The sequence below is a fragment of the Ziziphus jujuba genome, chromosome 1 (genome assembly GCF_031755915.1).
Source record: "Ziziphus jujuba cultivar Dongzao chromosome 1, ASM3175591v1".
Taxonomy (NCBI): Eukaryota; Viridiplantae; Streptophyta; class Magnoliopsida; order Rosales; family Rhamnaceae; genus Ziziphus; species Ziziphus jujuba.
This window is the reverse complement of record NC_083379.1, coordinates 5,773,437-5,915,090: the sequence shown is the minus strand read 5'-3', so window position 1 is coordinate 5,915,090 and position 141,654 is coordinate 5,773,437. Positions and strand designations below refer to the sequence as shown.

At 33.1% G+C, this 141,654-nt stretch overlaps 17 protein-coding genes and 3 pseudogenes across 20 annotated transcripts in view; 12 read left to right on the top strand and 8 right to left on the bottom strand.

Annotated features, from left to right (window-relative positions):
* Window positions 1-7,666, bottom strand: part of LOC107413065 (floral homeotic protein AGAMOUS) — a 10,044-nt gene extending 2,378 nt beyond the window's left edge. Inside the window, exons 1-4 of one of the 3 annotated variants that reach the window (XM_016020925.4) lie at window positions 7,317-7,666; window positions 6,709-6,948; window positions 847-931; window positions 96-157 (exon numbers count right to left, since the gene is read on the bottom strand). In XM_016020925.4, the coding sequence (XP_015876411.3) occupies window positions 96-157; window positions 847-931; window positions 6,709-6,935 (374 nt within the window). In that variant the 5' untranslated portion in view covers window positions 6,936-6,948; window positions 7,317-7,666. The remainder of the gene's footprint in view (window positions 1-95; window positions 158-846; window positions 932-6,708; window positions 6,949-7,316) is intronic. The other 2 variants (XM_016020949.4, XM_016020941.4) reach the window with 2 other exon arrangements.
* An 11,672-nt stretch (window positions 7,667-19,338) lies between these two features.
* Window positions 19,339-25,764, bottom strand: LOC107413171 (integrin-linked protein kinase 1). The gene is made up of 12 exons (XM_016021053.4): window positions 25,059-25,764; window positions 24,839-24,913; window positions 24,623-24,718; window positions 24,113-24,198; window positions 23,874-23,994; window positions 22,995-23,074; window positions 21,954-22,016; window positions 21,696-21,802; window positions 21,433-21,518; window positions 20,760-20,881; window positions 20,333-20,444; window positions 19,339-19,724 (listed from the first exon to the last, which is right to left on the bottom strand). The coding sequence occupies exons 1-12, from the start codon at window positions 25,380-25,382 to the stop codon at window positions 19,617-19,619; spliced, it is 1,380 nt and encodes a 459-aa protein (XP_015876539.3). The 5' UTR covers window positions 25,383-25,764; the 3' UTR covers window positions 19,339-19,616.
* A 1,787-nt stretch (window positions 25,765-27,551) lies between these two features.
* On the bottom strand, window positions 27,552-29,981 carry LOC107412840 (cyclic phosphodiesterase). Its single transcript, XM_016020660.4, has 3 exons — window positions 29,431-29,981; window positions 28,529-28,583; window positions 27,552-28,005 (listed from the first exon to the last, which is right to left on the bottom strand). Exons 1-3 carry the CDS (start codon window positions 29,743-29,745, stop codon window positions 27,800-27,802), a joined length of 576 nt encoding a protein of 191 aa, XP_015876146.1. The 5' UTR covers window positions 29,746-29,981; the 3' UTR covers window positions 27,552-27,799.
* Window positions 29,982-32,053: 2,072 nt separating this feature from the next.
* LOC107412846 (oil body-associated protein 2C) lies at window positions 32,054-33,446 on the bottom strand. Its single transcript, XM_016020673.4, has 4 exons — window positions 33,095-33,446; window positions 32,886-32,968; window positions 32,662-32,776; window positions 32,054-32,558 (listed from the first exon to the last, which is right to left on the bottom strand). The coding sequence occupies exons 1-4, from the start codon at window positions 33,375-33,377 to the stop codon at window positions 32,302-32,304; spliced, it is 738 nt and encodes a 245-aa protein (XP_015876159.3). The 5' UTR covers window positions 33,378-33,446; the 3' UTR covers window positions 32,054-32,301.
* Window positions 33,447-35,194: 1,748 nt separating this feature from the next.
* On the bottom strand, window positions 35,195-37,396 carry LOC107412779 (protein NRT1/ PTR FAMILY 4.6). Its single transcript, XM_060813869.1, has 4 exons — window positions 37,185-37,396; window positions 36,616-37,059; window positions 36,238-36,365; window positions 35,195-36,160 (listed from the first exon to the last, which is right to left on the bottom strand). The coding sequence occupies exons 1-4, from the start codon at window positions 37,380-37,382 to the stop codon at window positions 35,257-35,259; spliced, it is 1,674 nt and encodes a 557-aa protein (XP_060669852.1). The 5' UTR covers window positions 37,383-37,396; the 3' UTR covers window positions 35,195-35,256.
* A 2,075-nt stretch (window positions 37,397-39,471) lies between these two features.
* On the bottom strand, window positions 39,472-44,392 carry LOC107413227 (MACPF domain-containing protein CAD1). Its single transcript, XM_016021124.4, has 6 exons — window positions 43,824-44,392; window positions 42,491-42,729; window positions 41,940-42,135; window positions 41,520-41,703; window positions 40,910-41,064; window positions 39,472-40,360 (listed from the first exon to the last, which is right to left on the bottom strand). The coding sequence occupies exons 1-6, from the start codon at window positions 44,106-44,108 to the stop codon at window positions 39,713-39,715; spliced, it is 1,707 nt and encodes a 568-aa protein (XP_015876610.2). The 5' UTR covers window positions 44,109-44,392; the 3' UTR covers window positions 39,472-39,712.
* A 4,664-nt stretch (window positions 44,393-49,056) lies between these two features.
* On the top strand, window positions 49,057-51,108 carry LOC107408507 (dynamin-related protein 4C). Its single transcript, XM_016015908.3, has one exon. The coding sequence runs from the start codon at window positions 49,057-49,059 to the stop codon at window positions 51,106-51,108; it is 2,052 nt and encodes a 683-aa protein (XP_015871394.3).
* Window positions 51,109-52,887: 1,779 nt separating this feature from the next.
* Window positions 52,888-55,373, top strand: LOC125420648 (dynamin-related protein 4C-like). Its single transcript, XM_060815212.1, has one exon. It carries the CDS (start codon window positions 52,980-52,982, stop codon window positions 55,053-55,055), a length of 2,076 nt encoding a protein of 691 aa, XP_060671195.1. The 5' UTR covers window positions 52,888-52,979; the 3' UTR covers window positions 55,056-55,373.
* A 1,882-nt stretch (window positions 55,374-57,255) lies between these two features.
* LOC107413141 (dynamin-related protein 4C) lies at window positions 57,256-59,607 on the top strand. The gene has a single exon (XM_048466278.2). It carries the CDS (start codon window positions 57,367-57,369, stop codon window positions 59,389-59,391), a length of 2,025 nt encoding a protein of 674 aa, XP_048322235.1. The 5' UTR covers window positions 57,256-57,366; the 3' UTR covers window positions 59,392-59,607.
* A 6,209-nt stretch (window positions 59,608-65,816) lies between these two features.
* Window positions 65,817-67,808, top strand: LOC132800280 (dynamin-related protein 4C-like; annotated as a pseudogene).
* Window positions 67,809-69,388: 1,580 nt separating this feature from the next.
* LOC125421288 (dynamin-related protein 4C-like) lies at window positions 69,389-72,076 on the top strand. Its single transcript, XM_060813967.1, has one exon. The coding sequence runs from the start codon at window positions 69,724-69,726 to the stop codon at window positions 71,749-71,751; it is 2,028 nt and encodes a 675-aa protein (XP_060669950.1). The 5' UTR covers window positions 69,389-69,723; the 3' UTR covers window positions 71,752-72,076.
* Window positions 72,077-76,715: 4,639 nt separating this feature from the next.
* Window positions 76,716-79,155, top strand: LOC125420659 (dynamin-related protein 4C). Its single transcript, XM_048467360.2, has one exon. It carries the CDS (start codon window positions 76,854-76,856, stop codon window positions 78,936-78,938), a length of 2,085 nt encoding a protein of 694 aa, XP_048323317.2. The 5' UTR covers window positions 76,716-76,853; the 3' UTR covers window positions 78,939-79,155.
* Window positions 79,156-79,377: 222 nt separating this feature from the next.
* On the bottom strand, window positions 79,378-86,743 carry LOC107413097 (probable LRR receptor-like serine/threonine-protein kinase At1g07650). The gene is made up of 17 exons (XM_060813610.1): window positions 86,653-86,743; window positions 86,363-86,374; window positions 85,936-86,008; window positions 85,770-85,841; window positions 85,002-85,070; window positions 84,051-84,119; window positions 83,580-83,648; window positions 83,384-83,419; window positions 83,256-83,290; window positions 82,753-83,132; window positions 82,324-82,519; window positions 81,950-82,090; window positions 81,303-81,421; window positions 80,977-81,187; window positions 80,651-80,891; window positions 80,125-80,275; window positions 79,378-79,849 (listed from the first exon to the last, which is right to left on the bottom strand). The coding sequence occupies exons 1-17, from the start codon at window positions 86,741-86,743 to the stop codon at window positions 79,562-79,564; spliced, it is 2,253 nt and encodes a 750-aa protein (XP_060669593.1). The 3' UTR covers window positions 79,378-79,561.
* Window positions 86,744-96,832: 10,089 nt separating this feature from the next.
* LOC125419808 (dynamin-related protein 4C-like) lies at window positions 96,833-98,148 on the top strand (annotated as a pseudogene).
* Window positions 98,149-99,917: 1,769 nt separating this feature from the next.
* On the top strand, window positions 99,918-105,267 carry LOC125419806 (dynamin-related protein 4C). The gene is given in 4 exon segments (XM_060816202.1): window positions 99,918-101,433; window positions 101,572-101,574; window positions 104,325-104,366; window positions 104,369-105,267. Coding segments are annotated over 4 exon segments (2,028 nt in total). The 5' UTR covers window positions 99,918-100,059; the 3' UTR covers window positions 104,978-105,267.
* Window positions 105,268-106,876: 1,609 nt separating this feature from the next.
* On the top strand, window positions 106,877-109,316 carry LOC132803380 (dynamin-related protein 4C-like). Its single transcript, XM_060816197.1, has one exon. It carries the CDS (start codon window positions 107,080-107,082, stop codon window positions 109,102-109,104), a length of 2,025 nt encoding a protein of 674 aa, XP_060672180.1. The 5' UTR covers window positions 106,877-107,079; the 3' UTR covers window positions 109,105-109,316.
* A 6,194-nt stretch (window positions 109,317-115,510) lies between these two features.
* On the top strand, window positions 115,511-118,645 carry LOC107412821 (dynamin-related protein 4C-like; annotated as a pseudogene).
* A 1,648-nt stretch (window positions 118,646-120,293) lies between these two features.
* On the top strand, window positions 120,294-122,866 carry LOC107413151 (dynamin-related protein 4C-like). The gene has a single exon (XM_060816191.1). The coding sequence runs from the start codon at window positions 120,499-120,501 to the stop codon at window positions 122,524-122,526; it is 2,028 nt and encodes a 675-aa protein (XP_060672174.1). The 5' UTR covers window positions 120,294-120,498; the 3' UTR covers window positions 122,527-122,866.
* Window positions 122,867-126,671: 3,805 nt separating this feature from the next.
* On the top strand, window positions 126,672-129,111 carry LOC107413090 (dynamin-related protein 4C-like). The gene has a single exon (XM_016020959.4). The coding sequence runs from the start codon at window positions 126,815-126,817 to the stop codon at window positions 128,897-128,899; it is 2,085 nt and encodes a 694-aa protein (XP_015876445.2). The 5' UTR covers window positions 126,672-126,814; the 3' UTR covers window positions 128,900-129,111.
* Window positions 129,112-129,341: 230 nt separating this feature from the next.
* On the bottom strand, window positions 129,342-139,933 carry LOC125419805 (probable leucine-rich repeat receptor-like serine/threonine-protein kinase At3g14840). 2 transcript variants are annotated; one of them, XM_048466276.2, is made up of 24 exons: window positions 139,633-139,933; window positions 137,566-137,725; window positions 137,202-137,273; window positions 137,069-137,110; window positions 136,884-136,955; window positions 136,721-136,792; window positions 136,455-136,526; window positions 136,282-136,353; window positions 136,110-136,181; window positions 135,897-135,968; window positions 135,731-135,802; window positions 134,965-135,033; window positions 134,014-134,082; window positions 133,544-133,612; window positions 133,350-133,385; window positions 133,222-133,256; window positions 132,719-133,098; window positions 132,290-132,485; window positions 131,916-132,056; window positions 131,269-131,387; window positions 130,939-131,149; window positions 130,613-130,853; window positions 130,086-130,236; window positions 129,342-129,813 (listed from the first exon to the last, which is right to left on the bottom strand). In XM_048466276.2, the coding sequence occupies exons 1-24, from the start codon at window positions 139,790-139,792 to the stop codon at window positions 129,526-129,528; spliced, it is 2,943 nt and encodes a 980-aa protein (XP_048322233.2). In that variant the 5' UTR covers window positions 139,793-139,933; the 3' UTR covers window positions 129,342-129,525. The 2 variants fall into 2 exon arrangements, with proteins under 2 accessions (XP_048322233.2, XP_048322232.2); XM_048466275.2 differs by having other exon boundaries at window positions 137,042-137,110; window positions 139,633-139,930.
* Window positions 139,934-141,654: the final 1,721 nt, after the last annotated feature.

Sequence of the window (141,654 nt, the reverse complement as noted above, 5' to 3'; positions counted from 1 at the left end):
CAAAGAGAAGACTACTAATTAATAACAAACCAGGATAAACGCATACAAAGATGAAGAATTTCTAGGTTGGGGGATCACAAAATCCCAAAAGTTACCTATTTTGTTTTTGCACACTTCCAATTTGTGAACGAAGCTTGGCAGCTTCTTGCTGGTAGAACTGAGATTAATATCCAACAAAATAACATGTATAAGACTTCTTATTCAGAAGTATTGTTTATATATATAGATATAGATATATATATATATATATATATATATATATATATATGTGTGTGTGTGTGTAATTGTGAGTTCCAGAACACAAAAATTTGCCCTCCATATTTATTGTTCTGGTTGCTATATTGTTTGCAATAGCGATGCAAGGACATTAAAATTTCAAGTGCATAATTTCCTAATGATTCTTTTGACTATTCACATTATTGCAGTAGAATTAGAAAACAACTTTGCGAATTTGGAGCCAAGGATATGCCTATTTGTGCTTTTTTTGCTATCTTGCTACTTGTGAAAAAAATTTTAAAAAAACAGAAAATTGTTTCCTTAATATAAGCATTTAATTTGAGAGGAATTGAAATAAAAAAAAATAAAAAATAAAAATCATATTTGCACTCAAAGTTAATTGATAGTGCATTACCTCAATAATAAGCCTCCAAATTTATGTGACAATAATTTCTTTTTTTAAATTCAAGTTTATTTATATTTTGATTATGTTTTCAATTTACAAAAACATCATATGATTTAAGTGATGCAAGGACTTGCTAGCAGACAATTATCTAATGTAGCTTAACTCCAAATTCAAATTTGGCCATATTTATTTCTAAAACAGTATGAGATATTTTGAAGGTATACCTGAGCATTAGCTTCAGAAACGGATCCTGTATTTGAAGAATCTGAACATGCCTTTTTGTATCTTTCAATTGTTGACTTGACACTGCTATAAAACCATTGTTACTAAAAATGAAAGCACTCTAAGTAAGTGTAAACAACATTAACATCATTTTTTCAATGTCCTTAGCCTTTGGATATAAGATTAAATGCAATCACATATCACGTGTTCTCAATGAGAGATCCAGAAAATTTTTCCAAAGGGCACCATTATAAATTGAAGCTTTGGTTTTTTAGAAAGCATATATATATATATGGTTAGGTTTATGTTCCAAGATATTTGACAAATCGTGTTGTCCATTGAACGAATTAGATAGAATGTCTATTGAATGAATTAGATGGAACAATATAAAAATCATGGATATAACATCTCACAATTTAAATACTTATTCACCCTTGATGTACCCAATCAAGGATCAAAATAATTTGTCAAAAAATATATGTATATGGCAAATTTTTCTATGTATATTGCATTTAGTCGCACTAATTGTATTACTTACTAAACTAAATAGATTTTGCTTTTTTTTTTTTTTAAGAAGAAGAAGATTATGGTTTCAATATTTTGGAATGATTGCAGATATTAAATAAATATATTACAAATTTATATATATAAAAAAAAATTAACAGTCCATAAAGCGAAAGAAGAAAAATAATTTACAAGAAGAAATTATAAATAAATATAGTACTTTGTTTTAATATATAAAATTAACAGTTCATAAAGCAAAAGAAGGAAAATAATTTACAAGAAGAAATTATAAATAAATATAGTACTTTGTTTTAATATATAATTCTTGAGTTACTACTTACTAACTAATTTTATTAAATTACTCTAATTGCAAATAATTATTACTTGTTAAAATTGATATTAATGAATATTATATTGCTAAAAGTGTGTAGATAAATTGTTACAATTATAATAAGTAATTATGACTTTCAATAAAAAAAATAAAAATAAAAGTAAGAGATGAGTAAAAATAAGAAAAGTGAGGCAAAAAAAGTACTAAAACCAAAAAAATTATAAAAAATAAAAAGTGACTAAACTGCATTATTGGTGTGTGGGAGTGAAATGAAGAGGGGGGAGGGGGGCACATTCTTACTTTCGCAGTTTAATAAAAAAAATTAAAAAGGAAAAAGAAAATTTTGAGGTGGGGAACATGGTCTTATGTAGGTCCGTCGGTGTGTGTTCTCACACAACAAACACAGTTTTGAAATGTGAGACATAAATGAAGTTTAGGAAACATATGCATACTAATTAATACTTTTGGACACCACTAGAATTTGTTTTTGTAGTTTGAAATATAGTTAGAACTTTCCAACAGTACTACTAGTTTCCTATTTGCAAGTATTGCACAATGGAGTTTAGAAAATAAAACAAAAAAACTGATTGAGCACATATATAGTTTTCAGATCATTCTTGGATTCTATGAAAAGTTTAGAGGTAAGGAAAAATGAGAAGTCAACTTAGATGGATTAAAGGGGGGAATCAAATTTCTTTAGTTAATAAACAAATCAACAGATAACAAAAATGAGAATCTACTAAGTTGTTTCAAAGCAAGGCTATCTAAGTTGCCATATGTTTTCAAATTCTAGCTTGAAAAACATCAATTTAGTACAAACATCAATTTAGTACAAAAAAGATCCATCTGCCTTTCTATTGAAAACTCCATTAACTAAGGTGGTTTTGCAAGTTTTCATGAGCACCCCAACTATAAAATGTAATAACCTATACATACATACATATATACACATGCACATAAATAAAGGGCAGAGATTTTCCATGTCATCTAAATGATCACAGATGAAATATTTTGTTTGACCGCCCCTAGCACTAGTAGTCACCAAACATTAAGCATACACATAAACGTTCGCATGGCTAATGAAGAATTAGAGAAAAACTGCTTTTTTCAAATGGAATACACTCTTCCACTCTGATTGTTTCCTCCCAATACGTAGGTTAAATGCTAAGGATCCCCTCTAAATGAGAGATATATTTCATTTTGTTAGAAGGACTAGGATTATAATCCTCATAATAAAACTAATCAGTTAACTATATTGCGTATTATCTGCGAGTGTGCGTGACATAAATGACAGTCACTATACCTTTTGTTTCACTTGGCAGGCTCATAGTATCTCTTGTACAGGAGAGGGAAAGGGGAATTAGTGCTATAGAAACATTATATTTGTGAACCATTTCTTTACAGGAATAATAATAAAATTTAAAGAATGAATTCTCCCAGTTTTATTTTGTCAATTCATTGAGGTTATATCAATCTATTATCTTGAATAGTAGTAAGCCACTACTTCCTATTCAATAAATTTTTTTGATTATTTAATTTTGTAATTTCATCAAAAATTATCTAAGTTATTTTCCAAGTAAAATTTCGAAATTTGTGAAACAAGAAAGAAGCAATTAGAATTCTGAAGAATATAAATTATCATCTTAAAACACAAAAAATTAATGTCTAAACTAAAGATGCAATAATATACCTTCGATGTTATTGTAATTAAAAAAAATAAAAATTGAAAAATCAATCCTTAGAGAAAAACATAAAACTCCTTTCATTCCTAACTTTTATACAGAGCTCGTAGTTATACATGCTGAACATGAGCTAGCTACCTCGTTCTCAAATTAAATCCAATGCAAGTAATAAGCTTTACTACTCATCAAGAAAAGAACTGAACTTTTAATTTTTTTCTCTTTATGCCCCAAAAGACTCAATTATAAATTTTCCTTGTTAGTGAAAGTATGAATGTAATATGACTAGTACATTAGAAGACAGCTGGAGTGACAAAAACTATTCATTTTCTGGAGCCAACCTGATTAAAACCAGGTTATTAATTATAATCCTTAAAAATCTTATCTAAAAGAAAATGAAGTAGACAACAAAACTAAAAACAATGACAAGACATATTAAGCCATCACCGTCAACTATTTGAAATGAAAGGATTGAAAACCCGGACATACAGAGGACCCAAGGAAATATACAACTTAATATTATTCTATTTTGACAGAATTAACTATTTAATGTTGTTTTATGTTTTTGGAGCTGCTTTGTCAAAATATAATTACAAAAATAACGTTGTAAAATTATATTTTATACTTTTATTTTATGAAGAAAAAAAAAATGATGGTTCATACTTCAGGTTTTTACCCTTTAATTTCTATCTTGACTCCCTCCCTCTGAGAGAAATAGAACCTTTTTAGTCCTTTATGGTACCTTAAATCAACTGTCATAATTTGATACCCAAAATTGAACATGAATTTAAGTTGAGGTGTTTTCCGAAACACATCGAAGTAAGTTAATCCAATTTTCATATATAATTTATTTACTTTTGAGAACAGATGATTTGATTGATATGTTTTTCACAGTGAATAAATAGTGGAGCTTTTTCTTCAATACTCAAAAAAGGAAAATGCTTTATGAAAGCTAATATTTAAGGTGGCTAGTTTTGGGCTTCCTATTTAGTATTAGCCTTGATTATTAGACTATGCATTTTTAACGGTCAAATCAACCAACTCTATCAGTTAACTCAACCTAATACGAAAACCCCTAGAGCAAAATGATAACAAAAGGGGCAGAATCTAATAAAAATAATATAAAGATATAAAATATATAATGAAAATTTCCCTGAAATATGTATAAACACATAGAATATTAATCATAGAGAGAAAGTTGAAAGACACTAATTTCAATGACACTGATACCTTAATTTCGTCGAGCCAGTGATTGGCTGCCTGAGCCATGCTGGACATCCTTCAGCAATCGATTGGCTCAACCACATATCTAAGCACACACACATTACACAGAGGATAAACCCCTCAATGCATCCTATTACCCACCTCGAAAATTACATGTATGATTTAAAAAATAGTGTTTAATATCAATTTAAAAGAACTGAAAGTGAATTTATAATAAAAAAATTTGATTTTTTTGGGTCAGAAACTCTAAGTACATCAGAGCCGTCCATTTCAAAGATGCAGAAGTAGCAGTAAGCAGCAGCAGTAAGCAGCCATAGTAAGCCAAATGGTCAGAACCAGAAACTCTCCCATTGGGCTCTCAGCTGTCGTACGCTGTCTTTTGAGACACCTGTCTTCCTCTAAAAAAATTTTTGCTTTCTCTCTCTTAAAGAAACTTTCATGAATATATTTATGCAAGAGATGTTGGGCATTCAAAACGATGCCCCAAACAGTGTGACATTATGATGAGCAATTTCTTATTGGCCCATCCATCACACTCTCTCACTCTGTGTCTGAAACTCTCTTTGCTGGTTAAATGCATTTTTACTCTTATGAGAGAGAGAGAGAAAGAGAGAGAGATCCAAGCTAAGAAAACTTTGCCGAGGAAAGATGATAAATTTAGGGTTCGTGAGCTGATGAAAAAGAGAACCCATTATAGGAATCATGACCTAGAACCCCTTTGTCAGAGACCCAAAGAGCTGAAAAATCGTGTGTGACGTGACCAAAGATTCTGTTACCCAAAGACCCAAAAAAAAAAAAAAACCAAAACCCTAACTAGACCATCCCAACTCCTAAAGATGAGTAACGAAAAAAAAAAAGAAAAAAAAATTAATAATAAAAACCCATTTAATTTTCTTGATTGGGTCAACGAAAGGAAAAATGTCTTTTGTTTGTTTGATCTGTTCAAATAGATTTTAAAGGGTTACCCTCTAAAGCCCATTGACAAATTGATTACCTCATCGAGTTTCTGCTAATGAACCCTAAATTTGGCAAAAATTTTACTGTATGAGCAAAAAATGTTCCACGTGTTGCAATGAGATTTGGGGAACATTTTTAATTCGTGTGGGTTAAGGAGAAGAAAGAAACCCTAATTTGGGTTGTGAATGCTTGTCACCTGATGCTGGTTTGATTGGTTAGAAAAGGGAGTTCCAACGTGTTTTAATGAAAACCCTTTTGTGTGGTTTGTGAACCCTAATTTTCTTTTCTTTTTTTTCTTTTTTTTTTAATTATTTTTCTCAGCTGGATCTTTGACAAGTTTTTTAATCTCTTTGAGATTGTACTTTTGCTTTCTTTGATGTGTAAACTGACGTGCTATTAAGGAAGTGTCAAGGGGATGGAGGACCTGGGCTAATGAGAGAGTGACAGCTTTTCTGGTGTAGGCATCCTTCTTAGCCTCATAGATGACATAGTCACACGAGAGACAGAGAGAGAGAGAGAGAGAGAGAGAGAAATGGAAGAAGAAAAAAAATAAAAAATAAAAAAAGAGAAATTGTTTTAACAACAATGGAGGAAAGGTAAAAAGAGCTGATATCAGAGGACTGCATACATTCCCAAACCTCTACTTGTTTGCTATTTACAACCATATTATGCTTCTATTTCTATCTATTACACCAGATCTATATATCTACCAAGCCAACAAGTGAAAAATGATCATAAACAGAAAGAAAAAACTACTTCAATAAAGCTCATAGAGGGGGGGAAAAAAACAAAACAGAAGGATGAAAGACAAGTGAAATCTTAGATAAAGAGAGAAAGAGAAGGAACTCAATCTCAACTGAAACCATAACAATGATTATGTTCTTCGTGTTTAAATCCACTCAAAGATCTATTTTGCAGAAGCATAACAAAAAAATAGAAAACAAAAAGGAAAAAGGAAAAGAAATCTTCAACCCCCAGTTACCAATATTCTATCAAACAATAAATATTTCAGCCAACTTTTTTTTTTTTTTTTTTCAAAAAACCTTTCAAAATAACAAACAGGCTTTGTGATTGGAGAAAATAAACGAAAACTTGGGCTGAGACCAAGTATAAGGGGCTTAAGAAATTGATAAAACAAAAGAAAACAAAGAAAGAAAAGAAAGCAATACCTGTTGTTGGCATACTCATAAAGGCGTCCTCTGCTAGAGAAGACTATGAGAGCAACTTCAGCATCACAGAGAACAGAGAGCTCATAGGCTTTCTTTAGCAAACCATTACGTCTCTTGCAGAAAGTGACTTGCCGATTTGTGGTGTTTTCGATCCGCTTAATCTCGATCTTTCCCCTACCCAATTTTCTTTGAGGAGAGACTGACATGGATTTGTTTTGGTATGCCATAGAGAGTTCAAAGCTGAATCAAACAGCAGAGACAGATCAATAGCTAATAAACAATTTATGCCATGGAAAGCCTAAACAAGCTTCAACTCTTATCTAACCGCTTGATCATCAAGAAATTGAAGCATGCTTTTTCAAAAAAAAAAAAAAAAAAAAATAGAACTTGAATTATGAGTAGAGAATGGCAAGCTAGTTATCCCCAAGCTCAAGAATTTATGATCAGCTTCTATAAATTTTCATATCTCATGGAGGATGAGGCAGTACTGATAGTGGGGTCAAAGTTTGGTTTTTGAAAGTGACCAAGAAGAAAGATTAAAAACCCAAAAGAAGTGAAGCAATGAAAATTAGTAAAAGATAATGTTTGAGTATTTTTTTCCCACTAACCTGGTGGGTGCAGAAAACAAAGGAGGGGGATTGGGAAGAAGGTGAAGCAGAGAAGAAGATGAAAATTGACAGAAACAGAGGGGTTCCTGCCTTTTGGGGTTTTTTCTGGAGCTCTTTCTAGTTTCCAACAAATCTGAACAGGGAAGGATGCAGAAAATGGAAGGAAGCTGGCCAAAGAGATGGGTATTTATAAAGTTAAAAACGACATTTCATCCATTTTAACTAATTTCCAAAACACTTCCAGCAACTTATAATTAATCTACTTTTTATTTTTATGTTTTCTTTTTGCTTTTTTTTTTTTTTTTTTATGTTTGTTTTTCTTTTTGGGCTATGTGGTATGTATTGAAGATGAAGCAAAAGAGAGAAGGCTAAAGATGGGAACCACTCATTGCTTTCAGACTCCCATTAACCGTTCCTTTTATTTATTTTTCTTTACTTGTTTTTATTTATTTATTTTCATGTTAACTTCTGAAAGCGATTTTTATTGGATTGATAAGATGTTGGACGGAGAAGTTGAAGACGAGTCCTTAAAGTTAATTAAAATCTCTTATGAGATTAATTTAGTAATTTTTTACTTAATGAATTTATATTCATGCTTTGACTTAATTAGGTTCCTAATCTAACATGTACGTTTTAAATGTTCTTTTTTCTCTCTCTTGCTTTGCTTTGTGTTCTTTCCTTCTTTTTCTGTTTTTTGTTTTTTAGAGAGAGGCTCAAGATAGCTTTCAAATTTCCTCGCTAGCTAGGCCTCATATGAATTCTTGACGTTGCTTAAATAGTTTCTTTGTAGTGCTCCAAATGACTTGATTTCACTAAATGCTTTATTTAGTTCAGTTAAAGCATAGAGGCAAAGTGGGTTTTACCAAACAAATGTGATTGATATCTTTGAGTTGCGTATAATCACATCTCTTTAGAAAATCTGATCTGTAATTTTATGTCACAATTAGGTTAGCCTAATCTTTTAGTTAACTTTTTATGATGTTGTTTTGATGTCATTTGTAGCTATTAAACAATTTCTAGGGGAGACTAATTAATAAACTCATGAGGTCGTGTTTAATATATGTCATTTTTGAAAGGTTTTACAATTCTTTATATACATCGACATAGCTTGATATATATATATATATATAAAATAAACTACGTCTTAAAAATTTAAGTTTTTGAAATTAATAATAATTTAACGTAGTATAGAATCTAAAATCTTTAGTTACCCAAATTACCACCTGGATAATTCTATTTGCACTATAAAAATTGTTAAGCACACTACATTGCAATACGTACCACACTTACTTTTAATATTTTTGCTTCCTATACAAATAGAATATGTAAAATTTTACTTTTGAAAGTGTAGTGCGATATATGTAAACTGAATAATATAGGTTTATCCAACAAATGTAAACCAAAGTGCATACATTCCTCTGTGTACACAATTAGAGTTTATGTTTTCATCTATTATTAAAAAATAGTACATGTAACTTGGATGATATTAATTTACCTAATATATATATATCAGGTGTATACATTCTTTCAGTTAATACAACTTAAACTTATACTTTCATATGTTTTAAAAGCATAATATATATAAATCGGACGATATTGTTTCATTCGATAAATATAACTTAGATAATATTTATTTAAGTGTTTAAGGATATTTTTTACATTTTATCAATAGATATTTTTTAAAATAATATATATACACATATATTAAAAAAACATAGTGTGTCTAATAAGTTTTATAATATGAATCGAACTATCTCATTTAAAAAAATTAATATTTGTAAGGATTAAAATAGCCGAGTGAAAACAAATGTTAACATAAGTTAATATATATAAAACCAGAATCCTAACAGCTTGCCAAATTTTAAATTATATTTTTTGGACCATGATCACACATTTGAATTCCAATACGTTGGGACCAAAATATATATATATATATATATATATATTATTTCAATATATAAAAAATATATTAACATTTTGTTACATCTATATTCCATGATATATCATTCATATATCCCATGTATACAACATTGCCGATAATGAAAAAATTGAACATCTAGAAACAAATCATTGAACCAATTTCCTTTAAGATTTTGCCAGAACCAAACAACATTCAGGAGACCATTAACACCTTTCACTTTATTACAAAAACCCCACCCACCCTGATGGACCCCATCTCTCCCCTCTCTCACTTCCCTTCAATATTTTCCTTTCTCTTTTTTTTTTTTTTTTTAAAGTAATTTTTTAATTAATTCCTAGTATATATAAAGAAATATTATATATGTAAGTTTGTCAGTAGGGCTGTGACAAAAGTGAAGGCGACTGGCATGTGATATATCCCAGTCCTCCATCTCCTCAACCTTGAGATTATTTATGGAAATAATAGAAGGAGCTCTTGACATTCTGCATCTCAGATTGTTTCCCTCTTTCCTATGTGATATATCATATATGTACATATATATATATATATATATATATATATTGTCGTAGCAGCTGCTATACTAGCATATCTTTCACCCCTAGCTAGCTAATTTTAACCTTTTTTAATTATTTTTTCAAATAATAAAAAGGGAAAAAGAAATGAAAATTTTGAACCCTTCCTCTAGAATTGGACCTCTCTAGCTATTAGCTAAATTAACAATATTTTTTTTTTGTTAATTTGTTAGATCATGTGCTGAGAATTATTGAGCTTACCAAACTCACAATATTTCTCAACCGTGCCGAAGTTTTGTCTTCCTTTACCATTAATCAATTTGATTCGACTTAGCATTGAGACTGCTTGTCCTCCAGTACGCTTTGTTCTATTCGTCCATTCAACTTGTAAGAGATGACATGTCACTTTTCCTTTGCCTACCTTGGCAATACATGATAACCATACCCATCCAACTGCAAATTAATTTACAAAGAAATGTGTAATGTTTTATATTGTATACATACCATGAATATCCATGGACGATGGAAAATCACATGTTCCATGTTCCCAATTTCTAATCACAAAGTAATCTAGCCATTTATATTATACATTTATTTTGATTAATCTGTTTTGGTCCTTTAATAAGCATCCAATGTTTGGGATACATATCTAAGTTTGTTATGATGGGCATAAGCGTGCAGTTTATGTTGGATGCCTTGCACCTGATTAGAGGTAATTCGGGTAACATATCCTATGAATGGGTTATATGTGCCCTTTAATTTATTTAATTCACTACCATATACCAAACTTTCACACAGGGGTATTGACTCCATTTGAAACAAATTAAGCTTATGAGCAATTACTTAACTTCATTTATAGAAAGATCGATAGATAAGAATTGAAATAAACCATATGGGGAATAATTCCATATATTCTCATGTGTTGATCAACCTTTGTAGAAATAAAAGTCTAGTCTGTTTTTTGACTAATGTTATGTCTCATACTTTATTTCTTTCTTTGAAGAAAAATACTTGGAACTTTTCTGAAAACTTTTATGAAACTTCCCAGCCATTTACGAGTCTATAAATCTAAAATTGCTTACTTGTAAAACACAAGTTGAAGGGCAATTGGTAATGATCCATGTCTTGATCAGGGGTCAAAAAACTCTTTATGGTTCACAACAAGAAAATCTTCCCCGTATCTGAGTTTGAGGACCACATTGATAGCAACTAGTGCCCTATCTCTTTTCTCAAAACCTTATACGCTCAATTTATGCATGTTGCTTTGCTGTTTAGTATATGATTCTGTTATATGAGCTGTGACAGGAAAAAGAAGCATATTTTTAAAGCTTATTAATGTAACATTAAGGATTTTTTTTTTATTTTTTTATTTTTTTGGGAAAAAGAAATGATATTGTGCCGTTCTTGACATTACCCTGCTGCCACAACATTTTTTTCCGTTGTGAAACACATTCTTCCAACCAAAAGGACAAAGTTATTAAGTAGAAAAATAGAAAACTCTTTCATTTGTTTGGGGCCCAAGTTTAGTTGATAAGACTAATAATTTGTACACTAAGAGGGTTTAAACTTTGTTTTAATAATTAATTCTATAGTATTTCATGAAATAGTCCCAGCAAATTGAAAATTCCAAGAAGAAGCAGGTCTAACTTGTTTAGCTAAGAAGGGAAATGAAGATATATGGTTTGATTTTTAATGTATATAAACGTAAAACACATTTCAGTGGTAAATAATACTTTTTTATGTTATTCTGTATGTCTTTCCAAGAGAATATTAGGTTATGTATTTGTACAGATTTGTATGGTTAACAATAATCAAAAGGGTTGTGCAAGACAAAAGTCTAATAAAACTAATAGTCTCTGCAAATGGGGACCACAAAGAAAGGCAAATATTTCTTTTAGGACTTCCAAATGATAGTGAAAGTTTGCAGAGTTGATCTTCAATGCAAGACCTAATGCCATAAATGCATTATAGGCCATTGCAATTTTCCCCTCATCGATATTCCTTTTTTTTTTTTTTTATCTCTCTCTCTCTCTTATGTGAACCAACTTAATTATCCTACTTAGTCAATCTTATATATATATTAGTGTTTGTGTAATAATTAATTACTTTCCAAGTTAAATTTTCTGCTCAGATTTAAATGTGCACTCTGCCAAGAACGATAGAAATTTGGTTGATGTGACCTGCCAATTTTAGGTTAAATGTTGAGGTTCTCTCCTGGGCCATAAAATAAAAGCAATGAACCATTCAATATAATGATTTGGAGAGATGGAAATGAAACATATTTTTAGTTGTGTGTGTAAATTTTTTAGTTGGTCACTTATGGTGGTATTCATCCCCTAGATAGTGTTTACATGGTAGTACAAAAGAATTATACCACGATGACTTGTGTTGCTAATTAATGAATGATTGTACAAAATATAATATCTTTTACAACTAAAAGGATAAAATTTAAAGATACTAACAAATCTATTGGTATTCAAAATTTATGTTTGAAGATGGATGCGCAAAACATTTTTTTATTAATCTATTGAGGCTGAGAGTATTCAAGCTTAGACTCTTTATTTGAAAAAATGTAGTAGACTTTACTATTATGGATTTAAACTCAATTATTCTTACTCAAAATAGAATTTACTGTTAATTTTGTCTGCAAAGGAATTCAAACTTAAATTCTCCATTATAAGAAAACAATAAACCTTGCAAAGGAATTCAAAACTAGATTCTCTATTATAAGAAAACAATAAACCTTACCATTAGATTGTCCGAAGAACATGATAGATTGTACTTCAAATACACAATGTTGGACATTAACATTTTTCTTTTTCTGTTTTTCTTTCTTTTCTTTCTTTCTTTCTTTTTTTTTTTTCTTTTTTTTTTTTTGAATGAAACATACTTCAGAATTAATCACAATGATATATATATATATATATATATATATATATATATATATATATCTAAACACCAAAGTATCCAACTTGCTGTAAAATTGATTGATTACTTATATCCCAAAAAAAAAAAAATACTAATAATAATAAGAATTGTTTACTTTTCTAGTCTATGTGCTACATATATACTGCTATAGTGGAAAACATAGATTATGCTATATTTTCTAATAGCATTATATAGTATATAGAGAATAGGTCTGCCGTGCCAAATCTTGTTTGAATTCATCAGAGTTAACTACCATTGCTTTCAAAATGTCCCACATCAATTCAGCATATTAGTCTTCTCATTTGAGTTCAACTTTTCAATAAAAGTTTTTTACTAGAAATTTTCCAAAAATTCAAGTGGACCTTTTAGGTCAAAGTCCGGTGATAATTAAAAGAATAGCCTAACATCTTATTGAATGAAAGTATTCTTGGGATGTTAGAATGAACTGTGTTAAATTTTTATTTGGTTCAACATAAAATAGTTTATTGATAAAAAAGTAAAACTTAAAATATTGATAAGTCATTCACACTTATATCTAAAAGATCGAAAAAAAAAAAAGAATTATTATAAATATAAAGAGTATTATTGTAAATGGGAAAAAAAAAATCTAGTACAGAATCACAAAGGTTAAATTACTAGAATTTTAATAGCTTTGATATCTATATTCATTGTAAAGATGGAACTGCCGAGTATAACTTCCAATGAAGTGATTGAACTGTCAAAGGGTGAAGGAAAAGAAAAGAAAAGGATACCCTTATATATATATATATATATATATATATATATATTATAAATATGAGACTGGCAACTTGTATCACTTGTCACATTATCATATTTTAATTAAAAAATTAATGTGTAAATATATAAGACATGTACTTGATACAGAGGGTCAATTACATAATTTATAGACTTCTTATATAGGAAGAATTATAAATTTTCATATGGGATCACAAAACAGTCGATCTTTACTTGATATGTGACTACCTAAACAGTATTAAGAAAAAATTGTACATTGAATATATCAAATTAATATATTGGATAGACCCAAGAACTAATGGGTTTAAGTCTTTGGGACGTCAAATCATTTAATGTGTATGTAATGTATTAATTAATTCTAAATTCATTTAAAGGGACCGATAATCCAGTTGCTCATGTGGTAGATGTTGCTTCTTATTAGTTATTTTGTCTTTTTCTATGGCTAGACATATGTTTAGCACATAAATGAGTAGACTCTCTTAGTAAGCCGGATTCATGAAGCAAATTAATAATTTTATAAAGGCTTTCCATATAAATTCAAGCTTGTTTTAAAAAGCATGTCCAATGCCCCTAATTAAGAAAAAGTATGCTCAATGCTCCCTACTCAAAGTAAGACCAACACTTAATATATATTAGATCAGAATTTTGTCCTTTTGATTTCGGCCAACAAATTATATTAAAATCCACTTGTGTTTCTTGTCTATGAAGTTAACTAACAGTTGCTCAGCTAAAAACGAATTCTTCAGTGCAGTTCTTTGAAAAAGGCACAGGAACTTTAACTCCTTTATCACCTAAAACAAGAACTAATATAAGAGAAAAAAGAGAGGGTGGAAAGCTGTGTAGGATGTTGTTTTTCAGCTTTAGCAAGGCATATAGCTCTACTTGTTACTAAAGGTTTCACTCATTTTGTGTAAGCACTACTCAATCATCTCTCGCTCTCTCTCTCTCTCTCTCTCTCAATCTTTTTCTTCTTCAGGACAAAAATTGAACCTAAGACTACAATAAACTTTTTACCTATAAGCCAAAGTGCCAAGGTCTATCATTCTGCCCCCTTTGAGTGACTAACTTTCCAAAATCTTGTGGCCAGTTTGGTATCTAGATGCATGTGAAAGCACTGAATTCTAATTTTACCATGCGTTTTATTTTGTAGTGGCTTTCATAATTTTTCTTTTATGGATATTGATCCCCAACTTGTTTTCACACTCCAGAAAGTTCATAATGAATACATATAGAAAGCATATTGCACGTAATGATTTGGTTAGGCAGCAGTAACAATACAAACCCATGATAAATTGATCAACTCCATCCAGGACAGAGTAGTATATTACTAGTCTGCTTACTCTGTTCTCATTGTATAATGACAACTCTCAATAAAATTAAGTGGCACAATCATCAACGTATATAGAATGCAGAAAAATATATTTTTGTAAATTTATCTTGGAAGCCTAGTTTAATTATTATTAAAAAGCAACAGCTTTCACCATATTTTATTGAATGAAAAATTATTATCATATGATTTTGTTACAGCTTATATAATGAAACCAGTAAATAATGAAATCCACCTTTTCACCATTCCGGTTTCCACTTCCTTATGTGACCAAGCACACACACATATATGTGATATATGAAAGCCTTCCAAGAGTGGAATTTTCCCCTTTTCTTGTGTCTTACTAATTGCTCTAAACCATAAGTCTAATTGAGAAAATTAATGCGCGTACTCGTAGTTAAACAGGATTTCCTCAATTAATAATATCCATTTATTAATTCTTGATTAATTTCTCACAAGGACTAATTATCTCAAGCTAGAGAACAATTTCTAGATTGTTTGTCAAAAGCATGGACGATAGGATACCATCAATTAGCATAGCTTAGACAACCAGCAAGTCCAGATGCTGAAATTACTTTCATTGGCATGCATGTGTGCTTTTATATTTTGAGAAATCCCAAATGAAATATTGAGTGAAATCTAGAGTCTTACGAAAATTGAAGTGGTTTCTATGAAATGCTTGTGGATTAATTGAAACAATCGTTTTAATATATGCTGCAGATTACAAACACAAACCCAAATCCACACCCTATCGGCTATTCATAGGATCCTTTACTTGTTTTGTAGCTATTACGACCACCAAAATATCTAGATATAACAAAAATTCGTACATGCTTTAATCAAATTGGGAAACCATATGCAATAATGAATATGCATGAAAAACAGACATAGTCAAAATTGGAATGTTGTTAACCCAAAATATCCAAAGCTTAACTTACATTGCGGACCAATCATTTATATATATATCTATGAAAAGCATATTTGATTTTTCTTTTTTTTTTTTTTTTGGTCCCGATAAAAGAAGGGGGGAATAAAAAAAACTGGTTTTTGGAGTACGATGGTTTATATATATTATCAGCTGTATTTATTAAATTTATAATTAAAAATTGAAGTTCATTAATTAATTTCAAGCTTACAGCATGATGGCTTCTTTTCATCTTCAATATTTATTAATTATGAAATGAAAGATAAAATATTTGACGGTACTGTACTCATACTTTATCATATATTACAAATTAAATAGAGAGGAAATAATCAACTATTGAAAGACTAGTGACTAATTTAATAATCTACTTTGTTAAAGGTCCCTGCGTGACAAATTTGTGAAATGGATCTAGTACTATATAAACATAAATTGATTATGACTAGGTCACAATATATTTTAAGTTTGTAGTTTTCTACATACAACTTTAAATACGAATATTCTTTTATGTATGGAAATTAAAACTCACCTTAAATCGTCCGTTTTAGGAGTATATAGCTGTCACCATTAATAAATATGCCAATTTGGAAGTAGAATTAGCTTGTGACTCCTCTAACACGTAAAACTTGGTGCACAAATTTTTGTTTCAACTGGGAAGGTCTTGTAGATTAATTCCAACTTATTGGCAGAATGTTTGTTTGTTTTGTTTTATAATATAGTTTTATATGTCATTATGTGTGGGTGGAAATCTATATATGTTTTCTTGTTTCTTTTTAGAGCTACCTACACTGCGCGTTAATCTGTCTACCCCCTATATTTTCAAAGGAAATCAAAGTAAAAGCAAAGCAGAATATTATCTTCCACAATTGAAATTCTCCAAATTCGGAAATAATTAACTTTTAGTAAGTCTACTTTTTTTTCTAATATTTAGTAAGTCTACTTAGACAAAGAGGAATTCAAATATTTCGTCGCCAACTTTTTTACGGTATAGTCGTTAATTTCTTGTGTACGTATGTTTGGATTTGAATTTGTCCCATTGCACTGCACAAACACTAATGATATATATAACTTCATCATTTTGAAGATTTATTATTCCAAAATCTTTTTTTTTTTTTTTTCTTTTGGCAGGACCGGTCATTAATCTAAACTCAACTTGTACCGCAATATATTGTGACATTCTAACTAACCACACAATTATAGAAGATTATATCAAAATTGTGGTGGACCTGTTGGTTAATTTTATTACAACAGTCCTTGCTAAACAAAATTATTGTTTTTTTAGATAATGATCATTAGTTTGAATTCATTCAATATATATATATATATATAAAATATATCAGGATAAATAAATATGTTACTAAGCAATCTATCATATATAACCAAAATCTATCAATATATCAAATACAAATTATAGGTTAAGTCAAAAAAATAGAAAAAAAAAATACAAACTATAGGATGTTCAGGTCCAAATTATATTAAGCCAGGTATCAAAATCGGGTTTGGGGCAACAATAAAGCATTTGTGCTCTGAAAAACTCTTACCAAATCACAATGTTGATCATCAGCAAAAGCAACCTGTCGCAATCAAGCAGACACACATCATGAATCTCTTTCTCATTTATTAATCTTTTATTTACAAGAGCAATCATTAATTTTTATTTTTTTATTTTTTATTTGGAATGGTGTCTGAAAGTACAATTATTATTTTAATTTTCAATTTCCAATTTCATGATCGTTTGTTTTTAAATTTATTGTAAGTTTTGCAATTACATAAAGCTAGTTTCTAAAGTGGACCCGATAAAGACATTATGTACACATTTTATTGTTTGTCAGAAAATGTAAATTCTTTTCGGGTAATATATATATATATATTACGTATTTTTTCTTTATTCTCTTCTCTGGGTATGGTAACACGGAGTGGGCTCCGCATGTGGTGATTATATAAATTATTGCAAATTTTGGACAAAATATGTGATATATAATGCACGATGAATTACTTTTTTTATCTAAAGCAGTTGGAGGGATAACATCCACTATCTGAAATACATGTAAAACAAAAAATCCCAACGCATAAAAGTTTGAAAGAACAATGATATATTGGATTACATTTTATTTTTTAAGGTGCCTTTGGATTGAAAAATATGGAAGAGGAAGAGAAAGGTTTGAGGAGTACTTTCCTTTTCTTCTAATTCCTCTCTCTTATTTCATAAATACCCTCTCTTCTACTACTTTGCTGAATTGTAATGGAGCACAAAAGGTTCATTTGAGGTCAGAGTTGGCTTGGCCTTGCTTCAAAACAAATTCACCTCAAATGCTTTCTATTTTTATTTTTTATTAAGTGCGTTTGAGATACAGGTGAGAAAACAAAGATATCAATTTCAATAATCAACCAAAAAGTATGAGAGCAAGGGGGAAAGAAGAGATGATTTCGATAAATTTCTAAAACTAGTTATTTGGGATATATGTGTGTGTGTATGTATGCATGTTCTTAGCTTATCTCAGGAGAGGTTTTTTTTCCTTTTTTTTTTTTTTTTTGGATAAACGGAGATTTTGGCTTTAAATAAAATAATTGCGGATAACAAACCATTTTCCACGCATTATTCTAAACACGTGGTCCACAACACCAGTAGCCAAACACAAACTCAGCTACCTAATATAAATATTATCACCAACTTCCACATAAATGTTCAAACACAACCAAAAAAAAAAAAAAATTGTAGATATATTAATTAATGAATATAAAGAAAAAGATATTAAGCTATATATATATATATATATCTTGAAACCTGGCGAAACTAAGATGTAGACATGCAAGAAAAAATTAAAAAAACACAAAATTCTCCTATAGTTTACAACGACTATGTCATTTTTCCATTTGTTTAACTACAAAAAATGTAATGTTGTAGAAATTAAATTTTGATAGTGAAAATCCTTATAGGTACTATGTTTGTGGCCCAGTTATAAGATCTTAATTTGTAGGCATAGAAATCCACAAGACAGTGATGTAAAACATATATAGATGGGATTGGGATTGTCGTATGATACAATACCCTTTCATTGAACAAACTCAAAGCATGTTTTTCTCACTATTTTACAATCACACATACAAGGGTGAAAAAAGGAACCCAAAATGCCCCCAACTTTACCGCACATTATTTACAGTTACAGTAAATTATTACCTTCTTACAGTAAAGCAAACACTCAATCTGCAAACCCTCTGTTAGTTAATATTGAAAGTCACCAAATAATTTATTAAATTGTCCAAACATTAGTCACGCAAAAACCAATACAAATGAACCTACCATAAGAGTCATATTTTACTTTATTGTTTGTCATTTGCTTCAAGTAAATTTTATTTGACTTTGTGATTGGTGGTCGAAACAAGGTACTTGGGACAATCTTCAAATTTTCAATTTTTTTAGTGCGAGAAATAGAGCAGCAAAAGAGAATACCCGGCTAGCGACCAAAAAACATTAGAGAAACAAGCATTTGGCAAACAAGCGACCAGGTTCAGCCCAACAATGATTGAAGAGTCCAAGCCCGTAGGCCCAATCACAGTCGTCATCTTCAAGACGTCTACTTGCTTTCTTTTAACAACTCTCCATACAGAGAAATTTTCCCCCAAAAAAAAAAAAAAAAAAAAAAAAAAAAAGTCTACATACAGAGAAAATAGGAGCATAAATTTATAAAAACAAAGATTAGTATTACACATTTTGCACTTAATGTACATTAAATGTGGTTCTCTGCCCCGAAAATTAAAGGGCAAGTACTGAAAGCAAAAAAAAAAAAAAAAAAAAAAAAATGGAGAATTGGGAATTATTGACAAAGTGTGGCTTTACACATAAGAATAAGATATTAGTGAGACTACACAAACAAGATAACTGTGCTACTATCATGGAAAAAAAAAAAAAAAAAAAAAAAAAAAAAACCTCTTTCTATATGCTGCTGCGAGAAGATCGAGATGAGCCACTGCGGCTGCTTGGATTGGAACGATCTTTCCTCAACATAGCTTCTATATTTTGAAAGCATTTCAATGGTCTAACCTGTATATGTTTATATGGATCCAAAAAGAACAGTTTAATTCAGCTATCTAATGCAACTATAATATCACAAAGGTGTCTAAAATTAAACACAGCAATCAAGAAAAGAGGACCAAAATGCAACAAACTGACAACAACATCTTCTGGAAAAGCATTTATTCTACGAAGCTAGCCATATGACGTCCCAACTTAGTAAAAGCAGCTAAATTAGGCTTTAAAATCCATCTGCGACACAGTAAATTTACAAATTTTCTATAGGTAAAATCTTCAGACTGTCCAATTCCAGGAATCCTAGTGTTTTCTAAAACATTTTCCAAAACAAAAGTGCTAAAACCCCCAACTTAGGTTCTCAAAATTTGGATTACATAGTAATTTGTTACTTTTCAATTTGTCAGCATCTTGTCTCCCCCCTTTTCTACAAGGACCACATTTATTCTTCAACTAAAGTTCTACCACGTCACTTGATAAACAAAATTTTCAAAGGACAATATTTAATACGAAAAACTTTTGTTACTTTGCAGTAGGATGTCATCATCAAAATATATAAAAATTCTCAGTTTAAAAAATGTAAAGGGAGAGACTGTCATGAATTGTAGAGAGAGAGTAGGCACCTTCCAACGCCTCTTATGACTGAGACTGTTGTGGATGATCTCCAGCTTTGTTATTATCTGCCTAAATGTTGGTCTCTTGGCTGGGTTCTCATTCCAGCACTCCTCAATCAAACTGTATACAGAAATAAGCAAGCAGATCAGATATATAACTTTTAGTAACCAGCTGTGATTATCAGCTTTAAAACTCATTTGCTTCAAAAGCTCAGTCTTACAGGAACAAAAACATTTGATAATTTAATTGCAAGTCATAATCACAAATGAGTAGCAGTAATTTGCAGTCTCAAGAGAGCACCAAATGTTGTAACAAATTTAATCATCGTCCATTCTTGATTTTCCAATTTAAAACTAAGAAATTGAGAATATTCGAATTACTGAATTTATTAACAATCAATGAACAGATAGAATTCCAAAAACACATAGCACTTACTCTCTTAGCCCATGCGTATAGCGCTTAGCTGGAGCTCTAAAAGGTGGGCGATCTCTTGCAGCGTATGCTTTAGGAACTTCAGTTTCTTGCTTAGTACAAAAGGGTGGATAGCCTTCAATCATCTATAATCCAGCATTTACAAGTACACACTAGTCAAGCCTTAATTAGGACCAAGGACATTCAACCATAATTGTGAGCGGGAAAATTTACATTAATAATTTATGATTAAATGAACATATAATGAAAACAAGTTTCCAATGGAATGAGTTCCAGTATAATCCAAAACACTTCAAAATATCATTATAGAGAATGGAGATAAAAACCAATATCAAGGAAGCAAGAACTCATAACCACATGCTTCTTGGGCTAAGGAATTGTCTTCCATAGCCATGTTATATCAATGAATCACTTTTTAAAAGAAAGAAAGCATTAATGTTTCTTTAGACATAAATGGCCTCGGCATTATTGAAAAAAGTTCTCCATAAAACCAACTGTCAACAACAAGGTTAAATTGCACGTAACCCACCCATGAAAAATACTGATATCATGTTCTTCTATAAGCAACAGAAATCAGGAAAAGAAAATGAGTTGTATAGCAGGTGTATGCACAAGTGTGGAAGGATCAATCCATACGAATAATTTTAACCTAAGATCAAAGGATAAACATTTTTACCTCTTGCAGAATCAAAGCAAATGAGAATACATCCACTTTTGTGTCATATTCTTCATGTTTAAAAACCTCCGGGGCAACATATCGGCCTGCCAGTGACATTTGAGTCATTAGAGTTACAATTATTGATAAGGTGGTACACCATTTTCAGATGGCACAGAAATGTTTGCAAACAATGGGAAAAAATTTCTCATAATATGTGATATATAAATGGCATTCTAAAATATCAGTGTAGATTAGCATATATGAAAAGAAGTAGCACTCACAAGAAGTTTCTAGACAATTCAGAGGCTTATCTTCTTTAACCGTCAACAACTTGCTAACTCCAAAGTCTGCAACTTTTAGGTGCCCAGAATCGTCCCGCAATATATTTCTGTTATCGTACTCGTAAGTAACATTGGAAAAGAAGCGGACCATTTCAGAGTTCAGACAATTATGGTTGTGAACGTACTTTCTGAATGCTAATAATGACTCATGCCAACAAACAAAATTTTATAAAGAATCAACGACAAAAGAAAACTTACGGAGGCTCGAGATCACGGTGAATTATTGGAACCGGCTTATTCTCATGCAAATAACTCATTCCCCTGCCAAAATATCCACAAGGATGCAGTGAGATGAAAACATCCAAGCAACATCAAGTACGCTTTTTCTCACAACAATAATCAGGAAACAACATAAATGTAAAACATCTATTAGCAACAAATATTTGATTATTGAACAGTTTCTCCTTTTTAGTTCTGTTTTATGAAGCTGGATTGATAATTTGAACAATTTCTCCATTTTTGTTCTTTTTAAGACGCTGGATTATCTTCTTTCAGGCTTTCAGTTTTAATAATCAAAATTTGGCAGTAATATTTAGGCAGTAAATCTGCTTTCATCTAATAGCTTATAGTTTAAGATTCATGTCATAACTTGTGGAAAATAAAATGTCTTACAAACCTCGCCCTATATCTATTACTACTCAGTTTAATGCACAAGCTGCATTTCAAAGGTTGATACAGCTACACTACTGTACTTCTTAGGAAGAGTACTTAATTTTTATTTTTATTTTTGCCCATTTCCTCTTAGCCATTAGGATTTCTAAATTTCCATTGTAGCTCCTAAAAAGTCAATTTGCATGCCATATGCAAAACAAAATGAAATAGAAGATAAATAAATAAAGTAATATGAACAAGACTACTCCAGGATTAATGATGTAAAACAGTAAATTTCTTAGGACCTTATAGTAAGACAAGAATTTTCTAGCAGAATACTGACAAGAAGATATATTCAAGTCAGCTATTGATAAGAGTCAGAGTTAGTCTGGCGAAGTGGGAGGCGCATTTCTTTCTGTTTGTCTCGATGACATTTTTCTGTTTCCTAAACTTCCAGTAAATCAGGATGATAAGTAGCCGCTCACTTTAACATCCTAAAATCTATAAACCCTGTCTTTTATAGAGAACTATATCGACAGAAATTATATCAATCCAATCTTCAAACAGCAAATGCATAAAAGATTGTTATTGCTATGGAATTTGATAAAGTAATCAACTGATCATGTCCAATTCAAAAGAGCAACAGACCTTGCAATATCAAGTGCAAATCTGACAGCAGTTGTTGGTTTTAAAGCCCCTTTTCTTTTCAAGAATACACGAAGATCACCCTGCACCATTTATAGACAAAATAGGTCTGTGAATATGAATATAATTCATCAATCTTTATTACATGTTTTCCAAGCCTTAAACCATCTCCAAGTTTATCTCCAGTCAACATTCAAGGAGGAATACCAATATGGCAGAGTTATTATCAGTGTACAATAAGTATTATTTTCATTAAGAAACATAAATTCCAATTTGCCTCTATCCTTTACATGATGAAATAAAAGAATTAATATGTGTGTGTTCTGAATCAAGCACGTGACATAATAAGCAAAGATATAGAATTCCTTTTAAATTCCAAAATTTAAAAAATACAAGAAAGCAGCCATACAATGAGCATAACTATCTGGAGTCTACTAGCATCAACAAAAACCAATGACCAATACCAAGTACCAATATAAAATAACGAGGATAACCCATGCCTATAGGTAATTAAAAAACTAAAATATTCTCCTCATCACAGTTACCAAGTCCAATAACTCCTATAACCAGATAATTGTATAGAAGAATTATTAATGTGTTTGTTACAATGAAGAATAAATTACAGAAAAGTAATTTTTTTTTTCCTAGAAATATAGACACATAAGCACGCAACAAACAGTATTGCAAACTCAAATAAAAAAACACTTACAAATAATACAAAGCACCAGATACAATTAAAAGGGTGTAAAAAGTCCAAAAGCCCGTTGAAAACATGTTACATATTGTTGGGTTAATTTTCTATGCTTCTACTTTGATTTTCCTTCTTTTTTTTTTTTTTTGACAATATATGCTACACTAGCAAATCAAGGATGGTAAAAAAACCTTGGGCAAATATTCAGTCACAATCATCATTGGACTACTTTGAGTCACAGCACCAAGAAATTGGACTACATTTGGATGCCGTATCTTCTGAAGCAATGCAAGTTCATCTCTAAATGCCTTCCTGCACCAGAAATAACAGTGTTTAAGATCATAAGAATAAAAGGGGGAAATATATAGCAGTCAGAAAGGTATGATAAGAAATAGAATGTATAAGCATTCAAAGTTTATGAACAACGCACACTTTATCCTCATCAACAAGCACTTCATCCCCTAGCTTTTTGACAGCAACTTCTGTTCCACGCCATGATGCTATGCGGAAGGTCCCCTGAAGTAATTAACAAGAAAATTAATAAAGTACGAAATTATTCTTCACAAGCTAAAGTAGTTGCAACCTAACTTTAAAAATAAATAAATAAATAAAAAATTTAAAAAAAAAAAATGAAAAACACTTTTAGTTAAGTCAACTGGAAAGTCTCCGCAATCCGCCCACAGGTATGGAGTGGAGGGTGGGTAACCTAAAGGGTTCAACACCAATTGGGTGCTTTGAATAGATTTACCAGGAAGCTTAACTTAGACACTCTAATTCATTGTTCTAAAACTAAACCAGCATAGTACTATTTGCATAATCAAGACTACATCAATTATTCATCTCAACAATATAGATACATGGCTATCACGTAAAAAGAGCATCTTCATTTTTCCAATATCTCTGATCCTACCATCAATTCTTGACAAACGGTAAGTCTTACCTTATCAATTTCAACGCTGTTGGTGAAATCAAGTTCTTTTGGATCAATTTCATATTCGGGGACTTCACGGGCATGTCTGACGTGCATAGGCGCCGGCTGGGTAACAGTAAAATTCCATAGTATATCAGAAAAAATTATATCTCTATATAGGAATGATATTGATAATAAATCCCGAAAATGGTCTTAAATTCAATGACAGTTGAACTGGAATCGCACCACATGCTTAGCGCCATGTTTCTCCAAAAGCTTGATCACGTCTTGGTTTTTATAGTATATAGCATCTGCAAGAGGCTGTCCAATTAAGAAACGACATCGCATTACATTATTACTTATTATCACTCAAAATCAAACACAACAACAAGCTCTGTGACCTAGCAGTAGAATTCAATCATTCATAGAAAGAGAGCAAAGAAGAGAAGGATTAAGACATTCTTACAGTGCTTCCCCAGCGGTCCTTAGGATCAACCTCAGCACCACGCTGCAGCAGCAACGCAACGACGTCGGTCAAGCCCTGGCACGCAGCGATATGCAGAGCCGTCCGATTATCGATGTCGCGGAAATTGACGTCGATGCCGGAATCCAAGAGCTCGCGTATGCCGTCAAGGTCAGCTTCGTTGGCCAAGTACATCAGCCGCACCCCGGGATTCACCTCCCCGCCGGAGTCCACCTCCGGCTTGTTGCGGCGGTCCGAGCCCCGGGCCGGTGCCAGAGACGACTGCTTCCCCAGTGCGAAACGCAACGGCGTCGTTCTCATCTCCATTCACACAAAATTCTAAAGCTTACCGGCCGAACTTGTTTACTTCTATGCTCTCGCTGATTTTTCTCAATTGGATCTGGAAGATTTTTTTTTTCTTTCTTTTTTTGTTAGTTTCTTTTGGGAGGAAAATAAAATATCTACTTGAAGAAAAAGGTTTTAGTAGATGTTCGGTGCCAGTTGAAGATTTTGGCTTGAATAGTAACCAAAAAATGTGGGGATGTTGTGGGTTCCACCGCCCAACTGTAAGCGCGTCGACGAAAATTTCATCGTTAACGCCAATTTGGGCGTATGGTAAGAGGGATTTGACTAATGTGAACCGATGTGTTAACGGCGTGCCAAATTCAGATGTAGTAATCATGTAAGGTCGGTAATGGTGTGGGCTGTGGTGGTAATCTTAAACTTTTGACGCCATCACAACCGTGTGTTTTGGATGTGGTCTGGATTTAGCAGAACTCTTGCTGTCGATGATGATGCGGAGTATATTACTTTCTCTTTTGTAGATACTTTTTCCCTTTAAACGTGACTTATTTGTGGGACCTAGCTGCTTCAAAAATTGAACATGATTGTATCAGCGTTCAATGAAAGGGCATGTAGACTTGAAACATGGAACAAACGGCGCCGTGGCCAAAAATATGTATTTATTTTATTATTACATTTTATTAATTTGCGATAATATCTTTCTTTCTTTCTTTTTCTTTTTCTTGTTTGTTTTCTTGGCCACGTCAAATAAATAAATTATGATGGCTACTTTACATGTTATCACCACGTGAAAATTGGTTGATACAATGACTCTTGCTAACTAAGAAAAGGAAAAATATAATAATAATTATAGTACAGTTGCCAATCAACTTTACCAATTACCGACAACTTAAATAAATATAATCCTATATGTAAAAAGAATCTTTATTTTATATATATATATATATATAAAAATCGTAGACCTTTAATTTTTTTTCACTAGACCTTTAATTTCGAAGCTCATAGGAAGATTGAAGTATAACCGCATACTTTTTAATATATATCAATAAAACAGAACAATAACAAAGTTTTTCATGAAGTCAAAAACAAAACAAATGGTCAAGAAAATAAGTTGATAACAACAAAATAAGATAATGCAATTTCGTATTCCATTGCAATTTGTCAAAGGATATACATAAAAATTGAGGGGTTGTGTTTCATCAATCGGAATTAACAAATTTTAAATGACTTGGAGCAAGTGGAGAGAAAACTCTGTATACATTAGTGCAGAAAAGTATTTTCTTGTTCTTTTCTGTTTTCCCATTTAAAAGACGAATCTATAGTAATGATGTTTAAATAATAAAATATGGTGGCTTTGTTATGTATAACAAGAAGGATGGTGTCATTGATGAGTAATAAAATAAATATTGAAATAGCAAGTGGATTAGATGGCGCAATTTTTTTTTTTGACTTGGCTCACACGGTTCACACTTTCCAGAGTTTCACAAGAATAAATCCAACTCACCTTAACATTGACATTAATCCAGCCGCTCTGAGAGATGTTATGAGGCTGCTGTTGTTGACAATTAATTAACATATGGTGAGTGTGTTTATGGATAAAATCACATGACTTGAATTGATTGAGTTGACATTTTGATTGTTTGCTTCTTTTATTTTATTTTATTTATTATTTTTTATTCTCTCCCTTTTTTCTTTTAATTGTTTGCTTGGGAATTAAGACTTAATTAACAGGGCTTTTGATATTATTTTGTTGCCTATAATATTCGTCCGCTTAGTAGTTTATAATATTATATTGTGGTGTTATAGCATATAAAAGCTTATGAAACATAGAAATAGAAATAGAAATGGAAATACTGGCATATAAATTTAATCTTCTGATAAGGGAATTTTATGTGACATGAAGATTAATGGAAATCAGATTGTAGATCTCCAAATTGGTATTTTCCTTTTAGATAGTAAAAGGACAATTACAAAACAATAATATCATCCATATCCATCTCAACAATTGAATGCGCTGAATAAAACAAAAAAATCAACATTTTGAACGTATGGCTCGCCATCATGGCGGCTAAAATTCATAAATCTTACATTTTACGGATTCACTAAAGAAGCAAAGATTAACAAAACTACAAAAGTAGGTAGTATACTTTAAAACCAAACACATGAATCAAACCAATTAAAAGAAAGCAAAAATTCAAATTTTCAATCTAGAACATTCATAATAAAAATTCCTCAATTAGAACAGTACATTGTAACTTGTTCCGTGTGGATGTGAGCTATGGTAGTTGGATTATATCTACATGTACTATTGATCTCAAGGTATTATAAAACATCACATTGAAGAACTGAATGTCATATCTCATATGAGGAATTCGTTCATGTATGGAAAAATCATCACAAGCTATTAGGCTATAAAATAAGCATTAGGAAAAAGAACAGAGCTAATTGGAGTCAAGAGTGCATTCGGTAATCTTCTCCCAAGATTTGAGGGTTTTATCTTCAGTGTCCGTTTTGTACAACGCAAGCCGAGTTACTTGAAAGCTCAAACCACTAATGCTTTCGTCAAGAATGTTAGCTTTTTCTTGAGCCTTTTTCTTCTCATCCTCACTTAAATCCCCATAAAGAAGGCTCAAATGGGGCATATATGCTGCACAAAGCAATAAATTTGTTGTCAAATGAGACGACCATGCTTTCTTTCTATCTATCTAAGATACACCCTTTTTTCAACCACCAAAAAAAAAAATGACACACACACAGAAAGAGAGAGAACAAAAGATGCAACCAAGTTGTTACAAGATTTTAAGTTCAAAACAATAATTCCTGAATATATGAAAATCCAATATATGGTATATAATTTCAAAACAATCCTCCTATACACAGTTCTACTTTCCTTGAAAAATTAACTTTTGCAAACTGGTTTTTGGAAAAGGAATACATCCTTCCCAAGCGTAAGAAACTATTTGATCACCAAAAATTTGATCTTATCACAGTAATCAAGTTGTAGGCATGCATATATATATATATATATATATATAATATTCATCCCAAGAGGCAAAATTATATTTTTATTATAAGATATATGTACTTTCAATCAGTGAAAAGGAAGAGATTAATGTATATAGAAAAATAAAATTAAATTAAAAAAAAAAAAAAGCCCAAATATAACTTACGAGTGGAGCTCTTGTAACCAAAATGTCCTGTGCAATGTGTACTAGTTTCCACTACCTGAGAAAAGAAATTATAGATTGTATTAACTTATATGTATTCCAGTTTCCAGTTCAACTATCAAAGACATTTTGTTTAGAAGGTCCATATTTCCCTAAATGTTTGTTCAAGACCATTCTTACCATATCATTTTGAGATTTAAAGCTTTATACAGTTGAAAAACAAAGCATTTTAAAGGTTTTCTTGAACAAGTAAAGGTAATTAGATTATTGAAATTAATATTTAGGAATATGATTAATATGACCAAAATTTGTTTATAAGGTTCATATTTACCAAAATGTTTAGAATTTTCCAAAACGTGAAAAAATTTTCAAAATGTTTGTCCTAAATTTAGGCAGATTTCCAACTTCGGAAAGAGTATAATCAGCGCAACAAATTCCCAAATGCCATGATGTTGGGAGCACAATTATGCATCAAAAGTCGCATGTTTAATGTGTGCTAAGCTAAAGTCTAAACTAAAAGGCAGCGTTGAAATTAAAAAAAAAATTAAAAAAAAATTAAAAAAAAAAAAAGAAGCAATCAAACATTTCCTCATTTTTTACCTTACCTTTCTCCAATCATTCTTAAAACTGATTATTGGAAGACAAAAACTACTCACTTGAACACAACCCCACCAAAGTCAAATTGCATATAGAGTACTGGGGATTTTCGTAACTGGTGGATCATAACTCAATGGTTTCTATACCTTCCCTATTCCTTTTATGACTGCTTTCTTTTTCCTATGAAACATCTAGAGCTTTGCAATCCTCAATCCATAGAAATCCTTGAATCATTTGGCATATGCCCATAAATCTATGAAATTGGAAATAAACTAGAAATGTGAATTAATTACTAAAAATAATATAACCTGAGGCGTGGGATGGATGAGAAGGTAAACACACTGATAAAAGAAAGTCCCGGTAGCCACACGTTCAACGGTAGCAGTATAGGCCTTGAGACCTTCACAAGCGGATCTGAACTTGGCGACTGCATCATCAGCCGTCAAACTGATGGCCCCAACGACCGTGATGTGGGGCTCGAATTGGGGCCCACCGAACTCGGCTCTTAGTCCCTCCATCAGCTTCTTCAGCCTGGCTGCAACATCATCGGGTGGGATCGCCCACACTGAATACACATTCTTCTCGCTCTGTGGGTCCGCGATAGTGGTTTCGGGGGTTGCCATGGCGATGGAGGAGAGGAAGAGAGAGGAAGAAACCCAGGAGCACAATGAAGATGGAATGTTGATATTAGGACGGTTTCAGAATGGTTTATAGAAGTGTGTTTGGGAAGAAGGAAAAGATTGAAGATTGGTGATGCGGTGGTTGATTGCAGATGGGGAATTTTTAGTTTTTATACGGAGAGTTTGTCTGTGGGAGTAGAATCCTGGGAATGGCGGACATGAGGGACACCTGGATAGGCTAGCAAAAGGAACGTGGCCCATTATTTTTATTTTTATTTATTTATTTACTTTTTTGGTATATCAATGGTAGGTTCTTGGAATCTTTACAAGAATAGCCCAAAAGTTTTATCTAAATGAGAAAATTATAAATGTGTGTGTGTGTGTGTGTGTGTGTGTGTGTGTGTGTGTGTGTCTCTCTCTCTCTCTCTCTCTCTATATATATATAAAGATGAAATACAAACAATATAATATTTTAACAAAATTTAAACTTCCTTTTGATACAATAAAAGTTATATAATATATATATATATATCTTTTTCGTTCACTAATTTGGAATCAAAATAGAAATAAATAAGGAGCACTAGTATGAATTAAGTGGGAGGAATCAAACTTGGGACAAAAGGAAGAAAGAGCAAAGAAAAGGAAGAAAAAAAAAATTATATATATATATATATCGAAATAAATGTGAATATAAAGGCATATAAACTAATAGAATCTTTATATATATATATATATATATATATATATATCAAAATAAATGTGAATATAAAGGCATATAAACTAATAGAATCTTTAACCATGAAGCTTTCCAAAACATTGTATAACTTATGAAAAATCTCCCTTTAAAAGAAAATTTCCTAGGTCTAATTACTTCATTACTAGGTTCTTAACTAGAATAAATCGGAGGAAGATTTTGCATCTTAATTAGTATATAATTAAATACAAATTAATTTTCATGAAATTTAAATTGTGTTTCACCTATAACTCTTACCTAGTGCAAATGCTACGATGATTGATATCGTACCGTAGTTTTGCATTCATAAACACATAGGATCCATATTTTATGGGTTCGCATGATTTTGAGTCAGCGAGTACTAGAAATTCTTTAGTGGTGATCAAAGAAACAGCATTAGAACTAATAGAATCAGTTCAGTACCTCCAAAAAAAAAAAAAAAAGAAAAAAAAAGTACAAATTTAATTCAAAACGAAATGAGGGAACACTATTATCTTAATTAATAATGGAAAGGGACAAACTATATATTATTCAATAATTAATTGATTAACTAAAACTATGAACTTTCAAATCATTAAGTAAAAAGTATAAATGTGTGTATATATATAAATATATATATATTTTTTTCAATGGATGCAAATTTATATCATGTTAAAGGATAGTGTAAAAAATTAACTTAAAAATAAACTTTACATTAAAAAAAAAAAAAGAAAAAGAAAAAAAAATTGACAAGTGGCAAGCGCATGCCTACTAAACTTACAGTGGCGTGCTCAATAATGTACAAAAATATAAATAAAGAGAAAACATTAAAAAAAAAAAAAAATTTCATTTGCAATAATATCTTTTTTACGCTTAGAAAAATTTCCCCATAATTCATCCTTTCTAGTCTAATATCTCAAACCAACAATTTTAAATGTAAATAACTAAATAACCAATTGAGCAATCAGGCTTTTGATTTGAGTGGAGTTGAAGTGGAATTTAAAATATGAATTGGGTGCATGCTATGATCAATTTCTAATTCCTGACTCTTGCAAGTTGCAAGTGGGATTAAACAACAAATTAATACAATTAGTTATAAACTCCATGAATTATCACTTATATTCACTTACAATCAAGTCTACGTGAAGGACTGCAGTGTTACACTTTCTAAACTCGTCTGTTTCTTTATCATCTCCATGATGGTCATGATTCAATTTACAAATTGCTGCAACTAATTGCTTTCGACATTGTTATTCCAACGGCATAGATTATGGATATCATGATACTCATTATCCGGATTTATAACTAATTGTGTTAATCATTTACTAGGAATTATATATATATATACATACATATATATATATATATATATTTTTTTTTTAACTTGAGAGAAGCAAACATTGGAAGCGGTTCTGCTTTTGTAATTCATGTTGTAAAAAGAAATGCAAGATATTAGAGAAAGCTGAATCAGGAGGACTTTCCACCTTAATATGCTTCTGCCGTTTCAAGTAAAACGTTGAACGGGGCAATGCGGTGGGAAATTAAAAATTATATAATTATATCCACAACCTACCTCCTCACCAGCAGTACATGCATATATACTTGATAACTTATTCTTTATATATATATATATATATATATATATATATATTTAAGCATAATTACAAAGCACCAGAAACCTTATACTAGAACAGAACACACAAAAAAAGCATAATAAATAATAACTAAAAATGCTAAGCATGCTTATATTCTTACATATACGAACAGTGGACAATTATAAAAAAGCAGAAGCAGAGATGTCGTATTAAGCCATTGAGTACGGTATTTCCATTGTTGATATATTGTGTTCAAGGAAAAGGTGCCCTGAGCTTCAATTCAGTTGGGTGAATGTCAATGGCAAAGCCCTTGCCATGCTGTTTCCAGTAGTCAGCCTGGGGGTTAATCCACTCTGGCTCATCAATCTCCACCCTCGACATCCTCAAAGCTTCGGTGGATATGTTGTACTTGTTGTCTCTTTTCTGCACCAGTTCTGGCTTCACCGTCCCCATGCTCACCCCCTGAGGTGACATCATCAGGGCTGGTGCACCCACTGGAAGCACATCACCTGATTCATTCATTCACACGCACCCACAATTATTACATATACATCATATTATTAACTTCTTCAATTCCATATGTATATATATGTATAATGTATGTATATATACCTCTGTCAATCTGCCATGTGCACCAGAATTTGCCATAGGATTTGGCCAGATTTTCGAGTTCTGGTCTGGCTACCATTTCTGGAATTCGAGGATTCACCCAGAGACCCGATTTGACCTGTGCACATATTCATTTGGTCCATAACAATTAAATTAATAGGAAGACCATCATATATACATTAATCTAGAATTAATTAATGAATAATCAAATTGTTAATTAAAAGGACCTCGTAAGCATGGGAATGCCAAAGCTTTTGCTCATCCGGAGGCAGAGCATCAAATATCCTATCAGATACAATGTACTCCACTCCTGCATATATACACACAAATTACTTTAAGCTCATCACCAATTCATCATCCATATAACATACATAAATATAAAGAAAACGATGGATCTCAAGAGAGAAGAGTGAAAAATAAAAATGTGAAATCTTGCCTAGAAGGCGGCCGGTGGAGTCGTCGGAGTCGTAAACGGCGCACTGAAGGAAGTCCTTGTTGAGACGGGTGACGTAGTGGTGGGTCTCGATCTGGCGGGACATGTCGTGGGCATAGATGGCGAAGGTACACACATGCTGGTTCATCTGCTTTATGGGCTTCAGGGACTGAACCATCGCTGCTCCTTCATCCAATATGTGCTGCCCCACCGTCATCGGCTCGCCGGGTGGTACTGGTGTGCCGCTAGCCGGCATCGGAGACGGATACTTGTCGCCGGAAGCCATATGATCTGAAACACAGAGACTATGCTTTGCTTGGCAGCGACTGCCTGTGTTGGGGCAAAGTATATATGAGCCTTTGAGAGTGGGCTGGGGGGAGTGCTTATAGAGAGAGGGAGAGAGAGAGAGAGAGAGAAAGAGAGAGAGAGCGCGGAGAGGCTTACGTGGATGGCTTTATGGGGCTGCACGTAGGCATGCAAGGAGAACTGACGTGGCTGACGATTATCCATTGTGGTAGCCAAATGGAGAAACTAGCTCATACACCCGGACTGCTCTAATTAGCCCAAAACCCGACCCAACATTGATAATAATGATTAATGAATAACTTTTGCTTAATTTTAAAGAATGAGCATATAAAGAGTTTTTACCAACAATAAGTTTTGTAGTTTTAACATTTTTGTGATTTTCTTCCTATATATATATATTTACAAATGAGTACTAATATCTTTTTTTAAGTTCGTAAATGATAATCAATTTAAAAGTGTATATGAAAAGATTCTCATTTCATGAATAAATACGAGATCTCACATTAATTGGAAAGAAAAACGAAGCATGCCTTATAAGAAAGTGTGGATATATTTCTCTTAAGATACGTTTTGATAAAACTATACGGACTGAATCCAAAAGAAACAATATCTCATACAGATTGTTTGGACTGTTACAATATAGGTATAGGTATAGTTAGAATAAAAATTTTATCCTATTTAATATATTAAGATTTTGAGAAAAATATGCAGCACTATATTGTATTGTTAATATTATAAATAGGTAGACATCTACTATCAGTTTTTTAATTTTTCTTTGGTAACCAAATATATTTGTGGACTCACAGAAAGTTATATAAGCCCATGGCTTATTGGGCTGAGGCTAATCCGTAATATGCCTCGGACTAACAATATAATAACCCACTTGATTGGCATCTAAAAACTAATATCTTTTATCCAAAAAAAAAAAAAAAAAGATAGTATTTGTATACATTCATTTTGCTAATCAAAATTATCGAATAGAAAAATATATATCTTTTCATTGAAAATCAACGTTTTGCAATGAGATTCGACACCAAGATAGAGATGGGCATTAATGTTATCTAAATGTCTATTATCCAATTTTATATATATATATATATATATATATATATTATATTTCTATAAAAACCAGTAGATATCAAATCTTTAACATAAACAAACTAATAACAGTTAATATAGTTTTCTGTATCTCTATTTTTATTTATTTATTTTTGTCAATGCCGTAATCCCTCTAGTTGTCTGGTAGTTTAATGTCCCTTTGCAAAAGTAACTCTAGTTGTCTAGTAGTTAAATGTCCCTTTGCAAAAGTGACATATACGTTTTAAGCGAAAATGAAACATATAATATATTAGGTACACATGAGGGTAACAACGTATGAACATGAGCATGACGATGTTACTTAAGAAGCAATTTATTTATTGGGTTCTAATAATTCTACACTTAAAGCAATCATGAGTTGTTATCTCAATGTATAACTAAAAATTAAAAATTAATAATATTAAATAACAGCCATATAGTATTTGTCATGTCAATTGAAAAAAAAAAAAATTGAAAATCCAAATCCTAAACTTTTCCTTTTTCTTTTTTCAATATCATTGACCGAGTTCAAGATAATACTTCATTAATTCTAACATAATTGATGCTCAAATATCATTTCTTTGATACAAACAGCAATCTAATTATATAACCAAGCTCTATATATACCATCAAATATCTGGCATAAAGAAAACAACTAATATATATATATATATATATATAGCTAAATCAAATCAAATTTGTAATATTCTTTCACTTCCCCACATAATTTATACTTCCCAATAACCTTTTTAACATTTTTCTTTTTCATTTTTTTCTGATTATCAGTATTCTCTCATCTCATGCGTCTTGTTGTTCTTCTCATCTGAGATATTGTGACTCTGAGGCCTATACTTGTACCTCGTAGCAACAAACAAATAGATGAAGAAATTGACCAAGCTCAATATTGAAAGCAACCAGTAGAAGAGATTCAAATGGTTCCTATTTATGTTGTTCCCTGCCAACCAACCTCCACTCCTTGTAGTTCCTTTAGTAGCAACATTCACAATCTTAACCAAAACTGTGCTGAAGAAATATCCAAGTGCCATGGAGCACCACAGGAAGCAAGTGGAAATGGCTTTAAGCCCTTTTGGTGCCTCGGAATAGAAAAACTCAAGCAATCCCACATAAGTAAACATGTCTGCAATCCCAAATATGAAGTACTGGAAAGACAGCCAGAATGTTGTTATTGGCAATGGTTGAACAACTGGTATTGCGTCGAGCATGTCTCTGTCTCTGGCCACTCCTTTTCTTTTCACTTCCAAGATTGCAGCAACTGCCATGGAGATGGAAGACAGAATCAGGCCGACTCCTATACGCTGCAAGTGGGTGATGCCGGTGGGAATGCCGGTGAATTTTCGAAGGAAGGGAACAAAGAAGCGATCGTAGAGCGGGATGAGGACGATCATGAAGAGGATAGGGATGATGGGGAGTGAAGCTGGTGGGATGTTGAAAGAGTTGGTGATCTTTGTGTCCATTGTAAGGCCTTGTTGGATTGAGAATGTTTGGAGCTGAGCCAGGCATAGAGTCATTATGATTGTGCAACAAAATATTGGAATTACACCAAGTATGATCTTGGCATTCTCCACTTGTGTAACCCTGCAAAGTTTCCATGGGTTTGGACACTGCTGATTTTGTGTCTCGAATTCAGAAGCTGATGTTTGTTGGATGGCTGCTTTGTCTAAGAACCTGAAGAGAAATGAAAAAACATTGAGTTTGAAAACTTCTTTTTGGCTCTTTTGAAGTTTGAGCACTAATTAAAGAACCTGAAAGTGTCCCTGTGAGGAAGAAACTCTGCTTCCACTGCAGCTTCCTTGTCCCCGTTAATCTCATAGAGGTCTTCAGGATTCTCAGGAAGCTTAAGCTTTCTGTTTCGAATGGCTGCAACGTACACCTGAAAATGAAATCGATTAGCAAAATTGTCCAGAATTTCTGTGTGTTTTGCTTCCGAATTATATTAGGCCAGCCAAGATATAAAATAGTATTTTAAGAAGTATCTATAAAGAATCTTCCTCTGTACATTCCCTAAATTATGCACTAACGAAAACAAAACTTAAAAATAGACCTTATCTTAAATTGGAAAAAATAGAAAAAAAAAAAAAAGAAAAGAAAAAGAAAAAAGCACTTAAGTTTTGACTAATAACCTGTAGAATTTCAATAATTGCAGTAGATCCTTGAACAACTTGTATCCTGTACATGGGCAATCCTGCTGCAAAAATTACTACACCCAAGAACATGGCTATGGTTGAGATCCCAAATCCCCAATCCCATCCTCTATTATCCTGTATCCACACAATCAGCGTTATACTAACAGCACCACCAACACACACTGCTAGTAAGAGCAAGTTGAAAAAGCTGGACATCTGCTTGGCCTCTTTTGGATCTTTCTCATCAAACTGATCAGCACCATGTGATGGCAAAGCTGCCTTCACTCCTGAAGCCCCTGCAGCCAACATGTATAGTGCAATAGAAAGAAGTGCGGCATTCCCACCGGAAAGTTTCTCGCAATGAGAAGTTGGATCGAAGACGTTGCAAATTGGCGGCTTAAGCTGGGGGTAGTGAGATTGTGCTGTTAGCAGTGCTAGTCCCTGGATGACAAGTTACAACATATGTATATATGAGAGTATTGATCAGTTCACATATATTGTCCTCCTATCATGAATTTTTTCCCTGAAGATGTATATGATGATGAAAATCAAGCAAGCTTATATACCGAAAACTCGAGAAATCCTGCAATGAGGACAGTATTGAATCTGCCAACAAAGGTATCTGCAAGAGTGGCCATGACAATGGAAAGAATATAACTAACACCCATATAGTTGGTGAGCTGGTTAGCTGCATCTGCTAATTCATAGTGCATCACCTCATTAAAATACGTGACCAAGTTCACCGCCAGTGCCAAAGTCGCCATGTTCTCAAATCCAAATGCAGCTGGAATAAAATTCAGTGCAAAAAAGATGGTCAGAAAAATCGAGCATTATCATGCTTTAATATTATTAATTTAGTAATCCATCCATGAGTTTTACTTAGAATGAGCAAAGAGGTTCTTGTTCCTCCATGTTTATTCTTGACAGCTGTTCTTCCTTTCCAATCTACCTTTCCTTCAATAAACTCAGGTTTGAACTCCTAAATGGTAAAATAAATCATAGTGAGCACGTTAAAAAAGGTAAAGAAACAAGAAGATTAATTAATGAAGGGAAAACAGCAGGAAATTACCATAGCTTCAAGGTTGATCTCCTTGGCCTCTGACGCTGCCATAAAGCATATATTTTGGTGAGATTGGTAGAGAGGGCTAAGATTGAGGTTTGCATATATAAGAGTTTAAAATGACGCATGAGGCCATAGTTACGACCAATATTATATCTCAACATGACCATGATACCCCTCGATTTTGTTGGGACCTCAGACCACTTTTTGGTTTGCCATGCCGACTTGGTGTCACGAAGATTCCATGAGGTAATTTCTTTAATATTTATTACAAATAGCTTCCTATATAATTTAACATTTTTTTATGTATCTTCTCTAATATTTTGCTACTATTATTGGTCTCTGATACTTTAGGCTGTAAGATACTATTTCCTTTTTCTGTTGTGTTCCAAAAATGACGTTTGGCTTTTGAATAAAGTAAAACGGAAACAGTATATATAAGCACAAGTTATATACGCTTATATGTATGTAGGATGATTCCATTGGTTGTAAGCAAAGAAATTATGGTTGGTGAAACGTACGTTTTCCTGATTGACATTAATATGCCTTTGCTTTTATTATTTATTATTAGCCTCCAAAGAAATACAGAAGATCACCATTATAGTTTTCAAAAACCTTCTAAATCATGCTTTTAAAACTCACAGAGATTTCATGTATAATAAATAAATTTTGACAAAGTTTCTCAAATTAATTTGTTTAATTAAGTGTCCAAGATATAATTGGGTTATATAGGCAATTAGTCTGTCAACTCGTTAAGGGTGTAAATCTATAAGAGTAGAAATTAAGTTTCATTCCCGTACAATTACACTCCTAAAAGAGAACAAAAAACACATGATAACGAAGATTTTAGGTATGTATATAAAAAAGGAAGTCGAACATGTAGTTAAAAAAATTTTAGTAGGTGGGCAACAGAAACAACAAAACAAGAAGAAAGCATCGATCACTACATCAACATGCTCCAAAGTCCAAACAAAGGCATCCAAACACTTGAACTATCATGGCTTTTGGAGAGGCTTTAATTCTTGGACATAAGGATTTGCCCTCTTTCTTTCAGTCACTAGCAATCACTTTTATAGGCTTGTATATTATCATTTTTTACTTTGCTACATTGTTTAGGGTGTAGATGTGCAGAAACGTTGAAAGTCACCCAACTATTTGTTAATTAGTTGCAAATGTCAATATGACATAGCCAATTATGGCAAAATATGCATTTTTTATTCCATTGTGGGTCCAACTAGAAAAGGACATGTGTTTTTATTTGGAGGAAATTAAAGTGAAAACAGTATGCTGACAGACACCTGAACAAGACATGTTAAAGGGATTCATATTGAGTTAAATAAGAAATCCAACTCTATAAACTGTTAAATGATATGATTTAGTCAGCAATCTGCCTGGTTTCTGCTTCAATTGTGTCTGTACTATTGCCAACCCCATGAGCTTGTTTGATAATACAAGCCGGCTAAGCTGTTTAAGCTGTTTGAATTATGCTTAACTGGTTCTATTTTTGTATGGTTTTTGAGGAGGGGGGACTTGGTCCACTTTTGCATCCGTGAATTCTTATGTTTCCGGCACCAAAAAGAAGAAAAGGAAAATTATTGCAGGTTGTCCTAGTTCTAAAATAGATGCAATCTATTCACGCCCAGTATTAGGCTGCAGTCCTATTTATCTTACTGAAAGTACTCACATGGTTCAAAAGCAAAGAACCTGCCCACAGGTTTTTTTTTTTCTTTGGTGAATACCACCCCACAGGTATGCGAATATTAAGAAAGCTCTTGAAAGAATTACTCTTTACATTAACCAAAACAAGTCTACTATTATTCAACACTGTTTCTTTGTTTTTTTGATAAACAAATTATCTAACCCAAATATTAGAAGGCAAACCTTCATATAAATAATGACGTGACTATCAAATGGATATGACTTACAAGCAAAAGAACAATGTACATAACAAAAGAACAGGGAATGCCTGTGCAAAGAATGCTTGACTATCAATTCCTAGTGGGAAAGCCTAAAATTACAAGCACAAAAAGGAGATCAGTAATTCAGCAAGGAGTACTTCACTCGTAGCATAATCTTTCCTTTGTCTACTCCAAGTTTAGCACCCGTGACTAACCAATGGCCTGGAATATCTTGTGGACCCTTTGACATTTCAGTTTTGTCTACAATTTTAGCTAGTTTTCCAGTTTGGCCTGAGCTATCTTCCTTTTTATCATCGGAGGTTTTGTTGTTTATGTATGAAGAAGAAGCACCATCGGGCCTTTGTGCAGAAGCAGGGGCAGATGGATTGTGATCCCAAACAGACCGCCTTATCGTACAGCCTGGTACTTTGGAGAAGAGGAGTTTGAGATGTAAAACATTTTTGGAACCAAAATCCCAAACACCAAGTTGAGCTCCTGTCACAATGTGAACACCAGAAAGGTCTCCTATACAAGTTTCTGTGTGCTCTATTGGTGCAGTGCTTACATGAGAAAAGTTCTTCCACTTTATAGGTTCAAACCAACGGCTATCTTGCTCCTCAGGACCTTGCCACTTGGGTGCACCTATGGCCATATGGGCATCCCAGTGGGGTTGAAGGATTTTAGGAAGAGATACAAGATGCTGCAAATGTATAGCTAGTCGGTTTTGCTTGATGCCTTCTAGGCTAAGTCTAAGCCCTGTAACTGGCTTCCGGCCTACTGTTACCTGTAAAAAGAGGGTGCGGTTTTAATAATGCAATTTATGGTTGAACTTGAACCAATAGATCAGTAAAAAGGGAGCCAACATATCAAACTCTTGCATCAGGAAAATTAGGAATAGCACAGTCTTGTGCAGATGTGTACTTTACGAGCTTTATTCTCTCTCATTTTCACAAGTATATACAAATAGGTATGAATAAAGGGAGAAGCCTATATCCAACATACAGATGTACATTTAAAGAAGGAGCATGAAGGGTATAGTTCTATTACGCTCCACACAAAGCATCTCAAGTCTCACATGCACGTTACCCAATAATTATATCACAAATCAGAAACCGAATCATTTTTCTGTTCCAGTCTTACTCTCTACTATTTCTGAGCTTTCTATTTACCATTCACGTTAAGTTTCCACTATAGTAATATGCACCTTGTCGCTTTTGCTCCTAGGCAAGTCTCCAGCTCAATTTGACAAAAAAGCATGAGCAGATGACATGTGACTTCCTTTCCTACCTCACTATTTCATAGTCTTATACATTAAGGGAATCATGAAAAATACCTGATCTGGGCTGATATAAAGCTTGGGACCCATCAAACTGAACTGAAGAGACGGACACACAGGCTCTTTTCTTTGCAAATTATTCTGCTCAGGGGCCCATATTCGTGCAATTTGAAAATCCAAGAAATATTGCAGATCTTCAATGGGTGGCTTGTCTGGTAAAAACAATAGCAATCAATTAATAAATGTTACTAAAATATCTGTTAAAAAAAACTATAAAATAACTGTGGCAAGGAACTCTTCCAAAATGTCATATGATGAGACAGCAGTTGATCATTTCTAATACTTAATAATGTTCTTCAACTTGTCAGAAGTACTAGAGGTTGGCGTCTCATGCATGCCAATATGAGAAATTAAAGAAAGACAACAAATGTGAGCCACTAAATATTATTTTTTATGAAACTTTTTGTGAAATAAATGGAACTTTAAGCTTATAAGATTTTTAACAAACACAATAGTACACGTTTTAATAGTGTGAATGGCATTTTCCCTAGTAGCTACAATCAGATTTAGTAAAATGCTTGGTAAAACATACTGTCAGATTTATAACATGGCATGTAGGAAAATTAATTCAAAATTTCAGCAAAATAACTTTTAGACTATATCTTACACTCCAAGTATAATTCAATTGCACGGGTCAAGTGCTTTATTCCAGGCACTCCTTCAAGCAAAGAAACAATGGGAGTAAATGTCATGTTAATCACATCCGGTGCTAATCGTACAGTCTCTGCCCACTTGGCAAGACTCTGCTCGAGATCATCACCACCTCGTCTCCTAAAAATAACTGTTACATCCTGAAGCAGGAAAATGAATTATTAGGGTGCTTCCACCAAAAAGTTCAATGGATGAACTTGACCAAGAAAACAGCAATTATGTCAAGGACGAAAACATTATTTCAAAAACTATTTGAAGATGATGATGATTCATGAGCTAAAAGGATTTTAGAAAGGAATAAAACAGTGAGAAAATCTCCTTACTAGATAAACCTTCTTGATTCTAGTAATTGAATGCAATGCACTATGATACTAACCTTGTCCTTGTATTTTAAGGGACCGGCACTTGACTGGCTTTTTGACTCCTGAAACCTATGATCAGCAATGTCTTTCACATAATTCTCAATGTCCAATGTTGACAAAGGAGATGAGTGGTGCTGCCTTATATAAACCACATCTCTTCCACCAATTGTTGCAGATGTAACAATATGAGTACCGAAATTCTCAATGAAACTGAAAAATGAAAAGGGGCAGAGAGGAAAGAGCAAAAGAAATTTTCTATTAATATCATGCTATTCATGATCACAGATATTCATTCGAAGATGATTGCAACTTGAACTAATTAAGTCTCTCACACATAAACATTATGCAGATCATGCTTTTCAGTACACCATTTTGTAATGATGACACTCTTAATTTGCATCAACATAATCATTGGATTCATTAATCAATATTTAAAGATATTGGCCTATCAACTTATTAATGTTAAATATCTAACTTAAAAAATTAGAGATAACCAAAATTAAAAATTTTCCAGAATTAAAGTCTCACGACTCACTACCATCCACGTGAATTAAAAATTGCTTACCTTGCCAAGGATGCAGGATCCCAAGAATAAGGAACAGCACGCTTGATTTCCTCATTCAAAACTAAATTTGGCTTTTCTAATGTAACTTTGTACATAGGAATCAGGTATCCAACCATGGCAAGGGATTTGGTGGCGGCTGCATCAACTTGCCAAGCACCGGTGAAATTGTACATGGCATTAAAGCTTCCAAGGGGAATGTCGCCTGATATGTCTGATTTCTTATTGAAGTATTCTGCCATCTGATATTTCAACCATCAAGGCCATAAGATCACCAGAAACAATAGTTTACCATGGTCATTGAAGTCATAACATACCTAGCATTAATATAAAGGTTCCATTTACTTAGCATGCTTCTGTAATAAGTCTATTTATCATTTCTGTATCATATAACCTCTCAATATGTACTTCCCCACCTCTCCTATGACTATGCCTACAATAACCTACCTATAAAAATTATAAAAAGTTTTGTAAACTAACAATGCTTGTAAAATTTTTGAGATCAACTGTTGAAGCACGTTATTTAGCATCTTGCATAAAACCTCATAAATATTTCCACAAAGACTAGTATGGAAACAGGGGTAAGGAAAATTAATTTACCAGTTCTAACTATATCTTCTAATGTTTACAAGATCTCATTGTGATTTTTGAAAATTCCAAAATAAAGTTTATCATTAATGATATAGATTTTTGTAACTCGATCTGCAAAATGGTTGTATCCAATTACTGAGGGGCTAACACAGTTTCACTTGAAGAATCTGGTACTCGTATCAAAGTAGTAACCAGATAGTGTGTCAAAGCATATCATTTAGGAGGACATATATATTAAACACGAAAAACCAAGATGTAGCAACCAAGAAGAAGAATGCCATAGGATTTTCCAACTACCAGAACATGTATAGAAAACAACGACAATCAAACGTAGCAGCGTCGAAAGACATCAACTTTCCATATTAAAAGTCCCTATAACAATATTCCTACACCGACCAACAAACTATCAATTAAAGAAATTCAAATAATCGCCGCAAACTACAGAAATATAAAGCAACAGCAAATGACTCGTATACCGAACACTTAATCATCGGAATCGGAAGAATTGAGACATACATACTAGAATTTATAATTACCAAAAAGACAAAATCCCACCATTGGAACCCGAATTTCTGAAATTTATCTTATTAGCTAAATCGCAACCAAGCCAGCAAGGAAATAAATAGCAACATGGATCCCATCAATCCAACAAACACCATCAAAGTTAGAAAATTTAACTACACCCAGATAAGTATTTAATCACTAAATAGAAAAACCCAGAAACAGAAAGTGAATCAAAACGTACCTCATGGAAGCTGCACACAGGAACTTTCTCAATATTACTCTCGACCCGAGAGAAGTCAATATCAACCGGAACATTGGGCACAACAACACCATCAGGGACAAAAAGATCCCTGCTTTGACCCTCATCAAGCTTCACAAGCCTGGACCCAGGAGCTCCCTTGCAATAGAGAAGCCGAATATCCGAGGTGACATCGAAGCCCCGACCTAGAGCTTGGATTGAGTTGCAAAGCGTGGTGGTCAAAGCATCAGAGGTTGAGGTTGATGTCGAGATCGAGCTTGCTTTCATTGGTGAAGGGATAGAGGAATAGTAGAATATGCTCAGAAGAAATGGTCCTCTGGTTGGCTGGCAAGTTCATTTCATTTTCTGGAAAAAAAAAAAAAAAATATATATATATATATATATATATATATATAGAATTTGGAAAACTGAAAAAATTGTTTTCGTTCAGGTCTATGTTGCTGGTTTGTGTTTTGTTTTGTTGTTGAATAGGTTTGTGGGGGTGGTGGCTTTGTGGGGGAGCTTGGACTTTGTAGTTGGTGGGCCTTTTTTTTTATTTTTATTTTTTGGGGGGGTTTAAGCTATTTCGTGCATGCTCTTCTTCATGTTCTAAAGGCAGCTTTTGACTGTAATAATGGCAATAAACGCGTTTTTATATACGTGTGTGTGTGTGTGTATAGGATAATAGAATAAGAGGTAGGATTCTTTGTTGACTAGTCTCCCTTAAGATCCATTTCCTACTTTACACAAACTTCCTCCAAAAAGTCCAACAACCCTTTTTGGACCAAGACGGTATTCCCTCAACATTTGTATTAATTTGCTAACCCATAATTTATGTCTAAAATAATTATATATAAATTTTTTTCTAGATTTGGTTCGTTGAGTTAGAAACACACCACTAAAGAGTAAAGAGTAGAGTAGAAGAAATTAATACAAAATACAACTAAATGATATATATATATATGATCTTGATTAGTATACCATCACTTTCTTCATGGTAACATTTACAATTTTTGTGGTTATAAATTACAATTATGGTTAACTGAGTTTGGGAATGTATCATAGAATGATTCTTCCATGATAATATATTTATTTAAATAACAAGTTTATTTATAAGTTTAGATTGAGTTGTATATGTAGTCACTCATTTTTCATTATAAACTGTATGCAACAAGAATACGATAGAACTATTCACAAAAAAAGAAAAAAGAAAAAGAAAGAAAGAATATGATTAACTCTTTTTTTTTGTTTTTTTCCCCTTCCTATGAAAGGAAAAATGATTGAACTTTGACTTATGAATATGGGAAGCTGTCGTTTAGCAATATACTATTATTATATATATATATATATATATTGTCAAAGGTGAAAGATTTTTCATATTGGTGTATAGAAGGTAGAGTGGTATACTTATAAACTTCTCATATTATAAATTCAATTGCAATTATACTACAAAATGATTTCATGCATTCATTCCTTATACACATTGAATTGTTTTTATCCTTTTTTTTGTGGTTATTTTTTAATTTAATTTTGTAATTAAATGGAACAAAGATACCATTATTAAATGTATTTGGAACCTTTTTACATGGCAATTAAAAATAGAGCTATAATGGTTTCTTGTTCTTTCGATTCTTCTGACCCATCCCGAAGAGTTGAAAGTAGTTTCAGCCCAACAAGTTGAAATTTTTTTTTTTGTCGGTCAGACTCAGATGTACCCCCAGCCCATCAAGTTGGACTAATTTATTTCAGCAAAAATAAAAAATAAAAAATAAATAAAAAAACTGGTTGGACTAATTTATATATGTACATCCACCTTCTAAGATTTATAGTTGTCAGAGTGACCTTTGACATGTGATCCAAAAGTTTTACTTCCATTTTTTTTTCTTTGCTCTCTTTTGTTACTTGGGTTTTTTTGTTTTTTTGTTTTTTTGGCTAATTAGTCATTTTACTTGTTGATCCATGTATTGACCTCAACATTTTTATACTTTTTTAAATGAAGTTGATTTAATGGTAATATTTAATATCCATATTATAAGATTAAAAGTTGCGAGACACCTTCTTCTTTTTCTTTTTTCTTTTTTTTTTTTTTAAAGTAGAAATTATTGTAATTCAATAAAAAAATTTATAAGAAAAAAAAAATCATATTCTTATGCTTATTCAAAAGCACTCCAAAAAAAGAAATTTAAAATTCTGTATGGAAGAAACAAATATTATTCTATAATATTATTTGGCAATCAATATTTGATGTGTAAATTTGATCCTTTGTAGTGACTTACAATATTATGTCGATGGTGGTGTATGGGTATTAAAATCAAAAATTTTAATTTCAAAATTTTAAATATTTAATTACTAGTTTTGCGATTCATGTTGTATTGGGTCACGAGTGCGGTCGGGACGAAAAGCCAATGGGTTAGCTCATTTTGCCCCCATATAACATAACAATTTACATTAAACTATTTGACTTTTACAAAACCACTCAAACAATAAAAAACTTAAAAGTCAAAGAAAATGTATACATCAAGATAAATTAATCCTTACAAAAAAATCTTAAATTTAAAATTAATAAAAATTGCTCAAAATAAATAAATTTATTTAATTAAATTAATATTATCTTTAATTTTCAGTTTTTTTAAAAAAATATTATTTTTAATATCTTCTTAAGAAATAATTTTTAATATTTGTTGAAAAAAATATTTTAAAGGAAATATTGTTTTTAATATTATTATTTATATTAAGATAATAAAAAAAAAGTTTGAAATAAATTATTTGGAAAATGGTATAATGGGTATTGGCAAAAGAGCATGTATGTAAAGTTAAAATAACTTTTAGCATTTTGTTAATATGAAGAGGATAATATATTACATATAGTCTTATTTTTGTTTTGTTTTGTTTTTAATTTTTTCTCGTTGGGGTTATTCCAACCAGGACTTCACATATGAATTATGTAATTTATTATATAATATATAACATATTGTATTTAAAAAAAAAAAAAAAAAAAGAAAACACACACTTTTTCCTTGTGCCACATCCACTAAACAAATTAACTATTTCTTTTTTTTTTTAACGAGTTAAATACTTTGGTAAAACTCCTCGTATATAATATAGAAGCGGCCTTTTTTGATGTTATGCTTACTTCACGGCCTTACATGGTAACTTTTCATAAGAAAGAAGAGAAGCTTCCTCTCAAAATCAATGGTAGAGATATTGAAATGCCAATTATCCTCAATCCACAAATATTAACAGCATTCAGAGTGGATGTGACCTCTCTTAAAAATAAATTCTATTAAAAACGTGTTGGAAGGATTGTTGTGTAGGTTCAATGATTTTATTTATAGTCAATTGTCTTCTAATTCCTCGATTTCTATTACTTAAAATACAGTTGATAAAAGGCATTTACATGGCATTTATAAAGCTTTTCTTATGAGACTTTATATGACATTTTGTGGATTTTATTTTTGTCACAGCAAATCAATAATTTATTAACTAGGCAAATCGGAGAACAAAATAAAAACCAACTCAGTTTGGTTTGAAGAATCTTGGTAAATCTCGTTTTAGGTATCTTTTAGCAACTCAATCAACTCTTTTATTACAAAATTAACTTGGAAATAAAGAAAAATTAGATAAAATAAAACATTCTATCAAAGAATAACATCAGCTAAGATAACTCCAACATGGCAATAACTCAATGACAATTTTGTGGACAATTAATTATTGATATCTTTAATCGGCATTATCAAATTCAATAACGATTCGATAATAACCAAGAAAAGCATCATATACTGCTAGCCTCTCAATGTATACTTGATACAAACTATTTTAATTATATATTAAGGATAGATATAATTTCATCATTTTGTTTTGATTTTTATATTTTGCTATCTTCCTCATCTAAAGTTGTGAACTTTTATAATGATTAAAGTACTATCACAAAATTTGGAAATAAATCACATGATTATTTATTTAAAGAAAATCATATAATTATTTTGTCACATAAACTTTTAATAGAAAAAACACAAACACACGTGATTGTTTATATATATATATATCTATATATATTCTTTTTTTTGAGTAATTGACGTGATTGTTTAGATTGTTCATATTTGAGGAGACTTTTGAATACAAATAATTTATGATGGTAACATATGTGACTATAAATTTTAATTTTTTTATAAATGTTATTTTTTTTTTAATTTGCAGTTGTTATTTTTATTTGTCGAGTTTACGTAATTCACCCTTTTATCCATTTTGGTAAATTGTGTACATTTTTTCTCTGGTTTAGGATTTTCATGGTTTAAATGTAAATGACTACAACTGGCAAAGTTTTTTTGGTGGACAAAGTTTTGTTTTTGGGTGAATACTATACTTGATAAGTAAATAACTATACTAATCCAAAATTTAATAAGACAAATAATGAGTAATTCCAGGTATAAACAGTCTAATATTGAAAATAAAAAAGCTAGAATATAAAAGAAGTGAGAAAGAAAGAGATTTCATATTTGGCTGGAGAGAAGGGAATCATTTTTCCATTTGCAGAAACATTGATAAAATAAACCTTTCTTGGTTTCTAAGAGGTTCTCTAATTTATTAAGTTTGGTAAATTTCAAAACCACCTCTAACGTGAAATGCTAATTTATCATTGATATTTTTAAAAGTTGATATCAGTCTGAACCCTTCAATAGTAGCACGCTAGAAGATAACATTATCAAAATATAAATATTATTAAATGATAATGAATCCAATTTTTATATTTAAAAATAAAATTATAATAATTTAAATATTAAATAGTGATAGATCCACTCATTTTTATTTTTATCAATAAAGAAAATAATAAAAATTAAAATTCATATTATTAGATGGTGTGAATCCTTCATTTTTTTTTTTTTTAATATATATTGGGGGTTGGGCATTCCATAATGTTATTAGTTAAGTCGATGTAATTTTTCTAATTAATCTTTTAATTTATGGAAGGGCATATAGCCAAGCATTTCTTCATCTGCTTTTTATTTTTCGAAAGCAGTGATTTATATTTACTGATCCATAAATGCTGAAACGTCTTTCTCCTGAAAAACCAAGCGGCGCAAAGTCCCTCCATTTTTCACAACTTATTCCAATGCACAAATATATGAAAGCTCTATAAATAATATCTCCATTAGCATCAATCATGCAGTTCTATACCACATACTGAACTTTTGCAATTATATTTTGTATTTATCTGGTGCCCTGAATGAATAGGAAAATGGGGGGCGGATCAAAGCAAGCTTCTACATCAAAGAGCAAATCAAATGCTGTTGTACAACATGTTGAGCTTGGAAGATCAGATTCACTTGCACTTGCTACCGTGGATCCTGATGTTCCTATCTATGCACCCATTGTTTCCTCTTATAATGATCGCATTCGTCCTCTGCTTGATGCAGTTGACAAGCTCAGGAATCTAATGGTGATGGAAGAGGGAATACAGCTTCCAACCATTGTTGTAGTCGGTGATCAATCTTCCGGCAAATCCAGTGTTCTCGAATCACTAGCCGGAATAAGCCTTCCAAGGGGTCAGGGCATATGCACCAGGGTCCCTCTTATAATGAGGCTGCAACATCATCAAGATCCCAAACCGGAGCTTTCATTGGAATTCAATGGAAAATTAGTTCATACAGATGAAAACCACGTTTCTGAAGCAATAAATCTTGCAACAGATGAAATTGCAGGGAATGGCAAGGGAATTTCCAATGACCCTTTGACCTTGGTAGTGAAAAAGAAGGGTGTTCCTGACCTGACCATGGTTGATCTCCCAGGAATCACTAGAGTTCCAGTTCATGGCCAGCCTGAAAACATTTACGAGCAAATAAGAGATACAATCATGGAGTATATAAAGCCGGAAGAGAGTATCATACTCAATGTGTTATCTGCGACCGTTGATTTTACTACTTGTGAATCCATTAGGATGTCTCAGAGCGTTGATAAAACAGGGGAGAGAACACTGGCAGTGGTGACGAAGGCTGACAAGGCTCCTGAAGGGTTGCTTGAGAAGGTTACCGCTGATGATGTTAATATTGGACTTGGTTATGTCTGTGTGAGGAATCGGATTGGCGAGGAATCGTATGAGGAGGCGCGTGTAGAGGAAGCTAGACTATTTGGAAATCATCCACTTCTTTCCAAGATTGACAAATCAATTGTGGGTGTACCCGTTTTGGCAGAAAGGTTGGTGCAGATTCAAGCTTCTAGTATTGCCCGTAATCTGCCTGAGATCGTGAAAAATATAAACGATAAGTTGAATTCTTATCTATCAGAGATCAACAAGTTGCCAAAGAAAATGTCTTCAGCTGCAGAGGCAACAACGGTCTTTATCCAGATTATTGGTTCAGTTAAGGAATCGCTGAGGAAGATACTTTTGCGTGGAGAATTCGATGAATATCCAGATGATAAACGCATGCATTCTACAGCTCGTTTGATAGAGATGATCAACCAGTTCTCTGATCAGCTTCATAGCACCGTTGAAAATGATCCTATCCGGGATTTTCTGATGGAGGAGATAAGGACTTTGGAGGAAGCTAAGGAGGTTGGTCTGTCAAACTTCCTTCCTAGGACAGCATTTTTAAGTATTTTGCTGCGAAAAGTGAATGCGATTTCACATATTCCTATTGATTTTGTGGGGAAGTTATGGGATTATATAGAGGATGTGGTGATGACTGTTTTGAAGCATCATGTGGAAGACTATCACCAGCTTCAGTTAGCAACCAAACGAGCTGCAAATAATCTGATTGCCAAGATGAAAGAAAGGTCTAATATTTGGATGACTGAGATTGTGGAGATGGAAAAGGTGACAGATTTTACTTGCATTCCCGAATATGTTTCCGAATGGACGAAGCTAATGACAGAGAGAGATGCGTTCATAGGTGAGATCTTAAAAGGTGATGAAAAGCTCACTTCCATTAAACTTGAAGGTTTAGGGGAAATTGGAGTTGGAGTTATTAAGAAGTATCCTCATCTTCTAGAGCAGGCGTTCGACTTGAGGATGAGGATGATAGCTTACTGGAAGATAGTTCTGAGAAGGTTGGTAGATGGCATGGCTCTGCATTTGCAACTAAGTGTGAAGAACCTTGTGCGTAAGGATTTGGAATTCGAGGTTGCGAATGAAATATTTGGAAAGCATGTTGGTGGGATTGAGAGGTTGATGGAGGAAAATCCATCGGTGGCTTCCAAACGTGGGAAGCTGAACAGGAGCATCATAAAGCTGAAAGAGTCTAAAGAAGTGATGGCTAGTATTATGGACAGGATTGTTTCCTATGGTGACTAATTAGTTTGCCATGGTTTGGGGTAGTTTGGTCGGTTGTTTAGTTTGTTTTTGGTTTGCTTTTTATTTTTCTTCCTTTCTTATTGTTGGCTGCTGGTTTGTTTTTGTTTTGTGTGTGGAATTTATGTTTTGAGTTTGAGACTTTGAATGTTCTTGGTGTTTTCGGGTTTGACAGCTTACGTTTTTTTTTCCTTTTTTTGTTTGGGTGAATATTCATGTTTTCAACTGATTCCGTCTATATATTTGTTCTCTTCTATCTTTACAACTTGCTTTATTCTTCTAGTCGCTGAATTGTGAAGTTTCGAAACATTTGTCTACAATTAGTTGGACATGCTTGCAAATTATGTTTTTATATTTTATATATAAAAAATAGTCAATAATTGGAAATTTTTCGATTACTCTGATGTACTGCACTACAGTTTTAGCATTGCATAACTTATTTTTATTATATGGCTATTTCTAGTATATCAATTTTAATATCTAAAGTTAATTTTATTTGATAATTTGTTTTCTTCTATTTAATTTTTATTTTTTTTTTGTTAGTGTATTATTTATTTAATTTTTAATGGGATTATGTTTTCTTCATTTCACTTTTTTTTTTCTTGGTAAAAATGGGATAGTGAAATTACGTTTATGCTAAGAAGGTTTTAGATTTATTCTAAAATTTAAAAAAAAAAGAAAAAAAAGGGAGAGATTTTAGAGATATTTTATTGGATATAATTTTTTTTTTTTGGTTGAAAAAAATATCATTGTTGATATAGAAGACATACCATATTGGACATTTTTTTTTTTTTTGGGGGGAATACGTGTATAAGGTATGCGCTAGCGCCCTTGACAGGCACTCCAGGACCCGCCAACGCTCATAACGGAGATGATGGTTGACTCCACAATTTGGCCATTGGGCCGGTCCAATATATATTGGACTTTGGAAATTATCATTCTTTCTACATATTTCATTAAAAGAGGATTTGTTTGTAGCCTTAAAATCAGAATCATACAAGGTTTGAGAATTACGTCAAAAGTCACATTGCTAGCCAGTGCATAAGAAGTGAGAATGTGGGCTTTAAACCCTACAAAAAAGTAAAATAAAAATCGAAATAAAAAAACATGAAAGAAGTAATAATCTGAAACCCAGAAAAAAAGTAAAACAAAAATTGAAATAAAAAAAAAAAAAAACATAAAGGAAGTAATAATCTGGGCTAAAGATTTAGGTTCTTTTATTACTGCAATTAATTATTATTATTATTATTATTGTTATTTTTTCGAACCGAACTTGTTGGAGAAGTAGTCGAAACTATAAAGGCATGGAAGACTCAGCAAGTGCTTGAGCACTAACCAAGATTATAGAGCATGTAACTTTTATATTATCTAAATGGACGGCAAAAAAGTAATTTGATTTTAGTTTTGGAGGTTTGGCTGCACCTTTTCTCTGTCGGGCAATGTCCTTTACTCTTCTTTACACATATGCAAAGGCAAAGTAATTTCTTCTTTCACATATCAAATATACAAGTACCTTCCTCGTCTTTATTCATTATGTGAACCTTGCATTGGAAAACCTTGGCATGAAGGAACTTCCCACTTAACATTTTACATCGCATTTGCTAGTTCAAAGTGTCCTGAAGGAACTTCAAAACTTAAGCAATAAGTTTTCATTATCAATGTACGTCGATAAGTTAATGATTATAAATGGTAATTATGAGTTAACTAAATTTTTATAAGACAAATCATACGTCATAGGACCAACGTAATGAAATCTCTATAAATTAGGCCTCAAATCTTCTTCTCAGACCATCACCAACTTAACTCCATTTCAGTTTCACCAAACAAAACCATACTTCAATTTCATTCCCAAATTCTCTCTGCTATATCTCTGCATGATCTCTCTGGTATATCTCTGCATGATCTCTCGGCTATATCTCTGCATGAAAATGGGGCAGCTCACTTCTTCTAAAAGCACCGTAGTACCACAACAAGAGGCCTCAAATGCACTTGCTGGAGTACTAGACCCCAATGAGCCTCTTAGTGCACCCATCGTTTCCTCCTACAACGATCGCATTCGTCCACTTCTCGATGCAATCGACAGGCTCCGAGATCTCATGGTCATGGAAGAAGGAATACAGCTCCCGACCATCGTTGTCGTCGGAGACCAATCCTCCGGCAAGTCCAGCGTCCTCGAATCACTGGCCGGTATCAGCCTTCCAAGAGGTCAAGGTATCTGCACAAGGGTTCCCCTTATAATGAGACTTCAACACCACTCTGATCCTCAACCTGTACTTTCCCTGGAGTTCAGCGACCAAGTTGTTCCCACAGATGAAGACCATATCTCAGAAGCTATAAATGAAGCCACCGAAAGAATTGCTGGAAACGGCAAGGGAATTTCCAACAATCACATAACTCTGGTGGTGAAAAAGAAGGGTGTTCCAGATTTGACAATGGTTGATCTTCCCGGAATTACCAGAGTTCCAGTTCATGGGCAGCCTGATAACATATATGAACAGACAAGGGATATAATCATGGAGTATATAACTCCGGAAGAGAGTATCATTCTCAATGTGTTATCGGCAAGCGTTGATTTCACTACCTGTGAATCAATTAGGATGTCGCAGAGCGTTGATAAAACAGGGGAGAGAACAATTGCCGTGGTTACCAAGGCAGATAGAGCTCCTGAAGGACTTCTTGAGAAGGTGACTGCTGATGATGTCAATATTGGTCTTGGCTATGTCTGCGTCAGGAATCGGATTGGAAATGAATCTTATGAAGAGGCTCGAATGGAGGAAGCTACTCTGTTCAAAACTCATCCACTTCTCTCCAAGATTGACAAATCCATTGTGGGCATTCCTGTTTTGGCGCAGAAGCTGGTTCAGATTCAAGCGACAAGTATAGCTCGGAATCTTCCCGAGATTGTCAAGAAGATCAATGACAAGTTGAATTCCTATGTTGCTGAGCTCAGCAGGCTGCCAAAGCATCTGTCCTCTGTTGCTGAGGCTACAACAGCTTTTATGCAGATTGTTGGGCTTGCGAAAGAATCGCTGAGGAAAATTCTTATTAGAGGAGAGTTCGAGGAATACCCTGATGATAAAAAAATGCATTGCAGTGCTCGTTTGGTCGAGATGCTCAACAAGTTTTCTGATGAGCTTCACAGCTATGCTGAAAGTGATCGGACTAGGGACTTTCTAATGGATGAGATCAAGATTTTGGAGGAAACCAAAGACATTTCGCTGCCAAACTTCCTTCCCCGCACTGCTTTTCTCAGCATTTTGCAAAGAAAGGTGAAGGAAATATCAGGTATGCCTATTGAGTTTGTGGACAAGTTATGGAATTACGTAGAAGAGGTGGTGATGATTGTGTTGATGCATCATGTGGGAGACTATTACCAGCTTCAGTTATCGACCAGACGAGCTGCGAATAACCTGATAGCCAAGATGAAAGAAAAGTCTATCAAATGGATGGAGGAGGTTGTGGAAATGGAGATGGTGACAGATTATACTTGCAATCCAGAATATATATCCGAATGGAATAAGTTAATGGCCCAACAGGATTCGTTCATAAGTGGAGCCTTGGACGAAAATCGAATAACCAGTAGCATAAAGCTTGAAGGATTTGGTGACATTGAAGTTGGACATCTCAAGCAATATGCACATGTTCTTGAGCAGGCTTTTGATTTGAGGATGAGAATGACAGCTTATTGGAAAATAGTCTTGAGAAGATTGGTTGATTCTATGGCTCTGCATTTGCAGCTGAGTGTGAAGAACCTTGTGAATAAGGACTTGGAATTTGAGATAGTGAATGAGCTATTTGGAAGTAATGTTGGCGGGATTGAGAGGTTCATGGAGGAATCGCCATCAATTGCTTCAAAGCGTTCAAAGCTGAACAAGAGCATCTTGAAGCTGAAGGGGTGTAAAGATGTTGTAGCAAACATCTTTGACAGAATCGTAGCTCATGCTGATTAACAAGCTTTGTTTTCTGGGAGAATGCTATTGATATCCAACACACTGTTCTTGGTGAAGATTTAATTATTATGTATGATTTGCGGCATAAAAAAAAATCTTAGAATTGTTGGTTTTAGTTAAGTTAGGTCCAGGTGTAGTTTAATTTGCGTGGGCATAATGTTGCTTCTGTGTTTTGGAATTGTGGGTGTAGTAAAAAATAATCGATGAGATCTATGGGCCTATCCCCAATGGCTCATTTTGGGAGTAAGACCTCTAATCCTGTTTTTATTATTATTATTATTATTATTATGAAAGTCCCTTTTTTTTTTTTTTTTAGCGAACATTACTGTTTCTTACATTTTGTATTTTGGACATGAATGGCTTTGTTTTCTTGCATGTAATGGGCACTCCTATTAGCCATCAGCTAGTATGTTTCGCACTCGTTTATGGATACTTCTATAGCTAGGAAGCGTTTGTTTTCTCTCTCTCTCTCTCTCTCTCTCGCCATATATATATATATATATATATATGTTCCAAACATTATAAAAAACACCTTTTATACTCTTGAAAGAGCTTTTAAATCGCTTTTTAGGAAACATTATGTTAGATGATCTTCTTGTTAGTATTTCCTTTGTGCCGCAAATATTCCAACAATAAAAGAGGACATTGAACTCAATTTCAAATAGAATAAGTTTTCATGCGACTCTAGTGGTGCCCTTGCCTTCAAATAAAATTGTTTGTTTTTAATGGTGATTAATAAAAAGTGTTTCGTCCCCTTGCCTTTGAAGCTTTTTATGGTGATTAGAGAATTAATTATTTGTTCCACACACATTATATTTAATTGGGTAACACAAGCCCACAGATTAATAGGGCATAGTGAAAGACCAGTGGGCCGGGTCTCTAAACAAAAGTATTTCAATACTGACCCACCGAGATGAAATGGGCATTGATCAGCATTCCCACTCCAGACCAATTCTTAATTCCATTCATAGCATAATGTTGAATTCGATCATTTCACGCACTTTTTTAACACCAGCCAACGTGGCACTTTGGGCCAGTGTATGAATCATATGGAGGAACATCTTAGGAACATCCAAGACAACCAGAAAAATTAAATTGGGAGGGCCATAATGTGAAAGGAAGACAAACTCTTAAAAAGATATATTGTATGTGAAATTAAATCAAAATCATAATTTTAAAAGTAAATAAGAAAAAGAATTAAATCAAAACTCTAAAAAACTATAATGATGAATTAGAAGCTTTATGGTAATAATTTTATATTTTTATATGCAACAATTATTAATTACATAAAAATCAATATAGTATCTTAATTATAGGAGGGCTAAATACTTAATTTTACATTAATTATAAATTTATTTGAAGCAACTTTTAAAGGATAGGGGATGGCCCCTGCAGGCCAGTATTTGGCTTGGCCACTGATTCCTCGCACATAGCAAGTGGGAAATCTGCGTTAAAGAAATGTTTTTGTTTTGTTTCGCTTCGTTTTTCGTTTTGTTTTGTTTTGTTTTTTCCTTTTCTTTTTTCTTTTGGGTCTTTTTCCCACGAAACTTGGAGACGACGTATACTAAAGGAGAGAGGAATTGTTTCTTTTTCATTCTCAATGAGTCATAAATGCGCCTTTTTTTTTTTTTTTTTTTTTTTTTTTTTGTGTGTGTGTGTGGACAGTTTCTGTAACATCAATGAAGTAGCTTTCTCAAATTTGTGGCGTAATATTGAGCCCAGGAAATACTTTCGACTTATTACTATCTTATTATATATACACACTTATATTAAACCCAAGAAATTTCACATTTAAGATAAAAGTGACAGTTTTTTTTTTTTTTTGGGTTTTGGGTTTGGACATATAGAGGATCCAAGATATGGAATTAAAAGCAAATATTGAGTTCAATAAAGTAAGCATAATATAAATCAAATTTATAAAAAAAATAGAAAATAAGCAGTGATAAGTACGACTCATCCAAGACAATATGCATCCACGGACTGACATATTACTTTCTTTTTGAAAAGTGAAAGTGCAAAAAAAAACCAAAAAAAAAAAAAAAAAAAAAAAAAAAAAAACTGCCGCAATAATTACGTTGTATTTGGTGGGAATAAGTCATGGTTTCGTCAAAGGACCAACGTCACTTAAATAAAGTAGCGAAAAAAAAATTCTATAAATAATTGAGTATTCAATCTCTTCTATCTCAGACCGTCCCACATTCTTCTTCCTTTTTTCCAGTTCTCCGTCTCTGTTTCTCTTGTTCTGTTTCTCTTACTCTGTTTCTCTCTGCATTCCACCAAACCAGAAAGATAAAAAAAGAAAGAAAGAAAAATGGGTCCTAGCTATGACTTCGATTCAACAAACTCCGAAGCCAACCATGAAATCTCGTTTGCAATTACACCGGTAGACCCCGATGAACCCATCTCCGCACCCATTGTTTCCTCTTACAACCAACGCATTCGTCCTCTTCTCGATGCCGTTGACAAGCTCCGGGAACTCATGATCATGGAAGAAGGAATTCAGCTCCCGACCATCGTCGTCGTCGGAGATCAATCCTCCGGCAAGTCCAGCGTCCTCGAATCACTCGCCGGTATCAGCCTTCCGAGAGGTCAGGGTATCTGCACCAGGGTTCCACTTGTAATGAAACTCCAACAACACTCTGATCCTCAGCCTGAACTTTCCTTGGCGTTCAACGGCGAAGAGATTTTAACCGACGAAGATCATATCTCAGAAGACATAAACAAAGTCACAGAAAGAATTGCTGGCCCTGGTAAGGGAATTTCCAACAGCCCCATAACTTTGGTGGTGAAAAAGTTGGGTGTTCCTGACTTGACCATGGTTGATCTTCCTGGAATTACCAGAGTCCCAGTTCGTGGACAGCCTGATAACATATATGAACAAATCAGAGATATAATCATGGAGTACATAAAGCCAGAAGAGAGTATCATTCTCAATGTGTTATCTGCAACCGTTGATTTCACTACCTGTGAATCAATTAGGATGTCGCAGAGCGTTGACAAAACAGGGGAGAGAACACTTGCCGTCGTTACCAAGGCAGATAAAGCGCCCGAAGGACTTCTTGAGAAGGTTACTGCCGATGATGTCAATATTGGTCTTGGCTATGTCTGTGTCAGGAATCGGATTGGAAATGAATCCTATGAAGAAGCTCGAGTGGAGGAAGCTATTTTGTTCCAAACTCATCCACTTCTTTCAAAAATTGATAAATCTATTGTGGGTATTCCTGTTTTGGCACAGAAGCTGGCTCAGATTCAAGCAACTAGTATAGCTCGAAATCTTCCTGAGATTACCAACAAGATCAATGACAAGTTGAATACCAGTGTTGCAGAGCTCAACAAGTTGCCAAAGCATCTGAATTCGGTTGCTGAGGCAACCGCTACTTTTATGCAGATCGTTGAGGCCGTGAAGGAGTCACTGAGGAAAATTCTTCTTAGAGGAGAATTTGAAGAATACCCAGATGATAAGCACATGCATTGTACCGCTCGTTTGACCGAGATGCTCAACAAATTCTCTGATGAGCTTCATGCCTGTGCCGAAAGCGATCCAATTGGTGACTTTCTAATGGATGAGATCAAGATTTTGGAAGAATCCAAAAAGATTTCTCTGCCAAACTTCCTTCCCCGGACTGCTTTTCTCGGCCTTTTAAATCGAAAGGTGAAGGGAATTTCAGGTAAGCCGATTGAGTTTGTTGGGGACTTATGGGATTACATAGAAGAAGTGGTGATGAAGGTTTTGATGCAACATGTGGAAGGTTATTACCAGCTTCAATTGTCCACCAGACAAGCAGGCCAAAATCTGATAGCCAAGATGAAAGAAAGGTCCATCAAATGGATGCAGGAGATTGTCGAAATGGAGATGGCGACAGATTACACATGCAATCCAGAATATACATCTGAATGGAATAAGCTAATGGCTCAAAGCAATACGTTCATGTATGCACTCTTCGAAGATAAAGAAAGACTGAGTACGGTGAAGATTGAAGGTCTTGGGAAAGTTGAACACGTTGAAGGTCTGAGACAGCATAGGCATCTTATACCGCAGGCTTTTGACTTGAGGATGAGGCTGATTGCATATTGGAAGATTGTACTGAGGAGGTTTGTTGATTGTATGGCTCTGCATCTGCAATTGAGTGTGAAAAATTTGGTGAAAAAGGAGTTGGGAATGGAGATTATGAATGAGTCTCTGGCATTCCGTGTTGGTGGGATTGAAAAATTGATGGAGGAATTGCCATCGGTGGCATCTAAGAGGGTGAGGCTGAATAGGAGCATCAAAAAGCTAAGGGACTGTAAAGCTGTTGTGGCCAACATCATGGACAGAATTGTTTCCTATGGTGATTAAAACAAAAATAAATAAATAAATTAATTAATTAAATAATTATATTATATGTACGGTACTTACAGTTACACCTGGTCTAGTAAGAATGATAGTTTTGGTTGCTTTTTTCTTTTTCTATGTACGGTACTTACTTTTTAGTGTGACCTTGCTTGCTTTCTGTCAATTTTATATTATATAAATAAACAAATAATTTATGTAATATATTTTTTATATTTTGCATTCTTCTTTTTTGCTGTTTATATTCTGTTTTCTGTTATTAACTAGAGTGCGCAAATTGTGTATGGTCCGGTTAGTATTCATGTCACAGAAAAAGAAAGAAAAAGAGGAAAGACAATAAAATGCAAAACTAAAGCGGAGGGAAGAAATCTTCCGTACCAAAGGGTCGTGTCTACTTTTTTTTTTTTTTTTTGCTTGAGGGTCATGTCTTCTTATACCAAATCCAAAAACGACATTAAACGTTTTATATTAACAGATATAATAATTAAAAAGAAGTATACAAACAAAAGTTACGCTTAAAAACAATATTGCTTTCATCACTAAAAATTCTCACCATAAGAATTCTGGACCGATATAGGAAATATATACACGTTGCAAATGATTACAGAACAAAAATTCTAATATTCAGATGAGGTGTCTGTTGTGAATGAATTGAACTGGTTTCTCAAGGCTTCAAATCTCAATTTATCACCATAAATACTTGGATCCATAATCAATTCATGAACGGTAGTTCGACCTTCAAGCATGCGCACTGCACTAGACATGGTAGGTCGAAGTGCTGGAGATGGATTGTGGCATAATAAAGTTATTTTAATCATTCTAATCGCTTCTTCCTCATTGGACTCTGATCCCAACCTTGGATCCACCAGCTCCATTAAACTTCCCTTTTGTTGTGAAACAAGGGCCTGCAACAAGCATAAAAATTAATGATAGAAATCCAAAAGTTTTCCAGAAATGTTAAATTATTTTAGGTGCAAATCGAATTTTAAAGTTTATGGTTATATAAATTAAATTTTAAATTTTAAAATTTGTTATAAATCGATCTAATTGACCAACAATGTTAATTTTATTAATTGATAATCGAAATATGCTAATGTCATAATTCATTTTTCAATAAAAAACAAAAACTTATAAAAAATAATTTTTTTGTTTTTTATTTTATATTTATATTTTTTTATTTAAAAAATTGTATTCAATTCTATCTTATTTAAATTAAAAAAATTAAATATTTTTAAACCTAAAATTAAACCAAAAAATAAAAATGAAAACAAAATTGAAATTTTTGTTCTGATAGAATATTTTTGTAAGACCAAAAATAACATAAAATAATTTTACTAGATCAAAAATTAATAATATTTTTTTCACCTAAACCAGAAAGAAAGACCAAAACTACAAAAATTAAAATTAGATATAAAACAATTATATAAAAATAAAAATAAAACTAAAATTAAAAGTTTTTCTCCAGCAAAAATATTTTTATTAGATCAAAAATTAAATAAAATAATTTAGATAAAAAATTTATATTAATTTTTTATGACCAAACCATAAAAAATAAAAATAAAAATTAGATATAAATAAAATAAAATAAATATTTTAATTTTTATGCTTTTCTTATTTTAGTCTAATATAAAAAATAAAAAAAAATTTATTATCATTGATTTTATTTTATTTATTTTATTTGATCAAATAATTTATTTTTATTATTTTTAAATCCTTATTGTTTTAAGTAAAAATTATTTTTTATTTTTTTATTTTTTTTACAAAATAAATTATAATATTAATATGAAATTATATATTAACATTATTAAATAGTAAAATTAATACCGTTAATTCAGTTAGTGAATTAGATTGATTTTTAATAAATTTAAAATTTCAGAATTTAATTTATCCTCTCTCAAATTTTAGATTTCCATTTACAGACTTCTCAATGTTGTATTGATTAATAATTAACTCTTTTTTTTTCTTTTTCTTTTTTTCCTCTTTTTGTACACAATTCAGTTGCAAAAATGTTAGTAGTTCTGGCTAGATCAGACTTTGACCATATACATGTGCATATATAACAAATACTTTGAAGTCACACCGTTCATTTCTGATGAGATGATATTCATCAGACCGTTCGATGTCTAATCACATCACCCTTGATATATTTTATCCAAAAAAGAAAAAAAAAATCACATCACGGTTGATGTAGTCAATTCAGAATACATTTCTTGAGTAACACTTATTATTATTATTTCTTAAAACCATCGTTTTTATTCTTTTCTTCCCAATTTCTTTCTTACGTGCCAAACAATTCAAATCAAAGATACTTTATTATTTCTTTTCTAATATTTCACCACTCCTTTCTTTATATGTCTTGCGCTTTCTCGGCAAATTCCTTGTCAAAGCTCACAGCCATTGTTTAAGGGTTTTAATTTGTTTTATTTGATTATTTTATAAGTTGATGCTGTACCATTCTAGATAATTTGCGGTCACTCTCTCTTTTTTTTTTTCTTTTTTTTTTTTTCTTCGTTAGATGTAGGGTTTTTTTTAATATATATACATATAATACATTTACTATGGATATCTCAATGTTTTTAGTATCTTAATTTTAAATTTTTAAAAAATTCATCATCAATATTATTACATAAAAATAAATAAATATTATTATTTAAAAATCATCAATAGCTATATTATATTATAATACATAACATCTATATCGTAGAATTTATTTATATATATATATATAGATAGATATTTAAGTGTTCGAGTCAATTTAATTAAGTCTTAAAAAAATAAAAAATCTAAAATGCATGCATTTTGATGGTTTTTTGTCGTTTTGTTTTATGTAATTAATCTATTATTTATTTTTCTTTCTTTTTTTGAAATTTCATATCGCATAGCAATAAAGTTTTTATCAAAATTTTACGATGCCTAATAAAAAAGAATAGCATGGGGCTTATGTGGTATATAAGATAATGTTTATGGCCTTCATAGGTTAACCATGAGTATGTGGACGTTAGATTTTTTTTTTTTTTATTTGTATACTTTTTAGAATTAATTGTCAAATTTTAATCTAAATAACAACAACAACAACGATAATGACAAAATTATATACCTGACAAAAAAATTATACAATTATCTAGTGAGTTAATTATGTTAAAGTCTAACAAGTTATTAACTTAAAGTCACATGTTATTGGTCTTTTTTCTTTTTTCTTTTTTTTAATGGTTCTTGGTCTTAATTTCATTGACTAAATAATTTATTAATATGTCAGTCAATGAGATTTGAGCACTGTAGCTAGGAGACATGCAGATACAACATGCCTAGTATACAGAGTGGCTTCAGGGGGTGTACCATCTCTAGCATAATGGTTTTTTCTTGAAAAATCAGGATTACGAGGAAGGCTCGTGAGAAAAGTTTAAAATCCGAACCCAAGACGGATTAGGTACAGGGAATAAACATCCGGCCCGGTATATGTATTTATTTAATTTTTTTTCTAGTTTCATTTATGTAAAATATCATTTTCTTCTTTTCTTACAAGCTCTAACACTAAGCTTTTAATTTTGGCCTTCTACATAGATATATTTTATTATATTTTTATCGCATTTTAGTCATTTTATTTACATTTTATTCATTAAAAAATAATATATAAATTTTTTTAAAAAAATTATACGAATGATAAAAAAAAAAAAAAGAAGAAAAACGCCCCGCTCCGTCCCCATCTCTTCTATAAAAAAACAGAGAAAACTGTGAAGATAGGATAGAAAATTCCCAAAGAGGACGGAGACGAAATTTTAAAAACCAATCCCTTTTTGTCCCATTGACATTTCTAGGGCAAACTTAAGACGGGAACATTGAAGTGGCTTCAGGGTCAGACGACTACCAATACTTGTAACTTTTGAATCAATTGCTAACTTATGTTGTTTCGTTTTAATTTTAATTTTTCTTCATTCTTTGCTGCTGCTTATTTTATGTATGAGTTTTGTTATACATATAAGAAAGCAGTATCTATAGTGTCTTCAAGTATTTATTACCAAATTCACCCAAAAAAATCACCAAAACAATTATTTATTAGCAAAAAAAATAATAAGAACAATAATGCATTTCCAAATATATATATATATATATATATATATATATATATATATATATATATATATATAATTTTCAATAAGAAAGGCACAGCGCCATGAGACTAGGCAAGGGGAAGAGGGCAAAAGAGGAATTACATAAACAAAAAAAAAAAAAATTAAGTTTACGTGGCGGAGGAGAAAGTCCAGTACTGGCTTTAACAACAGCCCTCGAACAAGATTACTGCTTATAATAAAAAAGCTTCAAAAATAAACAAAGATATTTATATGATATATCAGTAAGACAGCCAGCACAAATTATTAGCATGTATTATTTTTAAATTTTAAAATCATTAATAAAATTAAAATTTAAAAATAAAATTATCTAAAAAAATTTACAATTTTAAAATTATTGTCATGTGTTCTTAGATTTATTTTAATTTCTTCCAAAGACACTACAAAAAAAAAACTAAAATTCAAAAATAAAATTATTTAAAAAATTCCACAATTTTAATAAAACTTGAAAGAAATAAATTTATTTTTATTTTTTAAAATTTCCACAACATGTGGATATTGTCAAGATTTGACTATAAATCTTTGTAATAATATATATAGCAATTTTAGCATGATTTATATAAATAACATTTTCAGAAATAATTTATATAAATAATATTTTCACATATAAAAATTTCACAATCTTCATAAAATTTGGAAGAAAAATTTTCATAAAATATGTGAGTATGAAGATTTTATTTTTGATGATAAAATGAAACTTGGCAAGAGGGAATTTTTTTTTTCTCTTTATTTGGTTTCTTTTCTAATTTTTTAAAAATAAAATAAAAAAACATATATATAATAAAAAATATTTTTATTATTAAATATATTTATCATAAAAACTCCATACACTAATACATATTTATATATAGATATATAATAAATGAAATTTCATTGTAAGAATTAATATATATATATATATATATGTTAACAAAGGAAAAAAAAAAAAAGGCTTAAAAAAACTTATGTATAGATACTGTGGTCCTCATGCGGACCGTCCTCATTATAAAATTTCCGTATATATATATATATATATATATATATATATATATATATAATATATATAGATATTTCATTTATAATAATAATTTGTACTATTTTCTCAATAAAAATAAAAAATAAAAAACAAAAAATACAAAATCAATGATGAAGAATATTATATTTATATATTCAAATTTATAAGGTAGATTCTTGAAGAATAAGTGGCATTTAATTTCTATTTTGTATTCCGAATTTTTATCTTCCTTCTTCTTAATAGGTAATATTGAGAATATATATCTTTAATTTTTTTTCATTTTTTTCATCTTTAATGTTTAAGACGTCAAAATTGCTTTCTATTTTTCTTATCCATGCTAAAGAATCGGATGACCCCATATTGAGAATTTAAAATAAATAAATAAATAAATAAATTATTCCAACTGTAAAGAAGAAAATGGTTTAAACCAACCTTCATTCTTCACCTATTTACATAAAGAAAACCATTAACAAGATTAGAGTTTAAACCACCCATGAACATTTCCTTTTGCATGAGACACCTACACTAAAAATGTTAAAGAATTAGGAGAATTTATAAAGAAATATAGGTTTTAACTTATCGTGGATGAGGTAACTATTTTATTTGTTTATTTCTATGTTTTTATTGGTTAGATTTTATCTCACATTCCCATCCATTGTAAATTTTGGCTGTGCTTGCTTTAAATTTCTTTATTTTTTTCACTTATCAATAAAGATTGTAAGAATACATTAAAAAAATACAAATACTAAAAAAGTTAGGGCTCAATCCAATTTATATTTATGCAATGAACATAATCAATCAAGTACTAGAATAAGCACTTTTTTTTTTGACATAAATATAAATTTTGGTTGGTTTATTTTCATGTTAAGAAAGTTCAAATTCTAAATGCCCTAGGGCTTTTTCTTGATTTGAAATTGGATAAACTGTATAGAATTAGATGTTTAATATATGTGGACTTACATCTAATTTTAATAAAATTTAAAAATTGTGTTAGAAAAGATTAATGAGTTTAATCGGGGTTGATTTTTACCCTAACCTTTTTTTTTTATTGGTTTATTTGTGTTTTTTATTGGTTAGTGTTTTCATGTTTAAACATTTTATAGTATTATGAAGCAAAAATGTTGATACCAAAACATTTCTCTTATTACTTTATTTAATATTTTTAATTACAAACTACGGTCTAATATAACTATATGTATTGTTCAATTGTATATCAAATTGGAAGACTTTATGTTTTTGCTTTTGTTATTCACATATATTTTAAGAATATTAGTTAAATTTTAAATTTTCTCCACCATTTAAAATTTCATATGTTTAAATTAATAGCGTTGAGGTGGTTTAATAGACTGACACATTCACTGGCACTTGCTACTGTGGATCCTGATGTTCCTATCTATGCACCCATTGTTTCCTCTTATAATTATCGCATTCGTCCTCTGCTTGATGCAGTTGACAAGCTCAGGAATCTAATGGTGATGGAAGAGGGAATACCGCTTCCCACCATTGTTGTTGTCGTTGATCAATCTTCCGGCAAATCCAATGTCCTCGAATCACTTGCCGGAATTAGTCTTCCTAGAGGTCAGGGCATATGCACCAGTCCCTTTTGTAATGAGGCTGCAAGAGCATAAAGATCCTAAACCGGAGATTTTATTGGAATTCAATGGAAATTAGTTCATACAGATGAAAACCACGTTTCTGAAGCAATAAATCTTGCAACAGATGAAATAGTAGGGAATGGCAAGGGAATTTCCAATGACCCTTTGACTTTGGTGGTGAAAAAGAAGGGTGTTCTTGACCTGACCATGGTTGATCTCCCTGGAATCACTACAGTTCCAATTCACGGCCAGCCCGAAAACATTTACGAACAAATAAGAGATATAATCATGGAGTATATAATACCGGAAGAGAGTATCATACTCAATGTGTTATCTGCGACCGTTGATTTTACCACTTCTGAATCCATTAGGATGTCTCAGAGCGTTGATAAAACAGGGGAGAGAACATTGGCAGTGGTCACGAAGGTTGACAAGGCTCCTGAGGGATTGCTTGAGAAGGCTACCGCTGATGATGTTAACATTGGACTTGGTTATGTCTATGTGAGGAATCGAACTAGCGAGGAATCGTATGAGGAGGCACGCGTAGAGGAAGCTAGGCTATTTGGAAATCATCCACTTCTTTCCAGGATAGACAAAACAATTGTGGGTGCACCTGTTTTGGCTGAAAGGTTGGTGCAGATTCAAGCTTCTATACTATTGCTCGTAATCTGCCTGAGATTGTCAAATATATAAACGACAAGTTGAATTCTAACATATCAGAGCTCAACAAGTTGCCAAAGAATATGTCTTCAGCTGCAGAGGCAAATTATTGGTTTAGTCAAGAATCGTTGAGGAAGATACTTTTGCGTGGAGAATTTGATGAATATCCAGATGATAAACGCATGCATTGTACAGTTCGTTTGATAGAGATGATCAACCAGTTCTCGGATCAGCTTCACAACTCTGTTGAAAATGATCGTATTCGGGATTTTCTGATGGAGGAGATAAGGATTTTGGAGGAATCTAAGGAGGTTGGTCTGCCAAACTTCCTTCCAAGGACAGCATTTTTAAGTATTCTACTGCGAAAGGTGAATGCGATATCACATATTCTTATTGATTTTGTCGGGAAGTTATGGGATTATATAGAGGATGTGGTGATGACTGTTTTGAAGCATCATGTGGAAGACTATCACCAGCTTCAGTTAGCAACCAAACGAGCTGCAAATAATCTGATTGCCAAGATGAAAGAAAGGTCTAATATTTGGATGACCGAGATTGTGGAGATGGAAAAGGTGACAGATTTTACTTGCATTCCCGAATATGTTTCCGAATGGACGAAGCTAATGACAGAGAGAGATGCGTTCATAGGTGAGATCTTAAAAGGTGATGAAAAGCTCACTTCCATTAAACTTGAAGGTTTAGGGAAAATTGGAGTTGGAGTTATTAAGAAGTATCCTCATCTTCTAGAGCAGGCGTTCGACTTGAGGATGAGGATGATAGCTTATTGGAAAATAGTTCTGAGAAGGTCGGTAGATGGTATGGCTCTGCATTTGCAATTAAGTGTGAAGAACCTTGTAAGGGTTTGGAATTTGAGGATGCGAATGAAATATATGGAAAGCATGTTGGTGGGATTGAGATGTTGATGGAGGAAAATCCATCGGTGGCTTCCAAAACGTGGGAAGCTGAACAGGAGCATCATAAAGCTGAAAGAGTGTAAAGAAGTGGTGGCTAGTATTTATGGACAGGATTGTTTCCTATGGTGACTAATTAGTTTGGTTCTGTTGTTCAGTTCGTTTTTGGTGTGCTTTTTATTTTTCTTCCTTTCTTAGTGTTGGCTGCTGGTTTGTCTTTGTTTTGTGTGTGGAAATTATGTTTTGAGTTTGAGACTTTGAATGTTATTGGTTTTTTTTGGGTTTGACAGCTTATGGTTTCTCCATTTTTTTTTTTTTTTGGGTGAATATTCATGTTTTCAACTGATTCCGTCTATATATATGTTCCCTTCTATCTTTACAACTTGCTTTATTCTTCTAGTCACTGAATTGTTAAGTTTCGAAACATTTGTCCACAATTAGTTGGACATGCTTGCAATTTATATTTTTATATTTTATATATAAAAAATAGTCAATAAATAAATTTTTTTGATTACTCTGATGTACTGCACTACAGTTTTAGCATTGCATAACTTATTTCTTATTATATGGCTATTTATAACATATCAATTCTAATATCTAAAATTAATTTTATTTGATAATTTGTTTTCTTCTATTCAATTTTTTTAATTTTTTTTGTTAGTGTATTATTTATTTAATTCTTTAATTTTTAGTGGGTCTATGGTTTCTTCATTTCACTTTTTTTTTTCTTGATAAAAATGGATAGTGAAATTACCTTTCTTCTAACAAGGTTTTAGATTTATTCGAAAACAAAAAATAAAAAAGAGAAAGAAAGGGATTTTAGAGATATTTTATTGGATATAATTTTTTTTTTCAAATTATAAATTATTCTAAATTCTGTTATTTTGATGATTTGAACCTATGCTCTCATAACATAGATAAAAAAATCAACTACTAAAACTATTCTCTTTTAGCTTTTTTTTTTTTGGGTTGAAAAAATATAATTGATGATAAATGACATATTATATTGGATTTTTTTTATTTTTTATTTTTGGTGGAATATGTGTATTGGGCCATTGGGCCTGTCCAATATATATATTGGACTTTGGAAATTATCATTCTTTGTACGTATTTGATTAGAAGAACATTGGAACATATGTTTGTAGCCTTAAAATCAGAATAATAAAGGTTTAAGAATTACGTCAAAAGTCACATTGCTAGCCAGTGCATAAGAAGTAAGAATGTGGTTTTAAACCCAACAAAAAAGTAAAATAAAAATCGAAATAAAAAAACGTAAAGGAAGTAATAATCTGAAACCCAGAAAAAAAGTAAAACAAAATTTGAAATTAAAAAAAAAAAAAAACATAAAGGAAGTAATAGTCTGGGCTGAAGAATTAGGTTCTTTTATTACTGCAATTAATTATTATTATTATTATTATTATTATTCTTATTGTTATTTTTTGGAACCGAACTTGTTGGAGAAGTAGCCGAAACTATAAAAGCAAGCACTACTCGGCAAGTGCTTGAGCACTAACCAAGATTATAGAGCATATAACTTTTATATTATCTAAATGGACGGCAAAAAAGTAAATTGATTTTAGTTTTGGAGGTTTGGCTGCACCTTTTCTCTGTCGGGCAATGCCCTTCACTCTTCTTTACACATATGCAAAGGCAAAGTAATTTCTTCTTTCACATATCAAATATACAAGTACCTTCCTCGCCTTTATTCATTATGTGAACCTTGCATTGGAGAACCTTGGCATGAAGGAACTTCCCACTTAACATTTTACATCGCATCTGCTAGTTTAAAGTGTCCTGAAGGAACTTCAAAACTTAAGCAATAAGTTTTCATTATCAATGTACGTCGATAAGTTAATGATTGTAAATGGTAATTATGAGTTAACTAAATTTTTATAAGACAAATCATACATCATAGGACCAACGTAATGAAATCTCTATAAATTAGGCCTTAAATCTTCCTCTCAGAGCATCACCAACTTACTCCATTTCATTTTCACCAAACAAAACCATACTTCATTTTCATTCCCAAATTCTCTCTGCTATATCTCTGCATGAAAATGGGGCAGCTCACTTCTTCTAAAAGCACCGTAGTACCACAACAAGAGGCCTCAAATGCACTTGTTGGAGTACTAGACCCCAATGAGCCTCTTAGTGCACCCATTGTTTCCTCCTACAACGATCGCATTCGTCCACTTCTCGATGCAATCGACAGGCTCCGAGAGCTCATGGTCATGGAAGAAGGAATACAGCTCCCGACCATCGTTGTCGTCGGAGACCAATCCTCCGGCAAGTCCAGCGTCCTCGAATCACTGGCCGGTATCAGCCTTCCAAGAGGTCAAGGTATCTGCACAAGGGTTCCCCTTATAATGAGACTTCAACACCACTCTGATCCTCAACCTGTACTTTCCCTGGAGTTCAGCGACCAAGTTGTTCCCACAGATGAAGACCATATCTCAGAAGCTATAAATGAAGCCACCGAAAGAATTGCTGGAAACGGCAAGGGAATTTCCAACAATCCCATAACTCTGGTGGTGAAAAAGAAGGGTGTTCCTGATTTGACAATGGTTGATCTTCCCGGAATTACCAGAGTTCCAGTTCATGGGCAGCCTGATAACATATATGAACAGACGAGGGATATAATCATGGAGTATATAACTCCGGAAGAGAGTATCATTCTCAATGTGTTATCGGCAAGCGTTGATTTCACTACCTGTGAATCAATTAGGATGTCGCAGAGCGTTGATAAAACAGGGGAGAGAACAATTGCCGTGGTTACCAAGGCAGATAGAGCTCCTGAAGGACTTCTTGAGAAGGTGACTGCTGATGATGTCAATATTGGTCTTGGCTATGTCTGTGTCAGGAATCGGATTGGAAATGAATCTTATGAAGAGGCTCGAATGGAGGAAGCTACTCTGTTCAAAACTCATCCACTTCTCTCCAAGATTGACAAATCCATTGTGGGCATTCCTGTTTTGGCGCAGAAGCTGGTTCAGATTCAAGCGACAAGTATAGCTCGGAATCTTCCCGAGATTGTCAAGAAGATCAATGACAAGTTGAATTCCTATGTTGCTGAGCTCAGCAGGCTGCCAAAGCATCTGTCCTCTGTTGCTGAGGCTACAACAGCTTTTATGCAGATTGTTGGGCTTGCGAAGGAATCGCTGAGGAAAATTCTTATTAGAGGAGAGTTCGAGGAATACCCTGATGATAAAAAAATGCATTGCAGTGCTCGTTTGGTCGAGATGCTCAACAAGTTTTCTGATGAGCTTCACAGCTATGCTGAAAGTGATCGGACTAGGGACTTTCTAATGGATGAGATCAAGATTTTGGAGGAAACCAAAGACATTTCGCTGCCAAACTTCCTTCCCCGCACTGCTTTTCTCAGCATTTTGCAAAGAAAGGTGAAGGAAATATCAGGTATGCCTATTGAGTTTGTGGACAAGTTATGGAATTACGTAGAACAGGTGGTGATGATTGTGTTGATGCATCATGTGGGAGACTATTACCAGCTTCAGTTATCGACCAGACGAGCTGCGAATAACCTGATAGCCAAGATGAAAGAAAAGTCTATCAAATGGATGGAGGAGGTTGTGGAAATGGAGATGGTGACAGATTATACTTGCAATCCAGAATATATATCCGAATGGAATAAGTTAATGGCTCAACAGGATTCGTTCATAAGTGGAGCCTTCGACGAAAATCGAATAACCTGTAGCATAAAGCTTGAAGGATTTGGTGACATTGAAGTTGGACATCTCAAGCAATATGCACATCTTCTTGAGCAGGCTTTTGATTTGAGGATGAGAATGACAGCTTATTGGAAACTAGTCTTGAGAAGATTGGTTGATTCTATGGCCCTGCATTTGCAACTGAGTGTGAAGAACCTTGTTAATAAGGACTTGGAATTTGAGATAGTGAATGAGCTATTTGGAAGTAATGTTGGTGGGATTGAGAGGTTCATGGAGGAATCACCATCAATTGCTTCAAAGCGTTCAAAGCTGAACAAGAGCATCTTGAAGTTGAAGGGGTGTAAAGATGTTGTAGCAAACATCTTTGACAGAATTGTAGCTCATGCTGATTAACGAGCTTTGTTTTCTGGGAGAATGCTATTGATATCCAGGAAATTGTTCTTGGTGAAGATAAAACTATTATGTATGATTTGTAGCCTTTTTTTAAAAAAAAAAAAAAAAAAAAAAAAACTTAGAATTGTTGGTTTTAGTTGAGTCAGATCCAGGTGCGGTTTAATTTGTGTGGGCATAATGTTGCTTCTGTGTTTTGGAATTGTGGGTCTAGTATAAAATAATTGATGAGATCTATTGGCCTAGCCCCAGTGGCTCATTTTGGGAGTGAGACCTCTAATCATGTTTTTATTATTATTATTATTATGAAAGTCCTTTTGTTTTGTTTTGTTTTGGTTTTTTTATTTTTATTTTTATATTTTATTTTTATTATTTTTATTTTTATTTATTATTTTTTTTTCTCCTTAATGAATCATACATTTAGCAAGTCTAGCAAAATAATCATAATAATAATAATAATAATAATAATAAAACTGAACAAACATTTAGCAACAAAATTCTGTTTCCACGAACATTTTGGATTTTGGACATGAATGGCTTTGTTTTTCTTGCACTTAATGGGTACTCCTAGTGGCGACCGTTTAGTTTATTTCGCACTCTTTTATGGATACTTCTATTGCTAGGGAGTGTTCGTTTTCTATCTATATATATATATATATTCTAAACATTATAAAAAAAACACCTTTTATACTTTTGAAAGCGCTTTAAATCGCTTTTTAGGAAACATTACGTTAGGTGATCTTGTTAGTATTTTCGTTGTGCTGCAAATATTCTAGCAATAAAAGAGGGCATTGCACTCAACTTCAAATAGTCTAAGTATACATGCGACTCTAGTGGTGCTATTCCGATGTGCTTAATGGCGAAGGAAAATAGCTTTTGCTATGAAGTTTCGATAGCACAAGTTTCGTTGAAAAGTTTTTTAACTTAGAATATTGTAGTCATGTTCTTGGCGAATCTAATAAAGCTGTTTGACAAGCTATGCAATAAAGTAAAATGGGCCAATGTACTGCTTGGAATATGTCCTACTATGGACTAGCTCTATCAATTAGATATTTATAGATATAGGTACTCTTTCATAATAATTTAATGTGTAAACACAAGAACAATGATAGTTCAATATGTGGATTTTTCTCGTTTGTACTATATACTCTTAAAATTAGAAGAAAAATGCTTCTTTTTCTTTTATATATATATATATATATATATATATATTCAACTTCAAATAGTCTAAGTATACATGCGACTCTAGTGGTGCTATTCCGATGTGCTTAATGGCGAAGGAAAATAGCTTTTGCTATGAAGTTTCGATAGCACAAGTTTCGTTGAAAAGTTTTTTAACTTAGAATATTGTAGTCATGTTCTTGGCGAATCTAATAAAGCTGTTTGACAAGCTATGCAATAAAGTAAAATGGGCCAATGTACTGCTTGGAATATGTCCTACTATGGACTAGCTCTATCAATTAGATATTTATAGATATAGGTACTCTTTCATAATAATTTAATGTGTAAACACAAGAACAATGATAGTTCAATATGTGGATTTTTCTCGTTTGTACTATATACTCTTAAAATTAGAAGAAAAATGCTTCTTTTTCTTTTATATATATATATATATATATATATATATTCAACTTCAAATAGTCTAAGTATACATGCGACTCTAGTGGTGCTATTCCGATGTGCTTAATGGCGAAGGAAAATAGCTTTTGCTATGAAGTTTCGATAGCACAAGTTTCGTTGAAAAGTTTTTTAACTTAGAATATTGTAGTCATGTTCTTGGCGAATCTAATAAAGCTGTTTGACAAGCTATGCAATAAAGTAAAATGGGCCAATGTACTGCTTGGAATATGTCCTACTATGGACTAGCTCTATCAATTAGATATTTATAGATATAGGTACTCTTTCATAATAATTTAATGTGTAAACACAAGAACAATGATAGTTCAATATGTGGATTTTTCTCGTTTGTACTATATACTCTTAAAATTAGAAGAAAAATGCTTCTTTTTCTTTTATATATATATATATAGATATTTTTTTTTTTGGTATTTTTCTTTTTCTTTTTCTCTTTTTTTTGGTAAATCTTTTTTCTTTTTCTCTTACGTTCACACTGAATGAAGTGTGAAATTTCACTAGCTTGTCCATGTATTACAGGCTCAAGTTAGGATCCTTAAAAAAAAAGTTCAACGTAGTGTGCAAATCAAAAAGTTATTCCTATAGTAACATTAAAGAAATGGTTCCTTTTGTTTTGTTCTGTGGTTGTGTTTTTCAACAAAACATGCTGTAGAAGTGGTTGACAGGTGAGGTAAGCAGTCAGCAAGTGCTTGACTATGAACAATAACATAATAATATTTAATGACGACGTACGACAACAGTAAATTGTTTATACTCTGAGGGGTTTGACTGCATCTTTTTCCTTCTCCGTGACAAAGACCCTTTTTCTTTTTCTTTTTCGTTTTCTTTTTTCTGTTTTTTTTATACAAACATGGAAAATTTCTGTAACATCAATGATGTAGCTTCCCCGAATTTATGGCATAGTGTGGAGAAAACCGAGTAATGAAGGAACTAAATTAACATAGTGGTTGGACAAAATTAATTAATTTCAAAAGAGTAGAATTTTCAACTTGGTTTTCATTTTCCACGTCTAGTAGATATTGATAATACACAAACTGAACCATTTCTTATTCTATGATTTAGGTATAGGCATCCTATACCGTAGGCTCTTTGACTTGAGGATGAGGATGCTTTCATATTTGGAAGATTGTATATATTGAGAAGGTTTTGTGGATTCTATGGCTCTGCATCTTCAAATGAGTGTGAAGAACTTGGTGAATGAGGACATGGTAATGGAGATCATAAAGCTAAGGGATCGTAAAGCTGTTGTGTGTGGCTAATATCATGGACAGAATTTTAATTTTTTTTTTTTCCCTTCCCCTTGCCTTTGAAGCTTTTTATGGTGATTAGAGAATTATTTGTTCGACGTACATTATATTTGATCGGGTAACACCAACCCACAGATTAATAGGGCATAGTGAAAACAACATATATAAGATTTTGTTGTGTACAAAATTTGGCTGAAACTGAAAATAGAAATGAAACAAAGAACAGTGGCCGGGTCTCTAAGCAGAACTAAACAGATTTTTAATACCTACCCACTCCAGACCAATTCTTAATTCTATTGATAGCATAATGTTGAATTGGCTCATTTCACGCACTCCTTAACACCAGCCAAGTTAGCACTTTGTGCCAGTATATGAATCATATTTGGGGAACCCATAGAGATAGGAGGAACATCTAAGGCAACACCAAAAGTTATTCTTCATAGGGTGGGAACAGAAAGATTAAATTGGGAGGGCTATAATGGAGAAGGAAGATAAAAGTTTTATAAAAATATATTGTATGTGAGATTAAATCAAAAGCATAATTTTAAAAGTAAATAAGAAAAATAATAAATAAAAACTCTAAAAAACTATAATGATGAACAAAATTATACTTAACCATCTTAGTTTATAACTTCATAAGATTATTAAAAAAAAAAAAAAAAGGCACAAATCATTAGTTGAGTCTTTTCATATATTTAAAATATAAATGAAATTTATTTTATTTATGGTAAAATCAATTTGAGTTAGAAGCTTTATGGTAATAATTTTATGTTTTTATGCATAACAACTATTAATTACATAAAAATCATTATGGTATCCTAATTATAGGAGGGCTAAATACTAAATTTTTCATTAATTTTAAATTTATTTGAAGCAACTTTAGAGGATATGGCATGGCGCCTGCAGGCCACTAATTGGCTCGGCCACTGATTCCTAGTACGTCGCAAGTGGGAAATCCGCGTTAAAGAAATGTTTTTGTGTTTTTTGTCTTTTTTCCACGAAACTTGGTGGAGAAGTAGTCTAAAGGAGAGAGGAAAGCATTCTTTTTCATTCTCAATGAGTCATAAATGCTCTTTTATTTTTTTATGGTTTTTGGCGGATGTGGACAGTTTCTGTAACATCACTGATGTAGCTTCCTCGAATTTGTGGCAAAATATTGAGCCTAGGAAATACCCAAGTAATTGAAGCTTAATTGAGTTCACATTTAAGACAAATTAAGTAAGATAATGTGGTTGAAAAAAAACTTAATTAGTTTAAAAAGAGTCAAATTTTCAACTTATTAGTTGTCGTTTTCCATATTCTTCTTCTCTTATGCATACACACTTATATTAAACCCAAGAAATTTCACATTTAAGATAAAACTAACTTTTATTTATTTATTTATTTTTTTGGTTTGGACATGTAGAGGATCCAAGATATGGAATTAAAAGCATATATTGAGTTCAATAAAGCAAACACTGTATAAATCAAATTTATTAAATAATAGAAAATAAGAAGTAATAAGTACACCATGCGAAAACTCATCCACGACAATTAACCATAAAAAATTAAAAAAAATTAAAACTTATCCAAAACAATATTTTATTATCTGTAATTATAGTGATAATCAGTATGATGTTTTTTTTTTTTTCAATATACAAATTTATTTTATAAACTATCCAAAATTTTTTTATTTTACAAATTATTTAAAATTTTTATTATTTTTTATTCAGATTTAGATTCTAACATATTTTATGAACTATTCAAAACTTTTCTATTTCACAAACTATTCAAAATTCTTCTATACCTTTTTATTCAAATTTATATTACCATAAACATAAATAAAAATGTTAACCAAGCTAACCAGCTCGTCATGAGTATGCACATGTATCCACATATTACTTTCTTTTTGGAAAGTAAAAGGGGCAAAAAAAATTGCCCATATAATTCCCTATTTTCAATCATTACTTTTTTATTTTATTTATGCTCGGTGCGTGTTGGGAATATGTCATGGTTTCGTCGAAGGACCAGCGTCACTTTAATAAAGTAGGAAAAAAAAAAAAAAACAAAGAAAAAAAAAATACTATAAATAATTGAGTCTTCAGTCTCTTCTCCCTCAGACCGTCCCACATACTTCTTCTTTCTTTCCAGTTCTCCTTCTCCGTTTCTCTTGCTCTGTTTCTCTGACTCTGTTTCTCTCTGCATTGCAGCATACCAGAAACATTATTAAAAAAAAAAAAAAACATGGGTCCTAGCTATGACTTCGCTTCAGCAAACTCCAAAGCCAACCATCATACCTCACTTGCAATTACACCAGTAGATCCCAATGAACCCATCTCCGCACCCATTATTTCCTCTTACAACCAACGCATTCGTCCTCTTCTCGATGCCATCGACAAGCTCCGGGAACTCATGGTCATGGAAGAAGGAATTCAGCTCCCCACCATCGTCGTCGTCGGAGATCAATCCTCCGGCAAGTCCAGCGTCCTCGAATCACTCGCCGGTATCAGCCTTCCGAGAGGTCAGGGTATCTGCACCAGGGTCCCACTTGTAATGAAACTCCAAAACCACTCTGATCCTCAGCCTGAACTTTCCTTGGAGTTCAACGGCGAAGTGACTTTCACCGACGAAGATCATATCTCAGAAGACATAAACGATGTCACAGAAAGAATTGCTGGCCGTGGTAAAGGAATTTCTAACAGCCCCATAACTTTGGTGGTGAAAAAGTTGGGTGTTCCTGACTTGACCATGGTTGATCTTCCTGGAATTACCAGAGTCCCAGTTCATGGACAGCCAGAGAACATATATGAACAAATCAGAGATATAATCATGGAGTATATAACTCCGGAAGAGAGTATCATTCTCAATGTGTTATCTGCAACCGTTGATTTCACTACCTGTGAATCAATTAGGATGTCGCAGAGCGTTGACAAAACAGGGGAGAGAACACTTGCCGTCGTTACCAAGGCAGATAAAGCTCCTGAAGGACTTCTAGAGAAGGTTACTGCCGATGATGTCAATATTGGTCTTGGCTATGTCTGTGTCAGGAATCGGATTGGAAATGAATCTTATGAAGAAGCTCGAGTGGAGGAAGCTAATCTGTTCCAAACTCATCCACTTCTTTCAAGAATTGATAAATCTATTGTGGGTATTCCTGTTTTGGCACAGAAGCTGGTTGAGATTCAAGCGACTAGTATAGCTCGAAATCTTCCTGAGATTGTCAAGAAGATCGATGACAAGTTGAATACAAGTGTTGGTGAGCTCAAGAAGTTGCCAAAGCATGTGAATTCGGCTGCTGAGGCAACCACTACTTTTATGCAGATCGTTGGGGTTGTGAAGGAGTCGCTGAGGAAAATTCTTCTTAGAGGAGAATTTGAAGAATACCAAGATGATAAGCACATGCATTGCACCGCTCGTTTGGCTGAGAGGCTCAGCGAATTCTCTGATGAGCTTCATACCTGTGCCGAAAGCGATCCAATTGGTGACTTTCTAATGGATGAGATCAAGATTTTGGAAGAATCCAAAGAGATTTCTCTGCCAAACTTCCTTCCCCGGACTGCTTTTCTCGGCCTTTTAAATCGAAAGGTGAAGGGAATTTCAGGTAAGCCGATTGAGTTTGTTGGGGACTTATGGGATTACATAGAAGAAGTGGTGATGAAGGTTTTGATGCAACATGTGGAAGATTATTACCAGCTTCAATTGTCCACCAGACGAGCAGGCCAAAACCTGATAGCCAAGATGAAAGAAAGGTCCATCAAATGGATGCAGGAGATTGTGGAAATGGAGATGGTGACAGATTACACATGCAATCCAGAATATATATCTGAATGGAATAAGCTAATGGCTCAAAGGGATATGTTCCTGTTTGAACTCTTCGAAAATGAAGCAAGACCGAGTAAGGTGAAGATTGATGGTCTTTGGAAAGTTGAACACTATGACAACAAAAACAGGTGCGGTGCTCCTATAAAGGTTGAGCGTCTTGGGGAGATAGAAGTTGAAGGTCTGAGACAGTATAGGCATCTTATACCGCAGGCTTTTGACTTGAGGATGAGGATGATTGCATATTGGAAGATTGTACTGAGGAGGTTTGTTGATTGTATGGCTCTGCATCTGCAATTGAGTGTGAGGAATTTGGTGGACAAGGAGCTGGAAATGGAGATCATAAGTGAATCTGTGGCATCCCATGTTGGTGGGATTGAAAAATTGATGGAGGAATTGCCATCGGTGGCATCTAAGAGGGTGAGGCTGAATAGGAGCATCAAAAAGCTTAGGGACTGTAAAGCTGTTGTGGCTAACATGAGGGACAGAATTGTTTCCTATGGCGATTAAAAAAGAAAAAAAGAAAAAAAAGAAAAATGTTTTCCTTCCCCTGCCCCTCTCCCACCTACTGCTGGTCTGCTTGTCTACTAAGAATGATAGTTTTGGTTGCTTTTTTCTTTTTCTATGTACGGTACTTACTTTTTGGTGTGACCTTGCTTGCTTTCCGTCAACTTTATATTGTATAAATAAATAAATAATTTATGTAATATATTTTTTATATTTTGCATTCTTCTTTTTTGTTGTTTATATGTGTGTATATATATATATATATATATTTTTTTTTTTTTTTGCTGGAAGATTTGTTTATATTCTGTTTTCTGTTAACTAGAGTGCGCAGATTGTATATGGTCCGGTTAGTATTCATGTCAAAGAAAAAGAAAAAAGACATACAAAACTAAATAAGATTCCGTACCAAAGGGTCATGTCTACTTATACTAAATACAAAAACGACAATAATATTTTTGTTCCAAATATTTTATATTAACAAATATAATAATATAAAAGAAGTATACAAACAAAAGTTACGCTTAAAAGCAATATTGCTTTCACCACTAAAAATTCATAGCATAAAAATTCTAGAGTGATAGAGGAAAAATATACACGTTGCAAATGATTATTAAAGACCAAAAATTCTAATTTACAGATGAGGTGTCTGTTGTGAATGAATTGAACTGGTTTCTCAAGGCTTCAAACCTCAATTTATCACCATAAATACTTGGATCCATAATCAATTCGTGAACGGTACTTCGACCTTCAAGCATGCTCACGACACTAGACATGGTAGGTCGAAGTGCAGGAGATGGATTGTGGCACAATAAAGCTATTTTAATCATTCTAATCGCTTCTTCCTTATTGAACTCTGATCCCAACCTTGGATCAACCAGCTCCATTAAATTTCCCTTTTGTTGTGAAACAAGGGCCTACAACAAGCATAGAAATTAATGAGGAAAAAAAAAAAAAAAAAACACTCAAGAGATAAAAGAATATATATATTTTATAACATGGAGATGGGCACTTCCCATTACTACCATAGAGTGATGACCTGAATCTTTGTGCAGAAGTTGAAAATGACACATTGTTCTAGTTGAATGAATTGTGCATATATATTGCAGAAATTACTCTTTAAGTCTTACAATTCACATTTTTCACACAAGGAGCTCGGATATTAAAAGGATGTGATAAAAATTCACTTTACCCAATCTAGAAGGCACACATAATTCTCATTTGGATGAAATTTCATGTTGCTTTTGCCAGTCACAAGTTCCAATGCAACAACCCCAAAACTGTAAACATCGGCTTTATCTGTTAAATAACCCCATAGTGCATACTCTGGCGCCATGTATCCTCTGCAGAATAACAATAATTCAATGACCTGATTTAATATAACAAAGATGTCAAGAATCAAACCTAGCTAGCATAAGAAATACACAGTCTATATTTCATCTCGTTTGCCATTAGGCATACCATCATGTACCACCATTTGATACAAGGTCAAAGGAAGGGGAAAAGAAAAAAAAAAAAAAAAAAATTCTAACTCACTTGATAAAGGTCATAAGGAGAAACACAACTTATGCATGTCAGTGTTGCACTCAACGTTATATGATGAACAAAGAGTAATTTTGCAATGTTTCAAAATCAAGATTTGGGATGCAAAAGGAATAATAAAAACACAAGAAGTAAAATTTCACCAGACGAAAAGAGGAACATTAAAGGTTTCTCACATAGTTCCGGCAACTCTTGTGGTGATGTGGGTGTTCTCCTCTTCGTCCATTTTAGCTAGACCAAAGTCAGAAATCTTAGGGTTGAGGTCCCTATCAAGCAATATATTTGAAGCTTTAATGTCTCTATGAACAATTTTAAATGCTGATTCCTCATGCAGGAACGTTAGCCCTTTGGCAATGCCCACGCATATTTTCTGCCTTGTGGGCCAGTCCAATTTCAATGGACCTCCTTTCTCCTGACCTTTTCCATCAACAAAGATTGCATGATCATTGAAGTTCATTTAATATTAGTATATACCAGTCAATTAAGAAATTCTTAAACTCACCAAACAAGGAATGTGCAAGGCTGTTGTTATCCATGTATTCATACACCAATACCAATTGCTTTCCTTCAGTACAACGTCCATGCAATTTAACAAGATTTGGATGTTCTAAAGCGGAAATCATGCCTAATTCATTCAAAAATTCACGATTCCCTTGCTTTGATCTAGCAGAGAGTTGCTTAACTGCAATACATGTACCATCTAATAATACACCCTGCATCGGAAATATGTCTTTGTTATGCATCTCATCTTGTGATGAAAATATAGAAATACTATTTGTTAGAATATATATATATAACCATTTAAAAACGTAAAGGAGTTGAAGAGACCTTGTAAACAGATCCGAATCCACCTTCTCCAAGCTTATTTCCAGAGTCAAAATTGTTAGTTGCCGCTTTAATTTGTTTGAATGTAAAGACACCAGTTTTCAAATCTAATCCTCCCAGAACTAGCCAAGAAAAAATTTACATAAGTTGGACATTAACTAAACTTCATTATATTAGACTGCTCTACTAAGAATTTGATCGAGTATTCAATATTTAAAAAACATTTTATGGATGAAGTGGTAAAAACAAAAATGAGAAACAATAAAAGGAAATACTCAATTGTAAAAGCTATATAAGCAAATTTTGAGCCAATCACACTCCTGGATTTTTTTCATGGAAATTTGTCAAGTGGTTGACTTTGAATGTTGAAGTACTTTTTTGTCTATATTTGCATGCAGCAATATATGCTCAGTAAAACTATTCAAGAGATTTGCCCATATCATCTTTAACATTGTGTGATCAAGTATTTTGCTTTTCATGATTGTTTATTAGTTTGTTGAACTTTTGTCTAATTAAGGACAGAAAAAAATAAAATTACTGAACATTTTAAAAAATATATTCTAATTCATGAAACCTTAAACAGCAACAAATGAAAATATATCACATTTGTAAACTATTCTATTCCGAAATTTGGATATTATATTCTTTACCTTGTTCCCTTGATTCCTTGCCGCCAAAACAACCTCTCCACCAAAGAATGCCTAAAATTATAGAAGTAACAATGCATACTACTAAAACAACTCCAACAGCAACGTATATTTTCCTTTTGCTTTCAGCAGGAGGTTTGAAATCTACAAGACACAAAATTACAAAGACAGTAAACTTGTACTAAGAATTTGGACTCAAGAGATGGATATAAAAAGTAATAATCATTGAAAAACAACATTTGAATTGAACTGATCAAAATGTAATTGAGAATATAGACAACTGATTGTTTTTTCCCCCTTCCATTAATGATGACAAAAATCAATAAGCCAATATATATCTGTATATTTTATATAATTCATCTACTCATTTTACTTACCGGACTCCACGGAGATAGCTGATATAAGAGAACCATATGTTCCTCGTCTTGGAGCATTTGTTGTACCTTTCCCGGTCCATTGAAATCGGATCTCTAAAGTCTTATCATTAACAACAGCTTTGCGTATAAGTATCACTTCCTTATCAACTCCACCTGCTTCTTTTTCTATATTGAAGTCTTTCAACTCCAATTTCCCCTGTGATAAAATAATTTATCAAATCTGAATAATTTATCAACTACAACTTCCTCATTTGTATTATATTATAATATATAGAATAGAAAGTCTACCATCTATAAAAGTACTATCCTTTTTAGTATAATTGCGCTTTAATCCATGCTTTGATAAAAGGCTAATAACTTATAGCATAAAAGTCCTAAGGAAAGCAAATCCTACTTGAATAGTCCCCCAAAAAAAAAAAAAAAAGCTACCTGAATATAAACATCAAACATTCTTCTTCCAACACTATAATAAGATATGTTGTCTCTGAACACTATCTCTGCAAAGTGAAGTTTCACCGTATATTTTCCATTCGCTAAGCAACGAGCAAAATATGTCAGTGAAAGAGGAGCGAGGCGTGCTGTTGTGTATAATCCAGAATTGTTCATTCTTAGTATGGACACATTTTTTGTTATATACTTGTCTTGGCCACTCTGAATATCCCAAAAGTGACCTGTATTACTAAAACCCCAATTTGCGGTGTTGTTGTAAAACAACTTTGCTGCTGATCCTACATCTTCATCCCCTTCATACTTGGTGTTTCCAATAATGATTTGTTTTCCACCACAATTTATATGCAAAGAATACTTATCTATATGAAAAAAACATGGAGGGGAAAATCGAAGTAAGACATATACAGTTAATATTTCTTTTTATATACCATATGAAAGAAGCTAGTGAATATCAATTTTTGTTCTATGAGAATTTCAATTACCTTTTGAACATGGACTCAGGCAATCACTGAGTACTCTACATTAACATAATATAGGCAAAAACATTAGGTTATGTAAATTTCTTGACAAGAAAAATGATACTCAAGATATTTTAGTAATTTGGGCTTACGATTTATTTTGTATGGAAAAGCTTCTATACAAATTCCTGAGGCAAGAAAGCAACAAATAATTTAATCTAATACAATCATAAAAAAAATATATAAACGGCAAATTTTATGCCATTATCCAAGTAGGATATCTAAGAAGAGGGGGGGGGGGGGGGGGGGGGGTGTTGGAAGGAAAGAAAGACAAAGAGAAACTCTTACAAGGATTCACGACAAGTAGGTGGTTGCAAATTGTTCTTAGAGAAATTATTGTAAGAAAGATCTATTACACTGCACAAATACATAAAATTCCTTATAAAAATATATCACAATCTCATAGAATGACCGTTAACACAATTCATTTACATCTTCTTCCTAGTTTTAGATATAGAACATTTTTTATACGTACTATATGCTCTTGCAAAATGCCATGCTGATCATAAACTATAGGTCAGTTTAGGAACCCAAAATGTAACCTTCGATTAATACTCCTAGTCCAGAGTCCAGACTTTAGGCTATTACAAATAGCATAAAAACATTATTACAATCTGTATAGTAATCTAGTACCAAATCCTGTTTAGCACTAACATCTCCATGTGCATGCTCCAGTGCCATTGAATAAGATCTAAGTAAATTACAAGGTGAACAGAAAACACATGAAACTTTGACGTAAGATATAGGATGAAAACATACTAGCGATCATCTCTCTCTTTGATCATCCACTCTGGCGTAAGTCCAGTAAGCTTGTTACTTGTCAGATATCTAATATAAAGACAACAAAATGACATGTGAGAAGACAATTATTTGCAAATTACAATCATGCTTCTTCATCAACCTTAAATATATAACAGATCAAAATTTGGTATTTAAGACTTTATGAGAATACTTATATTATATCACATTATGTATCTACTTGCTAAAGGCGATTTCCCACCGTGGTAGTCCTTTTATTGTCTACAATAGTTTTCCAACAAAGTTTGAAATAGAAATAAATTGTTGAGGACAAAAATATAAAATTAAACTTTCTGTTTGATTTCTAATCTGAAACTGGCTTTTGTCTGTTCAAAACAAGTCAGTAACCAACAGCATAGGTTCATCTTTAAAAATTTTATAATATCCTGCCATATAAGAATTCAACATTTTGACTTACAAACTATCTCCATAGTCATGTCTTTATGTTTTTCCGTATTTCGAAATCGTCATACTACAAATCTTTTTATTTATGTGATAAAATTTATGATTACTAAATCTGGATCAATAGTAGCCATATGTTGGAAATTAAAAAGATAGAAAAATAGTAGCTTCAAAATTTTTGAGAAGGATGAAAACAATCGCATAGGAAGAAGGGTGCTAGTTGAGGCATGCAAAAGGCATTAGTTAGCATATACCCAAGCTTTAACCAAAAATACACCAAATTCATCCATTGAAAGTTAGGAGAGCGAAGGGGTTTGAAGTTTATGTGTGTTAATAGCATTCTGGTTTACCGGAGCCAGCAATATCGATAATCAGGATTCCATACGAACTTTAAAAAAAAGGTTTTAGATTGTAAATTGGATCATACATAAGCATCAGCAAAATGAGAGTTCCATATATGCTTGCTTCAAGTGTAAGGCAGTACTACATAATGATTTTAAATTAACTTACATTGTGCTCAATCTAAATAAATCTCCAAAATTTGGAATGTTTCCCTCCAATCTGTTAAAGCTGAGATCTCTGAAAAGCAAAAATTTCAGACATCAAATGAGATTACAAGAAAGTTTCTAAATGCTAGTTACTGAGAATCACAAATATTTAAGAAGGTAATTTTTCTTGCATGCATGGTATATTTATAATGGAGGATGTTCATAAAAAATTGGTGTTTGTAATATTATTTTTGTTTGCTTTTGATTAATAATTATAATTGTCTTATGGACCATTAGTTATTAATTTTGACCTGTAATGTTTCAAATCAACAGTTGTAGGTAATATGCTACTACTTTATTTCTTAGATAATATAACATTTGATAAATCAGATGGACTTATAAATGTACCAAAAAAATGGAAAATCAGATATAATAATAGAGAGTAACAGAATGTAACTTAGTAGCAATTTGCAAAACTTTGAAGTCATATGCCTCCAAAGTTCTTCAAACTATTGGTGCTTCAAAGCTATTTATGGATTAGTATTATCCACTGATTTTAATATCGTGCAGCTGCTAAAGTGAAGTTACATGCATGCTTTCAGCTCAAACATGGAATTTCCTCAAAAAATTAAAAGTCCTCAAACTCAATACACAAAACCTATACCAAGATTCCATATATTTACTACAGACTCTGTACAATATCCCCTTGTTTGCCATTTCTAAAAATCTAAAGTTGGTAAAATTCTTAGCCTACTAACAAAAACTGCTTCAGAGTTAAAAGAAGACTTACAAAATTCGCAAGTTTGTCAAGGTAGATATATATTCAGGAATTCTTCCTCTTATGTTACAACTCTTCAACATCCTGCAATTTCAAGCAGGATCTGTAAGGAAAGTATTCAAATCTGGTTTTGGGCTATTGTGATTACAAAGTAAAATAAAACATCAGATTGACTCACAAAATCTCCATGCTTTCCATGTTTTTGATGTCTGGAAAATCTGAAACCCCACCATTTAAGTCCCACCAAAGCTCTGAGAGATGTCATGTTCCCAAGTAGGCAGGGATAGGTCCCGACAAATTGTTCACACTGAGGACCCTAGCAGCATAATTTATTTCATTAGTTCAATAACTGTGAGAGTTTACTGGTTTAATAAAATAGAATATATTGGATTTAAATTTACAGAAATTCCAGTTTCATTGAAGCCCACTCGGGTGGTATAGAACCAATGGGGATGTTCTGGCCAAAATTGCCATAGCAATAAGAAAAAAGAGAGTTATTAGTATAAAAGCATAAGTATATTACTAAAAGTGTAAAAAAAAATATTGGGAAGCTCTCCATACACTTGTCTGAGGTAAGGTAACTTAGCCAGTGATGGTGGAAGCACCGCATGAGAAAACTGCATAACAAGGATGCAAAGAAAAACAATAATACATTGTTTACGAAACATTGCAGTAAAATTTCCCAATTTTCATAGAGAGTCAGAAGGAAAAAAGAGATAAACTTTTAACAAAATAATACACTTGTTAAAAGACCCCAAAATTTATACAAGAAGTAAGGCTAAATTAATATCGTGAAAAAAGTTCAGAATTTGATGGCCATCTTTTGCAACCATAATCATAAGTTTTGAAATCTTTATTTGAAAAAGAGTGTTTTGAATAGAGTGAGAAAACATACATGCCATTGATGTTGCATCGCTTGGTAGAGCAATTGCAACCGACAATTTTGTTGTACTGATCATTATGTGGGGTTTTGACTGTTGGGACATTGTTGCAAGGATCGCTGAAATTCCATTCTTTTTTTATTCAGCTCTTTTCCTATTTCACGTAGAGCATCGACTACACCCACATATTCAATTCAACATCTTTTAAGTTTTCACTTTCAACCATTTTCATTCTTCACCAACTCTGCTTCTGTGCTGCTTTTACAACTTTTATTTATTTTTTATTTTTTTAAGAGGTGCGACAGTAAAAAAAAAAATATATATATATATATAGAGAGAGAGAGAGAGATAATAGAGTTGATCAAAGATCATATTTTTGAGCTTTCAAAAAAAAAAAATCATGGGAAATGGTCTCTCCTCTGCCTGGAGAGTTTTTCTCTCATGATTTCTGCATGAGTCTGTTATCCTTCTAATCTCGGGAAGGAATTTGTTTGTTTTTTTAAGAAGAATAATGGAAGAAGTGACAACTATGTTTTAAAGATGCCTTTTACTCACATAAGAGGAAAGTTCATCTTTAGATCTTCATTCTTATCATCGTGAAGAAGAGGTGAATGTTCTACAAGTATGTTTATTAGTGCAACTTTTGACTAAAGGTAATTGCAATAAGCATGCTTTTATGGATACAATGTCTTCATTGTGGGGTTCTTCAACACCAGTTCCGATTCGGGAATTATATGAAAATATATTTTTAGCCAATTTCATACTGTCAATGATAAAGAACGCGTTATTAATGGATCCCCATGCAATTTTGATCGTTCTTTGGTCCTATTAGAACAAATAACTGGTGCAGTTATCCCACGTCAAGTTTCTGTTACACATGCCTTGTTTTGGATTCAATTGCACAATCTTCCTCTTCAATGTATGACCCAGTCTGTTGGTCATGCTATTGGTAATCAATTGGGCAAATTGGTATCTATAGATACCGAGGAGGAAGGTAAATGATGGGTCGGTTCATGGATATTAGAGTTCAAATCGACATTCAGAAACCATTGCGGAGAGGCATGAAAATTAAGCTTGATGAAATTGACAGTTTCCGAGTGGATTTTCAATATGAGAAACTGACAGCGTTTTGCTTCATATGTGGTTTGTTGGGACATTTGCAAAAGGATTTCCATGCAGTAGACTCTCATTCTAGTCCACAATATGGCGTTTGGTTGCGAGCCAATTCTGTTATGAATTCATCTAAGGGATCAAAGCTTGATGCTGGTAATCACTGTCCTGGCTCATACTAGTGATGGTTGGATGAGGACTTTGCAGAAGGGATTGAATTTGAGACAAGGAGCATCGATGGGGAATTGCCATTACTCCCAGAAACGGTTATGGAAATAGAACCAAACACGTGTTCAGAGAAGATGGCAGTTGGAAAACCTCCTACGCAACTGATGTTGTTGACCGGGGATGACTCTGATGATGATGTGGCAGCAAGACCAGTCTATAACAAATCTGACGTGGAACAAAAATTTGATCAAGGATGACATGAATTGTCCTCCAACTAGGGTTTCTAATATACTAAAAACACCTACAAGGGGAAGTGTTTAAGGATCTAGTTCGACTTTGAGAAAATACCAACAAGGGACATTTTTCAGAGGCAGAAAACACACTGGTTTGAAATGGACTAGAGCTATAGAAAGGGGCTTGGTGTTGCAGTAGAAGGAATTGAAGAATTCGGCGGATTCCAAAGTAGAAGATGTTGAATCTTCTAAAGTGGTGAGGCTTGCAATGCAATGCTACCACGAGCCATGAAGGTGCTCAGTTGGAATGTTCATGGGATCAGGAACCCACGGACATTCAGAGCATTCCTTTTAGTGATCAAAATGGAGAATCTCGACATTGTGTTTCGTATGGAGACATGTTATTGACGCGGCAATTGGAGTGACTTCGAGGGCAGTTAGACATGGGTGGATGTTTCGGGGTCGATCGGATAAGAATGGATGGTGGTCTTGCCTTATTTTGGAAACGAGACTTGCAGGTCCAAGTTAAATCTTACTTGGTAAGGCATATTGATCTGAAGTTTTACACCCAGTAAAAGGTTGGCTGCATCTAATTGGTTTTTATGGAAACCTAGGAGAATATCAAAGGGACCATTCTTGGGAGCTTTTGCATCGATTGAAATCTATATCCTCATCAGTGTGGTTTGTTATTGGAGATTTCAATGAGATTATTTGCTTGAGTGATAAATTGGGTGGTTGTACTTGTTCTGCATCCCAAATTGATGGTTTTCGTCAGGTAATTGACCTCTATTAGTTATGTCCAGTGCCTTTTTCTGGCTACAAATATACATGGTCTAATGGACAGGATGTGGAGGCTAATGTACAAGAGTTGCTTGATAGATCTTTCTATTCCATTGAAGGTCGCCTCATGTTTCCAGTTGTTAATGTTCACCATCTTATATCTTCTGTTTCTGATCATTGTCCAATACTTTTAGGATTGGATGGCTTTGGTGAAAGGAACATTCAGTTTGGGAAGAGGTTTCACTTCGAGGCCATTTGGACTAAGGAAATTGAGTGTGAACAGATAATTGAAAATGTATGGGGCCCTGCGTGTGATAGGTTAGTTCCGTTACAGCACCTTTCATCAAGATTGGCTACATGTGCAAATAAGTTAGGGATTTGGAGTAAGTATAATTTTAGACATATTACTCATGAATTAAAAGAGTGTCAGCATTCCTTAAAGTCCATGAAGTTGGCATTGGTTTCAATGGAAAATTTGTATCAAGGGCAATTGAACGTCGAATTAATGGACTATTAGAGAAAGAGGAGATTAAATGGAAGCAGCGATCTAGATTATCATGGTTGAGGGAGGGTGTAACATCCCGTCCCAAACCACATCGGAATTCGTGCACGTTGATCGAAGTTGACCGTTGACCGAGTGGGTCAAAAGTTGACTTTTTGTTCCATTGAACTTTCTAGTTGACCATGGTACCGTGGCGAAATGCATGATGCCCCGAGTTCATAGACTAGTAGCACGTCAAAAACGGAGCTACGGTTTGAAAGTTATGGGCAAAACAAGTCGAGGTGCAAACTGTCCAAAAGGTGCCGGGAGTTGACCTTTTATCATTGTATAATTTTGCTTTGACTTTTGTATGGTTGTAAAGTACTCTTCGATACCAGTTCATAGACTAGCAGCACGCTTAAATCGGACATCTGGTTAAAAAGTTATAGACGTGTGAAATTTGCCTGATACCGTAATATTTTATTATATTTGGCTTAAGTGCACAGTAACGCCACGTGTAGTCACCTGATTGGTCCACATAGATGAATAGTATCACCCACTGTGGCTTTTATTTGGCAAAAACGACGGGGGGGAGAGAGAAAGAGAGAGAGGGAGAGAGAGAAACGACCGGCCACCGGAAATCGTCAAATTTTCCGGCCGATCCTTGCTACACGCGCCGGCCAGATGGGAGCTCCTCCCCATTTCTGGCAAAACCCCAAATTTCACGACCGCCGGTCGCCGGACGCGCCCAGATCGAGCCGGCGAAGCTCGACGGCGATTTTCCCCTCCACCGCCGGCCACCGCCGTTTGACCCCTTTCCGGCCATTTTCAGGCCACACACGCCAGCCACCCCTCTCCACCTCCTCATTTCCGACCAGCCCACCAAATTTCACGGCCACCGAACCTCTGACGCACCGGGATCGGAGCATTTTCCGGTGACGCACCGAAAACCTTCAAACCCCGATTTCTTCCCTGTCCGGCCTCCATTTGCCTCACCGCTGGTCCCGTTGGAACCCTCTCCCCTTGATCTACAAAACTCCCAAAAATCTCAGCCATCGCCACCGCACGCGCCGCTGCCGGCGACAGTTGCCAGTGACCACGGCGGCTCGCCGGAAATCACTGTTCCGGCGAGTACCCAGTTGCACCGCCGGTCCTTCTTCACTGATTTCGACCCCCTGAATCCAAATTCGGGATCCTTTTCCGCCAATTCATGACGGATTGAGAGGATCGAAGAGTTGAATCCCGAAAACTTTCCGGCGACCCACCTTCAAATTAATTTTGGAAATTAAATTTGTGAATATTTTGTGTGAATTGAATATTTGACAATTATATTCTATGTGTCAAATATTTAATTGATTTATTGTGGAAATTATTGGTGGATTTATTTTGATTAAAGAAAATATTTATGCCATGTGAAAATTATTTTATGGTATTGAGGATTGTGGAATTCAATTATATACTAAATTCTTGTGGTTTTAACATTATTTTGGGCATGATTTGATTTTCAAATATTTCAAGGAAAATATTTGTTTATGTTGGTGACTTCAATTTTTATAAGTATGCCCATGAAATGTTATGTGATTTAATTTATTATATTTCAAAAATATTTATGCTATTGGAAAATTTTGAATATTTAAATTGGTGGATTTGGGAGTTGGTGGATTTGAAAACGATGGAATTTATGAAGATGATTATAAAGAAATTGTGGAAAATTTACGGGTTTAATTGGATGGAATAAACCCGGTATGTTATGGAAAATTTGAAATTTTGAGATGTATTGATTTATGATTTTTAGATGCACCATACACGTACTGGTGTTTTGCTTATATGTGATATGGTTAGTGTGCACACGGATGTGATTAGCGCGCAGGTGGGTGTGAGTAGCGCGCAGGTGATTTTATGGGATTGTCCGGTGTTTGCCATCGGATGAGGGTAGGCCGCCCCTCCATGGCCGGGACACCTGTTTGCAGCGGCGCGGTGGGACGCCACTCGACTGTGTGCCGGTTTCTCTCTATAACCTCCTGTCTAGCAGTACCTTGGGACGCTGGATACTGTTGGCGCCACTGGTATATAGTGGGTGCATCAAGTGATTTTCAGAACTGGGATTTTAAAATAAATATTTTGAAATTGTACTGGAATTAAGAATATAATTAATACTGTTTTTATTATTTATTTGAATGGGGATTTTAAATTGATTTAATTTTCTCTTGACTTAATTATTCAATAAATTAATTTCTTTTAATTATAAATTTTTAGATGCTTGACTTATTATATTTTATTTGATATTTAGTTGAATAAATTGATGTCTTGGTTTTCGGGGAATACGAGTAAAGGGTTTTGTGAAAATGTTTTAAAAGGGGAACTTTTCCAACCGAGAGAATCGTAAGGGTTTTGAGAGAAAATACTTTTTCCAATTAATTATTATTTATCTACTTAATTATCGTGGTATTATAATTGTTTAGTAGATAGGGTCACTCACTGAGATGATTAGCATCTCATATTTTTAAATTCCGTTCCTCTAGGTACCAGGTTTGTCGGTATTCATCCGGAGCGGACTTGATCTTCATCGCTGTCTTAGTTCGAGAAGTACCTTGTCTTCATTTATTGCAATTGTAATATTTCTTTCATCCTTGTTGTATTCTATGCTTAGTAGTATTTCATGAAGCTCTGTATACTGTCTCGGACATAAATGTACTAATTATGTACTGAGTTACTGTTATTTATTTGGAAGTGCTGAAATTTGTGGAATTACATTGTAGTAATATGGGAGGAATAAGGGGATGAATATAGAAGTGTGTTTTCAATGTAGGAAATTTGTGGTAAGTCCATCCCTTAGTGGAGGTTCTGCCGGATTTTCCATTGGAGGGTCCGATAGGGTTTCCCCGGGATCAGGGCTTGTCTAGGGTTCCGGTGAGAAATTTTGGACAGATTCTGACAGAGGGTAATCAAAATACTAGGGTTTTCCACAATCATGCCTCTTCTAGGCAGCGGCGTAATACCATTAAAGGTGTTACTAATGGTTCTGGAATTTAGGATGACAATCTAGTTTCTTTCCCTAAGGTTTTCTTTAATTATTTTGATAATTTGTTTTCTGCTGGTGGTTCTTCGATAGATGAGGATGTTTTGTTTGGAATTTAGGGGAGAGTTTAAGAGGAAATGAATATTAACTTATCTTGCCCATTTACTACAAATGAAGTGAACGCTAGTTTATTCCAAATGCATCCCACAAAAGCTTCGGGTTATGATAGAATACTTGCATTGTTTTCCAAAAGTATTGTCCAATTGTAGGTACACAATTAACGAGGCATGTCTGGATGTTTGAATAACAATGGTGATGTAAGCATGGTGAATCACACCTTGATTGCTTTAATACCAAAGGTTAAGGAACCTAGGCAGGTACCAGACTACAGAGCAATAACTCTATGCACTATTATTGTTAGTGTAATGACACTTTTGTTGCTATCTTAGTTGCTTTTTGATGCTTAGTTACTTTATATTCAGTTTTTTGCTAAAACACTGTTATATTAGGTAGCCAAAGTATGACTTGTCTTTTGTAGTATGATAACTACAATATTAGGTGAAAATTAGGTGGTTTACTATTTTTGTAAGCTTGTGTTTATATGTTCTATCCATGAATGAATGCATATAAGTTTTCACACCAGTTCAAGCTTCCTTTTCTTTCCTTTTCGTTTTGCTATGTTTTTTATCTTAAAATCTTACAGTTATTTATAAAATTTTCTAAGACAATAGTGAATAGACTTAAAGCCATTTTACCATCTATTATATCTCCAAAGCAAAGTGCCTTTGTGCCTGATAGATAGATAACAGACAACATCATGATTGCTTTTGAGTTATTACATATGATTAATAAGCATAAATCTTGTTCTGACCCTTTAATGGCTATTACGTTGGACATGAGTAAGGCATATGACCAGGTTGAATGGGTTTTTTATGGCGAATGATGCAGGAGATAGGCTTTACTACTAGCTGGATAAATTTAGTCAAAAGGTGTGTTACATCGGTCATATATTCTGTTTTGATTAATGGTTCTGCTAGTAGTTTGATATATCTACAAAGAGGGTTAAGAAAAGGAGATCCATTGTCTCTTTATCTTTTTCTTCTATGTACGGAGGGTTTATCTTGTCTTCTGAAGAAATTTGAGTTCCTTGATCTTTTCAATGGCTTGCAGGTTGCTCCATCCAATCCTGTAGTATCCCACTTATTTTTCATAGATGATACAGTTTATTCACTCATGCTTCATAGAATATTTGTAGATTATTTTACAAATTTTAATTACGAAACAGTTCTGGTCAACAAGTTAATATGCAAAAGACTGAAATCACTTTTAGTTCGAATGCTTAGCCAGAACTTCATGACTCTATAAAATCATTATTTCAAGTGCAATCAAGTCAGAGAAATTCGAAATACTTGGGTCTCCCATCTTTTATTGGTCGTCAAAAGGTAGAATTGTTTAGAGTTATTAAAGAACGTGTTTGGAGAAACCTGGAAGGTTGGAAAGGAAAAGAAATATTGTTAAAGGCAGTGATTCAGTCCATCCCTACTTACTCCATGTGCTGTTTCAAGCTACCTAAAACACTATTGGATGATTTAACTAGCATAGTTAGTCGTTTTTGGTGGGGTAGTTTTGGAGGTAAAGGAGGGATTCATTGGGTTAGTTAGCCACAATTATGCCAACCAAAATCATTCGGTGGTCTTGGATTCCGATCATTACAGGAGTTCAATAGAGGTTTGTTGGCCAAACGATGCTGGAGAATTATTCAAAATCGTGATTCTAGAGAATTATTCAAAATCCTGATTCTTTGGTTGTTTTTTATTTTAAAAGGAAAATATTTTCCAAGTGGTTGGGATGGAGGAATAGGAAAACAACCTTCTCATTTGTGGAGGAGTCTCTGTTGGGGTCACAATATTTTGGACAATGGTGGGATGTGGCGTGTAGGGGATGGACGTGCTATACACATCTATAAGGATCCTTGGCTTCCCTGGACTAGTTCTCGTAGAGTCTTGTCAACACTTGTTTTACATGAAGACTTTGTGTTGCTGATCTTTTCACTGCTTCTGGTGGATGGAATAATATCCCATTGATTTGTTCTATTTTTTCTTCTGATGAAGCTAATGTAATTGAAGAAGCTCAGATTGGTGGTTCTAGTCGAAGAGATCGTTTTGCATGGCATTATAATTCACCAAGCATTTACTCCGTTAAATATATTGATGAATTTTTCTCTACTTTAAAAAAAAAAGAAAAAAGAAAAAAAAAATCATATTTTTGATAAAATTTATATATTTATTTTATTATTGAAAATTTAAAAAAAAAAAACGAAAAAGTAATATAGCACATGAAAAAATAACTTTTTTTATTAATTGGAAGGAATAATTGTTGTCAATTGAGCTATCCTAAAATGACAACACATTTGAAAACATAATTAAATAAGATCAATATGTAAAATTAAAAATATAATCACCAACCAAAATTTTTGAGTTCGTTAAAGTCTGTTTAATAACCAGTTCCTTTTGATAATTTTTTTAAAATAAAAATAAAAGCATATTTGATCATCTTTTTTGTTTTTGTTTTTTTTTTCTTTTTAATTTTTCAAAATGACACATGTATAGATGAAAACAAATTTTTCACATATTTTTCTACATTGGTAAGGATCTAATTTCCTGAATCCACATTTTTCTACCTCACAATAAATATCCAAACAAAAAAAATTATCATTTTTCTAGAAAAATTAAATATGTATTAACTTTACCATTATCCAAACATAAGATAAGAGGTTTGGATAAAAAAATTCTCATCAATTTGATCAGGCAATCCCGGACTCCAAATCCGTTTGGACAATCCTAGGTCACATTTCCATTAGGAGCATTATGTATCCTAGGCTTGTCCATGCGGTCCCGAACCCCAAGGCCTATTTGGGCATTCGCAAACTCGCACCAACGGTCTTAGGTTTTAGATCTATTCAAAATGTCGTGGGCCTGTTTCTGAGACCATCGAGGAAGAGAGAGAGAGAGAGGGAAAAAAAAAAAAACTTGTTTCTGTTCATTGTTTATTGTATTTTGGCTTTTTTTTTCTTTTCTTTTAAAAATTAAAATGGTCTTCAGCTTGTTTGAAAAAGAAAAAGACAATTATCAACCGCTATGTTTTCTTTCTTTCTTTTTTTTTCCCCTTGTTTTAGTTATCGAACAGCCTTTGGAAACAAAAGTTTTGTTATAGTCACATATGCAATTCATGCTATTAAAATAGCAAAAACCTATTGGATGTATTTATTTAATCATATATTAAATTTTTTATACTAAAATCTATTAGAGAAAATTAATTCTTTTTAATAACAAATTAAATTACTAAATAGCTTATGGATCTTATTTATAATTAATTATACTAACAAATAAAATAAAATTCTACTTCATCACAATCTTGAAAAATAAGCAAAAACCTGTATTCGGACTAAAAACTACCAAAATAAAAATCAAAAAGATAAAAAAAGACACAAAGGTTAAAGAAAGCTAAAAGAAATAAAGAGAGAAGATATTACACCCCAAATCTGGACCATGATGATCTAGTTCATGAACAGCCATTTCCATTTTTCCACACTCCAATTATTTTTATAATGCAATGCTAACTAGCTGGCAACTATGATATAAACTATATATGCAATTGAATTTCATTAATTAATTTATAATTACTTTTAAGTTATTAAAAGATGAAAAGAAGAAGAAAAAGAAGGCTAATGTCTAATAGTTAACAAATAGCATACCTTCATTCTTTGGAAGAAGCCTAGCAGCTTGAACTGTGGGAATGATTTTAAGTGGCTGCAGCTGTAGGAACATAAACAACAGAAGAGCAAGTTTGATGAAGAAGATGCGTTTGCCATCGATGAAACCAGTACTAACGGTGCCACTGCTTGTCATTGCAACCATATCTTATTCTCATCACCTGCTTCTTCTTCTTCTTCTTTGGTAATATGTTCTTGTTTACTTGCCAACCAGTTTTATAATATATATATGTATATAGATATATAAATAATGAACCGTCCCAATATTCCAACGCCCATGTGCTGCCTTTTGCAAATTGCCAATACTATTGCATTTATAATTTTTTACATTTTTCATATTTTTTTTGTTTTATTTTTCAAAAAGGTAATCTCCCTTTTCCTAATATTCTTTAACGTTCTTTTTTTTTTTTTTTTTTTTTTTTTTTTTTTTGGGGTACACAGTTCCATTGCCACAAAAAACCGGGGTTGGTCAAACTTTGATTATAGCTATATATATATAATTCTCTTCTATATATATAATTTTTTCCTATGAAAAATTTCGGACGATTTTCATCCAAAACTGTGATAAGGACGATGATTTTTTAAAAACTTATCATCTTTTATAGATGAAATATACGATAATTTTAAAAAAAAATCATTGGCAGTGGTCACGAAGGTTGACAAGGTTCTTGAAGGATTGCTTGAGAAGGTTACCGCTTATGATGTTAATATTGGACTTGGTTATGTTTGTGTGAGGAATCGGATTGGCGAGGAATCGTATGAGGAGGCACGAGCAGAGGAAGCTAGGCTATATGGAAATCATCCACTTCTTTCCAAGATAGACAAATCAATTGTGGGTGTACCAGTTTTGGCTGAAAAGTTGGTGCAGATTCAAGCTTCTAGTATTGCTCGTAATCTGCCTGAGATTGTCAAAAATATAAACGACAAACTGAATTCTAATCTATCAGAGCTCAACAAGTTGCCAAAGAAAAAGTCTTCAGCTGCAGAGGCAACCACGGTTTTTATGCAGATTATTGGTTCAGTTTAGGAATCGCTGAGGAAGATACTTTTGCGTGGAGAATTCGATGAATATCCAGATGATAAACGCATGCATTGTACAGCTCGTTTGATAGAGATGATCAACCAGTTCTCTGATCAGCTTCACAGCTCTGTTGAAAATGATCCTATGCGTGATTTTCTGATGGAGGAGATAAGGATTTTGGAGGAAGCTAAGGAGGTTGGTCTGCCAAATTTCCTTCCAAGGACAGCATTTTTAAGTATTTTACTGCGAAAAGTGAATGCGATATCACGTATTCCTATTGATTTTGTGGGGATGTTATGGGATTACATGGAGGATGTGGTGATGACTGTTTTGAAGCATCATGTGGAAGACTATCACCAGCTTCAGTTAGCCACCAAACGAGCTGCAAATAATCTGATTGCCAAGATGAAAGAAAGGTCTAATGTTTGGACGACCGAGATTGTAGAGATGGAAAAGGTGACAGATTTTACATGCATTCCCGAATATGTTTCTGAATGGACGAAGCTGATGACACAGAGAGATGCGCTTATAGGTGAGATCTTAAAAGGTGATGAAAGGATCGGTTCCATTAAACTTGAAGGTTTAGGGAAAATTGGAGTTGGAGTTATTAAGAAGTATCCTCATCTTCTGGAGCAGGCCTTCGACTTGAGGATGAGGATGATAGCTTATTGGAAAATAGTTTTGACAAGGTTGGTAGATGTTATGGCTCTGCATTTGCAAATAAGTGTGAAGAACCTTGTGAGTAAGGACATTGAATTTGAGGTTACGTTGCGAATGTAATATCTGGAAAGCATGTTAGGTTGATGGAGGAAAATCCATCGGTGGCTTCCAAACGTGGGAAGTTGAACAGGAGCATCATAAAGCTGAAAGAGTGTAAAGATGGGGTGGCTAGTATTGTGGACAGGATTGTTTCCTATGGTGACTAACTAGTTTGCTATGGTTTTGGGTAGTTTGGTGGGTTGTTTAGTTTGTTTTTGGTGTGCTTTTATTTTTCTTCTTCCTTTCTTAGTGTTGGCTGCTGGTTTGTTTTTGTTTTGTGTGTGGAAATTATGTTTTGAGTTTGAGACTTTGGATGCTATTGGTGTTTTCGGGTTTGACAGTTCATGTTTTTCTTACAACTGAATATTCAACTGATTCCGTCTGTATATATGTTCCCTTCTATCTTTACAACTTGCTTTATTCTTCTAGTCACTGAATTGTTAAGTTTCGAAACATTTGTCCACAATTAGTTGGATATGCTTGCAATTTATGTTTTTATATTTTATATATAAAAAATAGTCAATAAATAAATTTTTTTTATTACTCTGATGTACTGCACTACAGTTTTAGCATTGCATAACTTATTTCTTATTATATGGCTATTTCTAACATATCAATTCTAATATCTAAAATTAATTTTATTTGATAATTTGTCTTCTTGTATTTAATTTTTTAATTTTTTTTTGTTAGTGTATTATTTATTTAATTTTTTTATTTTTAGCGGGTGTATGTTTTCTTCATTTCACTTTTGGTTTTTTTGTTGGTAAAAATGGATAGTGAAATTACCTTTATTCTAACAAGGTTTTAGATTTATTTGGGGAAAAAAAAAGATTTTAGAGATATTTTATTAGAAATAACTTTTTTTTGTTTTTTTTTTAAATTATAAATTATTCTAAACTTATAACTCGAACCTATTCTCTCATAACATAGATAAAATGCTCAACTACTAAAGTTATTATTTTCATAAAATTTTTTTTTTTTGGTTGTTGAAAAAATATAATTGATAATAGAAGACATATTATATTGGACTTTTTTGTTTTTTGGTTTTTGGTGGAATATGTGTATTGGGGCCATTGGGCCTGTCCAATATATATTGGACTTTGGAAATTATCATTCTTTGTACGTATTTCATTAGAAGAACATAGGAACATATGTTTGTAGCCTTAAAATCAGAATGATAGAAGGTTTAAGAATTACGTCAAAAGTCACATTGCTAGCCAGTGCATAAGAAGTAAGAATGTGGGCTTTAAACCCAACAAAAAAGTAAAATAAAAATCGAAATAAAAAAACATAAAGGAAGTAATAATCTGAAACCCAGAAAAAAAGTAAAACAAAAATTGAAATAAAAAAAAACATAAAGGAAGTAATAATCTGGGCTGAAGAATTAGGTTCTTTGATTACTGCAATTAATTATTATTATTATTATTATTATTATTATTATTATTGTTATTGTTATTGTTATTTTTTGGAACCGAACTTGTTGGAGAAGTAGTCGAAACTATAAAAGCGAGCACCACTCAGCAAGTGCTTGAGCACTAACCAAGATTATTGAGCATATAACTTTTATATTATCTAAATGGACGGCAAAAAAGTAATTTGATTTTAGTTTTGGAGGTATGGCTGCACCTTTTCTCTGTAGGGCAATGTCCTTTACTCTTCTTTACACATATGCAAAGGCAAATTAATTTCTTCTTTCACATATCAAATATACAAGTACCTTCCTCGCCTTTATTCATTATGTGAACCTTGCATTGGAAAACCTTGGCATGAAGGAACTTACCACTTTAACATTTTACATCGCATTTGCTAGTTTAAAGTGTCCTGAAGGAACTACAAAACTTAAGCAATAAGTTTTCATTATCAATGTACGTCGATAAGTTAATGATTATAAATGGTAATTATGAGTTAACTAAATTTTTATAAGACAAATCATACGTCATAGGACCAACGTAATGAAATCTCTATAAATTAGGCCTTAAATCTTCCTCTCAGAGCATCACCAACTTACTCCATTTCATTTTCACCAAACAAAACCATACTTCATTTTCATTCCCAAATTCTCTCTGCTATATCTCTGCATGAAAATGGGGCAGCTCACTTCTTCTAAAAGCACCGTAGTACCACAACAAGAGGCCTCAAATGCACTTGTTGGAGTACTAGACCCCAATGAGCCTCTTAGTGCACCCATTGTTTCCTCCTACAACGATCGCATTCGTCCACTTCTCGATGCAATCGACAGGCTCCGAGAGCTCATGGTCATGGAAGAAGGAATACAGCTCCCGACCATCGTTGTCGTCGGAGACCAATCCTCCGGCAAGTCCAGCGTCCTCGAATCACTGGCCGGTATCAGCCTTCCAAGAGGTCAAGGTATCTGCACAAGGGTTCCCCTTATAATGAGACTTCAACACCACTCTGATCCTCAACCTGTACTTTCCCTGGAGTTCAGCGACCAAGTTGTTCCCACAGATGAAGACCATATCTCAGAAGCTATAAATGAAGCCACCGAAAGAATTGCTGGAAACGGCAAGGGAATTTCCAACAATCCCATAACTCTGGTGGTGAAAAAGAAGGGTGTTCCAGATTTGACAATGGTTGATCTTCCCGGAATTACCAGAGTTCCAGTTCATGGGCAGCCTGATAACATATATGAACAGACAAGGGATATAATCATGGAGTATATAACTCCGGAAGAGAGTATCATTCTAAATGTGTTATCGGCAAGCGTTGATTTCACTACGTGTGAATCAATTAGGATGTCGCAGAGCGTTGATAAAACAGGGGAGAGAACAATTGCCGTGGTTACCAAGGCAGATAGAGCTCCTGAAGGACTTCTTGAGAAGGTGACTGCTGATGATGTCAATATTGGTCTTGGCTATGTCTGTGTCAGGAATCGGATTGGAAATGAATCTTATGAAGAGGCTCGAATGGAGGAAGCTACTCTGTTCAAAACTCATCCACTTCTCTCCAAGATTGACAAATCCATTGTGGGCATTCCTGTTTTGGCGCAGAAGCTGGTTCAGATTCAAGCGACAAGTATAGCTCGGAATCTTCCCGAGATTGTCAAGAAGATCAATGACAAGTTGAATTCCTATGTTGCTGAGCTCAGCAGGCTGCCAAAGCATCTGTCCTCTGTTGCTGAGGCTACAACAGCTTTTATGCAGATTGTTGGGCTTGCGAAGGAATCGCTGAGGAAAATTCTTATTAGAGGAGAGTTCGAGGAATACCCTGATGATAAAAAAATGCATTGCAGTGCTCGTTTGGTCGAGATGCTCAACAAGTTTTCTGATGAGCTTCACAGCTATGCTGAAAGTGATCGGACTAGGGACTTTCTAATGGATGAGATCAAGATTTTGGAGGAAACCAAAGACATTTCGCTGCCAAACTTCCTTCCCCGCACTGCTTTTCTCAGCATTCTGCAAAGAAAGGTGAAGGAAATATCAGGTATGCCTATTGTCACGTCCCGCGAAAAAGGACTTCCCGATAGCAAAGCAAGTTGGGAACCTGCTATCGCACTTTGGCAATTTGAAGATCATATCAAGAGGTTCCATGAAGCAAGCTCGACGAGGATGTCGACGGCATAGGTGGGGGAGAATGTCACGGTTAAAACATTTCATCAAACACTTGGTGAGCATTCTCTCCATTTTGGGCCTTATAATCCACTTTGGGCCTATTTTGGGCCTTACAATGGGCCAAGCCATGTACATATCCATTCTAGATGATTCTTTAAATATTTTATGTAAAGTAGGTGGGAAAGTAGGTGGGAAGGTTCTAGACACCCATTCTCCACCGTAGGATTAAAGCAATTATAGCCGTAGGATTAAGCTTTGTATGCCTATAAATAGGTGGAGGCCTCATTTGGCCAAACCATCCAAGAAATCTCATCTATACTTGTAAAGCTCTCTTTCAAGTAATATACTTTCATTCTCCCAAACTCTCTTTGTGCTCTAGCTTTCTTTGCTTAGCTTTCTCTTTTAGTGGGCAAAAGGCTTACTTAGTTGCAACAAAGGGTCGGAATAGCAACTAAGGCCGCACGGCTTGAAGGGTAAACAAACAAGTCCGTGACAAGTGGTATCAGAGCCCAAGGTTAAAGCTAGCATCTAGAGCAACATGTCTTCATCAGAGGTTGTGATTGAAGAAGCAAGGGGAAGGGAGGTCATCCCCGAAGCTGCAAGGAAGGGACGTGGGCGTTCAAAGTCGAAGGACGTTCTCACCGCCACGGAGACCAAGGTGGTCAAGATGGAGTTGGCCGTTGCCGACATGTTGGAGCGGCTTGATTGTGTGGAGCAAGGCATGGAGGAGCTCGATGGTCGTGTGGGTGACCAAGTGGGAGAGCTTAGAGGTACCATGCAAAGCACCAACGAGGCCAACACCGAGGCATGGCGTTATGAAAGCCAAGCTTTCCAAACAAAGGTAATTGAAACCTTGTCCCTTATGCAAGCTCAATTAGATGAGTTTAAGAAGAGAGAAGAGAGAGGAACGAGGGATGTGAGCATGGAAGGTGGGGGAGACAAGTTCTATAAAACTCCCCAAAGTAAGGAACATCAAAGAAGGCCACCATTACCTAGCCAAGATTGGAAGAAAGGAGCCAAGCCCGAACTAAAGCCAAAGAGAAATTGCTTCCTATGTGACGGTCCCCATTGGGCAAGAGATTGTCCAAAGAGGAAGTCATTAAATGCCATGCTCGAAGAGAGGGAAACTAAAGAGCAAACACAAATAGGTTCCTTACAGCTGTTGAATGCTATCAAGGCTGCTCCTAAGGAGACAAAGAAGAGTGGCCTAATGTTCGTGGAGGCAAAACTCAATGGGGTGCCCACCAAGGCGTTGGTGGACACGGGTGCCTCACATAATTTCCTATCGGTGGAGGAGGCACAAAGGCTTGGGATTAAAGCGACCCAAGAAAGGGGCTTCGTGAAGGCGGTAAATTCCGACGCGAAGCCGCTTCAGGGAGTTGCTAGAGGTGTGAAAACCACCATCGGGGATTGGGAGGACCAATTGAACCTAACGGTGGTGTCCATGGATGACTACAAGGTTGTCCTTGGTATGGACCTCTTCAACCAAGTGAAGGCTTTCCCACTCCCATTTGCAAGCAAGTTATGCATCATGGATGGGGGAACGACGTGCATGGTGCCGACGGAACAAGCTAGCAAGCGGGAGACCAAGGTTTTGTCGGCACTGCAAGTTGAGAGGGAGGAGCAAATCAACTTGGTTGCTGCCCAAAAGCCTAGTGAGGATGTCCAAAGCCATACCAAGACATCTCCTAAGGTACAAGATGTGCCAAAGGAGTTGCACCAAGGGAGCTTGTGGGCATTGGCCTCAAGTCGTGGAGACGACAAGAGAAAGCACGAAGAGGCTAAGGAAGGGAACTTAGCCAAACCATCACCTCAACAAAACGAGGTACATGACGGGAAGGCACGACGCTATGAAGAGTCACTTCCCATTGCAAGGAAAGGGGGCACGGAGGCCCTAGCGAAAGGTAACTCAATAGGAGCACCCTCGACGATAGTGACTTCACCCGCCAAGAGTGTTGAAGCCACACCTGCGGATCGAGTCGGTCAACATAAAGGCATACCCAACTACACCAAGTACTTGGTGAAGGGGAAGGACCTGCCGGATGGCGAAGTAACTGGGGAGCACGAAGATACACAACGGCAACTCAAAGATCACATTCGGCGGGTAAGGAAGAAGGCGCGACGAGGGCGTCGCGAGTTTAGGTGGGGGAGAGTGTCACGTCCCGCGAAAAAGGACTTCCCGATAGCAAAGCAAGTTGGGAACCTGCTATCGCACTTTGGCAATTTGAAGATCATATCAAGAGGTTCCATGAAGCAAGCTCGACGAGGACGTCGACGGCATAGGTGGGGGAGAATGTCACGATTAAAACATTTCATCAAACACTTGGTGAGCATTCTCTCCATTTTGGGCCTTATAATCCACTTTGGGCCTATTTTGGGCCTTACAATGGGCCAAGCCATGTACATATCCATTCTAGATGATTCTTTAAATATTTTATGTAAAGTAGGTGGGAAAGTAGGTGGGAAGGTTCTAGACACCCATTCTCCACCGTAGGATTAAAGCAATTATAGCCGTAGGATTAAGCTTTGTATGCCTATAAATAGGTGGAGGCCTCATTTGGCCAAACCATCCAAGAAATCTCATCTATACTTGTAAAGCTCTCTTTCAAGTAATATACTTTCATTCTCCCAAACTCTCTTTGTGCTCTAGCTTTCTTTGCTTAGCTTTCTCTTTTAGTGGGCAAAAGGCTTACTTAGTTGCAACAAAGGGTCGGAATAGCAACTAAGGCCGCACGGCTTGAAGGGTAAACAAACAAGTCCGTGACACTATTGAGTTTGTGGACAAGTTATGGAATTACGTAGAAGAGGTGGTGATGCTATTGTGTTGATGCATCATGTGGGAGACTATTACCAGCTTCAGTTATCGACCAGACGAGCTGCGAATAACCTGATAGCCAAGATGAAAGAAAAGTCTATCAAATGGATGGAGGAGGTTGTGGAAATGGAGATGGTGATAGATTATACTTGCAATCCAGAATATATATCCGAATGGAATAAGTTAATGGCCCAACAGGATTCGTTCATAAGTGGAGCCTTGGACGAAAATCGAATAACCAGTAGCATAAAGCTTGAAGGATTTGGTGACATTGAAGTTGGACATCTCAAGCAATATGCACATGTTCTTGAGCAGGCTTTTGATTTGAGGATGAGAATGACAGCTTATTGGAAAATAGTCTTGAGAAGATTGGTTGATTCTATGGCTCTGCATTTGCAGCTGAGTGTGAAGAACCTTGTGAATAAGGACTTGGAATTTGAGATAGTGAATGAGCTATTTGGAAGTAATGTTGGCGGGATTGAGAGGTTCATGGAGGAATCGCCATCAATTGCTTCAAAGCGTTCAAAGCTGAACAAGAGCATCTTGAAGCTGAAGGGGTGTAAAGATGTTGTAGCAAACATCTTTGACAGAATCGTAGCTCATGCTGATTAACAAGCTTTGTTTTCTGGGAGAATGCTATTGATATCCAACACACTGCTCTTGGTGAAGATTTAATTATTATGTATGATTTGCGGCATAAAAAAAAATCTTAGAATTGTTGGTTTTAGTTAAGTTAGGTCCAGGTGTAGTTTAATTTGCGTGGGCATAATGTTGCTTCTGTGTTTTGGAATTGTGGGTGTAGTAAAAAATAATCGATGAGATCTATGGGCCTATCCCCAATGGCTCATTTTGGGAGTAAGACCTCTAATCCTGTTTTTATTATTATTATTATTATTATTATGAAAGTCCCTTTTTTTTTTAGCGAACATTACTGTTTCTTACATTTTGTATTTTGGACATGAATGGCTTTGTTTTCTTGCATGTAATGGGCACTCCTATTAGCCATCAGCTAGTATGTTTCGCACTCGTTTATGGATACTTCTATAGCTAGGAAGCGTTTGTTTTCTCTCTCTCTCTCTCTCTCTCTCTCTCTCTCTCGCCATATATATATATATATATATATATGTTCCAAACATTATAAAAAACACCTTTTATACTCTTGAAAGAGCTTTTAAATCGCTTTTTAGGAAACATTATGTTAGATGATCTTCTTGTTAGTATTTCCTTTGTGCCGCAAATATTCCAACAATAAAAGAGGACATTGAACTCAATTTCAAATAGAATAAGTTTTCATGCGACTCTAGTGGTGGCCTTGCCTTCAAATAAAATTGTTTGTTTTTAATGGTGATTAATAAAAAGTGTTTCGTCCCCTTGCCTTTGAAGCTTTTTATGGTGATTAGAGAATTAATTATTTGTTCCACACACATTATATTTAATTGGGTAACACAAGCCCACAGATTAATAGGGCATAGTGAAAGACCAGTGGGCCGGGTCTCTAAACAAAAGTATTTTAATACTGACCCACCGAGATGAAATGGGCATTGATCAGCATTCCCACTCCAGACCAATTCTTAATTCCATTCATAGCATAATGTTGAATTCGATCATTTCACGCACTTTTTTAACACCAGCCAACGTGGCACTTTGGGCCAGTGTATGAATCATATGGAGGAACATCTTAGGAACATCCAAGACAACCAGAAACATTAAATTGGGAGGGCCATAATGTGAAAGGAAGACAAACTCTTAAAAAGATATATTGTATGTGAAATTAAATCAAAATCATAATTTTAAAAGTAAATAAGAAAAAGAAATAAATCAAAACTCTAAAAAACTATAATGATGAATTAGAAGCTTTATGGTAGTAATTTTATATTTTTATATGCAACAATTATTAATTACATTAAAATCAATATAGTATCTTAATTATAGGAGGGCTAAATACTTAATTTTACATTAATTATAAATTTATTTGAAGCAACTTTTAAAGGATAGGGGATGGCCCCTGCAGGCCAGTATTTGGCTTGGCCACTGGTTCCTCGTACATAGCAAGTGGGAAATCTGCGTTAAAGAAATGTTTTTGTTTTGTTTTGTTTCGCTTCGTTTTTCGTTTTGTTTTGTTTTGTTTTTTCCTTTTCTTTTTTCTTTTGGGTCTTTTTGCCACGAAACTTGGAGAAGACGTATACTAAAGGAGAGAGGAATTGTTTCTTTTTCATTCTCAATGAGTCATAAATGCGCCTTTTTTTTTTTCTTTTTTTTTTGGTTGGGTTTGGACATATAGAGGATCCAAGAAATGGAATTAAAATCAAATATTGAGTTCAATAAAGTAAGCATAATATAAATCAAATTTATAAAAAAATAGAAAATAAGCAGTGATAAGTACGACTCATCCAAGACAATATGCATCCACGTACTGACATATTACTTTCTTTTTGAAAAGTGAAAGTGCAAAAAAAAAAAAAAAAAAAAAAACTGCCGCAATAATTACGTTGTATTTGGTGGGAATATGTCATGGTTTCGTCAAAGGACCAACGTCACTTAAATAAAGTAGCGAAAAAAAAATTCTATAAATAATTGAGTATTCAATCTCTTCTATCTCAGACCGTCCCACATTCTTCTTCCTTCTTTCCAGTTCTCCGTCTCTGTTTCTCTTGTTCTGTTGTTTCTCTCTGCATTCCACCAAACCAGAAAGATAAAAAAAGAAAGAAAGAAAAATGGGTCCTAGCTATGACTTCGATTCAACAAACTCCGAAGCCAACCATGAAATCTCGTTTGCAATTACACCGGTAGACCCCGATGAACCCATCTCCGCACCCATTGTTTCCTCTTACAACCAACGCATTCGTCCTCTTCTCGATGCCGTTGACAAGCTCCGGGAACTCATGATCATGGAAGAAGGAATTCAGCTCCCGACCATCGTCGTCGTCGGAGATCAATCCTCCGGCAAGTCCAGCGTCCTCGAATCACTCGCCGGTATCAGCCTTCCGAGAGGTCAGGGTATCTGCACCAGGGTTCCACTTGTAATGAAACTCCAACAACACTCTGATCCTCAGCCTGAACTTTCCTTGGCGTTCAACGGCGAAGAGATTTTAACCGACGAAGATCATATCTCAGAAGACATAAACAAAGTCACAGAAAGAATTGCTGGCCCTGGTAAGGGAATTTCCAACAGCCCCATAACTTTGGTGGTGAAAAAGTTGGGTGTTCCTGACTTGACCATGGTTGATCTTCCTGGAATTACCAGAGTCCCAGTTCGTGGACAGCCTGATAACATATATGAACAAATCAGAGATATAATCATGGAGTACATAAAGCCAGAAGAGAGTATCATTCTCAATGTGTTATCTGCAACCGTTGATTTCACTACCTGTGAATCAATTAGGATGTCGCAGAGCGTTGACAAAACAGGGGAGAGAACACTTGCCGTCGTTACCAAGGCAGATAAAGCGCCCGAAGGACTTCTTGAGAAGGTTACTGCCGATGATGTCAATATTGGTCTTGGCTATGTCTGTGTCAGGAATCGGATTGGAAATGAATCCTATGAAGAAGCTCGAGTGGAGGAAGCTATTTTGTTCCAAACTCATCCACTTCTTTCAAAAATTGATAAATCTATTGTGGGTATTCCTGTTTTGGCACAGAAGCTGGCTCAGATTCAAGCAACTAGTATAGCTCGAAATCTTCCTGAGATTACCAACAAGATCAATGACAAGTTGAATACCAGTGTTGCAGAGCTCAACAAGTTGCCAAAGCATCTGAATTCGGTTGCTGAGGCAACCGCTACTTTTATGCAGATCGTTGAGGCCGTGAAGGAGTCACTGAGGAAAATTCTTCTTAGAGGAGAATTTGAAGAATACCCAGATGATAAGCACATGCATTGTACCGCTCGTTTGACCGAGATGCTCAACAAATTCTCTGATGAGCTTCATGCCTGTGCCGAAAGCGATCCAATTGGTGACTTTCTAATGGATGAGATCAAGATTTTGGAAGAATCCAAAAAGATTTCTCTGCCAAACTTCCTTCCCCGGACTGCTTTTCTCGGCCTTTTAAATCGAAAGGTGAAGGGAATTTCAGGTAAGCCGATTGAGTTTGTTGGGGACTTATGGGATTACATAGAAGAAGTGGTGATGAAGGTTTTGATGCAACATGTGGAAGGTTATTACCAGCTTCAATTGTCCACCAGACAAGCAGGCCAAAATCTGATAGCCAAGATGAAAGAAAGGTCCATCAAATGGATGCAGGAGATTGTCGAAATGGAGATGGCGACAGATTACACATGCAATCCAGAATATACATCTGAATGGAATAAGCTAATGGCTCAAAGCAATACGTTCATGTATGCACTCTTCGAAGATAAAGAAAGACTGAGTACGGTGAAGATTGAAGGTCTTGGGAAAGTTGAACACGTTGAAGGTCTGAGACAGCATAGGCATCTTATACCGCAGGCTTTTGACTTGAGGATGAGGCTGATTGCATATTGGAAGATTGTACTGAGGAGGTTTGTTGATTGTATGGCTCTGCATCTGCAATTGAGTGTGAAAAATTTGGTGAAAAAGGAGTTGGGAATGGAGATTATGAATGAGTCTCTGGCATTCCGTGTTGGTGGGATTGAAAAATTGATGGAGGAATTGCCATCGGTGGCATCTAAGAGGGTGAGGCTGAATAGGAGCATCAAAAAGCTAAGGGACTGTAAAGCTGTTGTGGCCAACATCATGGACAGAATTGTTTCCTATGGTGATTAAAACAAAAATAAATAAATAAATAAACTAATTAATTATATTATATGTACGGTACTTACAGTTACAGCTGGTCTAGTAAGAATGATAGTTTTGGTTGCTTTTTTCTTTTTCTATGTACGGTACTTACTTTTTAGTGTGACCTTGCTTGCTTTCTGTCAATTTTATATTATATAAATAAACAAATAATTTATGTAATATATTTTTTATATTTTGCATTCTTCTTTTTTGCTGTTTATATTCTGTTTTCTGTTATTAACTAGAGTGCGCAAATTGTGTATGGTCCGGTTAGTATTCGTGTCACAGAAAAAGAAAGAAAAAGAGGAAAGACAATAAAATGCAAAACTAAAGCGGAGGGAAGAAATCTTCCGTACCAAAGGGTCGTGTCTACTTTTTATTTTTTTTGCTTGAGGGTCATGTCTTCTTATACCAAATCCAAAAACGACATTAAACGTTTTATATTAAACAGATATAATAATTAAAAAGAAGTATACAAACAAAAGTTACGCTTAAAAACAATATTGCTTTCATCACTAAAAATTCTCACCATAAGAATTCTGGACCGATATAGGAAATATATACACGTTGCAAATGATTACAGAACAAAAATTCTAATATTCAGATGAGGTGTCTGTTGTGAATGAATTGAACTGGTTTCTCAAGGCTTCAAATCTCAATTTATCACCATAAATACTTGGATCCATAATCAATTCATGAACGGTAGTTCGATCTTCAAGCATGCGCACTACACTAGACATGGTAGGTCGAAGTGCTGGAGATGGATTGTGGCATAATAAAGTTATTTTAATCATTCTAATCGCTTCTTCCTCATTGGACTCTGATCCCAACCTTGGATCCACCAGCTCCATTAAACTTCCCTTTTGTTGTGAAACAAGGGCCTGCAACAAGCATAAAAATTAATGATAGAAATCCAAAAGTTTTCCAGAAATGTTAAATTATTTTAGGTGCAAATCGAATTTTAAAATTTATGGTGATATAAATTAAATTTTAAATTTTAAAATTTGTTATAAATCGATCTAATTGACCAACAATGTTAATTTTATTAATTGATAATCGAAATATGCTAATGTCATAATTCATTTTTCAATAAAAAACAAAAAATTATAAAAAATAATTTTTTTGTTTTCTATTTTATATTTATATTTTTTTATTTAAAAAATTGTATTCAATTCTATCTTATTTAAATTAAAAAAATTAAATATTTTTAAACCTAAAATTAAACCAAAAAATAAAAATGAAAACAAAATTGAAATTTTTGTTCTGATAGAATATTTTTGTAAGACCAAAAATAACATAAAATAATTTTACTAGATCAAAAATTAATAATATTTTTTTCACCTAAACCAGAAAGAAAGACCAAAACTACAAAAATTAAAATTAGATATAAAAAACTTATATAAAAATAAAAATAAAACTAAAATTAAAAGTTTTGCTCCAGCAAAAATATTTTTATTAGATCAAAAATTAAATAAAATAATTTAGATAAAAAATTTATATTAATTTTTTTATGACCATACCATAAAAAATAAAAATAAAAATTAGATATAAATAAAATAAAATAAATATTTTAATTTTTATGCTTTTCTTATTTTAGTCTAATATAAAAAATAAAAATAAATTTATTATCATTGATTTTATTTTATTTATTTTATTTGATCAAATAATTTATTTTTATTATTTTTAAATCCTTATTGTTTTAAGTAAAAATTATTTTTTATTTTTTTATTTTTTTTACAAAATAAATTATAATATTAATATGAAATTATATATTAACATTATTAAATAGTAAAATTAATACCGTTAATTCAGTTAGTGAATTAGATTGATTTTTAATAAATTTAAAATTTTAGAATTTAATTTATCCTGTCTCAAATTTTAGATTTCCATTTACAGACTTCTCAATGTTGTATTGATTAATAATTAACTCTTTTTTTTTCTTTTTTTTTTCCTCTTTTTGTACACAATTCAGTTGCAAAAATGTTAGTAGTTCTGGCTAGATCAGACTTTGACCATATACATGTGCATATATAACAAATACTTTGAAGTCACACCGTTCATTTCTGATGAGATGATATTCATCAGACCGTTCGATGTCTAATCACATCACGCTTGATATATTTTATCCAAAAAAGAAAAAAAAAAAATCACATCACGGTTGATATAGTCAATTCAGAATACATTTCTTGAGTAACACTTATTATTATTATTTCTTAAAACCATCGTTTTTATTCTTTTCTTCCCAATTTCTTTCTTACGTGCCAAACAATTCAAATCAAAGATACTTTATTATTTCTTTTCTAATATTTCACCACTCCTTTCTTTATATGTCTTGTGCTTTCTCGGCAAATTCCTTGTCAAAGCTCACAGCCATTGTTTAAGGGTTTTAATTTGTTTTATTTGATTATTTTATAAGTTGATGCTGTACCATTCTAGATAATTTGCGGTCACTCTCTCTTTTTTTTTTTTTTTTTTCTTCGTTAGATGTAGGGTTTTTTTTAATATATATACATATAATACATTTACTATGGATATCTCAATGTTTTTAGTATTTTAATTTTAAATTTTTAAAAAATTCATCATCAATATTATTACATAAAAATAAATAAATATTATTATTTAAAAATCATCAATAGCTATATTATATTATAATACATAACATCTATATCGTAGAATTTATTTATATATATATATATATATAGGTAGATAGATATTTAAGTGTTCGAGTCAATTTAATTAAGTTTTAAAAAAATAAAAAATCTAAAATGCATGCATTTAGATGGTTTTTTGTCGTTTTGTTTTATGTAATTAATCTATTATTTATTTTTCTTTCTTTTTTTGAAATTTCATATCGCATAGCAATAAAGTTTTTATCAAAATTTTACATGCCTAATAAAAAAGAATAGCATGGGGCTTATGTGGTATATAAGATAATGTTTATGGCCTTCATAGGTTAACCATGAGTATGTGGACGTTAGATTTTTTTTTTTTTATTTGTATACTTTTTAGAATTAATTGTCAAATTTTAATCTAAATAACAACAACAACAACGATAATGACAAAATTATACACCTGACAAAAAAATTATACAATTATATAGTGAGTTAATTATGTTAAAGTCTAACAAGTTATTAACTTAAAGTCACATGTTATTGGTCTTTTTTCTTTTTTCTTTTTTTTAATGGTTCTTGGTCTTAATTTCATTGACTAAATAATTTATTAATATGTCAGTCATTGAGATTTGAGCACTGTAGCTAGGAGACACGCAGATACAACATGCCTAGTATACAGAGTGGCTTCAGGGGGTGTACCATCTCTAGCAGAATGGTTTTTTCTTGAAAAATCAGGATTACGAAGAAGGCTCGTGAGAAAAGTTTAAAATCCGAACCGAAGACGGATTAGGTACAGGGAATAAACATCCGGCCCGGTATAAGTATTTATTTAATTTTTTTTCTAGTTTCATTTATGTAAAATATCATTTTTTTTTTCTTACAAGCTCTAACACTAAATTCTTAACTTTGGCATCCTACATAGATATATTTTATTATATTTTTGTTGCATTTTATTTATTTTATTTACATCTTATTCATTAAAAAATAATATATAAATTTTTTTAAAAAAAATTATATAAATGATAAAAAAAAAAAAGAGGAAAAACCGCCCCGCTCCATCCCCATCTCTTCTATAAAAAAACAGAGAAAACTGTGAAGATAGGATAGAAAATTCCCAAAGAGGACGGAGACGAAATTTTAAAAACCAATCCCTTTCTGTCCCATTGACATTTCTAGGGCAAACTTAAGACGGGAACATTGAAGTGGCTTCAGGGTCAGACGACTACCAATACTTGTAACTTTTGAATCAATTGCTAACTTATGTTGTTTCGTTTTAATTTTAATTTTTCTTCATTCTTTGCTGCTGCTTATTTTATGTATGAGTTTTGTTATACATATAAGAAAGCAGTATCTATAGTGTCTTCAAGTATTTATTACCAAATTCACCCAAAAAAATCACCAAAACAATTATTTATTAGCAAAAAAAATAATAAGAACAATAATACATTTCCAAATATATATATATATATATATATATATATATATATATATATATATATATATATATATATATATTTTCAATAAGAAAGGCACAGCGCCATGAGACTAGGCAAGGGGAAGAGGGCAAAAGAGGAATTACATAAACAAAAAAAAAATAAATTAAGTTTACGTGGCGGAGGAGAAAGTCCAGTACTGGCTTTAACAACAGCCCTCGAACAAGATTACTGCTTATAATAAAAAAGCTTCAAAAATAAACAAAGATATTTATATGATATATCAGTAAGACAGCCAGCACAAATTATTAGCATGTATTATTTTTAAATTTTAAAATCATTAAAAATTAAAATTTAAAAATAAAATTATCTAAAAAAATTTACAATTTTAAAATTATTGTCATGTGTTCTTAGATTTATTTTAATTTCTTCCAAAGACACTACAAAAAAAAACTAAAATTCAAAAATAAAATTATTTAAAAAATTCCACAATTTTAATAAAACTTGAAAGAAATAAATTTATTTTTATTTTTTAAAATTTCCACAACATGTGGATATTGTCAAGATTTGACTATAAATCTTTGTAATAATATATATAGCAATTTTAGCATGATTTATATAAATAACATTTTCAGAAATAATTTATATAAATAATATTTTCACATATAAAAATTTCACAATCTTCATAAAATTTGGAAGAAAAATTTTCATAATATGTGAGTATGAAGATTTTATTTTTGATGATAAAATGAAACTTGGCAAGAGGGAATTTTTTTTTTCTCTTTATTTGGTTTCTTTTCTAATTTTTTAAAAATAAAATAAAAAAACATATATATAATAAAAAATATTTTTATTATTAAATATATTTATCATAAAAACTCCATACACTAATACATATTTATATATAGATATATAATAAATGAAATTTCATTGTAAGAATTAATATATATATATATATATGTTAAGAAAGGAAAAAAAAAAAAAGGCTTAAAAAAACTTATGTATAGATACTGTGGTCCTCATGCGGACCGTCCTCATCATAGAATTTCCGTATATATATATATATATATATGTATGTATAGATATATAATATATAGATATTTCATTTATAATAATAATTTGTACTATTTTCTCAATAAAAATAAAAAATAAAAAACAAAAAAATACAAAATCAATGATGAAGAATATTATATTTATATATTCAAATTTATAAGGTAGTTTCTTGAAGAATAAGTGGCATTTAATTTCTATTTTGTATTCTGAATTTTTATCTTCCTTCTTCTTAATAGGTAATATTGAGAATATATATCTTTAATTTTTTTTCATTTTTTTCATCTTTAATGTTTAAGACGTCAAAATTGCTTTCTATTTTTCTTATCCATGCTAAAGAATCGGATGACCCCATATTGAGAATTTAAAATAAATAAATAAATTATTCCAACTGTAAAGAAGAAAATGGTTTAAACCAACCTTCATTCTTCACCTATTTACATAAAGAAAACCATTAAGAAGATTAGAGTTTAAACCACCCATGAACATTTCCTTTTGCATGAGACACCTACACTAAAAATGTTAAAGAATTAGGAGAATTTATAAAGAAATATAGGTTTTAACTTATCGTGGATGAGGTAACTATTTTATTTGTTTATTTCTATGTTTTTATTGGTTAGATTTTATCTCACATTCCCATCCATTGTAAATTTTGGCTGTGCTTGCTTTAAATTTCTTTATTTTTTTCACTTATCAATAAAGATTGTAAGAATACATTAAAAAAATACAAATACTAAAAAAGTTAGGGCTCAATCCAATTTATATTTATGCAATGAATATAATCAATCAAGTACTAGAATAAGCACTTTTTTTTTTTGACATAAATATAAATTTTGGATGGTTTATTTTCATGTTAAGAAAGTTCAAATTCTAAATGCCCTAGGGCTTTTTCTTGATTTGAAATTGGATAAACTGTATAGAATTAGATGTTTAATATATGTGGACTTACATCTAATTTTAATAAAATTTAAAAATTGTGTTAGAAAAGATTAATGAGTTTAATCGGGGTTGATTTTTACCCTAACCGTTTTTTTTTATTGGTTTATTTGTGTTTTTTATTGGTTAGTGTTTTCATGTTTAAACATTTTATAGTATTATGAAGCAAAAATGTTGATACCAAAACATTTCTCTTATTACTTTATTTAATATTTTTAATTACAAACTACGGTCTAATATAACTATATGTATTGTTCAATTGTATATCAAATTGGAAGACTTTATGTTTTTGCTTTTGTTATTCACATATATTTTAAGAATATTAGTTAAATTTTAAATTTTCTCCACCATTTAAAATTTCATATGTTTAAATTAATAGTGTTGAGGTGGTTTAATAGACTGACACATTCACTGGCACTTGCTACTGTGGATCCTGATGTTCCTATCTATGCACCCATTGTTTCCTCTTATAATTATCGCATTCGTCCTCTGCTTGATGCAGTTGACAAGCTCAGGAATCTAATGGTGATGGAAGAGGGAATACCGCTTCCCACCATTGTTGTTGTCGTTGATCAATCTTCCGGCAAATCCAATGTCCTCTAATCACTTGCCGGAATTAGTCTTCCTAGAGGTCAGGGCATATGCACCAGTCCCTTTTGTAATGAGGCTGCAAGAGCATAAAGATCCTAAACCGGAGATTTTATTGGAATTCAATGGAAATTAGTTCATACAGATGAAAACCACGTTTCTGAAGCAATAAATCTTGCAACAGATGAAATAGTAGGGAATGGCAAGGGAATTTCCAATGACCCTTTGACTTTGGTGGTGAAAAAGAAGGGTGTTCCTGACCTGACCATGGTTGATCTCCCTGGAATCACTACAGTTCCAATTCACGGCCAGCCCGAAAACATTTACGAACAAATAAGAGATATAATCATGGAGTATATAATACCGGAAGAGAGTATCATACTCAATGTGTTATCTGCGACCGTTGATTTTACCACTTGTGAATCCATTAGGATGTCTCAGAGCGTTGATAAAACAGGGGAGAGAACATTGGCAGTGGTCACGAAGGTTGACAAGGCTCCTGAGGGATTGCTTGAGAAGGCTACCGCTGATGATGTTAACATTGGACTTGGTTATGTCTATGTGAGGAATCGAACTAGCGAGGAATCGTATGAGGAGGCACGCGTAGAGGAAGCTAGGCTATTTGGAAATCATCCACTTCTTTCCAGGATAGACAAAACAATTGTGGGTGCACCTGTTTTGGCTGAAAGGTTGGTGCAGATTCAAGCTTCTATACTATTGCTCGTAATCTGCCTGAGATTGTCAAATATATAAACGACAAGTTGAATTCTAACATATCAGAGCTCAACAAGTTGCCAAAGAATATGTCTTCAGCTGCAGAGGCAAATTATTGGTTTAGTCAAGAATCGTTGAGGAAGATACTTTTGCGTGGAGAATTTGATGAATATCCAGATGATAAACGCATGCATTGTACAGTTCGTTTGATAGAGATGATCAACCAGTTCTCGGATCAGCTTCACAACTCTGTTGAAAATGATCGTATTCGGGATTTTCTGATGGAGGAGATAAGGATTTTGGAGGAATCTAAGGAGGTTGGTCTGCCAAACTTCCTTCCAAGGACAGCATTTTTAAGTATTCTACTGCGAAAGGTGAATGCGATATCACATATTCTTATTGATTTTGTGGGGAAGTTATGGGATTATATAGAGGATGTGGTGATGACTGTTTTGAAGCATCATGTGGAAGACTATCACCAGCTTCAGTTAGCAACCAAACGAGCTGCAAATAATCTGATTGCCAAGATGAAAGAAAGGTCTAATATTTGGATGACCGAGATTGTGGAGATGGAAAAGGTGACAGATTTTATTTGCATTCCCGAATATGTTTCCGAATGGACGAAGCTAATGACAGAGAGAGATGCGTTCATAGGTGAGATCTTAAAAGGTGATGAAAAGCTCACTTCCATTAAACTTGAAGGTTTAGGGAAAATTGGAGTTGGAGTTACTAAGAAGTATCCTCATCTTCTAGAGCAGGTAGGGGTGGGCAAAATCCAATCCAACCCGTTCAACCCGCCCAATCCAATCCATTTTTAACGGTTTGGATTGGATTTTTACATCAATTGGATTGGATTGAGTTCAAAATATTATAAATTGTATGGATTGGATTGGTTATGGATTGGAAATATAAATCCAATCCAATCCAATCCAATCCAAATAAAATATTATATAACTAAAAAATTATATATTTTTTATTTTTTTCATTTTTATACATTAATTTTAGAATATTTTTTTCATTTTTATATATTAATTTTTAAATTTTTTTTTTCAATTTTATATATTGATTTTTAATATATATAGATAATTTTTTTTTTCTTTTATATCCCCATATCCCAAATCCCAAATTAAATTGTAAACTGTAACCCTAAACTAAATATTTACCTTTGTTGCCGCTCACCACCAGTCCATCACCATCACCATAATATATATATATTTTTTACATCCCCATCATATATATATATATATCTACATGTATTGTATCCAATTGTTACTTATATATATATATATATATATATAAATGTTTAAATATAATTTATTGTTAATTTTATTGTTTTGATCTTTGTAGAACTTACAGAATCAACTAAAATTAGTGAACCTATCAACGTTGATTAACTTATGATTTACCAAAGTTTTAAGGTTAAAAAAAAAAAAAGGAATTATGCATTGATTCTTGAGTGAATGAATTTTGACGAATGTATTATTTTACATTATTTGTTCTAACAATTTTAATTTGATTTTATAGGAGTGAGATGATGGCATTAATGTTTGCTATTTAATAAGTGCATGATGTGTATCATTTGCTATATTTTCTTCTTTATTTTCCATTGTAGACTATGTTATATTATTCTAATTGTATTTTATGTTTAGATAATTATAATTTATTATTTATATTTTATATTTGAAAATTTTTTTATTTGTATTATATATTTATAAATTAGTACGTTTCAAACCGATCAACCAATCCAAACCAAACCGATCATAAATGGTTTGGTTTGGTTTGGATTTAATGTTTCAATGGTTTGGTTTGGATTGTAAATTAGAAAAACTGATATGTATGGATTGGGTTGTATTTCAGTCCAAAACCGAACCAACCCAATCCATGCCCACCCCTAAAAGCAGGCGTTCGACTTGAGGATGAGGATGATAGCTTATTGGAAAATAGTTCTGAGAAGGTCGGTAGATGGTATGGCTCTGCATTTGCAATTAAGTGTGAAGAACCTTGTAAGGGTTTGGAATTTGAGGATGCGAATGAAATATATGGAAAGCATGTTGGTGGGATTGAGAGGTTGATGGAGGAAAATCCATCGGTGGCTTCCAAAACGTGGGAAGCTGAACAGGAGCATCATAAAGCTGAAAGAGTGTAAAGAAGTGGTGGCTAGTATTTATGGACAGGATTGTTTCCTATGGTGACTAATTAGTTTGGTCGGTTGTTCAGTTCGTTTTTGGTGTGCTTTTTATTTTTCTTCCTTTCTTAGTGTTGGCTGCTGGTTTGTCTTTGTTTTGTGTGTGGAAATTATGTTTTGAGTTTGAGACTTTGAATGTTATTGGTTTTTTTTGGGTTTGACAGCTTATGGTTTCTCCATTTTTTTTTTTTTTTGGGTGAATATTCATGTTTTCAACTGATTCCGTCTATATATATGTTCCCTTCTATCTTTACAACTTGCTTTATTCTTCTAGTCACTGAATTGTTAAGTTTCGAAACATTTGTCCACAATTAGTTGGACATGCTTGCAATTTATATTTTTATATTTTATATATAAAAAATAGTCAATAAATAAATTTTTTTGATTACTCTGATGTACTGCACTACAGTTTTAGCATTGCATAACTTATTTCTTATTATATGGCTATTTATAACATATCAATTCTAATATCTAAAATTAATTTTATTTGATAATTTGTTTTCTTCTATTCAATTTTTTAATTTTTTTTGTTAGTGTATTATTTATTTAATTCTTTAATTTTTAGTGGGTCTATGCTTTCTTCATTTCACTTTTTTTTTTCTTGGTAAAAATGGATAGTGAAATTACCTTTCTTCTAACAAGGTTTTAGATTTATTCAAAAACAAAAAATAAAAAAGAGAAAGAAAGGGATTTTAGAGATAATTTATTGGATATAATTTTTTTTTTCCAAATTACAAATTATTCTAAATTCTGTTATTTTGATGATTCGAACCTATGCTTTCATAACATAGATAAAAATATCAACTACTAAAACTATTCTCTTTTAGCTTTTTTTTTTTTTGGGTTGAAAAAATATAATTGATGATAAATGACATATTATATTGGATTTTTTTTATTTTTTATTTTTGGTGGAATATGTGTATTGGGCCATTGGGCCTGTCCAATATATATATTGGACTTTTGAAATTATCATTCTTTGTACGTATTTGATTAGAAGAACATTGGAACATATGTTTGTAGCCTTAAAATCAGAATCATAAAGGTTTAAGAATTACGTCAAAAGTCACATTGCTAGCCAGTGCATAAGAAGTAAGAATGTGGGCTTTAAACCCAACAAAAAAGTAAAATAAAAATCGAAATAAAAAAACGTAAAGGAAGTAATAATCTGAAACCTGAAGAATTAGGTTCTTTTATTACTGCAATTAATTATTATTATTATTATTATTATTATTATTATTATTATTGTTATTTTTTGGAACCGAACTTGTTGGAGAAGTAGCCGAAACTATAAAAGCAAGCACTACTCGGCAAGTGCTTGAGCACTAACCAAGATTATAGAGCATATAACTTTTATATTATCTAAATGGACGGCAAAAAAGTAATTTGATTTTAGTTTTGGAGGTTTGGCTGCACCTTTTCTCTGTCGGGCAATGTCCTTTATTCTTCTTTACACATATGCAAAGGCAAAGTAATTTCTTCTTTCACATATCAAATATACAAGTACCTTCCTCGCCTTTATTCATTATGCGAACCTTGCATTGGAGAACCTTGGCATGAAGGAACTTCCCACTTAACATTTTACATCGCATCTGCTAGTTTAAAGTGTCCTGAAGGAACTTCAAAACTTAAGCAATAAGTTTTCATTATCAATGTACGTCGATAAGTTAATGATTGTAAATGGTAATTATGAGTTAACTAAATTTTTATAAGACAAATCATACGTCATAGGACCAACGTAATGAAATCTCTATAAATTAGGCCTTAAATCTTCCTCTCAGAGCATCACCAACTTACTCCATTTCATTTTCACCAAACAAAACCATACTTCATTTTCATTCCCAAATTCTCTCTGCTATATCTCTGCATGAAAATGGGGCAGCTCACTTCTTCTAAAAGCACCGTAGTACCACAACAAGAGGCCTCAAATGCACTTGTTGGAGTACTAGACCCCAATGAGCCTCTTAGTGCACCCATTGTTTCCTCCTACAACGATCGCATTCGTCCACTTCTCGATGCAATCGACAGGCTCCGAGAGCTCATGGTCATGGAAGAAGGAATACAGCTCCCGACCATCGTTGTCGTCGGAGACCAATCCTCCGGCAAGTCCAGCGTCCTCGAATCACTGGCCGGTATCAGCCTTCCAAGAGGTCAAGGTATCTGCACAAGGGTTCCCCTTATAATGAGACTTCAACACCATTCTGATCCTCAACCTGTACTTTCCCTGGAGTTCAGCGACCAAGTTGTTCCCACAGATGAAGACCATATCTCAGAAGCTATAAATGAAGCCACCGAAAGAATTGCTGGAAACGGCAAGGGAATTTCCAACAATCCCATAACTCTGGTGGTGAAAAAGAAGGGTGTTCCTGATTTGACAATGGTTGATCTTCCCGGAATTACCAGAGTTCCAGTTCATGGGCAGCCTGATAACATATATGAACAGACAAGGGATATAATCATGGAGTATATAACTCCGGAAGAGAGTATCATTCTCAATGTGTTATCGGCAAGCGTTGATTTCACTACCTGTGAATCAATTAGGATGTCGCAGAGCGTTGATAAAACAGGGGAGAGAACAATTGCCGTGGTTACCAAGGCAGATAGAGCTCCTGAAGGACTTCTTGAGAAGGTGACTGCTGATGATGTCAATATTGGTCTTGGCTATGTCTGTGTCAGGAATCGGATTGGAAATGAATCTTATGAAGAGGCTCGAATGGAGGAAGCTACTCTGTTCAAAACTCATCCACTTCTCTCCAAGATTGACAAATCCATTGTGGGCATTCCTGTTTTGGCGCAGAAGCTGGTTCAGATTCAAGCGACAAGTATAGCTCGGAATCTTCCCGAGATTGTCAAGAAGATCAATGACAAGTTGAATTCCTATGTTGCTGAGCTCAGCAGGCTGCCAAAGCATCTGTCCTCTGTTGCTGAGGCTACAACAGCTTTTATGCAGATTGTTGGGCTTGCGAAGGAATCGCTGAGGAAAATTCTTATTAGAGGAGAGTTCGAGGAATACCCTGATGATAAAAAAATGCATTGCAGTGCTCGTTTGGTCGACATGCTCAACAAGTTTTCTGATGAGCTTCACAGCTATGCTGAAAGTGATCGGACTAGGGACTTTCTAATGGATGAGATCAAGATTTTGGAGGAAACCAAAGACATTTCGCTGCCAAACTTCCTTCCCCGCACTGCTTTTCTCAGCATTTTGCAAAGAAAGGTGAAGGAAATATCAGGTATGCCTATTGAGTTTGTGGACAAGTTATGGAATTACGTAGAAGAGGTGGTGATGATTGTGTTGATGCATCATGTGGGAGACTATTACCAGCTTCAGTTATCGACCAGACGAGCTGCGAATAACCTGATAGCCAAGATGAAAGAAAAGTCTATCAAATGGATGGAGGAGGTTGTGGAAATGGAGATGGTGACAGATTATACTTGCAATCCAGAATATATATCCGAATGGAATAAGTTAATGGCCCAACAGGATTCGTTCATAAGTGGAGCCTTGGACGAAAATCGAATAACCAGTAGCATAAAGCTTGAAGGATTTGGTGACATTGAAGTTGGACATCTCAAGCAATATGCACATGTTCTTGAGCAGGCTTTTGATTTGAGGATGAGAATGACAGCTTATTGGAAACTAGTCTTGAGAAGATTGGTTGATTCTATGGCCCTGCATTTGCAACTGAGTGTGAAGAACCTTGTTAATAAGGACTTGGAATTTGAGATAGTGAATGAGCTATTTGGAAGTAATGTTGGTGGGATTGAGAGGTTCATGGAGGAATCGCCATCAATTGCTTCAAAGCGTTCAAAGCTGAACAAGAGCATCTTGAAGTTGAAGGGGTGTAAAGATGTTGTAGCAAACATCTTTGACAGAATTGTAGCTCATGCTGATTAACGAGCTTTGTTTTCTGGGAGAATGCTATTGATATCCAGCAAATTGTTCTTGGTGAAGATAAAACTATTATGTATGATTTGTAGCCTTTTAAAAAAAAAAAAAAAAAAAAAAAAAAAAAAAAAAAAAACTTAGAATTGTTGGTTTTAGTTGAGTCAGATCCAGGTGCGGTTTAATTTGTGTGGGCATAATGTTGCTTCTGTGTTTTGGAATTGTGGGTCTAGTATAAAATAATTGATGAGATCTATTGGCCTAGCCCCATGGCTCATTTTGGGAGTGAGACCTCTAATCATGTTTTTATTATTATTATTATTATTATTATGAAAGTCCTTTTGTTTTGTTTTGTTTTGGTTTTTTTATTTTTTATTTTTTTTATTTCTTTTATTTTTATTTATTATTATTTTTTTCTCCTTAATGAATCATACATTTAGCAAGTCTAGCAAAATAATCATAATAATAATAATAATAAAACTGAACAAACATTTAGCAACAAAATTCTGTTTCCACGAACATTTTGGATTTTGGACATGAATGGCTTTGTTTTTCTTGCACTTAATGGGTACTCCTAGTGGCGACCGTTTAGTTTATTTCGCACTCTTTTATGGATACTTCTATTGCTAGGGAGTGTTCGTTTTCTATATATATATATATATATATATATATTCCAAACATTATAAAAAAAACACCTTTTATACTTTTGAAAGCGCTTTAAATCGCTTTTTAGGAAACATTATGTTAGGTGATCTTGTTAGTATTTTCGTTGTGCTGCAAATATTCTAGCAATAAAAGAGGGCATTGCACTCAACTTCAAATAGTCTAAGTATACATGCGACTCTAGTGGTGCTATTCCGATGTGCTTAATGGCGAAGGAAAATAGCTTTTGCTATGAAGTTTCGATAGCACAAGTTTCGTTGAAAAGTTTTTTAACTTAGAATATTGTAGTCATGTTCTTGGGGAATCTAATAAAGCTGTTTGACAAGCTATGCAATAAAGTAAAATGGGCCAATGTACTGCTTGGAATATGTCCTACTATGGACTAGCTCTATCAATTAGATATTTATAGATATAGGTACTCTTTCATAATAATTTAATGTGTAAACACAAGAACAATGATAGTTCAATATGTGGATTTTTCTCGTTTGTACTATATACTCTTAAAATTAGAAGAAAAATGCTTCTTTTTCTTTTATATATATATATATATATATATATTTTTGGTATTTTTCTTTTTCTTTTTCTCTTTTTTTTGGTAAATCTTTTTTCTTTTTCTCTTACGTTCACACTGAATGAAGTGTGAAATTTCACTAGCTTGTCCATGTATTACAGGCTCAAGTTAGGATCCTTAAAAAAAAAGTTCAACGTAAAGTGCAAATCAAAAAGTTATTCCTATAGTAACGTTAAAGAAATGGTTCCTTTTGTTTTGTTCTGTGGTTGCGTTTTTCAACAAAACATGTTGTAGGAGTGGTTGACAGGTGAGGTAAGCAGTCAGCAAGTGCTTGACTATGAACAATAACATAATAATATTTAATGACGACGTACGACAACAGTAAATTGTTTATACTCTTAGGGGTTTGACTGCATCTTTTTCCTTCTCCGTGACAAAGACCCTTTTTCTTTTTCTTTTTCTTTTTTCTTTTTTTTTTTATACAAACACGGAAAATTTCTGTAACATCAATGATGTAGCTTCCCCGAATTTATGGCATAGTGTGGAGAAAACCGAGTAATGAAGGAACTAAATTAACATAGTGGTTGGACAAAATTAATTAATTTCAAAAGAGTAGAATTTTCAACTTGGTTTTCATTTTCCACGTCTAGTAGATATTGATAATACACAAACTGAACCATTTCTTATTCTATGATTTAGGTATAGGCATCCTATACCGTAGGCTCTTTGACTTGAGGATGAGGATGCTTTCATATTTGGAAGATTGTATATATTGAGAAGGTTTTGTGGATTCTATGGCTCTGCATCTTCAAATGAGTGTGAAGAACTTGGTGAATGAGGACATGGTAATGGAGATCATAAAGCTAAGGGATCGTAAAGCTGTTGTGTGTGGCTAATATCATGGACAGAATTTTTTTTTTTTTTTTTTCCCTTCCCCTTGCCTTTGAAGCTTTTTATGGTGATTAGAGAATTATTTGTTCGACATACATTATATTTGATCGGGTAACACCAACCCACAGATTAATAGGGCATAGTGAAAACAACATATATAAGATTTTGTTGTGTACAAAATTTGGTTGAAACTAAAAATAGAAATGAAACAAAGAACAGTGGCCGGGTCTCTAAGCAGAACTAAACAGATTTTTAATACCTACCCACTCCAGACCAATTCTTAATTCTATTGATAGCATAATGTTGAATTGGATCATTTCACGCACTCCTTAACACCAGCCAAGTTAGCACTTTGTGCCAGTATATGAATCATATTTGGGGAACCCATAGAGATAGGAGGAACATCTAAGGCAACACCAAAAGTTATTCTTCATAGGGTGGGAACAGAAAGATTAAATTGGGAGGGCTATAATGGAGAAGGAAGATAAAAGTTTTATAAAAATATATTGTATGTGAGATTAAATCAAAAGCATAATTTTAAAAGTAAATAAGAAGAGACTAGACTTCTAGTAACACTAGGTGCGCCATAATAAATAAAAACTCTAAAAAACTATAATGATAAACAAAATTATACTTAACCATCTTAGTTTATAACTTCATAAGATTATTAAAAAAAAAAAAAAAGCACAAATCATTAGTTGAGTCTTTTCATATATTTAAAATATAAATGAAATTTATTTTATTTATGGTAAAATCAATTTGAGTTAGAAGCTTTATGGTAATAATTTTATGTTTTTATGCATAACAACTATTAATTACATAAAAATCATTATGGTATCCTAATTATAGGAGGGCTAAATACTAAATTTTTCATTAATTTTAAATTTATTTGAAGCAACTTTAAAGGATATGGCATGGCCCCTGCAGGCCACTAATTGGCTCGGCCACTGATTCCTAGTACGTGGCAAGTGGGAAATCCGCGTTAAAGAAATGTTTTTGTGTTTTTTGTCTTTTTTCCACGAAACTTGGTGGAGAAGTAGTCTAAAGGAGAGAGGAAAGCATTCTTTTTCATTCTCAATGAGTCATAAATGCTCTTTTATTTTTTTATGGTTTTTGGCGGATGTGGACAGTTTCTGTAACATCACTGATGTAGCTTCCTCGAATTTGTGGCAAAATATTGAGCCTAGGAAATACCCAAGTAATTGAAGCTTAATTGAGTTCACATTTAAGACAAATTAAGTAAGATAATGTGGTTGAAAAAAACTTAATTAGTTTAAAAAGAGTCAAATTTTCAACTTATTATTTGTCGTTTTCCATATTCTTCTTCTCTTATGCATACACACTTATATTAAACCCAAGAAATTTCACATTTAAAATAAAACTAACTTTTATTTATTTATTTATTTTTTTGGTTTGGACATGTAGAGGATCCAAGATATGGAATTAAAAGCATATATTGAGTTCAATAAAGCAAACACTGTATAAATCAAATTTATTAAATAATAGAAAATAAGAAGTAATAAGTACACCATGCGAAAACTCATCCAGGACAATTAACCATAAAAAATTAAAAAAAAAAAAACTTATCCAAAACAATATTTTATTATCTGTAATTATAGTGATAATCAATATGATGTTTTTTTTTTTTCAATATACAAATTTATTTTATAAACTATTTAAAATTTTTTTATTTTACAAACTATTTAAATTTTTTATTATTTTTTATTCAGATTTAGATTCTAACATATTTTATGAACTATTCAAAACTTTTCTATTTCACAAACTATTCAAAATTCTTCTATACCCTTTTATTCAAATTTATATTACCATAAACATAAATAAAAATGTTAACCAAGCTAACCAGCTCGTCATGAGTATGCACATGTATCCACATATTACTTTCTTTTTGGAAAGTAAAAGGGGCAAAAAAAATTGCCCATATAAGTCCCTATTTTCAATCATTACTTTTTTATTTTATTTATGCTCGGTGCGTGTTGGGAATATGTCATGGTTTCGTCGAAGGACCAGCGTCACTTTAATAAAGTAGGAAAAAAAAAAAAAAGAAAAAAAAATTCTATAAATAATTGAGTCTTCAGTCTCTTCTCCCTCAGACCGTCCCACATACTTCTTCTTTCTTTCCAGTTCTCCTTCTCCGTTTCTCTTGCTCTGTTTCTCTGACTCTGTTTCTCTCTGCATTGCAGCATACCAGAAACATTATTAAAAAAAAAAAAAAAAATGGGTCCTAGCTATGACTTCGCTTCAACAAACTCCAAAGCCAACCATGATACCTCACTTGCAATTACACCAGTAGACCCCAATGAACCCATCTCCGCACCCATTATTTCCTCTTACAACAAACACATTCGTCCTCTTCTCGATGCCGTCGACAAGCTCCGGGAACTCATGGTCATGGAAGAAGGAATTCAGCTCCCGACCATCGTCGTCGTCGGAGATCAATCCTCCGGCAAGTCCAGCGTCCTCGAATCACTCGCCGGTATCAGCCTTCCGAGAGGTCAGGGTATCTGCACCAGGGTCCCACTTGTAATGAAACTCCAACAACACTCTGATCCTCAGCCTGAACTTTCCTTGGCGTTCAACGGCGAAGTGACTTTCACCGACGAAGATCATATCTCAGAAGACATAAACGATGTCACAGAAAGAATTGCTGGCCGTGGTAAGGGAATTTCCAACAGCCCCATAACTTTGGTGGTGAAAAAGTTGGGTGTTCCTGACTTGACCATGGTTGATCTTCCTGGAATTACCAGAGTCCCAGTTCATGGACAGCCTGATAACATATATGAACAAATCAGAGATATGATCATGGAGTATATAAAGCCGGAAGAGAGTATCATTCTCAATGTGTTGTCTGCAACCGTTGATTTCACTACCTGTGAATCAATTAGGATGTCGCAGAGCGTTGACAAAACAGGGGAGAGAACACTTGCCGTGGTTACCAAGGCAGATAAAGCTCCTGAAGGACTTCTTGAGAAGGTTACTGCCGATGATGTCAATATTGGTCTTGGCTATGTCTGTGTCAGGAATCGGATTGGAAATGAATCTTATGAAGAAGCTCGAGTGGAGGAAGCTAATCTGTTCCAAACTCATCCCCTTCTTTCAAGAATTGATAAATCTATTGTGGGTATTCCTGTTTTGGCACAGAAGCTGGTTGAGATTCAAGCGACTAGTATAGCTCGAAATCTTCCTGAGATTGTCAAGAAGATCAATGACAAGTTGAATACAAGTGTTGGTGAGCTCAACAAGTTGCCAAAGCATCTGAATTCGGCTGCTGAGGCAACCACTACTTTTATGCAGATCGTTGGGGTTGTGAAGGAGTCGCTGAGGAAAATTCTTCTTAGAGGAGAATTTGAAGAATACCAAGATGATAAGCACATGCATTGCACCGCTCGTTTGGCTGAGAGGCTCAGCGAATTCTCTGATGAGCTTCATACCTGTGCCGAAAGCGATCCAATTGGTGACTTTCTAATGGATGAGATCAAGATTTTGGAAGAATCCAAAGAGATTTCTCTGCCAAACTTCCTTCCCCGGACTGCTTTTCTTGGCCTTTTAAATCGAAAGGTGAAGGGAATTTCAGGTAAGCCGATTGAGTTTGTTGGGGACTTATGGGATTACATAGAAGAAGTGGTGATGAAGGTTTTGATGCAACATGTGGAAGATTATTACCAGCTTCAATTGTCCACCAGACGAGCAGGCCAAAACCTGATAGCCAAGATGAAAGAAAGGTCCATCAAATGGATGCAGGAGATTGTGGAAATGGAGATGGTGACAGATTACACATGCAATCCAGAATATATATGTGAATGGAATAAGCTAATGGCTCAAAGGGATATGTTCCTGTTTGAACTCTTCGAAAATGAAGCAAGACCGAGTAAGGTGAAGATTGATGGTCTTTGGAAAGTTGAACACTATGACAACAAAAACAGGTGCGGTGCTCCTATAAATGTTGAGCGCCTTGGGGAGATAGAAGTTGAAGGTCTGAGACAGTATAGGCATCTTATACCGCAGGCTTTTGACTTGAGGATGAGGATGATTGCATATTGGAAGATTGTACTGAGGAGGTTTGTTGATTGTATGGCTCTGCATCTGCAATTGAGTGTGAGGAATTTGGTGGACAAGGAGCTGGAAATGGAGATCATAAGTGAATCTGTGGCATCCCATGTTGGTGGGATTGAAAAATTGATGGAGGAATTGCCATCGGTGGCATCTAAGAGGGTGAGGCTGAATAGGAGCATCAAAAAGCTTACGGACTGTAAAGCTGTTGTGGCTAACATGAGGGACAGAATTGTTTCCTATGGCGATTAAAAAAAAAGAAAAAAGAAAAAAAAGAAAAATGTTTTTCTTCCCCTGCCCCTCTCCCACCTACTGCTGGTCTGCTTGTCTACTAAGAATGATAGTTTTGGTTGCTTTTTTCTTTTTCTATGTACGGTACTTACTTTTTGGTGTGACCTTTCTTGCTTTCCGTCAACTTTATATTGTATAAATAAATAAATAATTTATGTAATATATTTTTTATATTTTGCATTCTTCTTTTTTGTTGTTTATATGTGTGTATATATATATATATATATATATTTTATTTTTTTTTGCTGGAAAATTTGTTTATATTCTGTTTTCTGTTAACTAGAGTGCGCAGATTGTATATGGTCCGGTTAGTATTCATGTCAAAGAAAAAGAAAAAAGACATACAAAACTAAATAAGATTCCTTACCAAAGGGTCATGTCTACTTATACTAAATACAAAAACGACAATAATATTTTTGTTCCAAATATTTTATATTAACAAATATAATAATATAAAAGAAGTATACAAACAAAAGTTACGCTTAAAAGCAATATTGCTTTCACCACTAAAAATTCATAGCATAAAAATTCTAGAGTGATAGAGGAAAAATATACACGTTGCAAATGATTATTAAAGACCAAAAATTCTAATTTACAGATGAGGTGTCTGTTGTGAATGAATTGAACTGGTTTCTCAAGGCTTCAAACCTCAATTTATCACCATAAATACTTGGATCCATAATCAATTCATGAACGGTACTTCGACCTTCAAGCATGCTCACGACACTAGACATGGTAGGTCGAAGTGCAGGAGATGGATTGTGGCACAATAAAGCTATTTTAATCATTCTAATCGCTTCTTCCTTATTGAACTCTGATCCCAACCTTGGATCAACCAGCTCCATTAAATTTCCCTTTTGTTGTGAAACAAGGGCCTACAACAAGCATAGAAATTAATGAGGAAAAAAAAAAAAAAAAACTCAAGATATAAAAGAATATATATATTTTATAACATGGAGATGGGCACTTCCCATTACTACCATAGAGTGATGACCTGAATCTTTGTGCAGAAGTTGAAAATGACACATTGTTCTAGTTGAATGAATTGTGCATATATATTGCAGAAATTACTCTTTAAGTCTTACAATTCACATTTTTCACACAAGGAGCTCGGATATTAAAAGGATGTGATAAAAATTCACTTTACCCAATCTAGAAGGCACACATAATTCTCATTTGGATGAAATTTCATGTTGCTTTTGCCAGTCACAAGTTCCAATGCAACAACCCCAAAACTGTAAACATCGGCTTTATCTGTTAAATAACCCCATAGTGCATATTCTGGCGCCATGTATCCTCTGCAGAATAACAATAATTCAATGACCTGATTTAATATAACAAAGATGTCAAGAATCAAACCTAGCTAGCATAAGAAATACATAGTCTATATTTCATCTCGTTTGCCATTAGGCATACCATCATGTACCACCATTTGATACAAGGTCAAAGGAAGGGGAAAAGAAAAAAAAAAAAAAAAAAAAATTCTAACTCACTTGATAAAGGTCATAAGGAGAAACACAACTTATGCATGTCAGTGTTGCACTCACCCTTATATGATGAACAAAGAGTAATTTTGCAATGTTCATAATCAAGATTTGGGATGCAAAAGGAATAATAAAAAAACAAGAAGTAAACTTTCACCAGACGAAAAGAGGAACATTAAAGGTTTCTCACATAGTTCCGGCAACTCTTGTGGTGATGTGGGAGTTCTCCTCTTCGTCCAGTTTAGCTAGACCAAAGTCAGAAATCTTAGGGTTGAGGTCCCTATCAAGCAATATATTTGAAGCTTTAATGTCTCTATGAACAACTTTAAATGCTGATTCCTCATGCAGGAACGTTAACCCTTTGGCAATGCCCACGCATATTTTCTGCCTTGTGGGCCAGTCCAATTTCGATGGACCTCCTTTCTCCTGACCTTTTCCATCAACAAAGATTGCATGATCATTGAAATTCATTTAATATTAGTATATACCAGTCAATTAAGAAATTCTTAAACTCACCAAACAAGGAATGTGCAAGGCTGTTGTTATCCATGTATTCATACACCAATACCAATTGCTTTCCTTCAGTACAACGTCCATGCAATTTAACAAGATTTGGATGTTCTAAAGCGGAAATCATGCCTAATTCATTCAAAAATTCACGATTCCCTTGCTTTGATCTAGCAGAGAGTTGCTTAACTGCAATACATGTACCATCTAATAATACACCCTGCATCGGAAATATGTCTTTGTTATGCATCTCATCTTGTGATGAAAATATAGAAATACTATTTGTTAGAATATATATATATATGTAACCATTTAAAAACGTAAAGGAGTTGAAGAGACCTTGTAAACAGATCCGAATCCACCTTCTCCAAGCTTATTTCCAGAGTCAAAATTGTTAGTTGCCGCTTTAATTTGTTTGAATGTAAAGACACCAGTTTTCAAATCTAATCCTCCCAGAACTAGCCAAGAAAAAATTTACATAAGTTGGACATTAACTAAACTTCATTATACTAGACTGCTCTACTAAGAATTTGATCGAGTATTCAATATTTAAAAAACATTTTATGGATGAAGTGGTAAAAACAAAAATGAGAAACAATAAAAGGAAATACTCAATTGTAAAAGCTCTATAAGCAAATTTTGAGCCAATCACACTCCTGGATTTTTTTCATGGAAATTTGTCAAGTGGTTGACTTTGAATGTTGAAGTACTTTTTTGTCTATATTTGCATGCAGCAATATATGCTCAGTAAAACTATTCAAGAGATTTGCCCATATCATCTTTAGCATTGTGTGATCAAGTATTTTGCTTTTCATGATTGTTTATTAGTTTGTTGAACTTTTGTCTAATTAAGGACAGAAAAAAATAAAATTACTGAACATTTAAAAAAATATATTCTAATTCATGAAACCTTAAACAGCAATAAATGAAAATATATCACATTTGTAAACTATTCTATTCCGAAATTTGGATATTATATTCTTTACCTTGTTCCCTTGATTCCTTGCCGCCAAAACAACCTCTCCACCAAAGAATGCCTAAAATTATAGAAGTAACAATGCATAATACTAAAACAACTCCAACAGCAACGTATAGTTTCCTTTTGCTTTCTGCAGGAGGTTTGAAATCTACAAGACACAAAATTACAAAGACAGTAAACTTGTACTAAGAATTTGGACTCAAGAGATGGATATAAAAAGTAATAATCATTGAAAAACAACATTTGAATTGAACTGATCAAAATGTAATTGAGAATATAGACAACTGATTGTTTTTTCCCCCTTCCATTAATGATGACAAAAATCAATAAGCCAATATATATCTGTATATTTTATATAATTCATCTACTCATTTTACTTACCGGACTCCACGGAGATAGCTGATATAAGAGAACCATATGTTCCTCGTCTTGGAGCATTTGTTGTACCTTTCCCGGTCCATTGAAATCGGATCTCTAAAGTCTTATCATTAACAACAGCTTTGCGTATAAGTATCACTTCCTTATCAACTCCACCTGCTTCTTTTTCTATATTGAAGTCTTTCAACTCCAATTTCCCCTGTGATAAAATAATTTATCAAATCTGAATAATTTATCAACTACAACTTCCTCATTTGTATTATATTATAATATATAGAATAGAAAGTCTACCATCTATAAAAGTACTATCCTTTTTAGTATAATTGCCCTTTAATCCATGCTTTGATAAAAGGCTAATAACTTATAGCATAAAAGTCCTAAGGAAAGCAAATCCTACTTGAATAGTCCCCAAAAAAAAAAAAAAAAAGCTACCTGAATATAAACATCAAACATTCTTCTTCCAACACTATAATAAGATATGTTGTCTCTGAACACTATCTCTGCAAAGTGAAGTTTCACCGTATAATTTCCATTCGCTAAGCAACGAGCAAAATATGTCAGTGAAAGAGGAGCGAGGCGTGCTGTTGTGTATAATCCAGAATTGTTCATTCTTAGTATGGACACATTTTTTGTTATATACTTGTCTTGGCCACTCTGAATATCCCAAAAGTGACCTGTATTACTAAAACCCCAATTTGCGGTGTTGTTGTAAAACAACTTTGCTGCTGATCCTACATCTTCATCCCCTTCATACTTGGTGTTTCCAATAATGATTTGTTTTCCACCACAATTTATATGCAAAGAATACTTATCTATATGAAAATAACATGGAGGGGAAAATCGAAGTAAGACATATACAGTTAATATTTCTTTTTATATACCATATGAAAGAAGCTAGTGAATATCAATTTTTGTTCTATGAGAATTTCAATTACCTTTTGAACATGGACTCAGGCAATCACTGAGTACTCTACATTAACATAATATAGGCAAAAACATTAGGTTATGTAAATTTCTTGACAAGAAAAATGATACTCAAGATATTTTAGTAATTTGGGCTTACGATTTATTTTGTATGGAAAAGCTTCTATACAAATTCCTGAGGCAAGAAAGCAACAAATAATTTAATCTAATACAATCATAATAAAAAATATATAAACAGCAAATTTTATGCCATTATCCAAGTAGGATATCTAAGAAGGGGGGGGGGGGGGGGGAGGGCAAAAAAAGGAAAGAAAGACAAAGAGAAACTCTTACAAGGATTCACGACAAGTAGGTGGTTGCAAATTGTTCTTAGAGAAATTATTGTAAGAAAGATCTATTACACTGCACAAATACATAAAATTCCTTATAAAAATATATCACAATCTCATAGAATGACCGTTAACACAATTCATTTACATCTTCTTCCTAGTTTTAGATATAGAACATTTTTTATACGTACTATATGCTCTTGCAAAATGCCATGCTGATCATAAACTATAGGTCAGTTTAGGAACCCAAAAGGTAACCTTCGATTAATACTCCTAGTCCAGAGTCCAGACTTTAGGCTATTACAATAGCATAAAAACATTATTACAATCTGTATAGTAATCTAGTACCAAATCCTGTTTAGCACTAACATCTCCATGTGCATGCTCCAGTGCCATTGAATAAGATCTAAGTAAATTACAAGGTGAACAGAAAACACATGAAACTTTGACGTAAGATATAGGATGAAAACATACTAGCGATCATCTCTCTCTTTGATCATCCACTCTGGCGTAAGTCCAGTAAGCTTGTTACTTGTCAGATATCTAATATAAAGACAACAAAATGACATGTGAGGAGACAATTATTTGCAAATTACAATCATTCTTCTTCATCAACCTTAAATATATAACAGATCAAAAATTGGTATTTAAGACTTTATGAGAATACTTGTATTATATCACATTATGTATCTACTTGCTAAAGGGGATTTCCCACCTTGGTAGTCCTTTTATTGTCTGCAATAGTTTTCCAACAAAGTTTGAAATAGAAATAAATTGTTGAGGACAAAAATATAAAATTAAACTTTCTGTTTGATTTCTAATCTGAAACTGGCTTTTGTCTGTTCAAAACAAGTCAGTAACCAACAGCATAGGTTCATCTTTAAAAATTTTATAATATCCTGCCATATAAGAATTCAACATTTTGACTTACAAACTATCTCCATAGTCATGTCTTTATGTTTTTCCGTATTTCGAAATTGTCATACTACAAATCTTTTTATTTATGTGATAAAATTTATGATTACTAAATCTGGATCAATAGTAGCCATATGTTGGAAATTAAAAAGATAGAAAAATAGTAGCTTCAAAATTTTTGAGAAGGATGAAAACAATCGCATAGGAAGAAGGGTGCTAGTTGAGGCATGCAAAAGGCATTAGTTAGCATATACCCAAGCTTTAACCAAAAATACATCAAATTCATCCATTGAAAGTTAGGAGAGCGAAGGGGTTTGAAGTTTATGTGTGTTAATAGCATTCTGGTTTACCGGAGCCAGCAATATCGATAATCAGGATTCCATACGAACTTTAAAAAAAAGGTTTTAGATTGTAAATTGGATCATACATAAGCATCAGCAAAATGAGAGTTCCATATATGCTTGCTTCAAGTGTAAGGCAGTACTACATAATGATTTTAAATTAACTTACATTGTGCTCAATCTAAATAAATCTCCAAAATTTGGAATGTTTCCCTCCAATCTGTTAAAGCTGAGATCTCTGAAAAGCAAAAATTTCAGACATCAAATGAGATTACAAGAAAGTTTCTAAATGCTAGTTACTGAGAATCACAAATATTTAAGAAGGTAATTGTTCTTGCATGCATGGTATATTTATAATGGAGGATGTTCATAAAAAATTGGTGTTTGTAATATTATTTTTGTTTGCTTTTGATTAATAATTATAATTGTCTTATGGACCATTAGTTATTAATTTTGACCTGTAATGTTTCAAATCAACAGTTGTAGGTAATATGCTACTACTTTGTTTCTTAGATAATATAACATTTGATAAATCAGATGGACTTATAAATGTACCAAAAAAATGGAATATCAGATATAATAATAGAGTAACAGAATGTAACTTAGTAGCAATTTGCAAAATTTTGAAGTCATATGCCTCCAAAGTTCTTCAAACTATTGGTGCTTCAAAGCTATTTATGGATTAGTATTATCCACTGATTTTAATATCGTGCAGCTGCTAAAGTGAAGTTACATGCATGCTTTCAGCTCAAACATGGAATTTCCTCAAAAAATTAAAAGTCCTCAAACTCAATACACAAAACCTATACCAAGATTCCATATATTTACTACAGACTCTGTACAATATCCCCTTGTTTGCCATTTCTAAAAATCTATAGTTGGTAAAATTCTTAGCCTACTAACAAAAACTGCTTCAGAGTTAAAAGAAGACTTACAAAATTCGCAAGTTTGTCAAGGTAGATATATATTCAGGAATTCTTCCTCTTATGTTACAACTCTTCAACATCCTGCAATTTCAAGCAGGATCTGTAAGGAAAGTATTCAAATCTGGTTTTGGGCTATTGTGATTACAAAGTAAAATAAAACATCAGATTGACTCACAAAATCTCCATGCTTTCCATGTTTTTGATGTCTGGAAAATCTGAAACCCCACCATTTAAGTCGCTAATCCTTCTGCAAAAAGTCACATCATGATGATTGCAAGCTAGAAATTCAAGCACTTCTAGCAATATGTCAACATGCAGTTTCTTAATTCCAAAAGTAGAAGAAGATTAAGCAACTGAAGAACTAAAGTAGCTATATTGATGGACTCACAGATTTGTTAACTTATCGAGGGCAGAAAGGCTAGAAGGAATTGGCCCTTCAAAACCACTTGATTGCATCTCTCTGTTAACATCACATTTTAAATGTATTTCAGTGACACCTTAATATTGTTGGATTGAAAAGACATGGAACACATAAGAAACTAAAAGCATAATATTCTCACAAGATCTGAAGCAGTTTAAACTTGTGGAAAAAGTCGGGTATTTTTCCAGTGAAGTTATTACTGCTAATCCTTCTGAAAATGAGACAAAATTACATCAAATATTTAATGATAGAAATTCAAAAGTTTTCCAGAAATGTTAAATTATTTTAGATTCGGCACAAATTAACACTTACAGAGTTTGTAATTTGGTCAGATTAGTGAAAGTCGCAGGCAACTCTCCAGTGAGATTGTTAGCACTAAGAAAGCTGCAGTTACCCATGAGGCCATGAGCAATATCATAAGTTCACAACCACTGTCAACTTACCAAGTTTTACTTGATACATTCATACAAAATTAACTTATAATTTACTTGGCATAAGCAAACAAATAAAAATAAAAATAAAAACTTGAAACTTATAAAAGTAGAAGACAATAAACAGAAATTAAAGTTTTCACTGACAGAGTCTCCAAGTTAACCAAGTTTCCAAACTCAGGGGGAATACTTCCAGAAAACAAGTTGCTCTCGAGTGCCCTGAAAAGTAGGTTCATAATGTATTTCGAAATAATGATTACATTGAAAAGACTTCAAGAAGCTCAAAAGGAGAGAAACTGCCATAACATACAAAGCTGTGAGAGATGTCATGTTTCCCAAGTAGGCAGGGATGGGTCCTGACAAATTGTTCACACTGAGGACCCTGGCAGCATAATTCATTCCATTAGTTCAATAACTATGAGTGTTTGACTGGTTTAATAAAATAGAATATATAGGATTTAAATTTACAGAAATTCCAGTTTCATAGAAGCCCACTCGGGTGGTATAGAACCATTGAGGATGTTCTGGCCCAAATTGCTATAAGCAACAAGAAAAAAGAGAGTTATTAGTCTAAGAGCATGAGTATATTACTAAAAGTGTAAAACAAATATTGGGAAGCTCTCCATACACTTGTCTGAGGTAAGGTAACTTTGCCAGTGATGGTGGAAGCACGCCATCCAGATCCTGCCCCATGAGAAAACTGCATAACAAGGATACAAAGAAAAACAACAATATACAGTTTACAAAACATTGCAGTAAAAATTCCCAAATAGTGTTTCTAGTCCATAAAGAGTCAGAGGAAAAAAGAGAAAAACTTTCAACAAAATCACACACTTACTAAAAAAACCCCAAAATTTATACAAGAAGCAAAGTCTAAATTAATATCTTTAAAAAAGTTCAGACTTTGATGGTCATCTTTTGCAACTATAATCATAAACTTTGAAAACTTTCTCTGAAAAAGAGTGTGCTTTGGATAGAGTAACAAAACATACATGCCATTGATGTTGCATCGATTGGCAGAGCAATTGCAAGTGACAGTGTCGTTGTACTGATCAGTATGTGGGGTCTCCACGGTTGGGACATTGTTGCAAGGATCGCTGAAATTCCAGTCTTTTTTATTCAGCTCTTCTGCTATTTCACGTAGCGCATCCACTGCACCCACATATTCAAGTTAGCGTCTTCTAAGTTTTCACTTTCAACCATTTTCATTCTCACCAACTCTGCTTCCGTGCCACTTTCACAAATTTTATTTGTTTTTTATTTATTTTTTTAAGAGGTGCGACAGTAAATAAATAAACATATATATATATATATATATATAGAGAGAGAGAGAGAGAGAGAGAGAGAGAATATATTCTATCAACGATCATATTTTTGAGCTTTCAAAAAAAAAAAAATCATATTTTTGATAAAATATATATTTATTTGATTATTGAGAATTAAAAGGTTACCAAAATTCAAAAAAAAACAAAAAAAAAAAAAAGAACATAGATCATGAAAAAAATACTTTTTTTATTAATTGGAAGGAGAGATTTTATCATCAATAATTATTATAAACGCCAACACATTTGAAAACATAATTAAATAAGATCAAAATGTAAAATTAAAAATATAATCACCAACCAAAATTTTTGAGCTTCTTAAAGCTTAATAACCAGTTCCTTTTTTTCATTTTTCATATATTGTTTTTGTTTCTTATTTTTTGTTTGGAAAAAAAATATTTTTGATAACTGTTTTTTTAATAAAAATAAATACATATTTGACAATTGTTTTTGTTTTTGATTTTTTTTTTCTTTTTAATTTCCCTATGAGATTTACACAAAAAATTCTCGTCCCGGACTCCAAACCCGTTTGGACAACCGTAGGTCATGGATCCATTAAGATCGTTATGTATCCTAGGCACGTTCATGCAGTCCCGAGCCCCAAGGCATACTTGCGTGGTCCCAAACTCGCTCTAACACTATCAGGTTTTAGTTCCATTCAAACTGTTTATGAGACGACAAAACAAAAACAAAAAAACAATTTTTTTTGGTTAAAAATTAAAATGATCTTTAGTTTTTTTGAAAAAGAAAAAAACGATTATCAAACGTAATCTTTTTAAAAAAAAAAAAAAAAATGTTGTCGAACAGCCTTTAGAAACAAAAGTTTTGTTATAGTCACATATGCAATTCATGCTGCTCAAATAGCAAAAACCAATTGGATGTATTTAATAATAAATTAATTTTTTTAATACTAAAATCTATTATAGAAAATTAATTCTTTTTAATAATCAATTAAATTACTAAATAACTTATGAATTTCATTTATGATTAATTATACTGACAGTGATAAACAATATTTTTTTTAACAGAAAAAAACAAATTAAAATTCTACTTCGTCATAATCTTGAAAAATAAGCAAAAACCTGTATTTAAAAAAAAAAATCAAAAAGACAATAAAATTACTAAATAACTTACAAATTTCATTTATGATTAATTATACTGACAGAGATAAACAATATTTTTTTGAACAGAAAAAAAACAAATTAAAATTCTACTTCATCACAATCTTGAAAAATAAGCAAAAACCTGTATTCAGGAAAAAAAAATCAAAATCAAAAATCAAAAAAACAATTAAATTACTAAATAACTTACGAATTTCATTTATGATTAATTATACTGACAGAGACAAACAACATTTTTTTGAACAGAAAAAAAACAAATTAAAATTCTACTTCATCACAATCTTGAAAAATAAGCAAAAACCTGTATTCAGAAAAAAATAAAATCAAAAATACCAAAATCAAAAATCAAAAAATGAAAAAAAGACACACTAAGTTAAAGAAAGCTAAAAGAAATAAAGAGAGAAGATATTCCGCCCCAGATCTGGACCATGATGATCAAGTTCATGAATAGCCATTTCCATTTTTCCACACTTCAAACTGGCTGACAGCTATGATATAAACTATCTATGCAATTGAATTTTCATTCATTAATTTATTATTACTTTTAAGTTATTAAAAGATGAAAAAGAAGAAGGAAAAAAGAAGACTAATGTCCAATAGTTAACAAATAGGATACCTTCATTCTTTGGCAGAAGCGTAGCCGCTTGAACTGTGGGAATGATTTTTGGCTGCAGCTGTAGGAACACAAGCAACAGAAGAGCAAGTTTGATGAAGAAGATGGGTTTGCTATCGATCAAACCGGTACTAACGGTGCCACTGCTTGTCATTGCAACCATATCTTATTCTCATCACCTTCTTCTTCTTCTCCTTCTTCTTCGTCTTCTTTGATAATATGCTCTCGTTTACTTGCCAACCAGTTTTATAATATATATATATATATATTTATATAATGAACCGTACCAATATTCCAGCGCCCATGTGATGCCTTTTATGCAAATTGCCAATATTATTGCATTTTTAATTTTTTACACTTTTCATTTTTTTTATGATTTTGGTTTACTTTTCAAAAAGGTAATCTCCCTTATCCTATTCTTTGTTCCCTTTTTTTTTTTTTTTTAAGCAGTCTCGTTGCCAAAAAAAAATGTACGTAGTGCTGGGTTTGGTCAAACTTTGACTATAACTTTGTATGTATTAATGATTCTCTCCGACGGAAAATTCCGGACGATTTTCATCTGGAACTGTAATAAAGAGGGTGATTTTATGAAAAATTATTATCTTTTATAAATGAAATAAACAATAATATTTTAAAAAATTATCGACATTATCATTATTTCAAACAAAATTCGTTTGAAATTTTCCACATGTAAGATCTGCTTATGTATGTATATTTGGTAATAAAAATTATAAAACCTTTGACATCACCACTTTGCATTGTTTTATCTTATGACACCATATACATCATATGTTAGGTTTCTTAGACCATAGTAAATTTCAAATGCATGCATGAATCACACTTTTTCTTATAAGTATTGTTATTGTTATTATTTCTTAAAGACATCGTTTCATACTTTTTCTTCTGCTTTACTTTTTTGCTTCCCAATTTCTTTCTTGCGTGAACAAGAATGCAAATCAAATATACTATATTATTTATTTTCTAATGTTTGACCACTCCGTTCTTTTCATGTCTTGCCCTTTCTCGGCAAATTCCAAGCCACAGCCACTGTTTAAGGGTCCTAATTTGTTTTATTTGATTATTTTATATATTGACACTGTACCATTCTATATAATTTGCGGTTGGTCTTTAATTTAATTCCAAACAAGCAATTATATATAGGTCTCTCTCTCTCTCTCTCTCTGTCTCTGTCTCTGTGTTTTTGGTTAGATGTAGTTTTTTTTTTATTTATTTAAATATACATATATATATATATATATAATTAGGTCTTTGCACGAGTCAACTTAATTAAGTCCTAGAAAGAGTAAAAAATCTAAAGTGCATGCATTTTGATGGTTTCCTGTCGTTTTGCATAATCAATCTATTACTTATTTTTCTTTCTTTCTTTCTTTCTTTATTTATTTTTTTTCAAATTTCATATCGAAGAGCAATAAAGTTTTTATCAGAATTTACGATGCCTTATCAAAAAGAAAAGCATGGGGCTTTTGCGGTATATATGATAATGTTTATGGCCTTTAGAGGTTGTACTGTGAGCATGTGACATTAGATTTTTTTTTTGGTATACTTTTTAGATTTAGTCATCTAGATAATAACAACAACGACAAAAATAATAAGTTCATATACCTGACCAAAATAAATAAATAAATAAAATACAATTATAGAGTGAGTTAACTATTTTTTTTTTTTTTTTTTTGATATGAGTGAGTTAACTATGTTAAAGATTAAAATCTTAACAAGTTATTGACTTAAAATCGCATGTTATTGTTTTTTTTTTCTTTTCTTTTTTTTTTTTTTTTTGAGATGATTCTTGGTCTTAATTTCATTGACTAAATAATTTATTAATATTTTAGTCAATGAGATTTAAGCACTGTAGCCAGGAGACTTGCAGGTACAACATGCCTAGCATATAGAGTGGGTTCAGGGGCGGATTTAGGGTGGGAACATTGAAGAAGGTTGCCAATACTTATAAATTTTGAATCAATTGCTAATTTTATGTTGTTTCGCTTTAATTTTAATTTTTCTTAA

What these genes read in the sequence shown, in the direction of transcription:
- LOC125419805 (XM_048466275.2), bottom strand. Translation starts at nt 139,792, where the DNA reads ATGGTTGCAATGACAAGCAGTGGCACCGTTAGTACCGGTTTGATCGAT. An exon ending in CTCGATAAGTTAACAAATCT is followed by an intron (nt 135,969 to 136,109) that starts GTGAGTCCATCA and finishes GACTTTTTGCAG; the next exon opens with AAGGATTAGCGACTTAAATG. An exon ending in TTTTCCATACAAAATAAATC is followed by an intron (nt 133,257 to 133,349) that starts GTAAGCCCAAAT and finishes ATGTTAATGTAG; the next exon opens with AGTACTCAGTGATTGCCTGA.
- LOC107412846 (XM_016020673.4), bottom strand. Translation starts at nt 33,377, where the DNA reads ATGGCTTCCGGCGACAAGTATCCGTCTCCGATGCCGGCTAGCGGCACA. An exon ending in GGCATTCCCATGCTTACGAG is followed by an intron (nt 32,777 to 32,885) that starts GTCCTTTTAATT and finishes ATATGTGCACAG; the next exon opens with GTCAAATCGGGTCTCTGGGT. An exon ending in CACATGGCAGATTGACAGAG is followed by an intron (nt 32,559 to 32,661) that starts GTATATATACAT and finishes TGAATGAATCAG; the next exon opens with GTGATGTGCTTCCAGTGGGT.
- LOC107412779 (XM_060813869.1), bottom strand. Translation starts at nt 37,382, where the DNA reads ATGGCGACTTTGGCACTGGCGGTGAACTTGGTCACGTATTTTAATGAG. An exon ending in CAATTATTGAAATTCTACAG is followed by an intron (nt 36,366 to 36,615) that starts GTTATTAGTCAA and finishes TTTCATTTTCAG; the next exon opens with GTGTACGTTGCAGCCATTCG. An exon ending in CCTCACAGGGACACTTTCAG is followed by an intron (nt 36,161 to 36,237) that starts GTTCTTTAATTA and finishes ATTTCTCTTCAG; the next exon opens with GTTCTTAGACAAAGCAGCCA.
- LOC107412840 (XM_016020660.4), bottom strand. Translation starts at nt 29,745, where the DNA reads ATGGCAACCCCCGAAACCACTATCGCGGACCCACAGAGCGAGAAGAAT. An exon ending in TCATCCATCCCACGCCTCAG is followed by an intron (nt 28,584 to 29,430) that starts GTTATATTATTT and finishes TTCTTTTCTCAG; the next exon opens with GTAGTGGAAACTAGTACACA. An exon ending in TGGTTACAAGAGCTCCACTC is followed by an intron (nt 28,006 to 28,528) that starts GTAAGTTATATT and finishes TGCTTTGTGCAG; the next exon opens with CATATATGCCCCATTTGAGC.
- LOC107413227 (XM_016021124.4), bottom strand. Translation starts at nt 44,108, where the DNA reads ATGAAAGCAAGCTCGATCTCGACATCAACCTCAACCTCTGATGCTTTG. An exon ending in AATTGAATTATACTTGGAGT is followed by an intron (nt 41,065 to 41,519) that starts GTAAGATATAGT and finishes TGTTTTTACCAG; the next exon opens with ACAAGCCACCCATTGAAGAT. An exon ending in TTTATATCAGCCCAGATCAG is followed by an intron (nt 40,361 to 40,909) that starts GTATTTTTCATG and finishes CTCTTTTTACAG; the next exon opens with GTAACAGTAGGCCGGAAGCC.
- LOC107413151 (XM_060816191.1), top strand. Translation starts at nt 120,499, where the DNA reads ATGAAAATGGGGCAGCTCACTTCTTCTAAAAGCACCGTAGTACCACAA.
- LOC132803380 (XM_060816197.1), top strand. Translation starts at nt 107,080, where the DNA reads ATGGGTCCTAGCTATGACTTCGATTCAACAAACTCCGAAGCCAACCAT.
- LOC125421288 (XM_060813967.1), top strand. Translation starts at nt 69,724, where the DNA reads ATGAAAATGGGGCAGCTCACTTCTTCTAAAAGCACCGTAGTACCACAA.
- LOC107413090 (XM_016020959.4), top strand. Translation starts at nt 126,815, where the DNA reads ATGGGTCCTAGCTATGACTTCGCTTCAACAAACTCCAAAGCCAACCAT.
- LOC107413171 (XM_016021053.4), bottom strand. Translation starts at nt 25,382, where the DNA reads ATGGAGATGAGAACGACGCCGTTGCGTTTCGCACTGGGGAAGCAGTCG. An exon ending in AACATGGCGCTAAGCATGTG is followed by an intron (nt 24,719 to 24,838) that starts GTGCGATTCCAG and finishes ACTGTTACCCAG; the next exon opens with CCGGCGCCTATGCACGTCAG. An exon ending in GAATTGTCTAGAAACTTCTT is followed by an intron (nt 21,519 to 21,695) that starts GTGAGTGCTACT and finishes TGTCACTGGCAG; the next exon opens with GCCGATATGTTGCCCCGGAG.
- LOC107408507 (XM_016015908.3), top strand. Translation starts at nt 49,057, where the DNA reads ATGGGGGGCGGATCAAAGCAAGCTTCTACATCAAAGAGCAAATCAAAT.
- LOC107413097 (XM_060813610.1), bottom strand. Translation starts at nt 86,743, where the DNA reads ATGTCCCAACAGTCAAAACCCCACATAATGATCAGTACAACAAAATTG. An exon ending in TTTTCCATACAAAATAAATC is followed by an intron (nt 83,291 to 83,383) that starts GTAAGCCCAAAT and finishes ATGTTAATGTAG; the next exon opens with AGTACTCAGTGATTGCCTGA. An exon ending in ATGTGTGCCTTCTAGATTGG is followed by an intron (nt 79,850 to 80,124) that starts GTAAAGTGAATT and finishes TGCTTGTTGTAG; the next exon opens with GCCCTTGTTTCACAACAAAA.
- LOC125420648 (XM_060815212.1), top strand. Translation starts at nt 52,980, where the DNA reads ATGATCTCTCTGGTATATCTCTGCATGATCTCTCGGCTATATCTCTGC.
- LOC107413141 (XM_048466278.2), top strand. Translation starts at nt 57,367, where the DNA reads ATGGGTCCTAGCTATGACTTCGATTCAACAAACTCCGAAGCCAACCAT.
- LOC125420659 (XM_048467360.2), top strand. Translation starts at nt 76,854, where the DNA reads ATGGGTCCTAGCTATGACTTCGCTTCAGCAAACTCCAAAGCCAACCAT.